The sequence below is a fragment of the Colias croceus genome, chromosome 16, assembly GCF_905220415.1.
Source record: "Colias croceus chromosome 16, ilColCroc2.1".
In the NCBI taxonomy this organism is placed as follows: domain Eukaryota; kingdom Metazoa; phylum Arthropoda; class Insecta; order Lepidoptera; family Pieridae; genus Colias; species Colias croceus.
In genome coordinates, this window is record NC_059552.1 from 5,458,240 (window position 1) to 5,602,418 (window position 144,179).

Sequence of the window (144,179 nt, forward strand, 5' to 3'; positions counted from 1 at the left end):
TTTATCGTTAGGTCCATCATTGAATTTGTTAAATTATTTATTTTATTAAAATTATATATAATTAAAACCTGCGCATGCGCCTTAGAGCATTAAGGCATGCGCACATCTTACATAAACAGCGCGAAATTTAAATTGGTATCGTTCATTTATTAAATAAATCAATTGTTCTGAGAGTGCTTATTTATTAAAAACCTACTTTTCAACCTTAGATCATTAAGTAATGGATGGAGTACGCTGGCAAATGTTCTAACTAAACTTTCTGCCGATTTTGGTGCGGAGAGGGTAACTCACACTATGAAACACAATCACACATTCACAGAAATAATTTGTGTCTTTACAAACTCAAGCTATTACAAAATTGACACACTAGCATATATTTGCACACATTGCAACACACAGAAAAATCTCTGTACATATACGTAATAATACAATCGCTCGAAAAGGATGTAACCATATCGATATTACAAAAATAATAATTTTGTTGAAATTAGAAATAACATTAATATTATATTCATAAAAACTACTACACAGGTCATTTGTAACGTTTTCAATTTTCATCATTATTATATGCATACGAAAAAACAATAAAAAGCCATTTTATTTGTATTTGAATATGTATTCATTCATCACAGCACATTTAAATAAAATAAATAAATAAATATTATAGGACATTATTACACAAATCGACCTAGTCCCACAGTAAGCTCAATTAAGGCTTGTGTTGTGGGTACTAGGCGACGATAAATATAATATTTAAAAAATACATATATAGATAATAACACCCAGACCCAAGAACAAATAATTGAGTTCATCACACAAATATTTGCCCTGACCGGGGATCGAACCCGGGACCGTCGGCTCAGTTGGCAGTTACTTTACCACTGCGCCAACCGCGTCGTCGAAAAAATAAATATGTCTCTAAGAACTTTATCAAAAGTAGTACTAAAAGTTTATGACAGTCTGAACGAAATGACATAAATATATAATCTGAAACATACGTAATATTAATACATACATATAAACAAATTACATAAATAGAAAGGTTACAAGATTAAACATTACAAAAAAAACGGCTAAATGCGAGTCGGACTCACGCACGAAGGGTTCCGTACCATTAAAATGTTCTGCCAGTTAAAAGTAACGGAGCGAAAATTTTAATAAATATATACTTACAAAATAAACATTATACTCCTTTTTGTGCAGTTGTGTAAAATTTTAATATAATAAAAATTATTTCTCATCTCATTTCAAATTACAGCTAGAAGTAGTCCGTCACTAAGAAAGTCGTAAAAATTTACGACCTTTTAAGCGACGAGTTTTTAAATTCAACTCTATCATTAAGTTTATAAAGATTAAATTTGTATTTCTTTCCAAAATAGTCTCGTGGGGAGTGCGGTTCAATATGGCGTTCTAAATTCAACTTTATCGCTTAGTTCAAAAAGATTTGAGTTAGTATATTTTTTTCCAGTCTCTTGAGGCCACATAAATGATCGAGTATACATGACTCGATTATTTGTCTTGATCATATCGCTAAACGATACATCGACGATTATCGATATGCGCAGGTTTTAATTATTTTATAATTTTAATAAAACAAATAATTTAACAATTTCAATGATGGACCTATACGGACCTAACGGTAAAGAATACGATTTTGTTAAAATTTGCCAATTTTGCTATGGATGAGGTGCTAAAGTGTAATTTTTTTTTATACCCAGAATTAAAAAAAAAATATTTATAAAAAAACTAAAGGGGACCTAACGAAAAAATTGTGGGACCTTAAAGGACCTAACGGAGACCTATCGATTAAGGTCATTTTTGACCCAAAATTCTATGGATGGGGTGCTAAAGTGTAATTTTTTATACCTACCCAAAATTTAAAAAATTATTTAAAAAAAAACTAAAGGGGACCTAACGAAAAAATTGTGGGACCTTAAAGGACCTAACGGAGACCTATCGATCAAGGTAATTTTCGACCCAAAATTCCATTGATGGGATGCTAAGTTTGCGTTGGTGAGTTGGGCTTGAGTCGGGAGATCTCGGGAGATGAATTGATGTATTATAGATACAAAAGTAAAACGTCAATATTTATGGTCAACCGTTTGTCAAATGTCAACTGTCAATTTATTGTTGTAAATAATCTCAGAGCAATTAAATAATTGTAATTGTTTACCATTATAATTTCCGGCATCGCATCGATTTTATAAAAAATACATTCCACTGTCCACTTATGAGTACCGTTATTAATGTTATATTATACGTCTTATTGAATTAATATGATTGTTTAAACTAGGCTACACGAAGTTAATATTTAAATAAGAAATAATGTCTGATCTGAAAAAGAGGATTAAATCCGTGCCAAGTGTAGAAAAAGATAAAAATGCTAAGGAAAAAGAGAAGCCGTAAGAATAATTAAGTGAAAATTAATTTGAAGAAGAGGCAAATGATAAAGATTTGTTTTGTAATGAAACGATAAATAAATAGTTATATATATATATATATGAATTTTTTTTTCAGATCTATTAATAAAGGTCTTCCACTGAGGGTGATATCAAGAGTTGTGGTTATAACTTCTTTACTTATAGTAGTGTATTTCACTTCAAAGGACGAGGGAATTAAAATCTTTGCCAAACAGACTGATGTAATCTCAGGAAAAGCACAAATTCTGAAATGTTCTGTGGAATACATGAAGGAAGTAGACAGATTCGATGGTTGCTTTCCACGGCAATGTAAACGATTTGTCGCCGATACAGTTGTGTCATCTGTTGAAGTAGAAGGTCTCTTAGCGATTGCCAAAAAAGGTTTAAAATATGGCCGTTCCTTTGGTGGAGCCTCAGTGATTGATTTACATACTGGAGCACTTTCTAAAGGAGAGGTCTTTATAAATATTTATCAATCTTTAAGCATGAATAATTTATTTACTAAAGAGGATTTTAACTTATACAAGGTGTGTTAAATTTTAAATATGTAATGTAATTACAGTTAAAAAACAGATATATTTTTTAATTCTTTAATTATTTCAGGTTGTAAAAGAAAAAGTTAGACACACAATAGCTCATCATTTTGGTGTGATACCAAATAAGATACATTTAACATCACCTACATTTATATCAGAAATTACTTCCAAACATGCAGTCACAAAACATGATGAATATTGGCATGCCCATGTAGATAAAGTATGTACTTACAAGTGAAGGATTTTTTTCTAATTTTTTAATTACTCTTTTATTTCAATTCAAATGTGAATAAAATTTCATGAAATTAACAGCAAAATGATTAATGATAGTATTAATTTTTCAGGAAACTTATGATTCATTTCACTACACAAGTTTACTTTATCTAAGTGATTATGGTATTGATTTTGAAGGAGGGAGATTTGTATTCATTGATGAAAAGCATAACACAACAATTGAACCAAGAAAAGGCAGGCTGAGTATATTCACAAGTGGCCATGAAAATTTACATTATGTTGAGAAAGTTAAGTCAGGCAAAAGATATGCTATGACCATTGCTTTCACATGTGATGAAAACTATGCCATTAATGATCCAAGCACTGACAAATATAACATTCCACAACCCACTCCAGTATACTATAGTGCGTAATATTACTTAATTAGGAGTTTTGTACAAAGTAAAAATATGTTAATTTTTTCTGGACTCTTTTTTTCCCTTGCTCATCTATGATATGTTTTTTTGTAATATACCTACCAAATACCTATACTTGTATACGTAGTATATTATTATTAGTCTGTGCCTATACCTACCAAAGTCTTCAAAAATCAATTTAGCTGTTAAAATATTATAATATTGTAACATAACATACTTTATATTTACACTATAATACATTTGCATTCATAATATTAGAAAGTGTATCATACAAAACACACCACAAAATAATTATTAATACATTTTTAAAAGAGTTTTAATTTTAAAGTTAAATAAATAATATGTTAAAATATAGTTCTTCTTGTAAACTATCGAGTAAAGCGTTGGTCAAGTCACATCACTACGATCACGTGGCGGCAGTGAGGCGCGCGAAGGGTGCGCGAGGGAGCCTGCGGTGAGCCTGCGCGTGTTCGCTTCCCACTTCCCCTTCACCTCCGCGATGCTAGATTTATTTTTATAAAAATAAATACAACAATCGATTTACCGATGAAAATAATGTGATACTGTATTTCAATTTTGTGTTTTTTCTAGTATCGTTCTTGCAAGATCGAACTGCACATTTCACCATGTTTATTCGTAAATATGAAAATCCCAAGAGAAACGCACTTCGATAGCACTCAACCACGACTACGAGCACTCGCGGCGGAAACGTCGTGTTGTTCCCACCTGTGCCTACTGTTCCCACTTTGTTGTTCGCACTCTATAGTATAATATATACTCTAAGCTCTAGACAGAGAAAAATTAGAGCTTGTTTAGCAATAATTGTGGTTCGTACTTTAAATTTTAGATAAGCTTTTGAAAGCTCGCATGCCTGAAAGGATATTTTTTTGTTTTTTTTATACTGACAACACTGAACAATATATGTCAAAACTCAAAATGTGATTGTGAATTTGTGAAAACAAAACACAACGCAAAATCCATTGCAGTATTTGTGACGCGCAAAACAATTTTATTTTTATAAAAACATAATGTATTTTGATTTTTTTTAATATTGTAATGTAACCACTGCTGTTATTATACATTCTGCTATCACCTAAATTGTTTGTGAAGCGAACGGTACTTAGTATTATGTGTTATTTATGGATTTGCGTCATACCTACTTCAATTAACTTAATTATTTTATTTCCACTTGTATACAGGAAAAATGGATGGACCTTCTTTAGAACACAGTGATTCCGATTCTGGTGAAAGTTGGACTTTACTTGAATCCAATCCCGCCTTGGCAGAAGAAGCGCCGGATTTCGCAGAAACGTTAGTAGAAAGGTAAATATAACATTTTATTTAATTAGTAAAATTATAAAGTATTGGCATACTTTAAATATACAATTTATTTTGCATTCTGTAACAGTAAGATGAAATGAATACAAAACATCATACAAAGATAAAATAAGTATGAATTTAGTATTTGGAAGCATGCCAGATACATGAATATGTGTTATTGTTTACAGTTTACTCCTTACATAAAGGAAGGTATACTACACTCTTCATCTTTGTGTAGATTTGTTTTATTTTAGTATTAAATTAAAATTTTATTTATTTAATACAGGCATGGACTAACATGTGTCAATAGAAATGTCTTTATTATTTACTGAGTTAATATTCTGTATAAATATAAATTGTTAACATGTATGTTCATTATATTCTAATAACTTTTTCAACTGGTTAAGGTAAATTTCATAGAAATCTAAATAACAAGACACTAGAAGTCGTAAGCACGCGTGACCTTGTCGCCACTCAGGTGACTCTCAATCCACCAGTGCTTTTGTCGCTGTTCAGTTGCTCTTGAGACATGCGTGTGTAAATATGGTGTGTTTCAGCATTTCCCATTGCGGAAATTCTTCCACAAGTTGTAATTATACTAATATAGGAATGACATTTCATCGGTTAATTTTTTTTTAGAAAAGAATAAAAAATGCCGTTTTTCCTTCCCTAAAATTAAACAATATTTTCAAGTCATACGAATGTCACCATACAAATCAAAATAACAATGAATGACACTGTTGATTGTTCATATTTTCACATTTAACGCAAATTTCAACCTTATTTGTATGTGGTTAGGTTAGTATCTATTGAAAATTAATGCCCTTTTATTATTATTATAGAAAATCCGAATATTTTTCGTATTTGTATTTTTCTGAGCAAAAAGAAACAAAACATCTCATGTACCTAGTGAGGTAAAATAAACCGTAAAATCGTGCGTTAGGGTACATATTAAAATGCTGAATTTATTTTTAAGTTAGTTTTCACTAAAATGACGCTGTCCAATAAAAGGCATAGTTTACTTGTGTGTACTGTTTAACTATCGGTATAAATGTGTTGGTTTTGGCGACAGTGGTTTTCATACTAATTATGACTTTTTAGCAGCTCTAGTGTCTTTTTATTTAGATTTCTATGGTAAATTTCCTAAAATGTAGTATTTATCACTTAATTGATGATAATAATTTCTCTCCAGTCCTGTACCAGACAATCAAGAAAAAGATGATGATACAGATGGCATATCAATCATCACCGACAGTGATCACGAAACACCATCCCCATATCAAATGAACTATGATAATTTTCTGTCTGAAGAAGTCCATCCTAATGATCCAGAGATTTCACAGTATGTTTCCGTCAATACACCTCTAACTCATTTAAATAACACAAATGAGACCTTAAGGGATGAAGACGATTTCTTGGGAGATAATGGTGGAAAACACAGAATATATGTGCACAGAAGAAATAAAAGGCTCAGCACTGTCCTCAATATAATTGTCCTGGGAAGTGTCATTACTGCAGCTGGTGTTGCCATTGGTCACATGTGGGGAGCTAAAAATGACTGTGCAATTCATACAACGCCTGCTGTCAATAAAATATTGTCAAATTTATATAAACTACAAGAAGAAAATGCTTATTTGCGCAGTAAATTAAAGGATTTGAGCAGTCTGTATCAATCACAACAAAAGTTACCACACACAACCAAACAAAATAGATGCAAAAAAATGTTTGAAGAACCGTTGACTAATAAAAATGTGAATATTCCAACAAAATGTGTTGATGAGAAAAGTGATAATTTAGAAAGTCATTTGGTGGAACCTTCATATGAAAAGGAATTTATTGTAGACATTAGTAAACTAGAAAATGTATATAAAGAAAATAAAGGTTGGTTAGATGAAGAAATAACAAAAAGATTAAAGTTAGAGGAAGAAATGTGGAGCAACAATATTAATAAATACATAAAAAACGAAAAACTTGGAAAATCAAATGTTGATATTGCAAACAATGACACAGTTGCAACTGCACCAGAGGACAAAAATCAAAATACAACAAAAGAAATAAACTTGCTTTCAGATGAATTGCCACAAAAAGAAATAAAGTATTCAGAAAAAGTTAGTTATGCTGATTCTTTAAAAACTGATCAACAGGATAAAAAGATCTATAAAAGAGAAATTTCAAAGAATTTTGAAAATCATACTGATAAATACATTAATAAAAATAAATTCAAAAGTATTAATGATAAAAGTACAGACTATCCATTAAGTGAAGAGGAAATAAAAAAAGATGATAGATATACTGGAAATAAAAAAGAGAAGAAAAAGTACAATCGTAACAAGACATTCAAAAAACAAAAGAGGCAGAATAAGTATGAGCAGTGGGAAATGAATGGTGGCTTTATTAAAGACTATGATGACTTATCCCTTTCATCACAAGATGCTGATCTTACATCTAATAATTCTGATCAAGTAACACTTAGTGATGTTCCAAAGTTAAATAAAAATGTTGATAAAAATACTGAAACAAACAAGATAGAACCAAAAATCAGATCTCAAAGAAATAAAGAAAAGTTACATAAAAAAGAAAATGAGAAGCAAGATGACTGGTATGAAAAAAGGGTGGCTTTCCGCAATCAAGCAAGGAAGAAAGTGGAACAAGCGTTATTTGGAGAAATGGCGCCGAATACAGCGCGCTGGTATTTCAAGCGAATGCAGAAACGAGAGCAGTGCCGTGTCAAGGATAATAGCACTAATAGAAAATCTTTTCAAAAACGTGATATGAACTATAAAATGAAACATTAAATTTACTGCAAATAAATACCTAAGAGTATTGTATCTATTTAGAAATTAGAAATTTCAATATTGACAACCAATATTTTAATATGTGACCACAGATAAAAATCTATTTTTTCAGATATAAACCTAAAGAGACAAGTAATCATATAGAGAAACTATTTTTCAAACCTTGATTAAAAGTTATTCATCAAATAATGTATTAAACAACCATTTCATAAATGCATTTTTATATTGTGTAATACTCTATTGAATGGATAAGTTTTAACAAAGGATTGAAAATCTCCAAGTAATAATATAATATTATAATCATTAAATGCAATGTATTATTTAGTTTAGTTTCCTCACTTTTCATATATTTTGTTTATCCACAAATTTCATTAAAATAAACTTATAAGAATTAAAAGATAATATGATATTATTCAACTACACAGTATTTACATAGTTTTATCTTATGTACTTAAAGGGTATATAATATTTTCACTTGACCTTTATGTTGCAACTATTTAATACTACTAGTCTATATCAATGTGTATTTTTCTATTTGTATATAAATTTAAATATAATCATTGACCCTACAGAAGGCAACCAATATGACTGGTAACTATTCTTAAATAAAACAATGTCCGTCTGTATTATTTCATTTATTTCTTGCCTTTAAGGATTTATATCCAGTGATATTAAAATGTAATATAGTTATTTTAAATTTTAAGTGTTATTGAATCAATAAAATACAAATTAAACAATTTGATGCTTTTATTTCATAATCCATTTCTACAAAAACATTAGAAGTAATCAAGGAAAACTAATGACTTCATAAGAATTAATTTCTAATGAGAGTTTAAGTTTAGTTAATTTATTTGATCATTAGCTAAATGATCTTAAATATATGATAAAATAATATTAAACATTTGATTGTCAATAAAACGAATTAGTCGTCTCCAATAGCCCCGCTGAATACGAGATTAATTGCTGCATTTACGTCACCTGAAAAAAATGAAAAATGAAAAAAAAAATGAAAAATGAAAAATTTCTTTATTAATTACAAGAAATGTTACATAAATCGATTGATAATTTTAGTTTTACTCCCACAATGGGAGTAAAATAATTATAAATGAATTATTTTGTTTAAACATATGGAAGATGGCATAGAAATTATTCTTATCTTTATTAAAATCTAAAAGAAATATTCTCACCAGAACAGATAAGCAAGGCTCGCACATTCAATGCATCGTCAAGTAAGCCCATTTCATGCATGTGGTTCAGTTGAGTTGTGAAATCTTCATCCCTTGATACAGGGCTTTGTGATGACGAAGCTGCAATTATTTCATAAATTAAAATATAACATACTAGCTTTCCACCCGCGGCATCGCCCGCGCAGTCAAAGAAAAATCCGCATAGTTCCCGTTCCCGTGGGATTTCCGGGATAAAACCTATCCTATGTCCTTTCTCGGGTATCAAAATATCTCTATACCAAATTTCATGCAAATTGGTTCAGTAGTTAGGGCGTGATTGAGTAACAGACAGACAGACAGACAGAGTTACTTTCGCATTTATAATATTAGTATGGATTATATTATGTTTATGTGTATGTTACGAGTTCATCAAAATAATAGATTATTTAGTTATAATTTACTAGTAAGGCAATTCTACGAAAAAAAAACAATAATAGTCTTCTCAGAGACATTACTTTATTGGTCTGAACAAGTTCATCACGCGTAATTCGGGGTTATGTTCTATAAATTATATATTTAAGATGTCTCATGATTGCACTCACTTTAAGTACTGAATTATGTGCCTATCAATAATAGAACATAATATTATACAGTATAACCACAACATTAACACAGATTAATGGCCTGTGCAAACGAGGGATTTTAGTCCGCGGACTTTTTTATCCGCTAAAATAGAATACAACTGTATCGAGTAACGCAAACGAGGGATTAAAAGTACCGAGTACTAAAAGTTCCCCGAATAACCGAGGACATGCAGGGAGCGGTCTGGATAAAAGTACGCAGGAGTCCCCGAAAGAAATAGAACTTTAGTCCGCGTTGTAACCTATTCATATTCGCTTCCATAGCGTACTTTTCTTCGCAATCCCGGTAAATCCGCGGTGGAGTTTTTATTCGTGGAGCGTACTTTTTTCTCCGGCAGGGACTAAAGTCCCTCGTCTGCGCAGGACATAAGTGTTGATAAACGGCATTTGCGTCATTGTAATAAAAATAAAACACTAAATTCGATATAGATAAAGAGGCACTTGTTTTGTTTGTGATTAATGTACTTATCGTCGTTTGCATCTTCAATTGCCATAACTTATGGTAGGTACAAATAATTATTGGTTTGTTATCAAACATTAATAGAATATTTAGCGCTGAACGATTTTTTTAGCTTTTGTCCCTTGAATTAATTTATGTCCTTGGAGTGTATACCATTTTGGTCCTTCGAGTCATATAGTCATACTAGCGGTCCGCCCCGGCTTCGCCCGTGATACATATTTCGCAATAAAAGGTAGCCTATGTTCTATCTCAGGGTCTAAAGATTATCTGTGCCAAATTTCATCAAAATCGGTCCAGTAGTTTATGCGTGAAAGCCATACATACATACAAACCTTTCCTCTTTTTAATATTAGTACATAATATATATTTCTTACCAGCAGTACTCTGCTCCATAGGAGTGCCAGCTGTGTTCGTATTGGCTGCGCTCGTTCTACTCATTGCTTCCGAGATAGCTTCACTAAACATTTCTGGAGTTATCACCGATCTACTTGCGCCGGCGCTGCTTGATCCTGTGAAAAAGAGTATTGTCATATCCTAATAATATGTAGTATAAATGCGAAAGTTTGAGAGGATTGATGCATATATGTTTGTTACTCTTTCACAGGAAAACCATTAAACGGACTTTGATAAAACCTGCCAGTGATGTATCAGAATAACAAACAAGCTATAGAAATATTATCTGCTTTTGCTCATGGGTTCAGCATGTGAAATCGAGAAATGTTGAAGATCTTAGTTTTCACGAGCTTGCACAAATGTATTGATAGAGTAATGTATAATACAATAATAATTAATAATATTATCTTCATTCTAACTTTAAAATAAAAATTAAGCTACCTGAAGAAGCAGCAGGCGGATCTGCGGCGGCTTGCAGTAGACGTAATAAACCTTCCTGTCCACCAGAACCTCGAGAACTTGATGACATCACTTCTTCTGTTGCTGCCTGTTATTTTAACAAATTTTTATGTTATGCGTAAGGTCTATGTTTAAGCTATAACATCCTATGAATGGAGTAATAAGTTCTGAAAGGTCAATATTTTGTAGTAAATGTAATTTGTTAAGCAATATGATAATTGGAAGAACTTCATTAATCAGCTAAACAATCATGTATTGTTTTACACCACAATTAATTAATCAAATAGCACAAAGATAATACACGCAATAGTTACCCGCAAAGCAGCAGCCAATTGTTCTTGTGTTATCGCAGCTCTACCTTCAGTTTCTTCAGTGTCTTCTTCCTCAACATCTTCGTCTTCTGACAGAGCTTCCAGTGAATAGGCGAAACCGGATGTTGGAGCTGGTACAAAACGAATATTAATAATACGATAAAATTACAAGTTTGAGTTAACATATTTACTTATAAAAATAATAAGGCTGCAGTTAGACGACGAGCGCGGCCGCCGCGCGGCGATTGCGCGGTGGCTGTTCAGTTATAGCAAATTTATGTTTTATTAACAAGGACGTAAAGTTGAAATTAATTTTGAGTAACTAACTGCGCGGTGGCCGCGCGGCGGCCGCGCGGTGGCTGCGCGCTCGACCGCGTGGCGGCCGCGCGGCCACCGCGCACTTAGTTACTCAAATTAATTTCAACTTTACGTTCAACTGGAAATGGTCCAGGTTCGCAGTGGCGTGGCTGAGCGCGCGGCCGCCGCGCGGTCACCGTACTTTCGCCGCGCGGTAACATTCCATGTCATATAAACGCGCCCTAATAGTCTCTCTTTTTAGTAAAGATTTTATGTTCTCAAAAGATCCTTCGATCGTTCGATCGAACGTCGCGATAGTAAGTGAATATGGATTGTAATTGTATTGTATAAAATAAAAAGTCACTAACTCCCTTCAGCGGTAGGTGCGTGGCATCTAGAGCATACAAGTCGTAACAATTGTCGTAGAGCATTCGGCAGGTCAGGGTGAGCGTCGGCCCCACGTCTCATCGTTTGCACATTGGTACCAAGTGCTGCCAACAGTTCTACTTCATGAAGTATGGACAGTATCTCACATTCCTCAGCTAGTGAGGGTGCATGTTCAATTATTTCGGACATAACAGAGTCATCATTTAACAGCTAGAAATAAGTACAATAATCAAAATATGTTTATGTTTTTATAAAGTTATCACAATTAAATTAAAAAAAATATATATCAATGCTATGCACTTATTAAATATTTTTAAATAAAAAATTTCAAGTTGAGTCAATTCAATCCATAAGTTTAATTCAACACATAAGCTGCTGAAATATTTTTTATGAATTTATTTATTAAGCATGATAAACTTTTGTTTGTGTAAAATTTATAAAACCTACTTGATGACAAAATAATAAAAGGTTTTTAAAATTAATTATATCAAATAAGTTTAATTACTTGCATAGCCCTAGTCCATCCAGGTGCATTAGGAGTGCAGCCTAAAGTCCTCAATGAGGAATTCAAATATTGAAGTTCTGCATCAGTAAAAGTATGTGGAGGGGTTGCTGGCTTTTGCTCTCTTTTCTTGACTACATGAATCATTTCACCATTTTTCACTCCAATATCTTGAAGTGTAGCAGTATCTTGAAGTACCTTGCCGTGATATATCAATTCTAAAATTTTTAAACATAAAACATAATGTTATTAATATTTTCCAAATATTAATACATATACAATAAAAAAATTTATTTGAGTAATTTTTATTTCGTTAAAAGCTTTCAATTATGTACACACAAAGTTCTCTTCTTCTCTTCACCTTCTTGGTACAGTTATTAATTGAGAGTAGGACAAAGATTTCTCAAATTATAACAAATCATTAGACAGGATTTGCTGCTTTTATGTTTAAAATTTTAATCATTACTAACCTAATGAGCCAGACGGAATACTGATTTTTTTCTCTGCTTCCAATTTCAAAGTATCCACTGTATTATCAAGTGCAAAATTTTCAAGTTTTAGCCGTTCAATAGGTCCAGGTTTTACTTTTACTCCTAAGAAGAGATATACTTGAGCTTCAACAGTCTCCATTCTGTAAAGAAGTTTGAATATAACTTTGTTAGAAATTAAAATAAACAATAAAATTAACAATCAAAATACTATTGTTCTAATGGCTGGAACCATTTACCTTATTGTAAGGAAATCCGTGAGTTACCTTACTACAGTAAAATTACTTTAATACAGTAATATTGATTTCACATAGATCAATAATACTATTGTAATTGAGATAATTTTTAGCAAGGTATTTCAGCAATAGTCTTGTAGAAAACACTGGAAAACACGTAGAAAATTGAAAATATTACGATTCACTGTTCTACAATGATTATTGAATATTGTTTTGTAAATGTAAAATGTCAATATTGTCATTGTCAATTTTATTGTCAATGCCAGTATGACAGAGCAAGTATGTCAGTTGATGTCAGTACTCAGTTTACTCTTGGCACAGAATACATAATAGTAGCTAAACGCTACTCTTGGTTTACTCATTTAAATATAATCTATGGTCAGTACTCTACTCGTCAGCATAAAGTCTACGGACACCTTACGGACACAATCAAAATTGTGAAAATTTACTTTCTGAAAGATTTTAGTTCGTAAATTAAATTCTGATATTAATCGTTTGTTACTTGTTCCAGTTGGAGACGTTAAATATTAAATACGAAATAATTGGGATTGCGAATTTCAGGTATCTCAAATTATAATTATTGCTGGATTGTGAATAGTATACTTTATAAAAAGCACAGAAAGCTTCTTGGTACATCCTGTTCACGTCATGTAACCACAGATTATTAAATAGTTACCAGTCATAGTGGCAACTGGGCAATTTCGCGAAAATATGTCCCGGTTACAAAATGGATTCCAATAAAAAAATTGTTTTAAAAAAATATTAAAAATATGCAGATTGATTCCTAAAACATTATAATGTGTTATATTAACAACAATAGTTGCAACCATTTACTAATTCCAGAGAAAATGAGATCTATTTGGTGCAAGGCAGGGATTCCGGGATCCATTTTGTAACTTTTTTGAAACTAAGTTTCAAAATAATGCATAATCCTTGTTTACTAATTTTTATTTATTATGAAAGTAACAACATTAAATTTCCCACAACCATTTTTTTTTTCAGTAAACACATTATTATTTATACTTTTAAGCTTGAAATATATCCACTTTGTAACTTTTAGGTACCTACATCAGCCTTTTTCCTTTTCGCTTATATTGGTAATAAACATTTTTTTTAAGATAAAAATAATAATGAAGTAGATATTTATATATTTATTGTACTTAAACTGCAAAAATCAAGGCTAGTACCTCGTAAAATAAATAAATTATTTATTATTATTCATAACTTAAACATGAGACAGTTACAAAATAGAAATAATTAGTTACAAAATGGAAGTTATAAAGCTTAGTTCACAAGTAACAATCTAACAATCAAGTTTCTACAAGAATTGTTCGATCATATCAGTGGCGCAGCGGTTAACAGCAGCTCTGCCCTGAAAACGGAAGGTCGTGGGTTTGATTCCCGCCAGGATCAAATAAGAAAAATATTATTTTTCCTAAATTGGCCTCGGTCTAGAAAGTGGTGGTAGGCTCTGTAAGGGGCCTCAACTTCCCCTGTAATAACAGCTAGATTAATGCCAAGGGTGAGCTCGTAATACGTAAGTAAAAATAAAACTAATTTATTTAGTATTGTATATTTCAAAAGTAAAATTATTAAACTGACATGCTCTATTCAAAACATATAACACAAATATGATTTTGCTTTTGTTTTCGCCACTGCTTCCTTTTTTCTGCAGCCTTTTCTTCTTCTGTAAAATTTGAATCTTTTTGGTCTTCCGTTTGATTCTCTCTAGATTTTTTTTCTTATTTCTTCTTTTTTTTCAGGGTTGTCTTTTAATCTTTCCCTATAGCGTCGTTGCTTCTCAGCATTGGTCAGAGGCATTTTCCCCTAAAAAATAATATGAATACAATAATCTTTTCAAATAATGCAAAATCATTTTTTTTTTAGAATTTCGCCATCCCCATACAAAATAAAATGGTGATTTGAGAAATTTGTATGGGGATGACAAAATATTTTTTTTTATTTATTTGTTTTTTTATAAAAATTTTAAGCAGGTAAAAATCGATGTAGTGATTTTGAATATTGAAAGATATCTTCAATGCTATTTTTCAGCCATTAGTGAGTGTTAAAATATAATTTTTAATTTAAGTCATATTTACGAGCAATACTACGTATGAGACCATTGAGAACTCGTCCTTATATTTCCACTTTGTAACTGCGACGTTCCACATATACGTAACCAAACAAAATGGAAGTAACGGTTTAAAGATTTCCTAGATACAATTGTTTGTTTTTCACACAATTCCCATCAATCACTAAAATATATGCACTTAATTCAATTTATAAGGATATAAGTAACGAAAATTGTAACTTTTAGGAATAAAAACACATACTTACCACGAAAAATCCCAGTTACAAGTAGGAGCGAAATTTTTGCACGGTAACGCTTTAGAAGTTTCGACACGACTGACGGTTCGAGTTTTCTATGACAACCTCTTCAAAATGGTGGATTCAATAGAAATGTTGCCATTTATGTGAAAAAAATACATATTTAGTAGTTTTTATCTTTATTTTAGAGTATATTACGGTTACAAAACGGAATTCCGCACATGGTCGAAATCGTAGGACACGATTTAATTGATAAAAATACTAATAATTACTATAAAAGGACGTAAATTTAACGTTTTATTATCATATCTCTCACCCTTTGTGATTTATTTATACCTTTACTTGAATAATACTGCTTCACATTGGTAAATAAAATGAACATTTAAACAGACTGGTTGCTGTGGGACACGTCAAAATTGGGTGCCTCAAAATTAAATTTTCTTCATATCTTTAATAATAAATGGATTGGCAAGCTGTTTGTTTGTGTCTTATAAAGAAATTATAATAGCAATGTAATAAAATCCACTTCCTGATATAAAATGTTGTTAGTTTTGATGAAATATAAATGACAACCCATAGGACACTCGAAAATCAGTGTGGACATATTTTAACGAAATTGCCCAACTAGTAACTAATACGTGGTGGCAACTGGCACATAATTTCTACTCTATAATAATTTTAATTTTTATCCATAATATCATCAACCAAATCAAAATCAGCAGATTTTGTGTACAATTTTTTTTCAATAAATTGAAATAAAAATAGCAGCTACGAGCATTCTTTCGATAATTTATACATACAGCAATATAACTTGCTCTGTGACATAAAGTAAAGTTGATATAATAATCAAGTTGGAATTTTATTGTATTTGTCTGATCACAAATAGGTAAGTTTCAGTTACAATATTTGTTTGTTTTTAATGGTTTTTAATAGATGGATTTTTGAAAATAAACAGTTTTTGTTGTTTGTTTAAATTAATATCTTAATTTTGTGTGTGTTTTTTTAATCTTAAAATAGTATTTTCTTGTCTATTTTATAAATACAGGGCTCTAAAACGTAAAATGGCTGCTGTGGTTGTTCAATCTCGTTTCGCCGGCTTGAAAATCGAAGACGATGAAATGATTCCCAATGATAGTCAAAAGGCTAAAAAGAGCAAACCAATTTCGGTGAAAAAAATAGAACCTACTAAAAAACCCAAAAACAATATAACTGCCGCAAAATCTCAGGTATTTAAATTATAATCCCTTTTTTTAATAATAAATATTTTCTGAAAGTATTGAGACTGCTCAATGAAGAATGTTGTATTTCTATAATACAAATATTTTATAAAATTTATAAAGACATGTTCATAATTATGTGCTATATAATTTATTTGAATATTTTAGAATGCAACTAAAAAGCGAAAGTCGAAGCCAAATCCTGCAACTGCTGAACAGTGGGAGACATGGAAGCAAAAAGATGAAGAACTTGTAGATGGTAATTTTGAATCAGAACTTGAGCAGGTCAGTGTGAACAATTTTCTTTACAAAAAGTTGTTGAAAAGTTGTTTGCTTTATGAATATATAATTTAAGATGAGTAAAGTAATTCTTAGAGAACTTTTATGTTTAACATAATATTTGATGTTTATTGTACTGTTGGCAATATAATTATAGATTATTATTCATGATTTTCATTTTTCAAGGCAATACTTTTATCAAAACTTGATTATGAAGAGAAAAAGGATGTTTACAAGCACTTAAAAAAAGAAGCTGATTCAGAGAAAAAAGAACAATCTCGTAGCAATAATAAAAAAAATAAAAAGAAAAATGTTATGAGTTTAGATCAGTTCAATGATATGGTGAATGTGGATGATTCAAAATGTGAGTTTTGTTTAATTATGTACAGTTTTTCTTATCTTAATGTATAATACTTAATATATGTTATGATGAGTTCATAAGAATTCAATCATCAACAACTATGCTTTCTTAGTCATAAGGCAGAACTCCTGGTTTCTATAAAATGTAATTAATACAAACAATTTCTTTGAAAAATAAAAAATTCATATAACCAATAAAGGACATGTAATTTTTTAAAAGCAAATCTGAGAAGTAAACAATAAACATATTGAATTGACTACATATACTTTTAAAATTACTTTGTAATAGTGAGATTATATTTTAACAGTAACCGTTGAAGATGACAAAAATTCTCAAGAAGAAATAAAGTCACCAGATAGGGATACAAAATTTTTCGAAAGAGTTCAAGATGAGACAAAACACGAACTTTTAAAGGATAAAATTATTGACAGAGTCAAAAACCAAATAGCACAGGATGAAATTATAACAAGGGTTCAGTTTATGGATGCTTTAGAAAAGAAAGATATAGAAATTGCTGCCTTAAAACAGGAGGTTGTAAGATTGAAAGAGGCGCTACTAACTGTCAAGTCAAGGAATAAAAAATTGTGTAACATCCTTGGCCAGGGTGAAAGTAAGTTTATAAAATAATTTTCTAACAATTTTAAATTTATTGCTCCAAGTTTCTTGATTTGATTTGAGTATTTATGATACAATTTTAAGCTATGTTTACAAATATTGCTGTTTATTTATTAATTTATTTACTCTTTATTGTACAACATATTTAAATAAAAGTACATAAAACAGAACTATTTAAGATGTACAAATGGCGGCCTTATGGCTCAAAGCCATCTCTGCCAGGCAACCTTCAATTGTTATTTAAAAAGTGATTGCTATTTTCAGTGAGGGATAAAGCAGAAGTTTTGGTGGAGGTGGAAAAGTTGCGCGCCATGCAAGCAGAGCTCAACGCAGAATTAACCAGTTTACATTCTGATCTGGAAAAGGAAAGATCTAAAAATGCAGACCCTAGAGCTAAAGACAAGGTACATTATTTAGAAATCTTTAAAAAACAATATTGATGTTTATATATAATATAAAAGTTGTTAATAAATTGAGTATCTTTCAGAAAAATTCTTATAAAAAGAAAAGTATCCGTTTTGATGTTTCATCAGAAGCCATAATCACAAAAGAATCAAGCACTACAGTTTGAACAATAAAAATGAAATTTGCTTTTGGATTACATTTGTTACATTACATAACAGTTATTTCATAAATTTCCAGTTAAAAAAGTTTTTCTATTTTAATATCAATAAAGTTCATTTATAACGGCAAGCTTTTTTTTATCCTTAACATTTTGTTTCCAGAAAAAACGAGGGGTTAATGGCGATAAAGAAAAATAACAGTAAACTTTATTAGAACTTTCAATTTATTCGTATATAATATATATAGTTATAATAGGACCACATTTTGAGTTTACATTACGAAAATTTAAGTAAAATTACAAAAATGTGTAATACACTGGAAAATTAAAATTTGATAATTTTAGCTATCCAGAAAATTTACATACAACTGTTATTTTGATTAGATGTTAATCCATTCAATATAATTTATGAAGTATTCATTGTAATTGATATTTCTTATCTAATAATGCACATTTATTTCTACTCTCTCAAACTCACGAGTAAATATTATTGCCATTTAATATCTATTCATAATAATTAGGTATCTTATTCAGCATTCCAATATATGAATTGATTTCAAAAACAAGGGCATTCAATGTAAATGGCATTGCAGCGCATTTTTCCGCATCATAGCTTTAATAAATACTTTTATACAAACTCATTATTGCAAATAGTATATACCTAATCTAAGTACCTAATATTATAACCAAGAACATTTTTATAAAATACATTTTTTTTTAACTCTATTCACAGAGTTATTAAAATTGATGGATCTTATTGGTTAAAACTAAAAACGCAAACGCTATGAGGAGATGAACGAGTGTTATATATATTATTAGTATACATCTTATAGATGTATCTAAAATATATTTGTGTGCATATTTTTATCAATAATGAAGCTTCATTTGTGGTCAAACTATTTCTATATACCTATTGTATCGAATATGATATTATAATTATAGTTATAGTCTCAAATATTGTACAATTTGTTCAAATTGTCAATTTGTTTTATATAAAACTTATTTTATTAAGATAGTTTAATATCTATATTTACCTACTGTGTTAAAAGTTAAGTGTAACTATAGGTAATTGGTGATTAAAAGGATCTCTTATTTTGTTTTTATATAACAACTAGCTTACCGCCCGCGGCTTCGCCCGCTCTCTCTAAAACGATTTGAGATTTAAACTATCCTATCTCTCAAGTTGGATCGAACTGCACATGGTGTGCGAATTTTATTGAGTCCATTGAGGACAAACATTGTGACACGAGATTTATATATATTAAGATTATTACAAAAGTGAAAAAGTGTTGTTTGCGTATTTCTAATTTTTCAAGTTTTAACTGCAATCCGAAGATATGATTGATATTTAATTTGCTATTGAATGTTACAGGAAAATAGTTGTTACCCTTCTGATACTTTTTTTATTTTATGAATTACTTTATTTACACATGGCAAGTAAAAGTAAAGCTTTGTAATCTGTGTTTGTAATAATAAAGAGTTTCATTACGATAGGTATGTACATTATTGAAGAAATTAATTAAAAAAAAACTTTATTCGCAAGAATTTTTTCCTATTGAGCGATCTGTTTACTGTCTCGGCTTTAACTTTCTCCGATTCGAAAAAAAAATATTAAGTAATATTTACGAGCATTTAACTCGAGAAACGAGCTTCGATTCCAAACAAAATAAGAGCTCATCTCGTAGTGCCCTCTTATTTGTCGAGACGATTTTTTTTGCACTGACGCGACAAAAACTTCATCTTTATCAGTGGGATTTAAGTTAGACTGATTTATTGTTTCGATTATTTGTATTTGTTAACAATTCTAACTGAAAAAAAAACCGTCTCTTAATTATTTATGTGTATTTTTAGTTTTTAAGCCTTGTGTTTTTTTAGTTTAAGACTTGCGTATTAATTGTAATCTCTCAAAATAAATATAATTTTTTATTGTTTCTACCACTCAATCTGATTTCTTAATGATTTTTTTGTACCGTTGTGCTTATAATTTAGAATAAGAAAGTTATATAGACTTTTGAGTGTGCTTATTGGTTGGTGAATGGTGATCCATTAGGTGCTGGTCCGATTCCCACTATGAAATACTTACCTATTTAGTTTTGGTCCATGGTTCTTAGTATTCGAGTTCTCATTATATGCTACTTCGATTTTGTAAAAGCAGGCCGTCGTTTGGCAACTTATAATGTTGAAGGGGTTAATGAGGATGTAGCAGTTTGAAATAAAAAAGAAAAGTTTGTAAAACAATGCATTTATTGCGATATCTAATTAAATACACAATTGTAATTAAATAATGCAGCGTGTAACATTCATGTATAAAACATTAAGGTAATGGCGTATTTAACTAAGGTTAGTTTAGAGGTTGAAAATTAAAATTGTGTATTAATCGATTGACGTTTGCTCCCAAATGATTCTTAGAACTGAAACATTGGGAAGCTCATTTACAATATCATACCTACGTACAAATAAGGTACATACATTTAAATAGAAATACTTCTAATGTTATAATTATGCATAGTTACTTAAAACTACAGGACACAACAAAGCTGTTACAAAAATAAATATTGTTGCTACATTGTTCCGAAAATAAGGCACAGACAGTTGACAATGAATCCTTATTTTTATACACATGAAAACAAAATTGTTTAAAATTAATGTATTTACGTATAAATCTATTAGTTAGTTTTGTTACAGTCAAAGAGTCAGCGTCTTGAAGTATGACTAGCAATAAAATACTATAAATACAAATTGCTATAATAAACTCATCTGTATAAAAATATGAATCCCTCGGTGATCTAGTACAGCTAGGGTTAATTAACTTACAATTTACTTATCGATACGAGTGTCATAGTGGCAGTAACCGTGATTATGGCAACGTGAATTTCAATTCTAAGATATTTTTGGTCCAAAATTTTCATAGTCTCTACAAACGATTTCACGTCACGTCGGTTGGATTAAAGAAATACGTACATCATTTTAATACTGTTATATATAATATATTAGTCGTTACAACTAGAAAGGCTATGTTAAAACTAGACATTACTTAAATAATATGGCAGTAAGTGGTAATTGTAGAGCATTGTTTAATGTACTTTTACTGCGAGATTCGCACGCCCCCACAGAGTGGTCCTACTCGAATACTTACGCGTAAATGAATATGCCTATTCGATGGGTTACATAGGTATGCAATAACACGAAACAACAATTACCAAGACAGTCATTCTTCATTCACATTCTGTTCTTTCACAATGTTTTTGCACAAAGTTCAGTTTCACTTTCACTTTTTGACGAAAATTCTTTTGTTCGTTATTGTTTTTCGTCTGTTCAAAGAAATTATAGGTATTTCGTCTTCACTGTCGATATTCATAGAATTCCTCCTTAGTTTATCTCGTTATCGTTTACGTATTTCAAAATACTTTTCTCTCTCTTAAGTGTGTAGAATCTGAGGGTAAGAGATGGTATTATCACATCTCTCCTCTGCTTAGTTTAACATGCCGGTACATCGGCACATCTGATAGAGCTGATCGGTTTTGTCGTCATATCGCATTCGGAATCGTGTACAACGGAATTTGATACTTTATTGACGCAATGTACATTTCTTTGCTTTGTAGCTTCTTGTCCCTGTAATGACATTAAAATAATGTAAATATCTAATAAGCAATATAAAACAGAATGCTTATTGATAACATTTACAAACATTTTACTCTATGTTATTGAAAGTGGCAGATATTGAGCTATGTAGTTTGAAATTAATTTTAAGCCTTGAAAGATAAGTAGCGGATGGTTAGGTACGTACGGGCATGTGGCAGGGCTGGCAGGGCTTCCAGGGGCCGACCCACCAGTGCGTGCAGGCGGGCTGCCAGCACTGCTGCACCGTCGTCACGTGCCGCGGCGTCTCCATGTTGTAGCACTGCGAAAGATCCACTTGCCCTGCAACGTTAAATGTGATTAGTTATGCGAGTATTTTTGACCATATGAGTTCATTATAAAATATCACTATAATAATGAGGGACGATTTGCAGTAGAAACGTAGAATTAAGTTATTTTATTGAAATTGAAATGCAATTAATAGATCGATAACTGCGGCGCGTATTTGATGATGTTACTCAGATAATCTATTTACGGCTGTAAAAGTGGAAGAATTTGCAAACGCAGAAATCAAATAACATTTTTTAGATACTAGGGCATGCAGCTTTCTATGGTAAAAGAAGTCTATTACACTTTTAAATATTTCAAAAACAGTAATCTTACGGCTTACTTTATTTTGTAATCTAAGTCTTACGGTTATGTTCATCAATGCACTGGTAGTGGCGGTACATGAAGCCGGCGCCACAGGACGCGGAGCAAGCGGACCACTCGGACAAACGGTACTGGAAGCGCTTCTTGGGCTGGTCTACTGTGTACTGATAAGTCACGCCCGGGTTACGCCGCTCGCCGCTTATTATGCGTTGCTAGAATTAAAAAAAAATGGTATGGTATAGTTCTAGCCTTTAGTTTAGACTTTAGTAGATCCAGTATAGTTGCGTGTATCACTAAGAAAGTAGGGGTAGGTAGGGTTATACCCCGTTTATTTTAAATTGCGTCTCATATCTTGTACAGATTAGGACTAATAACAAAATGAGATAAGGCAGCCTCATTCATTACTATGTGCATTAGACTTACATAAACTTTAATATCTTCAGCAAGCGGTCCACTAATTCGAACTTTTTCCCAGTCACGATTCTTTTCGTAAATTGCCGGGGTTCCCGCAACAAAGTATTCTGTTAATGAGGTAGTATTGCTGAAAATAAACGTAAAATATTATGATTTGTATTTTTCCAAACATTGCTTATTCGTCTAGTTAACTCTATACTTGTATACTATGCTTTAATACTTACATAGCGCCGTTTAAGTATATTTTCCTTGATTTTGCACTCCCGATTGTAATATAGTTGCCAGGATTAACTTTTTCTTGAATTTTCACATTTCTCGAACCGGCCGGAATAACGGCAACCTGATAACGGAATACATTAAAATTTAATGTTTTCTATTTGAAGTAGGACATTCTACTTTCGTTGATTATAAATCTGATCGTCCATCGACCTGGAAGTTTGCCAAAATATATTACACTATGATGGAAATCAGTAACGCTTGCTATTTGATTTATGTACAGTTTGATTCTCGCGGAATTCTTTGCAAAAAATTAAGAGTCGTTTATCTTGAGTCCATAAAAATATACTTAAAATTGATGTAGATTTTAAATCTTACTTCTGTCTATAGTGGGCAAGTACAGAAATATGCAATTGCGTTCAACTTTCGACCTAGTTATCGAGTTTATCGCTTAGTTTATTTTTATTCATATAGATGTATAAATTATGAATACCTACTGGTGTTAATAGTTACCTCGCTGAATCCCTCGCGGCGCGTGGTGTCCTTACTGTAGATGCCCTGCACGGTCTTGCATGCGGATCCGTCGCCGCCGCACACGCCGCACGCGTCCTCCTCCACGTTCGATTCTACTATCCAGTCGCAACCCACTTTGTAGCAAACACCTTTAAGGAATTATATTAAGTATATTGTAAAGTAGTACTCTCATAGGATGCCCCAGTCCCAGCAGTGGAAACTTATACGGACTGATAATAATGATGATGATCATGGCCATCATAGGGTGTCCCTTCGTCCAGCATACTCACCATGGAATCCTGATATTTCATGAATGTCAAAAAACTGTTCTGAAATAGTGCTAAATAGTGCCCAAAGGAAAAAAATAGTGCTCTTGTACTTGCGAAGTTATAGCCATAGTTCGATGAGTATGCTGGACGAAGGTTTCGCCCAGCATACTCACCTCCGTCCGGAGAATCTGTATACGCTTCAAACATAATTCATACTTCAAAAAATAGTTCCCAAATAGTGCCAAACGGTGCCCAAAAAGAAAAAACAGTGCTCGAATAACTTCGGAGTTATAGGCTTCGTTCAGTGAGTATGCTGGGCGTAGGTTCTACGCCCAGCATACTCACCTCAGTGCGCGAATATCGAACGAGCTATAGGTACAATTTACGTCTCAAAAAATTGTGCTTGAAATAGTGCCCAATATCAGTCCAATTTTTGCTTGACTTTTGACCTAGAAAACCATTAAATTTGATTGTAAACTTCTACATACATTACATTGAGTACAGTCGAATACAATATTATTAACTTTCTTTCTAACAATTTTTGTCTTGTGTAAATTATTAATTGTCTATGTAAGGGAGTATTTACTTTAGAATCGCAATATTATTAATTACACATTATTTTAATAATACTTTATAATAATATGATTAAGCCTTCGCGCGTCGCATGGGACCCCGGTAGCTAGGAACAATGATTTTATATATTTTGTCTAGATCACGACGCTTGAAGGATTAAGATATCAAATGAAGTAAATCATGCATGAAAAATAAAGTTGCTGTTATTAATGCTTACATTACAACTGACAAAATTATTCAAAATAATCATTTTCCGGATCAAGGACGGTTCCACAACGTTTACGGAATTGACCTGTATTCCTCATGTGATAAAGTTCAATATAGTGTGGCAGTAATGGATGCACGTACGGTCAATAGGTATGGGGCTTACGACGCGCGGCGCCCGCGACGCAAATGAATATGTTTATGTTTAAATACTAGATGGCGCTGCCCTAACATCTTACGATTATTAGACAAGACTGATCTGTATTTTGAAGGTGATAAGGGTGATAAGGGTGATAAGGGTTTATATGTATATTATATACAATATTAAAACTACAATTTTTTCTATTTACATTGATTATATTATGAATGTTAACAAAAGCTGTGAACTAGTTAACTAGAATTCTGATTACTTTGGCCCTTTAAATAGTAATAAATAACGTAAGTAATTAAAAATGTTTTTTATTGCTAAACCTTTCATTGATGAAACTATTGGAAAGAGTTTTAAAAATTTGTATAACTATGTCACAGTACTAGTTTTGACTGGTTATAAGTTTTGCCTGCAACATATATACAAAAAGAAACTGTATAATTTCCTTTTTACAATTTTTCAAGATATTAATTTTATTGGCTGCAAATGACTGTTTTTATTCAGACAAACACACAATGCAATGAAGTAATAGACTTCATTTACGCTTAAAGTTTCATTCATTTATTATTATTTATAAAATATATAATAATGCATTTAATCGAAAGTTTTTGACATGTGAGAAAATACCATAATTATTTCCAATAACATGAAGTCTACAATTAGAAAGTTTAATATTTTTGTCCAAAAACATGTGTCGACGACTGTACCCCATTTTACGTTAGTATGTAGAAGTTTACATTAAAATTTAATGGTTTTCTAAGTCAAAAGTCAAGCAAAAATTGGACTGATATTGGGCACTATTTCAAGCACAATTTTTTGAGACGTAAATTATACCTATAGCTCGTTCGATATTCGCGCACTGAGGTGAGTATGCTGGGCGTAGAACCTACGCCCAGCATACTCACTGAACGAAGCCTATAACTCCGAAGTTATTCGAGCACTGTTTTTTCTTTTTGGGCACCGTTTGGCACTATTTGGGAACTATTTTTTGAAGTATGAATTATGTTTGAAGCGTATACAGATTCTCCGGACGGAGGTGAGTATGCTGGGCGAAACCTTCGTCCAGCATACTCATCGAACTATGGCTATAACTTCGCAAGTACAAGAGCACTATTTTTTTCCTTTGGGCACTATTTAGCACTATTTCAGAACAGTTTTTTGACATTCATGAAATATCAGGATTCCATGGTGAGTATGCTGGACGAAGGGACACATCATAGGAGGATCCTGTGCCAGAAGTGTGAACGTATAATTGGGCTGACGATGATGATGATGGTGATACTAGTTTGGTCGAAGTAGTAGAAGCTTAGAATAATTTGGCCTAAGAACTTAAGAAGTAGGCCACCAGTTACTTTAATGAGAAAGTTTATAATATATCATCACGTAGATATAAATTGCCAATACGAGCAAAGCATTAATGATAAATGTTGCAAAAATATTTAAAAACAACTGAACAAATGTAGGCTTGGGTCAGGTTGTTTAATATATATCTACCTAACTTTTATTTGTTACACGGTACCACTTTTCGCGTGAACATTTCATGAAATATTATAATTATGTATTGAGCCAAAACACATAAAAATAATGTTTTTATGTAATGAAGTGTATTTCAATTATAAAGTACATTCTTACCAGATATACACATATCTCTGGAGCCAATCTCTTGCCTACAAGGAGTGCCATCAATAACGAAGCCGCCCGCCATTTCCACATCCGCCCCGTTGCCGGGAACGCATCGAAGGTCACATGGTTTATCTGAACAATAATAACAATATTTTTATCTTGAATCATAATGTTATTGTAATTATAGGTGAATAATAATAGTATATCGTAAATAGCAAGCAAGATATTCAATGTTAAAGTCGAGAAAAAATACTCGTGAAAATAGGCTTTAAAAGTAACGACTAGTTGTAGGAATAATTGAAAAAGATCAGATTTATATATTTGTTACAATGTATTGTATACCTTGGTCAATATAAGGTATCCAATCCGAGATTGTTTCATTGTTGAATGTGACTTTGCTATACCTCTGGCACTGCACTTCCCTAAACGTCGGTTCGTTGATAGGGCACGGATCCGTGTTGCACACCTTATGCCTGAATGTATTAAAAATATCATTTATTATATAACCGGAAAATAAACAGGTCTAGAACGTTGAAAGTTTAGTGGCTGAATACATAATTTAATTGGCGCTAGATAACTCTGAATTACTTTATTAATCAAGTCGGTATAGTTGAAAAGATTAAGAATCTATTTAATTAAGTTAAGGCAAAAGATTAATAAATTAAGCAATAAATTACACAACAGCTTGAAAAAAAATATTAGAAAACCAGTAGGTACTGTGTTAACTTACTTTTATAAATATAATATGAAATAAAAACAGCTATAGTTCTACTTACCGGCTTCTATCCCCAATGCAGTATTTCCCATTGTTCCCGGGTTTGGGATTGTTGCACTCCCGGTACTGAGTGGAGACGCCGGCGCCGCAGGTCCGCGAGCACTCGCTCCATTCGCTCCAAGGCCCCCAGCCTCCGTCCAGTGGCGCGGGTGATGGCTCTTTTGGCACGCACTTCTGATTTTGACACCACTACGACAGAATAACATAATATAACAATCACTTATCAATTAAAAAATCTGATGATTTTTTTTATAAAAGAAAACTTTAACACACTAGTGACTAGGAGTAAGCTTTATCACATATCATATAACGCTTAGTGATTTGGAATCAATATTTATTACCGGGAGCGATATTTTTATCGATCGGCAATGGTGCCTTAGGGTGCCTTTATTATATTAGTTTATTACATAAAATAATATGAGATCAAAGAGGTAATATCAAGTCAGTAGATATGATAAGACACTCAAAGGTAATCTAATTCCATAAACAACTGCTGGTAATGAGATTTGTAAGTAGGCGAAACAAATTAATAAAACCTTCAACTCCTTGCATTGATTGATATACGAGTATCGCGTTGGCGTAAAATTCAGGTTTGACTACTGGAGATCCAAAAAAACTTAGTTAACCATTTGGCTTAAAAATAAACTAGAATTGTTTTCTTGCTCTATTTAAATTTAAATTTTAAAGATATACTCGGAGAATGATCTTTTAATTTTCAACAAATCTATAATATAAAAATGAATCCCAAAATGTGTTGGTAAGCGCATAACTTGAGAACGGCTGAACCGATTTCGTTAATTCTTTTTTTATTATACTTATTCCTTGAAGTACGAGGATGGTTATTATGTAGAGAAAACGTAAATATGTACCACGGGCGAAGTCGGGGCGGACTGCTAGTAAATAAATAATTTAAATTTCATACAAGAACTACCGCAATGAAAATTATAATTACCATGTTCTCTCCGCAAGCGGTACCAGGCGCCGCCGGTCTCAGTATGGACGTGCATGTGTTGTTAACAAAGCACCACAGATGTTGGCAAAGTTCGTCTTTATTAGTGCACGAAATGGCTTCCGCGCCAAATTGCAGGTGGCACTGAGAGTCCTCGTCGAACATGACTCCCGCCGGCACCTCTGGGTACACGTATGGCTCCTGTTGTGATGGCCTGTCACTTAAACATTCTCCTAATCCGGCACTGCAATTAATAACATAATTTTAAAGGATGGTAAACTACCTACCTATATTATATCCCTGATTCAGTTAGATGTAGTTAATAGTTTCTATGGAATAATTTGAGAACTCACACGCTATTACATAATTTAATTGAATATCATGAATGAGGAACGACTTGATAAAAATTTAAGTATCTCAAATTCAGATATCAAAATATAGGTAAGTATAAGCTTAGTATAAGTTTACAAATAATCTTGTTTATGTTAACATTCATAATATTATGTATCATAATTTCAAAGGTTTAAACGGCATTCAATTTATATTGCTTAAAAGCCTCATTATGCAACCATAAAAGCTATAAAGATTTTGCAATGCTTTTAGAAAACCTACACATCAATGTAAAACATGACACAAGTAATTAAATTAATGAACATATTTCCATTTCATTTACATGATGCAGATATTTACAAATGAGCGATATAAATAATGATTTAAGAAAATTTATGTAAGTAAAAGAACGTTCAAAAACGGTGTCGTGAAATAAAGATTTTATCCATTTTTATATCGCAATTTAATTTGAAAACGTGCCATATCTCCGACATTGTTTTGTCAGATTCGAATTCCATAATGGCAATGTAATTTAAAAAATGAACACGATGGTTGCTTTGGCTGAATATAATTGGGCCAATTGCTTTGAATGGACGCCGCAATACCTTAACGTACGCTTTAAGCATTTATTCTCTGTATTCATTTCCAACCACACCCAAAAATTGGCTTATTTTTATTGAATTTAATTTTTAATTTCACAAAAAATTGTCATCCGTTTCTTGTTGAATTAATTGGGGTCGACCACAAATGGTATTAATTGTGTAGTACAGTTTTACTGAAATTGACTCTGTTAGTGGTCGAGATGCTGTCAGCATAAAATTACCAACTTATTACATTTTAAAATATCAGTCATTTGGCTTAGGGAGCTGCATACATACCTACATACACGGCTCTCTAAAACAAAATACACGTGTATTGTGTATGTGCTGCTCTGTTTTTATAGGGCTTAGGGCTCGTAAGCTCTTTATGTAACTAGACCTACACATATGAATTAAACACTTACTCTAAAAAGTTGGTGACATCTCGTTTGCTGCATCTTGACCAAGCGACTTGAACTGAATCGGCTTCAAACATAGGCGTCATGATGTGCAGCGTGGAACCTTCGCGCCGGTGGCATCCTATCTTTGCTGTGTCATGATAAAGTCCGAAACTGTAACAACGAATACGAAAATATCTTAAATATAGTTGTCCGATCGACTCCTTGTGAGTGTAACACCCCACAAGAGCACACGAACGGCTTCAAGTTGTAGTGATAAAAAGTGTATTACGAAACTGCTTTAACGAAACAAATCTAAAGGAAGATGGTGTTACTTTATTTTCAGGAATTTTAGAAATATTTACTCAGAAGTTAAATGTATAGTAGAGGTGTAGATAATAGGTATAGTATATTAGCAGTAGAGCTGTGGTAGAGGTTGGGTAGAGGTGTAGAGAAGTTAAGGTCAAAGTTCTTTTGGAAGAAAGACAGGCAATTTATTGTAATCAACATTAAAAAATCACATCATACTATTTCACACAGTCACAATTGACTGGAGTATCTGCTTATTCCATGGATGTCTACGGTCTCCCTATTACAAATTGATTACAAAGAATATACACTTGTCAAATATTTTATTGTAACAATCATATTTTATACTTTTGGGTTCAGTAGTTGCTACTTGCTCTCCTTGAATGAATCTAATAATAAGTCATTAATGGTAATTATAAACGACTTTATTACTGTTGACATTAACCATGACACCTATAAATTAAACACCGATAAGGAAAATGGTTTAGTCCCACTGCATATAGTAAATAATATTGCAAATATTCGTTTTATAAATAAATGTGTAACCATTCTGGTTCCCATACATACAACGGACACATCACTCATATCTTGTTACTTATTTTCCTAGCTATAAAATGCATCCCTATTACACATTGTTTCCATAAGTAGAACTACAATTTACTTCATATGGTATCCATTCATTATTCTTCATTCATGATAAAGATATGAAAAAATAATAAAGAACATGTGTGGGCTGATAGTGCGGCGTCAATGCACCGAGTGCAACGTACTCGGCGAATGATGCATTCATAATATGTCTACAGTAGAAGAAGGACATTGGCTGGGGCCTGGGCCTCTTGTTTACGTAACTTACATAACTCGCGTTTGTTTCAGATCGTTGCTATTGTCTAGCTGCTAGCACACTAACTGGAATTGGACACTGTTGTTGATGTATGCAAAACAGTTTTACCGATTGTAAAGAAGTGAGCCGAAGGAATTTCATATTATTATGAAATATATCATATTTTTCTTCGCAATCTTAAAAGCATCGTCCTTGAGGAATCCTAGCTTAGCAACGTGAGTCATGCTCCAAACTAAAACGCTAGGCAACAGTTCCCGAATAAGATGCGATACGCTAACATTTCGTTTGTATGCAAATTGTTAGCGGCGTTATATTTAAGAATTCATACCAATACATATTATGAAATATGTGAAAAGTATTCTGGAATGATCATTCATTTTCTTGGTTTCTTTCATAGGTATGTTATATAAAGGTTATACCTATTACTTACATATAATTTCCTCGATGTCTCTGGAATTGTGTTCAACTTGAAACAATATAAATTTTTATACCCAGAAAATAGTAAATTTTATGATAAAAAGTTGTTGTACCTATCGAATTAGATTCTTCCGATGACAAATACCTATACGTATAGTTGTAAACGACTACAACTACCTACATAACAAGAGATACCGTAATCTATGTAAATGATATTTTAATGCTTTATGAATTGAAAGATGAAAGCTGCAAATGAATACATTATAATAAGACAAAGTGATAGATACTCATTATACAAGTGAAATCAATTCATACTGAACATGTTTCGAAACAATGAAAGCTAAATACTTAGGTAACAATTGAGATCTTACAGCTTTAGAAATGTGCTGTAGTGTTATAGTAACCCATTTAGCATGGTATTTTTGTGTTTGTTGTTAATTTAATAACAGCGTTTATGAATCTAAGCCATTAGGTAAGTAGTGTTTCGTTATAACTATGAAATCCGAAGCAATATAAATCTTACAGGATTTACTCGGGCACATAAATGTACGATTTATTGCTAGCTGTAACGTTTACTCGAATAACGTACATTCCTACGGATATCATAACATTTGTGTGCGAATTTCGAACGCTTTGATGTGAACATTATTTTGATCTATTAAATTAAAGAATCAAGTAATTTTTAATACTTAGATATTTAAATTAAATTGATCAGGGAATGTGGCAGCAACATACCTATACTAGATTTTACTGTTTATAAAATTTATATGAAACACATTTCCAATATGTAAGTTAGGATTATAGATTCAGTAAGTAGTACCCGTTTATTCTGTCAACTGAGGTTAAAGCAGTTGATTTGGAATGATGACATTTAAAGGATAAAATGCTTTTCTCATGTCTGATATTTAACAGAAACAGAAGTCAAAGGTGTCTCAAACAACTCTATTGTTAAATCTTATCTTGTTCCTTGGTTTCACAACTCACAACAAGGATACATTCTTTGTTTATTTTACATGTAACTAGTGGATTGTATTTAAATAGAAACTTATTGAATACTAGCTTTCCACCCGCGGCATCGCCCGCGCAGTCAAAGAAAAACCCGCATAGTTCCCGTTCCCGTGGGATTTCCGGGATAAAACCTATCCTATGTCCTTACTCGGGTATCAAAATATATCTATACCAAATTTCATGCAAATTGGTTCAGTTGTGAAGGCGTGATTGAGTAACAGACAGACAGACAGAGTTACTTTCGCATTTATAATATAAGTATGGATTATTAGATATTTACAAAATGTCTGTTCTCTGTCAGAATTTTGTTTGTAAATCGAATCAGTAAAAATAGAAAGGTGTATTTGTTCTTTATTTTGTCGTTGATTGAATATAATTTTGTAAAGTAGATATGATTTTTCGGTGAAGCTTAACTTTATGTTTTTTAGGACTTATCCACTAAAAAGGATATTTTTATTTATTATTCTTTCAAGATTATAAATAAAAATAATGTTTAGTGAATATTTAAATATGCACAATGCATGTTTAAAAATCCATACTGATATTATGAATGCTGTCTGTCAAAAAGAAAACAACTGGTGATGAAAGTTTGCCCCTGTGTGAAAGCGCGAGATACAGCTAATATGCTAATAAAAAAATGTACCTAAATAACCAAAACTTAGATCCGTTGTATGATTGAAATAAGTGGGAGTTAAAATTATAAAAATTAATGAACACTGCATTCCAATTTTGGAGGTTGATATTTAAAATTTTTGGTCTTCGACGAATTTCCTAGAATCGAATTTGATACTTATCCTCATTATAAAATGATCACATCTACCGCAGTATCCTACTTTATAGCTTCTGCACAATATTGGTATTTCCGTTCTATTTCATTAATTTTATCACTGCCTAGTCTCAAGAACGTTTCTTTATAAATAACTAGGTGCTTCATAACTTTTAATTTAATTTTGCGGAGGTTTAAAATCAATCGAATTATAAATGATAATAATTAAGTAATTGTTGTACACTTACTTATGTCCCAACTCATGTGTGATGGTGTGCGCCAGCGCAATGCCGTTGTCTTCGTTGACAGAACAACTGCGGTCCGGCTTGCACATGCCGGCCACGTGCGCCATACCTAGAGTGCTGCAATTTCATATATTATATTAAAAATAATAAAATAATGAGAAAACACAAAAAATGCAACCGACGATAACACTAGATAATGAACGAAGAAAAATATATGTAAAGTAAGTAGATAAAACTAAAGTTCGAATAAAGCAGTATCGTCGCATAGTAACAATAGTTTATACGTGAATATTTTTTCTCCGAAATCGTAACAGGATATAGTATTAAAATTAAATAAATATACTAATTTATGGAGCAAATATATAAAAAAAAACATCGACTTTAATCAGAATACGAGACAAATATATTTTATATAGTTTTGTTGTTTGTTGTTGGAATCGGAAAAATATGTATATCTGCTGCTATTTAGCGCTAGAGCATAAAAAACAAAGCTCATTTGAATATAGCGTAGAATAATTCAAGATATAGCCACTTAATTAAATGTTATCCACGGAATAAATACGCATTAAACAATTATAATACATATTATAATTATTTCCCAAGCAATCATTGAAATTTTGCATTGAATTCGCAGGGAATGAAATTTTGAGATGGAAAATTCTTACGATTTTTATTAATAACTAGCTAACATGACAGACGTTATCCTGTCATTTTTTCATAAGACACCTCACCCTTCTCCTGACAATAACGAACACAAAAATAAAAATTATCGAAATCGGTCCAGCCGTTCACGCGTGATGCCGTGACCAAGAAAATAGGGACTCATTCTTGTATATAGAGGTATGGACTCATATCTCTGAGGCGCCGGAACCAAACAAGACAATCTATGACTATCACGACAGTATTAATATATTATTATATTACATCATACAATAGTGTTGACACATCGAAAGATAGATAATATGATCGACAATATAAAAATCGTGACGAGTAATTGGGCGCAGCGTGATGTTAATATTAGTTATGTTGAGAATTTAATCTATACTGTAATATTATAAAGCTGAAGAGTTTGTTTGTTTGTTTGAACGCGCTTATCTCGGGAACTACTGGTCCGATTTGAAAATATAAAGACTTAATTGACAGTGGTAAAATATAGTTGCGGTAGCCTTTTCGTATTACAAATTGTATCATGAAAACATTTGTAAAATCAACTATACTTCTTCGTCTTTTCCCTTTTAGAATCATGGAATTTTGTGACTTTATATTAATCACCACAGATCGTTTGATAATGTTGATCTAAGAAAGAGGGAAGGGCGGACGTACTCAATGTACAAATGGATGCGGCTAGGAATAGCCGGCTAATAATAAGCGCGCTCTGACTCACGCGGAAACCGATGAAAAGCTATAAATTCTTTCAAATAAATTCTATACACTCATAGGTATGCCATCCACACGACACGCGACTATTTTATAGATATTACGTATCTTATCAACTACTAAATATTTTAATTGCCATAACGAAACTAAATTTACTCAAATATTATATTCATGTTATGATATACATGAACGTGATTTTTTTGGCTTCGCTGTAACGTGATTGAGTGTAACTTTTATAAAGCAATTACATATATTGGTGTGCGCGTTGATGTCTTTTACGAGAAGGATTAGTGCTTGCGTAAACACTTAGAGTAGCTTAATTAATTTTTCATGTACGACTTAATAATTGTATAACGTTTTATTATCTATAGGCCTGGTGATATTTATTAATATAGTAAGTACAACTTGACAAAATCGATTAATACACTACTTTAATTAATACCCAAGAAACTTTCAAATATATTAGCAGTAATTTTCCGGTTACATTATGTAAGGCGCAATTTGCGTCGCAATCTCAAGGCAATTACCATATAATGACATTACATTTTGATTTAACATCTCCTTTGTGTACATTCATAAATCATATGTTGAGCTCGATCCAAACGTTAACATAAATTGGACACAGTTAAGCACAGACTTGACAACACAATATAAAGAGAATAATGTAATGTGGAGGGCATCCGGTTTATTTATTATTATTTATTAAGTAGAAATACGAATTGTCTTGTTTTTTGTTCCAACATTGTTGAAAATAAATCAAGAATGTAAGTGAAATCGTAGTACTGTTCATTTACTTTCCATTTAAAATTTCTGTTAATAAACAAGGATATGTAATTACTCAATCTATAATTGACATAACGTTAATAACTCAATTATATTATATAATTAATAAATTGAGAATGTGATTTTATTTATTACTAGCGGTCCGCCCCGGCTTCGCCCGTGGTACATATAAACGTTTTCTCTACATAAGAACCATCCTCGTACTTCAAGGAATATAATAAAAAAAGAATTATCGAAATCGGTTCAGCCGTTCTCGAGTTATGGAATTACAACGAAAAGTGGCATTGATTTTTATATATTAGACTAGCGGTCCGCCCCGGCTTCGCCCGTGGTACATATTAACGTTTTCTCTACATAAGAACCATCCTCGTACTTCAAGGAATATAATAAAAAAAGAATTATCGAAATCGGTTCAGCCGTTCTCGAGTTATGGAATTACAACGAAAAGTGGCATTGATTTTTATATATTAGATGTAGAGTTTGGTACGCAGTGAACTTAAAATTAACAAGAATTTTATAATTCTTTGAGCATTTTTAAATTAGGTTATTGCAAAAAAAATTAAATTAAGTGGGTTATAATATGTAGTTTTATAGTGTAGGATGGAAGACTAACAATTTATAGATTACAAAATTTAAGTATAATTTTAATATATGCAGTAATTACAAGTTTTACACAAAAACAACATCAACCTAAACTCCTTATAAGTTTTTATTTAAAATCGTGACGTCTTTTATAACTTTTGAATCCTATTCATAAACAATAAAAATTGTTTCAAGAAAAACCTTGCGCAATTTAATGTAATTGCAGTAAGTTGATAAACCTTATACATATTATAAAGAACTCGTTTTACTATGAACGAAGTTTTTTTTAGTATCATAGGTAACCTTGAAGAAATACTGTACGTAATGTACCTACGCATGTCATTACATAATAATCATTGCAGAGCTTTTTGACATAGGTATATATAAAAATCGTGAATGAAACAAATAAACATAAATACCCATACGCTAAAGAAATCTCATTGATACGTATTTCTTTATGCTTTAATAAAAACACATTACAAAAAGGTGAGATAAGTGTCGAAACGGCAGCCAGACGGCGTGGCGTCAACCACTCTCGCCGTGCCACAATTCACAATGCCAAATTCGAAATCGATAACAATTTATCATATCGCTATCAAATAAACTTTATTCGTTTAAACACTCTTATCACGATTATGTCTTCTATATGACCTAACAAAATTTTGTGTTTAAAGAAAAACATAAATATATTCCATTTCCGTTCTCTACGCCCCACGAGAATTATACAGTGTTGACATACATTCAATAGGCGGGTAGGTATGCTATGGGATATTTACGAATGCGTTCATATTGATGGCTGCATTTTTTATGCAGTTCAATGCATAATTCATGAATGTCTTGTAGGTCCGACAGCCGCCTGGGGGCCTGACACCGTTACCGACACACTCATTGTCTTCTGATTGCCGGCTTCCGAGAACATTCGACTTCTCGGTTGTACCGTTTACCGAACGCATCAGAATTCCTTATTACATTCATTATACACTGGTTTTGGTAAAAATACGTGAGTCGTATACGCAACAGCTCCTCCGTGAGCCGAAACGGCTGCAAGCTAGTGGGATAAAAATAAAAGAATACATAACGTTGTCCAATAAACACTTCATCGATAGATAAACAAATATGGGATACTTGTTAATTTGATATTACATAAGTAGGACATCTGTTTTTCTTCAACTGTTTCTATTCTAGCTCACGCATAGTTGAATGTTTACGTGAAAACATCGTTCAGCGTTAGATGCATTTTGAATACTCTTAAATAGATTCCACGAAGAAAACAGTTTAATACAAAGCAAACAAATAGCACTACTTGATCAATTATGTGTGGTTAACCGCGTTGAAACTTCACTCGTTACTATCGACAGACGCATGAGAGGTGCGGCGAGTATTTGGAAATAATCACTTCACCTCGAATAATATTTTGCTTATAATTACGTATAGCGGAATGGTTATAGGCTTTTGTTAAAATTTTTGAATGCTCAATTTGTTGTTAAAACATCCTTGGCCTTAATGTCGGCGGTTTTGATGTCGGCACATTTGGCAGTGCGGTCAGAGCCGTTACCGATACAAAAAATGTTGTACAAGTGGATTCCTGCAGTTTTTTTTAAGAATTCCACTTATAGTATTTTTTGTGATAATATGTTTAATGCTTAATAAAAATAACATGACATAAACCGGAGTGGGACATTATTTTTCAACTTAAGTTGGTAATTTTTTATCGGTCGTCCAGTTTAAGTTTCTTAAGTTGTAATTACTAATAACGTTATGGATATGGAGTCTACGGCCATGACCCTATTCAATATTAGCACATACGTTACATGTTATTTTATTGTCACGCATTGGCAATAAGTCTGTCAGTAGAGATAAAACATGAGTACGAGTACAAGATTATCGTTTATATTGTTGACTTTATCAATTTGTTGTTTTTATTCTGTACAAAACTAGGCGACACTTTATTTGAATAACTTTACGTATGTAAAAGATTGATGAAAGAATTTCATAATTGATATGTGGGATATGAGATTTATTATTGTACGTCAAATGGGCGATATTTATTTCCGATAACGGCGGTGGGCCACCTGCAGCCACATGGCGACGATCACGCCAGAATCTCGAAAGTGTTCTATTTCGGCGCGTGTTACTCACTGCCACTCTATTTACACAGCAAACAGACGCCTGCTCCTGCCATTGACCTTGTCTCGACTTGAGATTGCAAAAAATTATTGCGATTATCAATAATATATTTGCGTTAGTCGATTTTATTTCGTAAACTGTATTCAAACGTGCACAAGTGGATATACAGTTTTAAAGTATAACGATTGAAATATTGCTTCAAGTTATATCGTCTGGATGGAATTATTTTTCCACTAGCCATAAAAGTAATTTATCATGAAAAGTAAAGCGATAATTTCGTACCTACAAGGAGAGTCGTGCTGGCTGCATATGTCTTGCCTGGTGACTAGAATAGCCACGTCGTGATGGTGGGGATTATTGTCATCGTTGGTATTCTGCTGCTTTTGCCAGCGACAGAACGAACTTAAGGTGGAATCTGCGTTCGTTGTCACTTCCAAATCGGGAGCCGCTTGTAATTCTTCAATGACAATTATTTTAACCACTACTACTTTAATGTAGTTGCCGATTGTTGGGTCCATATAAAGAGATGATACCTGTGCAAAATATTTAATTTTTAAATTTATTTAAGTACTTTATTCATGGTGATATGTATTGAGAAAGGCGGCATTCAACATTAAAATAAACGATAAAGCTATTATTATCATGGTCAAAAACATATTTTAGATTGCGTTTGATAAAACTTTGAATAATTATTATGAGGATATTATTATAAAGTATATAAACATAACAAAATTGTTAATTGTATTTTATTTTCCTGCATCGCAAAGTGTATTCTTAATTTGAACGGATTTTGAATGTACCTTTATAATATGTTACATAATATTATGCATTTTTGAGATATCATTATAACTTATACCTGACATTATATGTATTAGATAAATAATAAGATAAGATACGAACCATATTCATGATAGTAAGAAGATAAATCTCCAAATTGCCTTGACTGTGAAAATCTGTCATAGACTTGTCGGCGACTAGAAGAACCTCAACGTGGCGCGGCTTGCTCACGGAGCGGGTGGACCGCCTCGTGGCCTCTATATCCCAACGGCCGTTTGAGTGATGGGATCGGTGATACTTCTACAAACATACAAATTCACTTAAAATTAACCAGATTTTTAAAGCTTTGATTAAAAATTATATTCAATTCTATTCTATCTATTCCCATTAATATAGGATGTAACTATAGACGAATTATTTGGTTTCCTAGTCAAGAAACAAACATACCTTGTTATATCGAGATTTTTGGTATTCTTCGATCTGTTTATTTTTTAAGTTCTTAATTTTCCATTGATAAGGAGGTTGTTTCGTGGCGCAATTTTTCGACCTTCTTCGTCTTCGTCGGCGCGTCTGTATTCTTCGAGGTCTATGTTCAAATTTATTTTTGTTGAAAGTTCTGTTTCTAGAAAATTCAATAGAGTTACTGTTTTCAAGTGATATGCTTCTTGAAGCTGATTGAACTCGTCTCTGTTCAGCTCTTACTGCTTGTTGTCTTCTGAAAGCTACAGGATCTCGTCGCAGTGCTTCTAATCGCCTCCTTTTCTCTTCTAAATATGCCCGTCGTCGAGGATCCATAGCATCTTTATGGCTTCGCCTCGAGTCAGTATATTTCATATTTTTTTGGTTTTCGTTTCGATGTGGTCTAATATTAAGATTATCATTATGATTTGGATGAGATTTTTTAATTTCTCTTTTCTTTCTATGAAATGCTTCAAGTTTATCTACCGCTGACCTCCTGAATATAATATGTGGCCGTCCTTTAGAACTATCGGTGGGTATTTGATTAGACGGCTCGATCCAATATTCTCCATATTCAGTCCGTAAGTGACCTGCCTGAGAAAGAAAATTTGTTTTGTTAATTAAGGTTTATGTGATTGTGAGTTTTTTGTGAGTATTTTATTTTCCAAATTCTAATAAGACAATTAACATTTCCATTAAATGAATAAATACAATTGGTGTTTTTATTTTCATTTTGGTCAATAAAATCGCGTAATTTAATATACCTAATATCTATGCGCTAACAAATTTAGCACTTCATGTAACACATTTGCGTCATTGAAAATTGCAGAAGTCACTTCAACATGAATCGGCCGTTAGTAGGTCAACAATCTTACACCTATTATTTACAAGCAAACGCTTGTAACAGATAAATTGATTGATAACAATACGGCATAGTGACAAACTTATTAGTTACTATTTTATCAATATGAAAATTTATGAACTCTGCTAGATTGTTGTACTATATTTATGTGTGACAAGTTGTGAAGTGACAGTATTCATTTATTATTGAATAACGAGATTTTTTACATTATTTGTAGAAATTCTTCAGTACCATAATTGCCATATTGGTTGGCATTTTACTTGTCCACGAGTAGGTACTGTACTTCGTCTTATAATTCAGAAGTTTTATTCAGCGCTTTAAAAATATAACATCTCAAAGCGCCGTTTCGATGGTTTAGTTTCCCTATTTGCGAGCGTAATTATATATTCAAATAATCTACGTGTAGGATCGTAGTTATGTTATTACTGAGTTGAGCGACCGGCCAGCCTGTATGTCGCCGGCCTTGTGAATTGGAAGGCCGTCTGCGAAAGTCTCATTCAATAGGACTTTTAAAGCTACCGTACATTCAAATTAAAATAGCACTTAATACACATTCAATTAATAGATAGTAAGTGGTGAAGTTTGTTCATAATAATATTTATGTAACACAAACGGCAATAGGCACTCAAGTATTGTTACGAGAATTGTTTTATAATTTATATTGCTCTGCTTGTTATTTTTCAAGTATGAGAGATGACATGATGACTGTGATGATGACGGATAAATTTTTCGCAGTAGTGAATTTTATATTAAGTGCCCCATATTTTATATCTATCTTTAGATTTTGTTCAAATAAGTTCTGCTTCGTGAGGTATTTGTCAAAATACTTGTACCTTATGTAAGCTTAAATCACTTCGACTTCGACTATATAGAAAACCGACCGGTGAGGAATTGCGGCTTTTTTGTAAAAACTCTATTTGGTAAAAAACATCCATCTTGGCCCATATATGGCGTATGGTTGAATATGTTACCTAACATTAAAAGTTATTAATAAAAATATGTAACCAGTTGAAGAAGAACGAAAGTTGATTAATGAGGACTGACATGCCTCTGAGCAGCGACCTCGAGTCAACCAAGTGTAAATTATATTTAATTACATCGTGTCTAAACTTTTGGTTTAAACCAACTCACTTTAAACCGGTTGGTTCTATTTTGTAGAATAATTTAACTACAGACACTATAATTTCGCACAGCGCAAAATGCAAATTGACGATGCTGTTGCCTTGATATTGCTTCTCGAGTCACATGTTTATTTTGAGATATTAAAAAATTAATTTATTTGAATTTCTAAAGGTTTATAAAGAAATTCTCGATTATGAATCGATCGTTAGTGTTTTCATTTTGACATTATGTCGTAACTAAGTAGTGGTTATCGCGACGGCGGATCATTTGAACAGGTTTACCGACACTGAATAAAATTAAAGAGAACGTTACACTCATGCATGTAAGCAATTTGTTTATTTTGTACAGCTAAATACGATTGAATTATTTAATACTGAAAAACATACTTCATTTTCACATTTCTGAATAGTCGATTGGGAAATAGAGTAATATAAGTATTTAGTTCTATTTTACTCTACTGAAGCAATTTAATTGTTGTAATATCTGCCATGGGACCTTACAGACTACTGGACAAATAACATATTAATCAATTATGTATAAATAACACATTGTAAAAAAATAAATCGCACTGCGATAACGAGCCTGACGGAATTACAAATGCTACTTGTTCACTTCAGGAACTTAATAAAGAATACACGCATGAAATAAGACGTCATAATATGTCATCGAAATTGCATTCCTTATTTTTAACTTTATAAAAGTGGTTTTACTGCGTCAAAAAGATTAAATTGTTATTTTACGTCTATATTCTTTTATATTTTTTAACACCCTTGTTTGTAGTAAATTAAACGAACGAGCGTTTTAATTTTAATGAATGTTCATACTGGATATAAAAAATGTTATAGCGTTCTTTTAATTGTTAAAAAAAAGAAACAGTGGCAGTAAACGTCCTCCCGTTCGATTATAATGACGGGGAATCCGGAATGTTGTTGAGCATCGATTCGGGGATAAAGTCAAACAGTTCTTGTAGTTTATCATCATTATATAATGTGTAAGGAGGTGGGCATTAAAGATAAGACTTACAAGTCCATCGCAGGCGGAGATAGCGATCTTGGAGGAAGGTTGTCCCCTGACAGTGCCGGTGTAATGGCATGAGGTAGCGGCTTCCTGCGGTCGGGACCGCGTGCGTTGGTCCGCTCTTTGTCTCTCCACGATCATCGCTGGTGTGATAAATGATACTGAAGGCCTGGAGACAAATATATGATTATTATCATTATTGTTAAAAAATAGTTTTAATATGATATAATTACATACTAAGAACATTTTTGACAGCTGCTATGTGTTAAGTGTATTATTAACCCATTGAGCCCCAAGCGGCCCGATCGATCCACGACACAATAGATTTTCTATTGTGTCTGTGACTCCGGGGGCTGAGTTATTTAAAGGAAAAATTAATTAATCAATTCATGCTTTTTTATTTAAATATTACTTAAATAATACTCATTCTTTTTTGTAATCTTGTATTTTTGTGTGCAATAAAGAATTTTTCATTCATTCATTCATTCATGTTTCCCAATCCTTAAATTTAATATCAAAATAATCCTATTTTAGAACCTTATATGTACCTGTGTAATATAAATATACCTGTAGCAACGTAAGTCGAGCAATGTTACTTATGACTCAGTGATTTAAGACCTGCTCTTACCTGTGAATGGGTGGCAGTGCGATTTTCACTTTTTATTTTTATTTGAAGCAAACCTTTAGTGAAATAACTATAAAGGGTTTCAAGAATTTAAGTCGGTGAGCAATGGCTTAAGTTATACGAGGGAATTGAATAAATCAGGTTTAGAATAGCTTTCGAGAGAATCTATACCTAATTTTTACGTTGTTTGTTCATCAATAGAGTTAATTAAAAACAGATAAATATCCTGCTATTTACAAGAAAATTTAAATAATTTTGACATACACAAAACTAGTTTTCAATCTACGAAGAGATGTAAAAATATTTTTAGATCGGAACTATCATAAAACATAGTTACGAGAGTTTGGCATTATAATCAACGTGGTTTTTTATGAAGCAATAAAATTTTAATAACATGGAATCGGTTCGACGTATACTATAATATAGGTCAATATAGAAAACTACTAGATACATCTCTACTCATGTCTTAAGCTGAAAAGGCTAATCAATTAGAAAGTTCATATAAATCAATATATTTTAAGCAGAACAAGTTAGTTTTATTATTATTTAATATACCAAACATTTTTATTATTTGATTATACGGCTATTTGATTAATTACAGTTTCGAATAGATTAAGTCGCTCAATTTATTACTGATTTTCCTTTTGTTAATTTAATTCGTTGAACCGGTCTTTAATATCGCATTGTTTGAATAGTTGTAATTCGTACTGTCATATCTGATATAATTAGAACAAAATTAGTTACAGAATACCTAGTTCATCGTTTTCACTAGATATATTGTAATAAATAGATTCGTTAAGTAGACATATAAATACTCAAGGTTAAATCGCGTTGTAAAATAACGATATATTGTTCCTTTTGTATTCCAACTTCATAAATAAAGATTGGGTTTTAATTTCAGTACAGAACAGGAAACCTCGTCGAACTTTGAAAAATGATGTCTGCAAGCAATAAATTGCGGTTTAAGTTTAACGCATATCGTCCACAGAATCTGCTCACTACAGACGGCCACAAAAAGTAGATTTAGAGTTAGCACACGGTCAAGATTTATGGAGTTAGCAATGCCATGACCAAACACTCGGAGTTTAATTCATTAATTCCGAAAAAGGTGAACAGATCGCTGTGAATAAATATTAAGAACGTTTATTTCATTCTTCACCACGTTGATTAAAAAATGTATGCGGAAATGGCATGCAAATTTTTATTAATTATGTAGATAAATTGATGTGCGAAGAGTCGTTCTCGTGCCATTTTATATTTGTAAAATGGATTTTCTTTTTCAAGAACAGTGTTTAAAAAGTTCACAACTATCGAATGAGTTTTTACAATTGCAATTATTTGTGTAACGTTGAATAATAACGTTTCTTAAGGAATAACCTTGAGCAAGGTAAGCTGTGGATCGATGGGCAAACAGATCGAATGTCGACTAAATACACAGATTAAGCTTGTAACAGCAATTAGCAGAAGCAAATATGGTTACCCCAGATCCATAATATATACGTGGCAATTAAACTGCTACCAGATCAGCGTCAATAAGTCTAGTAGTATACCTTTCTGGTTAAAAAGCAGTTATAGTGATGCAATTTTTGCTTATGGCAAACGTCCAGCATTTTTAGCACTGCATCCTATTTCGAGACTTCTTAAGTGGCTTTGTTGTGGGGTTCCAAAAAAGATTATTATTTTTATGAGTACTAACTCTTTTTATTTCTGCCCAGACTGTTTAATGTACATTCTACATGCCTGTCTTAGTATAAGTATAAGATATTGAGGCTTACATATAGGTACCTATTTAAAGATATATTATTGATTTAATATCTTTATTTAGCTTGCCAGCAAAATAAATTTGCCTAGAAAATGATAAATTTACTGATACCAAACGAATGTAGGACTATATTGCTATGTAGATCTCTGTGATACTTACAGTTATTTTTAATCGTTTCAAAAACTTATGAATGTACCTACCTGTACAGATGTACATCTATTTAGATGCTTTAGATGAAGTTTGTCTTTTTATCTATGCGGGCCAATACCAGTTTGTCCTGTAAACCGATTTCACAGTATTAAAATGTAGGTACCTAGAGCATGCGGTTTGAGCACCTAGGCCGCGAATCCTTTATTTTATTGATCTTTTATGGGGTCTTTGCTCCTAACTCCTTAGCGGTTATATTCATTGTTACTCCTTTCCCGTAGCTATATTTCCAATACAAGCACGAAGTTTAAACATTTAAAAAATGTATCGCACAAATGACTTTTATTACACTAATATAATTTTTTACGATATTTCTTGTGGGAAATTCCAAGCAAAGTAATACTTATTATAAAAGAGTCATCAAATGAGTGAAATTCTCCGAACAATTATTATAAAGTGTGAATTTACTATATTTTTTTTGGTAAATATTATAATATTAATTTTAAATCCCTATTTAATGAGTCCTATGTGTAACAATGTAGGTAATGAAATTAACTAATTATATATCTGATGATTTGTATAATAAATGGAAAAAATTGCCCCTTTATTAAACGAGTATCCAAGTATGCTTATTTTTAGTATTTAGTATACTATTATACTTTTTTGTTAATTATTATTTAATGTTTAACGTAAATAATTTTATATTATTCTTGTATTGTTTACCATGTAATATAACTCTATGGCATGTAGATAATATTAAAAATTCACCCGTGTGTATATTTCTTGTACTTTATGACGCATAATCAAATGGATTCTTTACTTTTAATGAGAAATATTCAATTATGTCCAAAAATACAGGGTGCTAATATTAGCATAATGTTATGGATATGAATTGTTATGTAAATTATTTTGAGCCTAACGACTTGGCACAAATAACCCGTCTGGAAGCGTCGGGCCAGTGTTACCAATGTGAAAATTTATTATCAATGGCGCCAATTTAACAACCATTAGCTCTACCCTACCATTATATCCATGCACTCATATCTCCGACTCTTTGGTCTGTTATCTTAACTGAAAATCGTAATTATATATCTCAGTGTAATCGATGCCATCTTCATAATTCAAATTTAGTACCAAACCTTCTTTCATTGAAAAAAGTTCTACAAGAACGCTCATTCCTTTGATTTATATGCAGATATTTTGTTTTATTCAACACACGATCTTTCACGTTGGCCTTATTACATAATTTCGGTGCATTCATCAGTCATTGTAATGCAATAATTACCGTTTAAATATGCATGAAATGTATTCGAAATCATGCGACGACTTTCAAATTGTCAAGTTTTTGTCCCATGTCATAAAAATGCATGAGCATTACATCTGTGTTGTCTCTTCTCGATCAGATACGTGGTTAGTGAGGCCAAAGGTGCAACGTGTTTTCATTTTAAATCAAAACGTTCAATACAACGTCCTGGTAAATTTAGTAGAGAATATAATTAATTATCCTAAATAAAAATCAGTATTCCAGAGACATTAAGGTAAAAAAAAAATCGAACTAGGTATATGTATAAAGATTCCCCACTTTACAGATTTAATTTGTTTGTTTTATTTGTAATGCATAGTGATAACATTTTGAAATGCGTATAAAATGCAATGTGTAGGTTCTTGGTAGCGGTGCGTGTTGGTCACTTGAGTTGTGAACGAGTGATAGCGCGATTTCCAAGAACCGATTGCAGGCGAAAATGCGTCGCTTCCGCGGTACATCTTTGATCTCTCTTGCAGTCGCAATATAAGTCAATGAATCGGATACAATCTAATTCGTCCTTATCTCTGAGCCTTGACACCTCGTACCATGTAATTGAGGTCAACAATTATATAAATTATTGATCATACTTAAGACATTGTGGAATTCCTTTGATATAGATGACCATATTATTACACGTAAGTGACCCCTAATTCCTTATTTGAACCTAACAAGGTTTCAAGAAAATAGAAAAATTTATGCGAAGTTTGCTGCTTTAAACCTGAGTCACTTCTTGTTGTCACAATTATTGCTAGATTTTCTTTATTATTGCTAATTATTGCTAGGTACCCTAAGTATCGTGGTTAAATTAATGACATTTTTAATGTATCTTGGAAGGGTTATTTTTTAAATTCATCATTTTGTTGAACAATATATAATTAGTGGATGCATTTTATCTCTTTTGTAAAATGTAAATAAAGAAAACATGACACATTTAGCCCATAAATCATCATCTAACCCGTGAAACTTCCAGATTATTAAATTGTTAAAATGTTATAGCAGTTATATTGATGGATGTCTTTTCTTGGTATTTTAATTAAGACAAATTATACCATTTCAAAGATTCTTCGGGACATTTAAACGCGAAATAAAATAAAATAAAGTAGAGTTCGTGGCATTCACTGAAATTCGGGGAATCTACAAACGCTATGCTAATTTTAGGTCACTGGTTGTCCGGTTCTTAGGCTAGATAATGTCGATTTTATCTTCGTTTATTGCATTATTTGCAGCAGGAATGTTGTTCGGGCCCAGATTAGGAATTCATTATATCTAAGGTTAGATAACACGTTTAATGTCGTATTGCGGAAATTGTGTAACTCCTATAGTGTTACAAGGAAATAGGTTCTAGTAGATTTGCAGTTTGATGGAACGTACCATAGTGACATTGAACTATTCTTCAATCGAAACCTTAAGATTTTTTCTTTATTTTTTACGATACTTGACATTGAGTAGATTTTATTTTCAAGCAAAATTATCGACGACCTCATACTACAACTAAAAATCGTGACTTATGTGATAAATAATATGAAGTAAGTATTAGTTTTTTTTGATACAATTATCAGAACAGTAAATTTAAATTAATGAATATCTTTTAACTGGAGTTAATTTATATTACACTAAAGTCTATAGCAAATATATATTTCGAATTTATTGCATCCACCGGATGGAGATAGGCGAGGCGAGTAAATTTTCACTAATAGAAATGTTACACGAAAATAGCGCCGATTTATAGTTATGCTTTAGTTGGAATTGCATGCATAACTAGCTCAGTTTATTAGGCGTGGGGCCAACAACTTGTAAGAAATTAATAACCCAAACATGAAAACAATGTATAAAATTTACAGTTGTAATCAAAGAACATTAATCTATCTTAGATATATTAATAGAACACTATCTGAAATTAAAATTTCATTATAAAAAAATGTAAAAGCATGAGATAGAATATGTATAGGTAGGTGTACAGCGCTTGGAAGTTAGAAATTGCGACATATCTATACTAATATTATAAAGCTGAAGAGTTTGTTTGTTTGTATGTTTGTTTGTTTGAAGGCGCTATTCTCAGGAACAGCGATAAATTGCTCCTTCTAGGCCCCAAAGTCGTAGATTGATTAAAAAAGATTTATTGGTATGCCTGAAACCTCTGTTTAGTGTTAAATGATGCATTCGTCTCAAGGTTACCATCTGTAGTCTTTTTACTGGTGTTGACAGACACTGGATTAATGTTTCCTCGGTTTGGTAAATAATCGTTACATATATGTAGGTATATACGAACAGACTTTTTACAATTCCGAATTTACAGACTTAGACATTATGATACCTACTAACTTTATAAATAATATCATATTTTTTTATAGTAAGCTCGTTGAATAAATTAAATGGAAAGACTTATTAATAATACCTTTCATTATTGCACAATTTTATTGTTCGCCTATCGAACTAAATACCAGTTTACGTTTATATTGGGCAATTTAAATCTGGTGTTTGTTTGTTAGTAATAGTAATATCGTTAAAGCATTAATAATACTTGTCCCAACTTCGCAAATAGATAAGAGAATATTTTACTATAGAATGATAGTAGGAATGATTAATTTGGCCTCTTTTGTTTATATCATAAACAAGTAATTGAATACGTTAAAGTATTAATCAGTCGAAACGAAAACAATAATGTCGTAGATCGTTTGATAAAGCCGAGCGTGATTTATTATTCCTATTAAAGTTTTTTAGAAGATACTATTCGTTAACCTTAGTGGGCGTGCGATCAATCGAAAATGATAAACATAAAATAACGATCCTTATGAGCCACAAAAAAAAAATACAAAATGAAAAAAGAAACTTAAATTGCAATTATTCTATTTTTATAAACCGGATGAACACAGTCATTATGATTATTATATGGTGATGCTAGGTATATCTTAAACAAATATAAAGTAGAAATTATCTTGCGTAAATGAGATAGTGACAAGTTCAAATAATCTAGAAGGTCGATCGTTGAGAGGTTGACTGTGTCAGATTGAGGCACAATCTGTCAATGGCATGACTCACAGACGGCATACATATATATAATACAATAATTTAAGTGCATCAGAGTGCTTTATACTATAATATATTATAATCCATAAAATTTTATCAAATTTATTCTTTGTCGTTCTAATAATAATCTGTGAATTACCTTATATCCTTAACATCCGCAGATTAAACCTACAGAAAAAATGCATCTGGTATTGCATTAAAATAACACTAAATTAACCTACGATTATACACATCAAGTAATTCGAACCTCGAGTCCTACAAGTTTCGTTTTTTCAATATTGTTTTTTACAAGAGACCATATTTACCTAAAGCAAACTCCTTATCAAACATTTGTGTTTCTATTTTAAAATTACAACCATATTACAATGAATGATAAAAACTTTAATTCGTTTAGATAATGTTCGTCATCTCGCCGTTTGCAATTTCACATGGCCCCGGTTATCAGCTGTTAGGTAATACTGCGATATTTGCATTTTCTATGTTATCATGTCGCTATACAGATAATCACGGTCACTGATCTCTCTGATTTTAGCCGAATTATCGAACCAGATACTTATCGCTGCAATAGTATCTCGAAACATAATATCGATTGTATCAATGCACTTTATCTTACAATAAGCATTAATCGAATGTACCAGTAAATTTCAATACAGTGCTCAATAATATAGTTTAAATATCGAATAAATAGCATGTTTTGGTTCCGTTTATCAGTTCATTAAAGAATACATTTTTATTTTCCTTATATTATTTTCCCCTCGTCATATGTACATTTTATAATTAATCAAATACAAGGAAAACAATACAACTGAATGTAATAAGCTTCCCCTAACTACTATTTCGTACTGGAAACTAACTACATATTAGAAATAAACGATTATGTATCCTTTATGGAGATATTTATTCTGTGCTCTGCAATCTAATCGTGGCTCGTCTCCGTTGTTTCATTATTTAGATTTTAGACAAAATAAGATATTTAGGTACTGCATTCAGTTCATAAACTTACCTAAGGTCCAGCCTTAGTTCTCGACCGCCGACAGTCAGGTTGTAATGTACAGTGTGGGGTAGGCGATGTTCAGTGGAGTAAAGGTCTCGTCTGGCGCGTGCATGGCCGTGCTCGTGTACGTGATCCAGCACATAGGAAACGTGCTGCCCGGTCCTGGTCACTTTCACAGGAGTCACTACTTCTGCTTTAGATGCATCCAGGTGTTTGTGTGAGTAGATACCTGAGAGAAAATGATATCCTTTTAGATAAATTGGATGTATTTTTAGGAAGTGGAAGGAAATTAATAATTACCTAACTGATAAAGAGGATTCTTGTCACGGTTTAATTTTTAAATCATAATATTAATTTTGGTCTATGAAAATTTTTACAGACATCACTCATTAAAATCGGTGTCACCTCATATATTATGTAGATGACGGGGCTTTCCAAGAAAAACGGAAATTATCGAATAAATATAAGACAGCAGTAACAAGTGCTAGTGCTGATGACAGTAAATAATATTCTTTCGTTTATGTTTGGCGCGAGTGATTATGCAATCACACCATGCGAGTAATATGATGCTTTTAGGCAATATCAGACAATGAACAATTGATCGTCCGATTAATTATTTATTTATAGACTGAACGCTATTTTTATACATTGCAAAATTTATGATGATGTTGTTTTTTTAAGCTTAAAATTTGCATTAGCGAATAATTTTAGGTCATTGTGATATACATTTGTATATGTATATTTTCTATTTATGGTGAGTATTTGACTGTCCTGACTCCTGGCTAAAATATTGTTTCTCCATGGAAGTCTGTTTCTTATAATTGCGTAATGTATTCAAAAATATCGCAATATCTAAAGATTATAATTTAGAAGAGAGACTAAACAAACTCATTCGTTTGATCTTACATAAGAGTCGTAAAAGTATATTAGCTTACTGATATGAAATTATATCAGAGGAATACTGCATGGTTCTATGGGTGTAATCATGATGCAAATTAGATAATATAGTAGTTAGTACAGTATGCTGAATATAAGTGTAAGAATACTTCGCTATTGCTAATATGAAATGTTACTTCACAACCTTAATTAATTATGAAAATAAAGTTATAAGTTTCATAGTCATAGGCGTAATTTAATTATGTTAAAAATAAAAAAATAAAATTAGAAGTTACTATATAAATGCTGAAGCTGAAGCTAAAATGGCTGCTCAAAATATCATTCAGCAAGTCTAGCATCTACAGTTTGCGTGCACGACGTATACCTATATGTCTCAATTCAATACGAATTGCATTCTCGTACGTGAATTGAAATCACGCAGTTACACTGGCATACGTAGTATTTTATTAGTTCTTAGGGGTTAATAAAACAATGAATGTGGTCACCATTATGAATACGAAGAGCGTGCTGAGGGTCAATGTCGCGTCTCATGTTATAGATGATTGTCGTGACTGCATGAAGAGTAAGACAATTGATTAACATATTAAGGAAGCAAATTTATGCGCATATTGTGGATGTAAAGACACGTGTGTAAATATTTTTATAAAAAAATGTTGTTTTTAATATGAACCTGTCACAGCTTTTCATAATCTAAGTTTAGTATTTCACGAAATTGTTCCTGCATTTACTTTTGTTTGACTCCCACGGTTTCCATAAGTCGTAATGGAATAAGTATACAAAGAATTTAGGCGCCTGCAATTGTAACTGATACATTGGTATTTATTCTGCTTCTTTTATCAAAGATTCTTACAATTTCAAATTGCATGAGCAATTTCCTAAGAAATAGGTACGTTTGTCTAGTCAGCACACGCGCGATGCTAGACACTCGACACTCGGTTACTAGCGAGGCCACACAAGTTTCACTTGCAACTTATATTTTCCCACTCCTTATTTGTCTCGAAGCAGTCTGTGTAATTAATTCCAGAAAAAAATAAAGGCAATCCAATAATTCTATCCACCTCGGTACTCAATCCAAGGCGTATTGAAGAAGTTTTTATTCGATTAAATTACTCGGTCGGTGCACTTTTAAACACTTCGATTACTGGGTGACACAAATGTCTGAGCTTTTCTCAATGTTGTTCTACTTTGCCAAGAATGTAAAAATATGTCCGTCGATTTAAGTACCATCATGAGGATACGTAAGATAAAGATACAAATTGTGATTTAGGGCTCTTGGAAAACATTTAAGGGTTACCAATAAGGTTCTATTGAAGATATCCTATAGAATATAAAAAATACAAAATAAGTTTATTTCATTGTGAATTTTTCTTTTGTTAATTTGGGTATGCGTGGGCTGAACGACTGCATGTACATCTAGCAGAGGCTTGGCGTCAATTATAGTCTATTATCACGGAGCCCGCCCCCTGCCGAACGACAAGATTCTGTTCAGTGTTCGGAGCGCCGACCGCATCTAAGCGTGGGTGGACACACTGCTACAAAAACATAGACAACAATGTATATAGTTACAATTTACTGTGATAGATCGTGCTATATATCTTTGGGGTAGAATTGATGCTACTCTATCTAAAATTATAACTAACAAAAAAACCCATGAATTACCCATTGCAGAAACTGTTATGTAAACGCGTTTGTCTAATTTCTTATTACACTCTGATAAGTGAATTACATCATATGTACTGTATATACTTTTATATAATAATCAGAGTAAGTAAATAAAGGAATTAAGCGTGGAGTGACTTAAACAAACGATTTCCTGCATAACGCGTATCATGCGTAACTATTTGTTCTGTGACTAAATAAACCTACAACCAGTTATAACAAAACAAACTAATTAATAAAGACCAATGATTTCCACGTAATATTTCATATAAAACACCATGGATGAATGTTAGAATAAAATTTACATAATCTTGTAATTTTGTGCGATAATAATCATATTATATGCCATAAAAGATATTAAATTTCGTGTAGGTAATAATACGTCTCGCGATTTATGCAAATTGCCAAAGTTCTTCATTATTATATTATTAAAGATTTAATGAAAATCCGACTCAGATGTTTGTTCGTATTATCACAGACTAGTATTATAATGCATTAGACAACGCAAGAGCTTTGTTAAATTGATATGTGTATTACGATATAACGATATTATCTGTTATATCCTCGCGTGACAGGTGACAGCTTTACGTCACGCAACACGTCACTGACCAAGATTCGCGCCTTTTCTCCACAATAAAGATAAGATTTGCTCTTCAAATATTGAATTTGCGAGATAAGAAACCCAGATCGTTATACTTTACACTTTCAAGATAAGTCTCGTTTATTATTATGTTCCATTGTAGTATACAATTAAACATTTATTTTGTTTACTTTAACAATTTAATTTATTTTACAAGGATGTTCCAAATTTTTGCTGAAAATAAGTATCTTATGTACCTACTTGCAATGTTCGTGACAATTACAATGTTCACAAGCGAATTGCAAGAGTTCAGTAAAGAGCATAGAATTAAACGCGTAAAAGTTTGCTATAAAAAATAATAACAAATGTTATTGAAAACAATTGGACTATGATTGGTCACATATAAGTAACGTATTATTGTTTGGTTAATTTGTGTTTGTAGCCCGCTCGCTATCCCTGGTCTATTTTAGACTAATTATTGCATCCAAGAATACATTACAGTGTTGTGCAGCACGTAAATTATTACAGTAACGCTAGCGCAATAAACGCGAATAAATCAGATAATCAGCATATTTTTTTATTTAAATTGAAGTAATAACGTTTTCATTGAAACAGTCAAATGTATATTTTTTAGCAATATTCTATGCTCTGTACCAAGAAGCTTATATCCTTGCTCTGTACAAATAAAATTGAAACATGTTTTATGTCAAAATAACAGATTCTTACAAATTGCATGAACATAGCAACGGAAAAATATTTTTTTTTTCTGCCTGTCAGATTCCTGCCGTTCTATTCAAAACTACCGGTTCTTCCGTATACTATTCAAAACTACTCTAACTATTTATTGCTTTTATCCTCGGTAGGCTTATTAATTATTATCACAGAACCCACGAAATTAGACGGTCTTTAATTTATTTCATAAAATAATTAAGGTACTGCGTAAAAGTAGTAATGGAATCTATGGCTACGTATGCTTTAATGATTGATATAAACATACAAAGGTACTTTGCTAAAAAACTGAACTGACTGGCATGAGATAAGGCACTTTGTAAATTACAATAGATTAAGTGATATCAGATACGATTCTTTTGTAGGTAATATAATATTATCATCCTTGAAGACTCAGTACGTTACTTAAAGGATGTGGCCTTCACGCTCTTACTCTTGAGTTTCCTATAATCTCATGAAATATAATACAGGAGCGATCTTTCACAACAATCCAATTTTATTTTAAATGGTAAGGACCACCTTTTTTACCGCTAAAGGTCAAATTTGCTAAGTAAAATGTCAATTGTTATCCTATTCGATTTTGCCTATATTGTTTTAGTAAATTTATTGTTCTATTTCAATGTAGTAGAAATAATCAACAACTGCCTATTTATCTAATATGTCCGTGTCAAGGGCCACCATGATATATAATTCTTAGATCTTATTCTTGTACGTGTAATGTGCGAAAACGTTATCGTTAGTTAAGTAATTATTAGTAGGTATTCATATTAAAGTAAATAAAGAAAAAATGTAACAAGCCCGCCTCGCCGCGCTGGCCCAAATCCAAAGACACGACTAAGATAATCCTTCAAAGGCAATCTTGGGCCGTCACACAAGACTTGAATCCAATTATCAGCTTTTCAATCCCCGTGACAACCACAAAACAACTCGTAAGATTAGATTTTACGAGTTCGTAAATTTAACATTAAAGTTATCTTTTGATGCGTCAGTCTTAATTGCTTACGGTTTCCAATTTTTAATCTCGACATGAGGTTGATTTGAATTTGATTCCTAAGATTTCGTGGAACTCGCAAAACAAATAAATAAACAGTGATTGCGCTGCGTTGCAGCAGCAATAATAATAATTAATGGGGACTATATAGCTACGTATCAGTTTAATGCACAGTTTACAATTTACAAAGTCTAAAAAACGTTATTTTTCTATTATTTTTTTTGGTATCAAGGGACTTAAATAATAATTAGGTTAATCAAAAAGCACTTGTGTTAATAAACTAAAAAAAAACTCACCAGTGTGTATAAGGTTTCTTATGCTGTCCTGGATAATATCTTCTACGTCGCTTACTATTTCAACTCTTGGTATATCAGGTATATTTTTTGCTGTACAGCGAACCACCATAATAATTTGAAACAGGAGTAATTTGAAAAGTGATCGTCGTACATCCATTTTTCCAAGCCCTCGGCAGCCAATAGCACGCATCTTCATGTACTAATGCTGCCTGCAGAATTTTTCAAAATGCTACGAATTGGGCATAATATCGATTCGATATTTCTCGCCTGTCTACGTTAATCTTTAACTAAACGAGAAGCGGTGTGGTTTATATTCCTCTCTTATATCGCAATAATTGTTTTCTTGTTTGAAAACTCGTATGTATGTTCATTATTTGAAAATACCTGTAATAAAAGAAAAATATATTAATTTATTGTACATTTATCTTACTATTAATAAGTTAGTTCTTAGTATCGTTAGAGAGAACACGTTCGACACATAACAAACATTTCATATTTAATTGAATTAAATATTCGGCTACCTTTTACAGTTATTGAATATATGTTCAAGATTATTCAGTAAAAGTGTTGTCAAAACGCACTCAATTTATTATTAAAGCACTTCCACTTCATTTTAATAAATTTGTAATAATTTATAACTAAAGTTACGTGAGTTAATTATACAGTTTTTATAAAAGTAACAAGATACGGACGCAACGATTTAGTCACCCATCGAGAGAGCTCGCTATCTCTCAAGTGGTACATGTGTTATATAATTTTTCAGCATTAGGTAGATAATTTTATCTCTCATTATAGTCACTCGATTCACTCGTACAACTCCGTGTATAAAAATAACAGGAAGTAGAAAATTAGAATATCTTGATAAAATATTACTCTGTAAATAATTTATTTTCAATAATTAGTAGTTGTATAATACATTTCGATAAAAAATAATATAATAAATCATACGTGAAGCAAAATGTGACATTTATTTTAAGAGTGTCGAAAATCCCTTTGGTGGGCCGTCGGATGTCTCTACATGGTAATGATTTCTATAGTGGTCTCGTGCCAAATCGGGCCTGATTGACAGCCATGCATGTTTTACCATAAACAAACGTCTATATAAGCAGTGCGTAATTTATAACTAAAGGTCGACGATTTTTTTCAGAAACATGTTTTAACTTAACACAGTTAACAAAATAAAAGACACATATTTGGTAAGTGCCAATAATGCAAGCTTATTACAAAAGAAGAATCTCTTACGTAACAATGATTTGTTTCTGTTTAAGGCAAAGGTTATAGGAAAAAAAGTGATGGAAGGGAGAAAGGTAGAGGCCACGTGCCGCACGATAAGCAGGCGCCAGGCAACGTGGCTCCGTGGCGTTAGTTTGTTTTTGTTTGTTTGATTTTGGAGCCGGCTGCCGCGATGCCGGTAGGGCATGGCTGATGGCGCCATGACAGATTGTTAAACTTAGTGCTCTTTGAGTGACTTTATGGGTTTCTTTGTAATTAACTTTACGATTGTATGTACACAATTATACCAGTTCATCTTTTGGACTCCATATGCGATTGTTCTACCAACATTCCTTGGTTTTAAAAATCCTTAATTGTCTGAGTTTCCGATTAATTAAAAAAATAATTTCTACTTTTACTTTGATATATAAGTACAATAAATTAAAGTAAGTTATTGTTACTATCCAATTGGGAGCAGCTTAAACTACCATATTGCTCTTTACATAACGATGGATGTTGTTTCAAATACACTTGTTTAAATTTCATGGCTAATTATATTATACAAATTTTGTTTATTTTATTTGCCTTACTATATAATAGGTAGGTACCTGCTATAAATTTTCTCGTATCACCATTACATTAAAATAGGCGGATTATTTTATCTATGAATTATGTTATTTTTCGTTTATCCGCACCATACATAATTTTATATAGCATCAACTTATATTACAACTATTAATCTTTACAACTCAGATTTCCCAGAATCACGTAGTAACTTGTTATCAGAAACTTAAATATCACTGTGTGTTTAGCGCCTAATCTTAGCGCTGACCCGATTCGAGTCTAGACTAATAATGACGTATGACCTAAACTGAAAAGTCTACCCACCGGTCTTAGTTAAACAATAGATAAAGGAGATTTAGTGCTCGCGAACGCTCATTAAGGTCATCGCTATGATACCTACCTACGACATTCAAAATTTGAGCACCCGCGTACATGAAATTCAGGTTAGTACCTACCTATTTTAAAATTGTATTTTCCCACTGAAAGCCAAAGAAACACAAAGAGAATTTAAAATTTTAGATCCAAAGATATACACTACATTTAACAAATTAAAAAAAGAAAATGCAACAACTACTAAGTATTTAAACGATACAAAATATGGTGCGTGGCAAGCGTAAATGTTTGGCGCCACTGCACTACATAAGGCGATAGTTCCCGCCCCGCAAGGTCTCGCACGATCCACAACGCATTTGGAACTGGCCCGTACTCATATGGCATACACAGCTTTTTACTCAAGTCTGTTCTCATACAATTACATATATCCCACAGAAACAATGAAAGCAACAAAAACATCATTTAATCGCCCATAATAAGATACAGTAAACTATGTCCCTTTATGGCTTTTGCTTCTTGATGTTAATAAAATTGGTGTTGTAAAAAATATCTTATTTAAAGCTTAACGGCGTTTTGTTTTAAGGCTTAACAGCATGTTAACTGTATATGCGTGGTTTATATCCCTTAACGTGTTACGTGCGTAAACAATGTGCTTTACCTGCTTTAGTAGTAACTTTCAATTTGTTGTACAAATGAGCTTCGGAATATTAAAACATATTAAATTTATATTAATTTTATTTGGATCGCTTGGAGGATATCAGGTATCATTGTATTCAAAGCTCAAATATTAATTTTTAACATAATTTCAGTTTCGTTTTCCTAAGTGAACATTATATGATATTTAAAGTATTTCGCAGTTATTACACGCTAACTTATTACTTAGACACGAAGCACTAACAATTTTCTTGAACCTTCACTTAGCGTTTCTACTTTAATAGCTTTCCTAGAATGGATGATGCTAGTAGGGGTGATTTGTTAAAGATAATTTTTACAAACTACACGCACTTAACAAACTGCTACATACATTTATTGTTCGCATGTAAACGCTTTGCTAGTTTAGCTTTATTGTTGTTGAAAAGAAAAAGCTTTTTTGTTGTTTAAACGAAACATAAGAAAAAGTTATTTCTTATGTTCATTTAAAACTATATACCTTAACTTGGAAATACTTACATTACGATGATTCAGAACGATTTATTAATCCACTTAATGAAGCTCATTTGTGATGTTTTACAGCTATTTTGGTACTGATATTCTCCTAGTTGCAAGCCATGTTAAAAATAACTATATCAAGATTTCGAAAGAGCCCACGCAAACCAACGCTTGAATTAATTTTCTAAGATTTGCAGTTTAAAAATTGGTTACGGTGGTTTCATTTTATAAAGTGAATATATAGATGGAAATGAAATCGTTATTAAATTTTAAATAACTATACTTTATCATAAATTTTACCAGACTTGTAAATTACGTATAACAGGTTCTAGTAGATACAACACAAATCTATGTTTACTTAGTTTTTTTATCCTGGTTATGACAATAATTGCTTGAATACAAAATAAACAGATTATGTACATTGTACCAGTCGTTGAATAATCGTTACGCTATACATAGAATAAGGACTTACAAAAGGGTACGTGGAGCCAGAGGCATATCTGTTATCGTCTCGCTCTCGTGGCTTTGTCCAGAGCCGGTAGCGTGGGCTCTACCTACCCAACTTATTGCCCTTTGTGTATACGAATACCACTCATTCGCTCAAAATATTTACTCACAAAGAGTTCATTCCTTCACGTTGCATCATACACGGAAAAATAGAGCAAGTAAAACTCTTCGCGTAGTTGCTCTTTATTATAATTTTGTTGTGCAAATCTTAAAAAAAGAGAATCGGAAAGACTCATCAATTACAAATGCAATAAAAAAAATCTTTTCAAGTAAAAAATTTATAACACTATAATTAACATACATATCTAAAGATATGACATTGTGCAAGTGTCGGAAGTTCAGGAATCCCTAAGAACATCATAGGGGACCGGTTTGACTTCTTTTTTGTTGGACAATGTATTGCGCGGCAGCAGCGGTGTTTTGACAGCACCCATTAACAATAATGACGGCAAACAAATGACGACTGTCTCAGGCGCTATAGAAATTTCTTCTGGAGCATTTAGCAGCTTCTTTATTATTGACCAAGATAACCCATGCTCCAACCAGAACTATTCTTTTCACTGACGATTTGAAAGCTATCTGTTTAAGATATACTGCATGAACACACGCTCTACCAGGAACCAGGAAGATAAAGTAATAACAATAAATGTCTGCGATCGAAATCTGCTGTCCTTTTTGTTCACTCTTCTATACAATAACTAGTTTAACAAGGAAATTTAAAATAAAAGATCCATTCACCTATCACACATATAATCGTGCCGGGTTACTCAAGGTCAAGAAATCAATCGAACACTTCTTGTTCAAGTAGTTCGTGAACTAGTTTAAGCGGAGGATCTCTTTCGGCCGTATTGTCATAAGAATGTAAATAATCCAATGTGTGCTGCTCACCGTTGCTTGTTAAAGTCACATTGCTATTGACATGCCGACAATGTATGGCATTGTGTCAAAATAAGAATACAGCTATTCAATGATTAAGTGCAATGGTGTCATCAGGTGATAGGTTTTTACTGAATGTCAATAACGGATCCGAATTTATCAATACGTCAATACATATAGATAGGTCGTTTTGTCAAAGCTATTACTAACTATTTACTAACAATAATTTTTCTTTAACATGAGTAAAAAAGAAAATAGTTTGGAAAATCCAAAAGTGCACGCCTCATAATCTCATCCTTTACAATAAAATTGATTATTAATAAAGAGTACACTATAAATATAAAAAAGAAATAAAATAAAACAGTTGGAAAAGTAAAGAAAGCGGTACCGTAATAATTGAGCTATTTTTCTTGTGGAACCTAAATGTGAAACTGCGCAGGTTTAAGGGACTGACTACCAACTTATTCCAACTTAAACCTTGGCTTATAGTATAAAGAATCGAGTTTATAATGGTGAATTTTGAGTACACTATAAATATAAAAAAAAATAAAGAATATATATAGATATACTAAAATTATGGAGAACAGTCGATATTTTTTTTTTGTTTATTTAATAACAATTAAACCACATCGAATCAGACCCTGAAAAATGAAAGGGTTCTATTCCTGAGCATACTCAAGCGTAAGAGAAAAAAAAAGACTCGATTAGTAAAGTATTTCGGTCGCTATCGTGTTAACAAGAAAATCCTACGCACATACAGACACACGGACGTCCAAGACAGAACTTTTTTAAACTGTTTTTTAACTAGTTTAAATAACAAAAATGACATCAAAAATATCATGAATGTTAAAAATAGTGTTTTTTCTTAATATGTATGTGTATGTATTATCTTACAAGTGCAATGTATGATACATAAAGACATTTTAAGTTTGAAAAATCAGATGTTTTGCGCGAAGTGATAGTAGTACCCACCTCAACGCTTCGCATATGAGGCGTGCAATAACTTAGCTATAAAAAGTCATTTAAAACTTAGTTAATTTGAACAAATATTTGTTCATCCATGTACAAGAAAATTATTATTTTACATTGAGATATACATATGGAGACGACACCGCCTACATCACTTATGTTCCGCTCAACATACGCCATATGGCGTAACTGCACGCTCATTTTTTATTTGTTTTAAAGTGAAACGCATCAAATATGCCTTTGTGTGTGTTACGATATTGCACAAATAATACGGAAAAGTGCAAAGGAATAACTTTCATCGGTAAGTAGGTACCTAACTAGATAATAATTTTTAAAACTTAGAGCAAAAAAATGGCGCACAGATTTTGTTCTTAGTGTCTCCTCCATACGTAGTAATATTATCTCAATGTTATATTTTATAATTTTTCTGAATACGCTAGTAGTTTTAATAAGTAATAATCTATAAAATTATTCAGAATATTCTGTACTTATAGGCATTTTTAACCGACTTCAAAAAAAAGGAGGAGGTTATCAATTCGACTGTATTTTTTTTTTGTATATTTGTTACGCGATTACTCCGGCAATTATAAACCGATTTGAATAATTCTTTTTTTATTTGGTAGGTCATACGTCAGAGGTGGTCCCATTGTCACCAGGTCAGGATCTGATGATGGGATCCTGGGGAAATCGAGGGAATCCCTCAAATTTTGTAGGCATATACACTGTTTATCAGAAATTATCTTAATATATGTAGATTTTTGCATCTAATGGTCACCATCTGATGTTGCTGAGCTGATGATGAATGGTAGGGGTATGGGATCTCTGTAACAAAATTGTGTAATACCATCGAATTTGAATGTGATTCTACTTTGTAGTTTAAATTTGTACATAATATAGGTATAGTCTTGAAGTCGGTTTTTGTTTTTTTTTCAAAAAGTTTACTTCATATTATCATCAAGAGTACTTATTTAAAAGTAACAATTGTAAAATGAAATACGTTAATATTTATCTCTTGATTGAAGCTCGGTGTGCATTATGATGATTCTGTCCCTGTGTACATTTACACCACTGCCAGTTGATTCGCAGAATAGTGTGTTCGGATCGAATTCAAAACATACCTACCAACTTGCTAAACGCAATTCAAACATGTTGGAAAAGATTCATAAGAATAGATAGGTACATAATAAATTCATTCACTTTTTTTCAATCTCTTAGCTACTTAAGTTGTAACTGTGGACCTCTAATTGTTAACATTTTAGCAAATCACGTCAAGTCTTTTTATAAAGAAATTCCTATCTTTCTAATTACATCCTAAGAATAATAATGCCAATTTTTGCGAATGCAAATTTTTTTCTAACAATTTGCCAGTCAGTAACATCACGAATGTTTTACACGTATGTGACATACCGGTTTTCACTGTAAGAATGTTTACCTACCAAAAATGTGGGTCTCACCGTTTACTACAAGAAGCGCTTGGATATTTGCAATTTATACAATAATTTACATAATATATTACGACAAATTTATGACACTCGCATGAATGGTTTTCTTATTATAATTATTAGGAATGATCAACCATTATGTAACTTGTTATTATTAAATTTATTCTAACTTCATATAATACTAAATAATATAGGACTTTATCAAATCCTTTAATCGCTTTATCGCCATCATCTCAGAGTAGGTTCATAAAGATTAGGCTCTCATCAAGGATATGGATATCTTATGTATCTACACTGCAATTGTAAGTGCAACTTTAAATTATATTTGGCAGAAAATGCTGTTTAAAAATTTTGTTACTATAAATGATTGAGGTAATAAAAGTGTTAATTAGTTACTATGTCGACGCGCAAGATTTGCATGCAGGGAACACTGACACGATTGTCGCACGAGTGATGTGACTCGTTCCCTCGAGACCGTCTTAAGGTCAACGACTAGTGTAGTCTTAATCGGGAATATTCAACGATAAACATTTATCGCTTCCTATTTGCATTGCTACTACAATCTTCAATGTGTATCCTTGATCACTTTCTTTTTTAATTTAAGAATACATACTACAATTCAAATTATGCGGAAATTGATAAATGACGTATGTTCGTATGTTTCGATACCTAAAGGGGAGGTGATATGCTAAAATTGTGGAAATATATCGAATGTTCAGCAAAGCAACAGCGATAAACCGTTTTAGTAAGACAGAATTGATAACAAGGCTGCTTTACATTTCAAAACGTATTATAATATTATTTTATACTCTATTCAAATTAAACTGTAGAAATTATTCAGCATGTTTTAGATTTTCTAAATAATTGTACCTTGCTAATAACATCACTATATAATATAGATTTAGTATAGGTACATAAAATAACAAGCAGTTAAAATGCATTACTAAGTGAATATTAAAACTAAAGAATATGTGTGTAATTGAAGATATTATTAGCGTAATTTTTTTGCTTGACAAATGATTGGAATTAGGAGTGTATCGTGATAAATATCGATAAACAAAATATGCCTTCCCTTTGCTTCATTCACTGTAACTTAGAAGTTACGACAGGTGGACGCTAATGACATGCAATGTGTCTGCCCACGTATATTAAATTTACATTCACAACTCTTTGTGAAAATATTTACAAATGTAAATGCGTTTACGAGTTAATTTGTCAATTTTAAACTAATTTTAGGTTAAAGGAGCAATAGTTAATCTTTTAATGCAGCGAATTTTAAATTATTCGATCCTTCAGATTTTTCCACGTCCCGGTTTTCATGCTCAATTCCGTTAATTTAAGTATACTTGCTTATAGTTAAACATGTAGTCAAAATATTATAAAGCGTGTCCGGAGTACCGACTAAGCATTTACTTAACTGACATTTTATATATTATTCAAGATAAAAGAGAAATTCGAATATTGTTCTGCATTTTCAGTCTAGTGTGACATTAATAGGACCATGAATTTAATAGATAAAATATTAGGTACCGATTATCACAACACTAGCGATGCGTAATGTCCGAGGTGTCACATTATCGTGCCATTAACCTCACGTACAGCAATAAACACAGATTTGCCTACTCTGAAAAGTATTAATTTCGTGAACAACGATTCAACGTAGCCATGAATTAAAATGATAAGATGAAATGTTGGTAGACGACCACATACACGTTGCCACTCTTACCTCTAGAAATTTACTATTTGTGATATTCCAATGTAGTTATTTATTATTTACCAATATCACATTTGGAATACGTTTCTAATTTATACTATTTTATATCAGCATGTAGTAGTGATACAGACTGATTCATTGTTCGCGACTCGCGGTGTTTGTTTTCTCATAGTTTTTTAAGAAAAATAATAATAAAGGTAAGAATTAAAAGGCAATTGATCTAGTACTTACAGCTGTTTGTTTGTCCTTTATTTATTCTTCTGTAAAATAGCTCTAAAAAGTGCAGAATTCGACAATCATTAAAATTATTAAATATAGTTTAACTAACATTTATTAATATAATATAGTGCGCCGCATCTTCAACAGGTTGACATCGGATCCTTCATGTAGTTCTTCTGTTTGAATAATAATTTTCATTAAAGCGGATTTTTTAAAAAGTTTTTGAACTTGAACTTAAGATCATTCCTTTCGATAATATAAATATATAATTCCTTTGAGAAAAAAAGACTCTATATTCTGAGTGTGATGACAGAGAATTAAAAAAAAATCTGAGTCGGTAAATGACCTAGAGCCTGCATATTATATAGCATGTTGTTAGAAATATTAAATTAATAGTTGAACCACGAAAGAATATTTACTATGATATTTTATAATTATAATATTTTCAATGTTACTAACATTGAGAAATAATGATTATAACGCTGACTTGTGCATTTTGTTCAAATATTCCAACGTCAATAATAATTAATCTAAGTTCAATTAGTAGTTATTATTTTTTCTAACAAAGTGATATTCCTGAAATACAAAGGAAATACAAATAATAAAAACAGGTAGGTAGTATTGGAGAAACAAGTATTTTAATTTAAAAAATATTAATAACTAAATTTTATATAAATTTAACTATTGCTTGAAGGTCAGTGATAAAATAAAATAATACATATTATATCAAGATTACGTAATTTAAACAGGTGACGTTGAGCACCTTATTTGATTTAGAATGACGGTACAGATAAGATAAAAATATGTATATTTCAGAGACTTGGTGTATGCGCTTCACTTATCCTGCAGCACCCTTTTTGGTGCATAAACATTAAACACTGTTTGGTATTGACATTATACGGTAGGCAATATGTCTTACCTTGTCCTGACCTCCTATCAAACATTATACATTATTATGTTTAGTTTTTCACGGGCTTTCTAAAAGCCTAGACATGAATAATTAAACAAATATATTTATAACGACTTGCATAGTTAGATACCGTTGGTGATCATCCGAGAGTGGGTGTAATAAAATTTTAAATTAAGATAAGTTGTATAGTGCAATTGAGAGCGCGTAGGACGCGTAGAGGACGCATAAATCTGTCCTTGATTGTCGGAAGAAAATGCTGAAACGAAACATCGAGTCTATAGTACAGTTTGAAAGGTTGTGGGTGGGAAGGATTATTTACTAATACAACTGCACGGAATAATTATTGTAGGCTCTTTGTCAAACGGTGCTAATGAGATAGTAGCTTAAAACTGATACTTTGTTTTTATAGTACGATATAATCTTCGGTATGTTAAATACTTGTATCTAGGAATAGTCACACATATTCATCAAGAATAACTCACTTGATTTTAATTACCAAGCGTCGTAATGATTACATCAACTACCTACTTGTGGATACGTATTCGTGGCACGATACTATCATTAAACACCTACTATAATTTTGAATGTTTATATTAACGTCTAATTTTGACTTTAAAGTAGTGAAGACAATCTAAAATATTTTATTAAATAGGGAGTAAGTAGAATAAGTAGATAATAATTATTTTAACCACCTTGCCTGGACAAATCCGCGGGCAAAATGAAGTAATTCTATAGCTCATGTGTCTGATGTATTAGTGAAACAAAAATACCATCCCATATCCATCCTTAAAGATTTGCATTTATAAAATAGAAGGAGTGTAAAGGACAAAAACCTTAGAGTATGTAAGACAAAAACGATTACCTATACTCGTACTTACAAGACGCGTTTTTATTCAATAACGAGTTAACTTCTGATCGGATATCGATATATAAGTAGGTAGATAAATACATATACTTAAACCGCCATTAAATATTTTTATTGACAATACACCGTTGTTGTTTCTAGATAATGGTGAAAATGATAGAGTTTCATGTTAGAGCAAGGCTCTATTATCAACTTTAACAAAAGACGAAATGTGCATAAAAGGAAACCAGAGTTATAAAATAATAGATTTCCCAACCTAAATCATCATCGTATATTTTCCAAAGCATTGCCAGGCATGCTATTTTATAACTGAGGAAAATTATTTCGATCCATAAAACTCTCTCGTCATCATAAATTTACTTTATAAGGAAAGTACACGTCATATTGAAAACCCAGGAATTTTACTATACTCAGTGTACTTACGGGAATTTCTTAATGCCTTTATTGTTATCATTGTCCTTTTATTCAGCTTGACGCTTTTTCCTGGCCATATGCCTCTTAAGGATTGATATTACCTAAATCAACCTAAATCACTAGTTTTTAAATGAAGTATAGGTACTAAACATACATTTTTTATGATTTCAAAGAAAACCAACAGGAATGTAGTGTAGATATAAAATAATCCAATAAGTTTGAAGCAGCGGTAAAGCAAATGAGTTTGTGAATTATTGACGGCTCTTGCACATCTGCGTAAATACGAACGCGTGAATTGCCCAATAAACTTGACAGAATTGATAAAGTTTACGACACTATAATGTAATGCTAAGTGAATTTATGTAATGTTCTTTAGGCTCTAGGAAATCAAACCTCAACTATGACCTTTAAGTCCAAATCCATATAATTACTTTGCGGTCGGGTGGATTCCCAGCCAATACTAAAATAAATTTATAATATAGTATTTATCATATCTAACGTTTTTTACGATGATATTATACAAGTCATTACCTTTTGTTATGATTAAATTAAATATAAATTGTTATGATAATATTTAGTAATATTTAAAAAATGGTATATGTATATAATTGGCGTACCTATATCATATTATGTCTAATTAACAAATACATAATCTTAAACTATTTACATATTTGGCAGTGAATTTTAAACATAATTTATGCACAGATTTGTCACACAACGTGTGGAGTTAAAAATGTAAGAAGTCATATCTAATATCTAATATATATTATAAAGGCGAAAGTTTGTATGGATGTTTGTTACTCTTTCATGTAAAAACTACTGAACCGATTACAATGAAATTTAGCACACATATAGAGGATAACTTGGATTAACACATAGGATAGTTTTTATCCCAGAAATCCCACGGGAACGGGAACTATGAGGGTTTTCCTTTGCAAACGCGGGCGAAGCCGCGGGCGGAAATCTAGTTGATGAATAAAGCAGGAAGGCAAGACAAAAATACACTAAATTATTTTATTGTTATATTGCTGAGAGTTAATATAGAAAATAAGGTTAGTCTAGTTCGCGTATGTTCGCTTTCGTATAACCTATAAAGATACCCGGTCTGTTTTACGGTGAAATTATTTTTAAACATCACATCTGTTTGACGGCGGTATCTTATTACCTTGGCGTCAGACGCAAGTTCAGGGAAACTAGACAAGGAAGTTTTATTGAACTGTAATATTTGGGGCAGCGGGTCAGACGCCTTACGCCCCCAGACACTATTTTTGGAATCAATACTTCATTTTGTTTTGATGTTTGTTTTTATATCTCATTTTTATGTTCTGATTGCACGAAATGTAGTTATTAATCCTATATAAATTATAAAATACATATTAAGGGACTGATTTTGATTAATTATTTGATGATATAATGTGGATATATTTTTTTTTAATTTATAAAGATTTGAATGCTATAAAAAACTATAATATCAAATTCGATATAACGTATGTTTAGATGAATAGTTTGTAGAATACTAAAGCAAATTTTGCAAAACTGACCACATAAAATAAATAACGAACGTACTCAAGAAAAGAAACAACCAACTTTTCTTTGCTGTTATCATACAGACATAATAAAAATAAAAGGGTACAGAGTATAAATTTATTCATTTGAATTTAAATAGATGTTAAACGAAAGGCTTAATTAGCATTATTCCATATCATCAATGAACAAGCTTGTGGTATCGGCGCCGCATCGTTTTAATTTAAATATAAAATATTTGTTCGGCACCGTCATTGTTCTTATCGTTTGTGATTAGACGTACTTACTAGGTTGGGTCAAGTATTGTTTGATTACCTTAATATCTAAATATAACTGTTAATTGAGATTAATCATTTCTTATGTAATATTTTAATAGAAACGTAATGTTATTGTTGTATTAAATACCATCGATATTGCGTAAACTATTCTTGAATTGGCACGATATTTCCTAGTTTCTATGCCAAAGGCGTCATGTATTTAAGTACATTAATTTTCTATTCAAATATAAATAATTATACAGAAGAAAAAAATTAAAAGGACTCAAATGACTTCCAATCGTATTTTCTTTGCAAGTAAAAGGGTTTTATTAGTGGGTTTAAAGTTTACACACTGGTCCGTCATAACAATGTCGTATATTACTTTAGGGAAATTTACTTTGAGGTCCATACACACTTTTTACTAAGCCTAACTTCTGCCAACGCAAGAGACAACCACGCCTATTAACATTGTACATAATATAATATACTTGACATACAAATTACATTGCAGTATTGTACGCATTGACGCAAAATAGCACTTTACTCTATTAGAACGGTAATATAGTTATGTTAACAATAAGATGTAAGCGCGAAGGCCAAGTTCACGAGCCCGATCAACGACCGCGCTTATCGTTGCTATTCAATGCGGTACAAAGGGATCATTACTGGCGCCATAACTATTATATCCAATTTCTTGAAACAAGTTCCTTTGTCAATAATAATTATCATTGTCATTTTTCTTTTCGATATAGCAAAAAGTTAATTAATACGTTTTTTAAATTTTCACTTGTTTATTTAGCAAAGGTAATGTATGCTCATTAATTTGTAAAACGTGTCACGTCAAAGTAACCTTTCCATTTAGGTTAATATTATGTGGTTGTTAAAGAATTACAAAAGGAAGTAATGATTACAGTTGTGTTTTTATAAATATTCAACACTTTCTTTTCAATTCCTACCGATATTTTAGCCCAGATAGCCAATAGTCATACCGTAGTATATTATTATTAGTCTGTGGTCATACTGTCTGTGTTACTAACGTCAATATCTATTTCTAGACATTTAGCACCAATACAATTAGATGGTCTGATTTTAAAGCGAAAAAGCTCTAATTAGAAACCGATATAGAGAACTGCTGTGGCAATTAAAACTGTTGTATTACTAAATTAGTGTATGTAGAACTGCGTCTAAATGCTAGCAAATTATGTGTACTTTCTCGTTACGACTTGAAAGTTTCTAAGTTGATATATGCGAAGTCCGAGTTGTTCTCTAGGTAATATTCTCATTGATCATAAAAATATATTTTTACATGTAAATTATATTTTACGATTACGATAATAGTTTGATCTTTGGTTTGTATTTTGAATATATTATAAAATTTAAATGTTTGGTCTACTCAAGCGATTTGTGACATCATGCGTGATATTATGTTCACGAAAAAAATTAATGCTTGAACATATAATTAATAAACAACGATATTTTTACAGGAATTCCATTCGGACTGTTTCGTGACCGTGACAGTTTATATAAATTATGGAAGAATATTAACCATATTATAACGTATCAAACGTAATGAAGCGTAGCGCTTAACAACGGATATGAAACGAAAGTGAGATTATACCGTGTTTACAGATTGTTCCGTTCGTATTGTACGGCCTTCGGTGGGGCCGCGGATCCACGCTTCAGTTCACGGCGAGGGCTACTTTTATTACTCAAGTCCATTTAACCCATTTCGTTGACGTAATCCAGATTTCATCGCTCGCTTTAAGTTTAGAAGAAGATAATGCAGGGGTAAAAAAGGGTAATAAATTTTATTGCTAGAGTTGAAATAACCAAAAACAGAATTCATAACGTTATTCTTTGTGCTTTTCTGTGAATTAAATATACTTATGCAATAACTGCAGAATACATAATGCAGCCTATAGTATGTAGACATTTTAATATAGAGTCTAATAGATTGCGTCTTCAACTATGTTAAGATAATTTAAGTAACGATTACAACAACCGAGTAAGCTTATAACATGCAAATGTTACAATGTAAATGTAATAATTAATTAGTCATTTGAAGTCAGTTCTCATTTTGATTCGATTACAATATTACTGAGCTTTAATAAAATGATCAATAAATTAAATTATATTAATATTTATAACCTTAATTTATTATCTAGGGCGATAGCCGATCAACACAATTCAAACTTTTGAAAACCTTTAATCTATCAACAATTCAGATTAATTTAATAAAAATAATGGGACTACTACACTAAGATTGAGGGGTTATGGTGACTAAGAAATTGATACTCCTCGAAAGTACTGCGAAAATTAACAACGACGTTTTAATTGATACGAATAGCTAGGATAATATACGAGGTCGGAGCTGTGCTAACATCTCATGGCCTATATTGATGGCATTGCCTGGCGTGAAATTGATGGAATGGCTTATTTATTGCATGACTAACAAAAAACATTAACATTTGTTAAGTGTTTAATTTTTAGAACTCAAGATTGCACGTTTATATCCTATTCTGATGTACTATTGCCCAAGAAGGCTCCACAAGGTCTGCGGACTATTAGTGGAAATTATACGTTGCTAAATAACGACATAAGTACAAATAGCAAAAATTAGCGCATCACAAACACAAGTCGTTCACCCGCAACAAACGTTTCAAACGATGTTTAATTTTACTCACTATTTTTTATTACTAAAACTTAGTTTTAAAATTCACAGTGCTCTAACATTGTCAAGAACATATGTTATAAGAAATAACCCCAAAGATAGCCTAGCACAATAAATCAGTATTGTTTACAAAGTCTTTTGCATGTAAAATTGCAATACGATTAATTTAATGAGCATTTTATTTACAGAAACTTCACTTAAATTAATTTAACCAGTAAAATGTTTACCTACTGAAGTATGCATTATAATTTTTATTACTTCTTAATTATAAATAAAATGTAATGTTACACGATGTTATTATCTGTATTGTGCTACTTATCATTATTTTATGCAAACATAACATATTTTGGTAGATTAAGTAGGTAGAATCTACATAAAGAGCCAGTTAATTTTTGGTAGAGTTTTTTTCATGATACGTATGTCAGATATACCAAAATTTAAATATTAAATACTATTGATATCATTTGCTGGTAAAATTAATCTGTAAGTAGTAAGTCTCTACCACATATAGATTAGTTTAATGATTTTCCTGTACACTTCGATCTGTGAATTACTTACTCTATAAATGAACTGAAATATTATAAAAAAAGTCACGATCGATAAAAGATTTTTTTAATATTATTTTTTTATTATAACTAGCTCTATGTTGAGATAGTAATATATCTTTATATATAAATAAATATATACATTTTAAAATAAAAAGAAAGAATGTTAACAAGGTTAAGGTAATTCAAATGTTTTTAATAATATTATTTCACCTTCGTAAAATTTACTCTTGTACGTACATACAAAATTACAAAGCTACATAGAGTTTCAATAAATTTAATGAATAATAAATTATTTTACAGATATTAACTTTTTGCTACATTCAATAATAAATGCAAAACAATTCAAGTCAACATTTTTTTTGTATACTTACTTGATTTATACATCCAGTTTTTTGCCATACATGATCCAGCAGACATGATGAGACGATGTTTGATGTTGACGCTAAAAAGTGAAATTCACGCGACGATCCGGCTGCTAATTTATCCACTCGCAGTGAAAAACGTGGATCAGACGATACCGCGTTCTGTTCGCGCAAACTATATATAAACACGTGTTTGATAATATGAAATTCGATTCCTTAGTGACTGAGGAAATTTTAAAATTAAATAAGTAAGTTCGTTTCGATTTTCGAATAAATCAAATTCTGGGGTGTTGCGGTGTGCAGCTTTAAATAAATCGTAAGTGCGTTCGGAGCGAGATCGAGTGCGACGGGGTAGAGTAGCGACTCGCAGAGCAGAGTGCGCGGCGCGGCGACTTACGGACCACTGAGTCTCGCCGGCCACCGCTCGCGCTTCGCGCCCTGGCCCACCGGCCGCGGCGACTCAGACACACGTCTCTCGCTCTACAATTTTACTATTTTTTATATTTTATACAAAGTATGCAAGTACAATTTTCCGAGGCGCGCCTCTTCTTTATAGTAGCGCGAATTTTATTCATTTAACAGGTTTTCTACAAGTTTAATTTTCATTCATAGAATACGCTAGAGGCACAAAAAATGTAGAGGCGAGACGAAGTTTTAATTAAATTATTGTAGATTAGATGGTTTTATTTTTTTAGTTTTGGTGCGATAGCCTTTTATTTCATCACCCACTGCCCACATTTATTAATTAGTCTGATATACCTAGGTACTTGAACTTTTTTGTTGAATAATAAAATAATTTATTTAAATGAAATATGCTTTATTAAATCTACATAGATATTATGGGATAACGGTATACACTATACATATAGCATAAATGTATGGCATTTTTTTTCCTGGATTAGTAAAGGTTTAATAATATACATGTAGCCATGAAAAGTTATGTGCCATTGTTGTGCCATGTCACGTTTTTCTGCCTAAATTAATAAGTATAATTTGTAGAGTTTCAATTTCACACAATCACAATATTCCCTAGCTAATTTTGCAGAAAGATCGAGTCAAAAGTATTTTAAGTAGCTTTAGCCTTAGAATATTTTCAATTGCAAATGCATTAGTAAACTGAAACCTTTAATATACTAAACAATTAACGGCAAGTATCAATAAAGTAAAACAAAATTTTCAGCAACTCCATAACCAATTACCAAAATAGATTTGTTGAAACACTTCGCCCTCGTTAAATGTAGTACTATGAAAATGTATGATGCTATTAACTAGAAGGTCGGGCAGCAGACGATGATGTCACCAATCAGATCGCAAGTAATTTATCGACACCATTTGTTAGGATTAGGGCCCGAAAACTTAACATTAGTTAACCCTGCCTTTCAATATCATAATACATTATTTAGATACTCTTTGTAAAACAGATCAATTGACGCATGTTACGATAATTCAAAATGAAATCGATATGTACTACTTCAGTGTGGTTACCCATAAAATATGAAGCGATTTTAGAAATGGTTTTAAATTGATGATGTTTGGATTTTGGATTTTATTCAGGGGTCTTCCCATAGAATCACAACGTATAAACCTTATTTAAGCCATTAGCAATATTATTGAGAAATGCCTGTGAAAACTATAAAAGAATCATCAAAGGAACCTAGTCAGGCAACATTTCTTAAAACTACGAAACTGACGTAACAATCACATTATTGTCACAGAGATATACTCAGATGATACCTTATGATACAGTCTCTACAAATATTATCGTCTTTACTATCGTACCTTATATAAATTAGTCATGTATAATGTTTAATATAGTATTCGTTAGTCATTAGTATGTTATAAACACCATGTTTCTACGTATTCGCTTTCTACCTACATACGTGATATATAATTATCTAGGCAGACCTTGTGCGCTTGCACTATTTAGAATACGAGATAACATCTAATTAAAATTAGGTAATGAATTTAACATACTGAACAAAATAGTTACCTACATCTACTATATGAGCCTTAAGAAGGCTTTAAAAGTCTTATCATCATCCAGTCATTGCTGACGAAAAAATATTAATTTCATGGGTTATTTAAAATATTGCGGTATAATCCTGAAACTGTTTCTTATTCGCTTTCCTATAAGTATTCTAGTTTAAGCAGGCTAATAACAATATTCTACAGTTAACCCAGTTTTACCAAATTGACATGACTAGTGAATATTTATGAAACCGAAATAGGGGAGAAACTTTTAAGAATTTCCATAGAAATATCCTTTACGGGTTATTAAATTTAAATCTGTGTGTGGTCCATTAAATCTGTCAGCAAGTCGTCAGATACAATCAGATCTCAAAACCGATCGGATCACATCCGCTTGTCATTGTGCATTTCAACATTTCGTGTATAAACAGACTTATCCTTCCAAACATTGCCTCGAGAAAATTTTATTATGTTAATACCATCGAATATGAGGAAGTAAAATATAGCGGATTCTTATATAGTATCTCTATTCTCTACATTTTCTCTACATATTATTTAGTGCACATATTATTATACCTATGTAGTATCTATTATTATGACGATTGTAAGGGTATGTATGTCATATATTAGAGTTTTAGGTTAACTATTAGACTTGTATACTATTCTTAATGTTCTGTAATTAAATTAAAGATAACAAATAAACAGCACATCATGAAAACCTTATAATTCGGATGTTCCATCATAACATCCCATCGACCGTAATAGCCGACCCTGATATAACATCAAACAAACCACAAGATAGCCAGTGGTACGCCATCACGTCCAGAAATATCTTTCCATCTGACCATACATGCTTACATTTTTAATGTGTCTACTTCTATCGAATTGATAAAACTTTTGATTGAATCCAATTTATACTGCACTAATCGGACTTACGTCGTCAATAATACCAAAACATGACGATAATTTTTTTTCACATTTGAAATCATGAAAAGTACGGGCAATAAAAACTGGTAACTTTAAATTAAATTAATTTTAAACTATTAATTTTGATATCGGACAAGTTTTTGCAAATTTAGTAGATACGCATTCATTACTATAAAATCAAACCACGAAGCAGAACGAAAACAAATCAGAACTACTTAGTTTCATTTCGTTAATTTTAATAAGAAGTTCCATAAATTATCCAAGTACACATGAATACGGTAGTGTATTGGAGGGAAGAGAACTCAATAAGTATATTTACTGGTATATTCATCGTTCGATCCTAATAAAACTAATAATGCATATGACGAATTCTTTCCTTATTGCCCTGATAAATTAGCTCTACATAAATTTAGACCACAAAACTTGAAAGCATCTGTATTAATCGTAGACAATTTATTTATATTTGCGAAAATAAAAATAAACGCACTTTCTATTAGGCTGTTAAATTAAATTCGTAGATAATTCATAAAAATTAGAACAATGTACGACAGTCTATGAAACTTTAATAAAAATTGTTGAGTTGGACATATTAAGTGATCTATTGGTGTTGGAAGTTAATAATAGGTCGGCGCTACTGTGAGAATCTAAAACAAACACATTTCTTCGTCAGGCCATTAGTTGTTGAGTGTTTTATTTGTGAAATCGTTGTAATTTTAATATAACTGTGAAATAACTTATTTTCTCATAATATAAATTTCATTTGATGAGTGTCTTTTTTACAATTACATGATAGCCTTTTATTTTGTAATCTAAGCATACCTAATAGTAATGCTTTTTACGAAACTCCAATCATACTAATATTATAAATGCGAAAGTTTGTGACACTGGATGTGTATGTGTTTTTGTTACTCTTTCACGCAAATACTAACCAATCGGTAGTACAATGAAATTTAGCACACAATATATAGAGGGTAACTTGGATTAACACATAGGATAGTTTTTATCCCGGAAATCCCACGGGAACGAGAACTATGGTTTTTCTTAGAAAACGTGGGCGAAGCCGCGGGCGGAAAGCTAGTTTAATATAATGACACAGTATTACATCCATACTAATATTATAAATGCGAAAGTAACTCTGTCTGTCTGTCTGTTACTCAACCACGCCTTAACTACTAAACCAATTTGTATGAAATTTGGTATAGAGATATCTTGATATCCGAGAAAGGACATAGGATAGATTTTATCCCGGAAATCCCACTGGAACGGGAACTATGCGGGTTTTTCTTTGACTGCGCGGGCGATGCCGCGGGTGGAAAGCTAGTAGGAAATAATGTAATACTGTGATAATCCTACTTATATTTAAAAAGTGTTGAATTCAATTTATAACTATATTATCGATAAAAAGAAACATGGACTTCCTATAAGGCTTTTATTTTGAAACATCTGAAAAAAAAACGATGTGAGCTTTAACTACTAGCTCTCCTATTAACATCGACCATAAACAATTTTAAAAGAAGACGAAAAAAGGATTGAAGATTACTATGCCTCTTCAGTTTATGTAGTTGTTATGGGTTATGGTGTACGGCAAATATTCAGTGGCCGGCTCGGAGCCAAAAGTATGATTTACAGCTGAACTGCGGCGGGCGCCACTTTTATAAACCGACAACGACGTCGCTTTACAAACCCGATAATATAATTAGCTAACAATACTAGGTCATTTACAAATACGTTCCGAATAATTTTGTGTAAAATTAAAGAGAATAATGTTTGGTGCAATCTATTTTGATAAACATGAAAATCGATTTTACTTATATTCGGAATTTTGAAGTGATATAAGCTTATTTTTAGAAGAAAACTAATCATATTTAACATTAAAATCATAAGATACAATCAATACTTTAACAGGTCAAAAAAAATTATATCGTTGATTTGGAGAGTAGCTTTTTCAAAGAAGCTTTTTTAAATGGACTAAACACAGTAGCTCTCTTACGAAATTGTGTATAAAAGATTCCATAATTTTTTTATTAGCAAGTATAATAAGCCTAATTCTCGATACTTTTGCAATAAAATTCGTCTTTGAATTTTAATTGTACGATTACAAAATTTACGCTTAGCTTTTGCTATTTTCCATACATTGTAATTCTAATAAAATCCAAACATAAAATATTATGAAACAAAACTTTACTAAAGTAAACTGATGAAATATATATTTTTTTCGATTGTATTTTTATGTCTACAAATAATTTATTATAAACAATTCACAAGATCGAATAGAAAATGGGACTGACGGGCGCCTACCAATGTTGCTAATAAATGTCTCGCATCGAGTCTGACTTGCCCTAGCTTGCATCTAATAATTGGCAATGAATGGTTTGTGGATTCATAAAAAATGTCTGGAGTATCAGTGAAAATCTCATACTAAAATGTTGTTTACTTTTCTATTTCATCAGGTACTTTCTTACAAACTAGTAGGTATAAAGTAATATTATAGTATTTAAAATATGCTCTACTATTACTTAATATCTTTAATATCTATATACAAAATATCCAAATGGAATCCCATTCACAATCGCGATATTAATATCGCATAATATATACTGACTTTTTAAATAAAATATTTTTATTGCCTTCGTTTCGTTTACCTATTGGCCCCGAAATCACAGTTGGCCGAATATCAATAAAAATATTCTCGGGAGTTGTGCATAAGAGACGGAAATGGTAATAAAATATGATTGTAAAAATATATAATGTATTATTCTTAATTTAAAATTAAGGATAGTTATAATTCTTAGAAAACAGAAACAGTAGGTGAAGAAATGAGTTATTGGCGTCTCAAATTTAGAAATTTTAATCTAGTCTCTACATAAATGGAAGATTTTCCGCTCTTTTTATATTATATTTTATGCACTTGGCAAATGATCAATCATCAGATTAATTTTATAAAACCTGTTTAAGTTAAATACAGAAAAATATGTCTAATCTTCATAAATTTATTACAATAACTGTCTTTGTACAATGTACATACGTTTCTATTACATACTTATACCTAGTTACTTCTTATGATCATTATCGCAAACTAGTTCGCGCTGCGTCTTACAAATTATAATTACGCCATAAATCAACGTGATTTCGATTGCCTTGAAGAGTCAACAACGTCACAACAATTCTCACGAGCAAACATTTGTATTCCAAAATGAATCAAATCAATGTCAGCGTAGTCCCATCGACCTATTTCGCCACGGCCATTCACCCAGTGATTTCATCGACCTATAATAAAAATTCGCCTGGATACACCAATCATGCCATTATTTGGGAACAGCTTCCTAGCCGGCACATTTACAACTTGTATTCAATATTTATTTTTGTTTTAATATCTTTTAATTTATCATGTATGGTTATTATAATCATAATGAATACATTTTTTTTTCCCAGGATGAGCCTGAGTGAGACGGTAGCCGATGGACTTTGATTAATAATTTTTACTATTACCTAATGGGAAAGACAAAGGCAAATAGTGTCAATATATCTACATATAAATAACGAATAATATTAAAGTTATTTTTGAGCGTTCATCTCAATTAAAACGAATTAACAGCACATCCTTTCACGGCGTGCAATATTATAAAGTGCCAATTAGGTTAATCTTGATAATTGCTACAATTGCTTCGCGAGCTGTGATATCATGCGTTTACATCGTTTATGGCCTTAAAATAATAATATAAATTAGCATTAATATAATTCCATAATGGTGATAATAATATTTTAATAGCGCTTTCAGAATTGTTAATGTCTTGTCTATATAGGGTCCGAGTATATGTAAGAATCCGTAAATTAAAATGTAAAACGAATAAGACAAACTATTAACTGTTCAGAGCTTCAAACGACTTTAAAGTTTTCCTTGTGATGAAAACCAGTATGATAACTATTTGCATCAACTTTAGAAATATTTAGATGCGCTTAAAAAAACTCGAGAGAAAATTCACGGATATTCAGTGAATGATGTATTGATCAGATAACACGATTGTTTTCTAATAAAGATTCAGTCCAATCAGTTAAATATAGATATATTTAATTTAGACTGAATCTGAAGTTGATATACTTACTATGTACAAAAGGCATCATAATTATCGCTATTATAAACAAGTGAACGATATCTATTCGAGGCACTTAATATCCCTTTCAAATTCAAATGATTAATCAACTAGGACACGATGTATTAACAAATTAAAATGGGCATGTCGACAATAAGCCTAGACACTTGCGTATCATGAGAAGGCATATTCATCAAAATGATTAGCGCAATCGAACATTTGTGTCAATTATTAAAAACATATCACAACAATAACAAGACTAATATTTATATTTTCATAAAGTCTCTCTCTTTAGCAATGTTAAATTTGAATCATACGTAGTACGTACGTGTACGTAGAGAACATCCTAGATATAAGCTAGATGTGAAAGATTTATTAGTAGTTAAACTTTTTTTAATTAGTCACTGCATGATGATCACGGTCGACATTCCGATAATAGTATATGGAACAACCCAATATTAATTTACGAGTTGTAAAATGCGTTTTGGTAAACTTTATTAAAAGTTTCATGTTTACGAAAGAAGCACGCAGCTCACGCACGTGCTGTGGTTATTCATTTACGTACCTAGTTAAAACTACAAACCTCATATTTTGACCTATATATTCTTACTTTAATTTATAGATACATATTTCAAAGCTTTGAGAATTAAAATAAAAAATAGTGTGATTTAATTAGTGGAAAATGACATGATATTGTTATTTGTTTGTATGTGTTACTACTTAGGACGTAGGGGCTATTTATACAGGTTAAGCTGTTAATAAAAAATAATTGGGCAGAGATTTCTTCAGCACATCTTTAATTAGTTTATAAATGCGTGATTGCACATTGAAATGGATAATATTTACATTTAACACATGTTGGACGTGCACATGAAAATTCTGAGAAACGTTAAACAGTGTGTCTTGTTTTGGTTTCAGTGCCGTAAACTACAACGTATTTCATACAGAGTTCCTCGAACTTGACCTTTAGTGCATATTTGCGGGTAAGATGAGTTTTCTGTTACGATTTTTCTAGAAAAGTGAAAAATAACCGGTCAGATAATTCATTAAGTTTATGTGTTTTCCGTAGCCCTTTTCTTCTTCTGCCAAACTACATTTTATCTTTCTAGCTTTGCTTACATAATAAACATGTATTGATTTTCATATGTTTTTCTTTTCTAAACTCTTTACAGTGCATTTACATTAAACGAACCTAGACCTAGATAGACCTAGAGCTAGAGCATGAGCATTCTTCGTGACGTAAGAACAACGAAAGAATGCTCTACGCCTGTGTACACTAAAATAATTGAGTATTTGAATAAAAAAAAATTATTGATTTTTTTTTATGTATTTACCTTACTATTAATAATATTGATATTTAATGAAAAAAAAAACTCAAAAAAAAATTTTTTTTTCAATTAATTATAAGCAATTAAAAATTGATGAAATTTTAATTAAAATCACGTGACTATAAACGCGCCATGACTGGTCACCATAGATGTGACGTCAAAATGTTTTAGCTGTATACGTTTTTCTATCAACTGCAATATGTGAAAACTGACATTATGACGTCACACGCGTCCGGGTGATGCTTCGGGAGTTGTCGGTGTGTTTTCGGTACTGGATTCAAAGACTAATTTTTATTTTGAAATAACTTTTGAAATATTGCAAAAAAAAAAATTAAAAAAAAATAGTTTTTTAAAACTAATATAAGTATAATCTTTCCATTTAGCACAAAAAATTTTTTTTATTCAAATACTCAATTTGACATAGTGGGGTTAGAATAAGCATTCGCTCTTTGATGTAAGTAAATGCAGGCCGTTAGCAATTAGCCATGTTGAACATTTTTGGAGAAATCTTATTAAGTACCATTTCTTTTGGAAATTATAAGTTTTGACCTCTACTATTTTTTATTTACAAAATCCGCATCCCTTTAAAATGACTAATGAGAGATGCTATTTATAAAAATGTGTATAAGTAGTCATAACTTTATGTTCCTATACTGTATACACAGATGGAGTCAAACACGTTTCTATTGCCTTAAATATGCCGATACATCCTGTCAGTAGATGTAGGTGAAACCTTTAATTAAAAGTCGTAACTAGCTTTAGTTACCCATTTGCAACATACTACGTTTAATTACTGGAATCGCTCTGTAATATTTAGCTATTTTATAAGCTTGTTAAAGGCACGAAGTGTTGTGCAACTTGTATAATAGGTATTGGTAAGTACTAGTTTTGTGTAGAACTCACTATTACTGCAGTCATTAAGTTTCCTTGTGATATTTGTTAATCTAATTTTGTTACAAGATTTCACTTTCAACACCATTTGTTTAATATTAATAATTGTAGACTATAAAAAAATAAACAGTAGATTTAGCGCAATCTGCAATATATTTCAACAATCAACCTCGTATAGGTATTCCAATAACAGTACACCTTATTGTAATAGAATACATAACAATTTCTTCTTGTAACAGTCTTCCCCTGGAAGTCCTTCCGCAAAATGATTTATATACAAGGCCTCTCGGGAATATTAAGAAGGCGAGTAGATTGAAATTTATCGCTTGGGAACTATTTAATGTGTGACTCAGATCCTCTGTGCTCGTTGCCAACGTGACTGCTGTATGCTTACCAACACCCACTGGAAAAGTGGACACAGCATCTAATTAAGGCAAGATATACGATAACAATACGTCAATCACAAGATCTATTGTTATTCCCAATTAAATTAGAGATTGATATACGGAACAATTGAATCTATTTATGTGCAACCTATCGCCTACATCCAGTAATTGTAATGCCGCTTGCAATACCGATGTATTTAAAAGAAAAAACACCTACGTATAACTCTCAGCTTGTTATTGTGGGAAGGTTATTTTAAAGTAAAATTTCTGGCGCACCGTGTGTCATTTAGCATTATACCTACTAAAATATTTGTTTCTTAATGCACCGACGAAGATTGCACAAACGCTTTCATATTAAAACATGTGCATTAATTTCAAATTATTAGTGCAAGAGTTAAGACGACATCGCATTGTATCGATGCTAATTTACTGCAATTCGTCGCAGTCTGCTACATGTTTATGTAATCATTTCATAATATCTTATGGAGAAGGAGTGCTTACTTTCATCTTACATTTTGTCTTTTATTTAGGTTCTTATGATTTTCGATATATGAACAAAAGCGGTTGTTCATTTTTCGTGTGGTCTTGACTCTTGGAACCTACACATATTTAAATAAAGTTAATATTCTATACACGATAATATTTTTGGCATACGAAGCGTCGATTTGGTTACAAACGTCGCAATTTACAGGAAATAAGGAAGTAATGCTTCGAAGGGTGTTATTATTATTTTTGCATTGGAATAGTTTATATAATAATAGCCAGACTAAATTTCGACCACGTTCACGTCGTGTCATTCATCACGCCGTTCCTCTTCGTAGCGCAGGGTTTCAATACCTAGAACTACTTTGGATATGGTACGTTGAATTTCCATTCGATAATTAAAATTCTGATAGTATCCCATGGTCTCAAATATCTGGTACATCTAGTCAAATCTGTGACCTGTAGATTTGTAACTCTACGTTGTTAATACACGCGCATGTGTAACTTCTAAAACTATTTGAATTAAAAAAAGTGTTATCACATTTACCTACTCCCGTGATATTACTAGTTAGTAGTTGCAAACCTACATATTCGTGGAATGACGGCATTACAGTGATAAATGTTTACAGTAATGTGTTTCTTACGACGAGAGAGGAAGTGGGAAACCAAAGCCAGACCCAATACTTCCCGAACTTCTTAGTTAGTTTATTTGTTAGAATCGACTGGCATGTTCTTATGTGGATGTGTAAGACTTAAAAAAAATAGACGAAAATGTGCTTTGACCACCATCATGACCTATAGAAATCCTGTGTGATGTAGGTATTTTTTAATATATAAGGTAGGTAGGTACCTTATTAGATTTCCGTCTACGAATAAAAATAGAAATCTTAAACTACAAAATGGAATTTTCTCATAAAGGGAAGTGATGCGTATTGCAATTGCATGGGCGTAAACTTTATTCTTCTTCTTGCCGTATGGCCCATTAAACAATCTCACTAACAAACGATCCTTTGTTTTATCTTATCAAATGCATTATGTGTTATAATGGACATTTCACATTGTAAATTCTGAATTGTGACAGAACTCTACTAGTACGTAGGGACATTATGTAGGTAACAGTACTTATCTTTAGAGATACATAATTCTATTAATATTAACATTATTCATAAAATAGCACGCTATTATTGGTAAACAGGATCATTAATTTTGATTTTTTTAACATTCTCTTATTCTAATTAGAGAAATTGTTTGCAATTATTTACATCCTACTACAAAAAACAACATTGATTAATCACACAAAAACATCGACATTGTCTCCTTAAATCAAATGTTATGTGCATTTAAGCGTTAAATTAGAAAATGCGTTCATAAAAATGCGTTTCGAAAGTGAACGCCTTGTCTCATTGACAAGATATAATTAGCCGGGAAGATGCGTGAACGACCGCATGAAGGCCGAGGGAATGCATAGGTGTTGATTTTATTCACGCGCCCGGAAGCGCAAAACTGAAAACATGTTTAGTTTTGAAACTATCTATTACAGTTAGACCCTCTCAAAAGTAACGTAAGTAAGATAAATAATCACCTAATTTAAATTTAGATTATTTTATACTTATTTTATATTCCTAATTTTATAATTTAATCAAATAGTGATTCATATTTCATAGTAATGTTACATGGAGGATGGAATGGATTATAAAATCATAAGAGCTTTCTAGAATTTTTAGGATTTATTGTAGGTACAATTTTACAGGAAACTTTCTATAAGGGAATTTATTATAGGTAAAACAAATTGAAATCCCCAGAGTAGCTTGGGAAAGTCATTGATACTGATAATTCAATATTATTCTGAATACACGTATAGGATGTTGAGTAATTCTTTACCATATATTTTTAATATAATCAAATCATGTTACTCCTATTTAACCGTACATCTTGTACGCATGTAGCTTGTTGGTTCGCTTATCACGATTTCGTCTTTTGGCATTTGTTCTTTTGTTTCGGGTTATCGATTATGAAGCTACCGATTCAACTTGGAATGTTACGGAAAAATATTCTTTTATCATCATAAATTGGTAATTAATTATTAAATGTTACAAATATGTTTAACAAGCTTAAAAAAGATGTACCTACGTACTTAATATCAACTTAACAGATTATATAAATGCAAAGCATTACATAAGACGAAAAGATAAGAGATCCTGATAAGGCTCAAGAAAATTGTAATGCTCATCCAAAAGCGGAGTCTAATAGTTTTATATAGCAACAGACTATGCCTGAATGCACTAGCATCTAGTACCAACATCCGAAATTGATTACAACCTCGTAAATCTACCCATTTGGACCACGTTAGGTCTATATAAAAAGTTATCAAAAAACTCACTTACGTCATAGGGATAAATTTGGATCATTCCCACGTCATACTTTAATAATAATTGTTAGGTTTAATTACTTTATCCTCTAAGGAAAGTCGAGGCCGGACTCCCTTATAAGGAATAGTGATTGACTATGTACAGTACATACCTACATAGCTTGCTAGTGGCGCTTATAACACAAGTGATAAGACATAAAAAATACACGTCATATTTGCATAAATCGAAGCGAATTCCATACAACTTTAAAATAAAATTAAGTTATTAAAATGTTCCGTTTTTTATGGTAAGTTAATAATTCGTATAATAAATACGTTTACATAAATTAAGGTCGGTATATATATATATGTATAAAAAAAGACATGGAAATCATCTATAGTCAATTATCTCACAATCTATTTATTGTTTTATTAATCATATTCTAACCTTGCCATTTGAAAATCATACAAAAAGTGATGTGAATTGTACTCCGTGTATCTCATTAAAACAATCGCATTTTTGATCTAGATATATCTTACTAGGATATTTCTTCTATTCATAGATATATTAAAGTTATAATGAATCGTAATCTCATTAAACTTTGATCTGCTAGGTACTCCAGTATTTAAATGATTTTAATAGGCTTAAATTATGAGTAGTTTATCCACTTTACACTTATGCTGAAGAGAAAAGGTATGTCTACAATGTAGTTTGTAAGTGCATATATACTTACATCTTTTTTTATCTGTGCAATCATTGCTATTGAAATTCATAGAGCCATGAACTAAATTGTTTGCAAACATAAAACACATGCCTTACAATTGCCCTTAATTAACTCAAACAATTTTATTACATATTTTGAAAGATAGCTTTTAAATAACGTTAGACATGATATAATAAATAATCGCTGCTTGAAGTATTAATTTAACTTAGTAACTGTATTATCGTAGTTAAAAGAATGAAAGAAAATGCTATTTAGTTAAAGTAGGTACCTAGGTAGAAAACGCGGCTGGATGGAACACAGTGGGGTGAAGTAGAACAGAATTTTCCTACAGAATTTTCCTTTTTTGCAATGTTATTATCAGGGGCGTATTATTAAGCTGATATATACATCATGTTTTTCATTTGTAGCTTAATGGACTGAGAATGCTGAATAGGTAGCAACTTATAGATTAGAATATTATTTTTGAAAGAAAGACATCCAAATAGCACATCTGAGTAAAATCAACTCAAGCGATAAATTAAACAGCTTTATAAATCTCTCTTCAGTATCGTCAGTAATTTGTTACATTGTATGAGTTATGAATAAAAACCACTATTGAGTTCCGCTTATCACACGTCAACTAAGTCTACATTGATAGTTGACTGCAATAGTCTCTTTAATTGAAACAAAGTAACTAATTGTAATTAGTTTAAAATTAAAATATGCATAGAATATTCAGTAAACATTTTTTTATACCTGCATACATTATTGTATATTTCTGTAAATAACATTCGAGATTCATCAGTTTTTCCTTTAGTTAGAAATGTGTACCTACCTTGGTCCAGATAACAAATTAAAAAAAATGTACCTATTTGCTGTTTGCCTAACATTTATACCCGTAGTATTAATGTAGATGTATATTTATGTATATGACTAATGTGTGAATATCAATTCTTGTCCCATTACAAGTATACCTTCTATACAATTCTATACTACTAATATTATCATACTACGAGCTATGAATCCCGATGAGATCTGGCGCCAATAGTTACATGCGCGTTAACTAATCGTTTTCACAGCGAGCTATCGCAAACAAATGATATCTTAGACTTCCCAATAAATATTTCAAATGTTCTTACATATCCATTTGTCATATATTTATTAATTAACAAAAATAACTTGACTCGGTATTCAGGCCTCGGTTCGTTTCCAAGAAGGTATATTTGATCAGCCGTCCGATACGTTATAATATACACCAAATGCACATGGGCAACGAAGCAATACAAAAGAATAAAACGACGTCACATTCTGATGTCCTTTTTGCCTTTTATTCTGTACGAGTTGGAAGAACACACGATGTTTCGGGAATCGTGGTCGTTGTGTTTGCAGACCTCTACATAGCATTAAGTATAGGACCTGTATACAACATTAGAATGTTACCTGGAACATCACGACCTGCACACCATTGCCTCCGGTATTTCGTCGTACCTATTTTGGTATTTACCGTTTGTGCCGTGTACCTGCAAAATTGTCCGCACGGATTCTATCCACTTATTGGCAATTACCATGTACCTTTGTAAGTAAACTGTATATATCTAATATTCTGGAAAAACTGAAATTTTTAGGAATCATATAAACATTTTCATTTAATTCTTTATTTTTATTTGGATGTGTTTATGAGTTTTCTTTTTATCATCTTAGGTAATCAAATCTGTGGCATACCTTTAAGCAAGTTGAGCAAGTTGAAATTGGAATAGGATGATAAAGTATCTAAAAAATATGATGATTTATAATTCAGTCATAAATTCACATCTCATAGATTTTAAGAATTTTGATACTATTTGAAGCTATGCAGTATGATGATGAGGACAAAATGAGGGTCTTCCGGCGTAGAGTGAAGGTTCCTTCCTTTAAGAGCAGCTCTTAGGCTATATTTTGCCATCAGGCGTAATTGTGTTCAAGGAGCACAAAAGAGCAACTATGGAGTTGTTTCTTGCCGGTTCTTCTCCATAGATACTGCTTTCCGAATCGGTGGTAAATGTAAAAAAAAATATGTAATGACGATTCAAACTGCTTCTAGAAGAAGTCTAATTATTGAATAAATAAATGTTTAGGTTTAAGTTATCTATTTTACTAATTACAATATATACCTACTGTTAAAATACTGTCATACATCTTAATACGCTTAATTATCACAAGATCTCATCTTCTATAGGGGAAATTAAAGGCATGGCTTGTTCATTCGAGCGCTTTAAAGTTTAAATCAGAACAGCGGCCGTCAGTCGGTGACATCACGACTGGCGCCGATCCGCACCAATTGTCAACAATTGTCTCGTGCCTAGACGAAATACGTTCCTATAACTTACTATCTACATAATTGAATTACATAATGGGTAGTCTACGTACTGTCTAAATTATATGGTCCGGTGAATAAGTGATAACTGATAACCAATTAAAAATGTAACGGATTGACAATTTACATAAAACAAGATCTCCTTTATCACATTATTATGGGTGAATGCAAAGTATCCTTGTTATATCTGTGTCAAAAAATCAGTGAAAAAAAATAGAATACCTAAGTACATAGTTGCAACTTCTCTAGGAAAGGCTCAGCGCAAAGTTCGCCGTATTGCACTTGCGATCTTTAATCTTTATAGTTTTGAGTATCATTATTTATATGAATATCGAACGCAGCAGGTTGTCATAATCCAACAGTGAAGTGTTTTTTGTGTTATTGCTTAATAGCTGCAGAGCAGACTGCAGATACTTCTATTTTCTAATCCCTTCTTTATTGTTTGAGTAGCTACCTATACTAGACACACTAGTAAAATATAGTCGCCTGTCAGAATCTCCTATAGTTCTTTAGCTTTTATTTTTAATCAGGTATTCTACATTCTTCATTAGGTAGGCTTCTTCAGTAGGTAGGTATATGGATACTATATTTTTACAACAAAAATTGCAAATACCTAATGCAACTTTTTTAATCGATTTAACCGTTTCCGATTGGCAAATATCCTATAACAAATATATTTATAATTTCGCCTTCCAAAAAAAAAAAAATAGGCTGCCAATTGAATCAAGTAAAACATCTGGCAAAAGGGCATCGTTCCCAATCAGACAACGTATTTGCATCAATTAGTTGACTCTTTCAGTCAAATGCAACGAAATCTGATATACACTACAATTTGTGGTCAGTGCCTTGTTGTCCTTTAATTGGGTACGGACTGATGACAGCTGAAAGCTCATTTATCAACTGATTTCAGAAGCAATAGGTACTCATTTTGAATAAACTAACTTTCCGCCCGTGGCTTCGCCCGAGTATGACTGCAGGAAAAAGAGATGTTTCAACGGTGTGTAGCGTAGTGTAGCTTTTTTTATACCTCTCTCAATTACCTACTACCTTAGAATATATTGTATTCTAAGCCTACTAGCTACTTACTACCTTACTAGCTGACCCAACAGATATTTTTGTTCAGAAAATAAAAGGTGTTCTGTCCTCGCGCAAACTTTCAAATACGTGAAGTTAAAGTTTAAAGGAAACCGTTTTTTTTTTAATTTGTGACGCAAATTTCGTTTCATTTCCACTTTCATAATATCTTTTTAATGACATTAAAAAAGATAACAAAGTAAAATAAGCACAGCACAAATAGAATCCTAAATATTATCTAATAGCACATTTAACAAACAATGAAGAGTATAAGATCAGTTTTGTCAGAGCAGTGTTTAAATTAGGTGGGTACCTACCTACCGCGTAAGTTTCGGAGATATGTACTTACTATAAAAAGTATTTCTCAAAATTTTAAAGTAAAATAAGTACGATACAATTTAGTTGTATCTTTATGTATAATTGAACGTTAAAACACAACACAAGATAAACAGCGAAGGCACATATCCAAAGATGCACACAAAAATAAATTAAGGAAAATCCTAATTAAAATTCACCGAGCAAAAAACCAAACGCCGAAGTTGTTGTAAATGAGAATAGTGTTTTTGCACAGAAATTTACCTTCCTGGACGGAAATATATTTTTGTAACACTTCCCAGAACAGATTTGAATATGATCATCCGATTAATAAAAAATATAAAACTATAATAACTAGTAAAGTATTTGAAATAATTATAAATGTGTGTTGTTGTGTTTGTCTTTTTTATGTCCAATATCACTTTTTTAATATGATTAATGTGTCTATAGATACTTAGAAGGCATCATTATGAGGAAAGACAACAACTGCTTATGCGTTTATAGACACCTCTAGATACCTACCCATTTTTCATATCAATTTATTTAAAAGTTCGATATACGTAACGTATATTCCTGCTACTATTTCCAACCCATCCGGGGTTGACTTACTCGCATAGGTAAGGATCAAGATACGGGCCTCCCGCTCCCCCACTCACGGAACGAAACACAGTAGCTTTGCATGCTACTTTTTGGTGTGGTATACCTTTCCCGGTGCAAGCTAGCCCAATTCATGATGCAGCAACGAAGCGTGCTCGACTCCCACATTCTAAATATTATGTATTCGTTATTATGTGTTTTTTCTTTATTCTGATTTTCATTGTGATCACTAAGTAATAGATTACGGATATTCCGCTATTTTGTTAAACGCTCAGACTAGGTGTATTTATCATACTATTCATAACTGGCTCTGTGCCAAAAACTTGTTGCTAATCCAGAAGTATATTGGTGTGATACAGCGTAAATAATTTGATGCATTTATCTTTTATTACTTTCAGTTTTTATAATATTAATAATTAATAATCTCTTCAGCGTAAATCAAACTTATTTTGATAGAGTCTAGAGAACATTGTAGGTACTTATACTAAAATGATTTTTAAAAAATGTAGGTAAGAATAATTTAAGTATAGCAGAATTTTCATTTCGGTAAAAAAGTAGAGGTAATGAAAAACGCCTAGTTATCACTACATATTATTATACTAGCTTCCGCCCGCGACTCCGTCCGCGCGGATGTTGGTCTTCGCGTGGATGGTTTAATTATCAATTTTGAGTACCTAACTCTGACAATGACATCTTATAAATATCATAAACCCAAATACGGCTAGGCCTATAATAATATATGCAACGTGTGTTCGCGGTTCTACAGAACAACGTCTATGGATAAAACTCAAAAATTAAGATAATTTTTTTTCTGCGTATTTTTCCAGGATAAAAAGTATCCTGTTTTACGCCCAGGATAATAAGGTATAATTATACCAAGTTTCATCGAAATCGAACCGTTAGTTTTCGCGTGATGTCGTCACATACAGACAGACAGACAAACAGACAGACAGACAGACAGACAAAAATGTTTTTAATCACATATTTGGGTTTAGTATCGATCCAGTAACACCCCCTGCTATTTATTTTTTCAATATTTTCAATGTACAGAATTGACCCTTCTACAGATTTATTATATGTATAGATTATATGTATAGTATCTATAATATAAAACAAAGTCGCTTTCTCTATCCCTATGTCTCTTTGTATGCTTAAATCTTTAAAACTATAACGCAACGGATTTTGATGCGGTTTTTTTAATAGATAGAGTGATTCAAGAGGAAGGTTTTAGCCTACTTTTAGTTTAGTACAGTACTTACTAGTTTATTAGGTTTTAGACAATGCGGGCGAAGCCGCGGGCGGTAAGCTAGTAAACTACAAGAATTCATGTGATGCAACAAATAAATAGATATTATACGTATTTGCTCATATTAATTAAATATTATATACCTACCTACTTGCCTATTATATTTTCATATTATAATTTACTTCTGCAATAGATATAATTTATAAATAATACTTATAAACTGTTAAAGTAGGTATAGGTAACTGCCTACTGATATAAATATAGTTTATTATTACCGATATTAATTTTAAACAAATGACCGCAATGGTCTATTTATTTAAAATATTAACCAGATGTGTCAAAATTGGGTAATCCTGCGGAAGTTTGCTAGCCATATAGTACACCGTTAAAGCGGTCAATGTACGCGTTTAGTATCGGAAACCGTAGGCACCTACTGAAAAATAGGATATAACTACAATTTCGATAATGGAACATTTTGAATTAAATATGTATGTTTTTTTACATAAATAAAAATTAAAAAATATACTTGAAATGAGAAGCACACATTTTTAAACAAATCTCAATTTATATCCCTTTCGACCTTTCGTAGTAACTTCTTAGGACGTTATTGATGACTACATTTGTCTTAGAGCAGGGGTTCCCATACCTTTTTCAGCTCGCGGTGTTATTTCATGTTAAGTTTTTTATCGCGGTGCCCTACCCACCCAACCTAGCTATTTGAAAAGGAAACAGTCGATATAGGTAAATACAAGTACAATACAAGAATTTAAAAATATTATCTCAATTTCTTTAATGTAAAATAATTTAAAGGGGAATCAAAAAGTAAGGTTTAAGAAAAACAAAAATAAAACACGATAAAGGCCATGCGCACGACGTAAGTAGGCATCCTTTAGGCATCTATCGTTCCAAAGAGAATACAAATACTACGGGTTGTAGCCAAGATGTAGCCAAGGTGTAACTTTAAAATCTTGTATGTCATTTTACGACGCTATTTTTCTACCGATTCGAGCGCTCAAAAGAAGTAGGTACTCGCGAATATAAGCACATCGACCCACGGCGCCCCTCTAACTTTCTACGGCGCACCAAGGGCCCGCGCCGTGGTGCACAGTTTGAGAACACCTGTAGACTTTTGTTAACCCTTATTAAAACGCTGGGAGCTATACTTCCCACGTCTCAGATTGAAGTAAATCGTGTTTTATTTTTATATGCTTAAACCTAATGCAGTGTAATATTTATCTACGGAATCTTAGGGCCACTTGCAGCAATACTTTAAATCGAGATTTACTGAAACAAAAACTCGATTTAGGTCTACATCTGATTTAACGTCTTGCTCATTATGATTTAGCTTAAAATCTCGATTTAAATTGGCGTCAAAGTTAAACCGGCGTGTAGGTCGGTTTATAGTTGTTAAATCTCGATTTTATTGACAGATAACGTTATTGTAGATTTGTTCTTTCTTTTATTACGTGAAAATGGATTTATTAGCTTTAACAGTGGCGTACAATGATAATGATTTGTTATCAGACGATGACGAGCTAATCGTGCAATATTTAGAAACCCCGTTTTTCTCTCGAAGAGTCTATAATGGAAGTGATTTATATAGCACGTTACGAGATGACGAATTCTTGAAAAGATTCCGGTTAAGTAAACGCAGTGCAACATTCCTGCTTGATAAAATTATTCATAATTTTCCAAATACTTTCAACAGGTAAGCTGTGAATAAACATGTACCTACTAGACTAGAATCCATCCGCCTTCAACTAACCTAAATAAAATGTATGGGTAAAAATACTATTAATACCTAAAAATACCAAACGACACTCGAACCCAAACTTCATTTTATTTTTTCAGAAATGCTGTATCCCCAATGAACCAGCTTCTATGCACCCTGAGATATTATGCTACTGGTAGTCAATTAACAGCTTGTGGAGATGTTATTGGAGCTCATGAGTCCACTGCCTGTAGAATATTGCATCGAGTAACACATGCAATTGCTTCTTTATATTCAGAGTTTATTAAAATGCCTGTTACTGTTGATGAACAAAACAATGTTGTGGCAAAGTTTTATGATATAGCAAAATTTCCCCGTTGTATTGGTGCTATAGATTGTACACATATAAAAATTTTATCTCCGGGTATGTTGAAATATCTTTGTTCTGTTTTTGTTTGCATGTCTATAAATATTAAATATCCAGATTATATAATATGTAACATGTTCTCTTATCAACAGGTGGTGATTATGCTGAAATTTATAGGAATCGAAAGGGCTATTTTTCCATTAATACCCAGTGCATATGCTCGGCTAATTTACTTTTCCTAGATGTAGTGGCTCGTTGGCATGGTTCAGTACACGATGCTAACATTTGGGACAACTGTGCACAAAAGAGAAACTTTGTTCAAGTAGGTATTTTCATCCAATATTAAAAAATTAAGTGAAATATATCTGCACTATCTGGCACCACTCTCTTATTATAACATTACTTACCTAATGTATGTCAGAAATTAACATTAATAAATATTAAATACTATTGAAGTAAATTTTTATTATTCATCTAAGGAAAGTACTACAAACTGAATTTCACACGCAATTTTAAATGCTGTTACTTACTACTTTTCAGGGAGTTTACAATGAAAAATTATTGGTTGGGGATAGTGGTTATTCTCAGACCAGATACATGATGACACCACTGCCTGAAAATACACCTAGTACAAGAGGTGAAAAATTATACCAGGAGTCTCAAATAAGAACTCGAAATGTAATAGAGAGAACGTTTGGTATTTGGAAGAGAAGATTCCCTATTCTTTCAAAAGGAATAAATGTTAAATTACGAAGAGTGCCAGGTAAAACTATTTCCATACCTTAGCGGGTTGCAGACCAAGAGCTAAAATCAAATCAGCTTGGTTTGCTTAGCCGAGTTCTATACATTTGTAATTGCAGTCTGCTGCATCTATGTTACCTTGCTATACATTTTTTGACCTTTATTTATAAAATATCTCACTTATCATTTTACAGGTATCATTGTTGCTACTGCAGTTCTACATAATATTGCAATTTTACAAAAGGATTCAGAACCACCTACAGATGAAGATATACCACATATACCTGATATACCAATAGCAATACCAACAAACTCCAGAACTTTGTCCAGAAGTATAGCCGGCAACATTGAACGAACATTATTAATTAATGAATATTTTGCAAGATTATAATTAGATGGATAAATACAAAACAAAATAAAAAATAAATAAATTCATTGTTTTTTATTTAATTCTAATGCATATTTTTCTTTGAGATATTCCAGCTCCATTTTATTTTTTTTGTTCATTAACATATCAGAGAACTTTTTTTCATGGAAACACTTTCCAGAGAATTATTACATGTCATGGTAAACACACATATTATTTAAATTGCACTAAATGATCGCACAAGTATTTCAAATTTTATCTATAACTGATTTATTATTGAAATACACAGATGTAGACCATTATGTAACCAATCGTTTTTATTTAACGTAAAAAAAATATTTTCGCCTAACAAAAACACTTTCAGACTTCACACTTTATAGAAAGACGCAAATAAATTATAAGTCCAACTGTGAATGGCTTTCCTAAGTGTAACGAATTCGATATGATCTATGAATATGACACATAAGTCAGTTTTCCATTGGTTTTCCACTATCTTTCGTATTTAATCTATGGTGCTTGTTTTTGTCGCGTGCTATTGGTTAATAAAAATCTATGTAATTGTGATTGGCTATAATAAAGTGCAGGTAATATTTTAGCCAATCTGAAGTTTCAACCTTTATGAATATTGAATAGAAAGCAAACCATTTAGTGTGCTGTGCTAACATGGCGAATTTTCTTGGTCATCAACATCATTAATAGTAGCAAGTTGAGAATTGGGAATTTGTTATGGGATTTTTCTCAGCAATTGCAATATTTTACTTTTTTGACAAATTTTATTTCCTGCACTTAACTTAGTTGTTGTTTATAAAAATGAGCGTCGACGCATACGGACCGAGCTCTCAAACGCTCACGTTTCTGGATACTGAGGAGACAGATCTTATTGGTGCTGATACTCAGGGTTCTGAATTTGAATTTACTGACTTTACTTTACCTTCACAAAGTCAAACGCAAGCCTCTCAACATGACCACGGTTTAGCTTCGTCAAACCAGGTAAATGTATTGTATTTACATAACCTAATTATGGCTTAAGTTGATCGCTTACGTGACTTACAAGTTGTTGTAAATTTTAGGTCAACGGCTTAGGAAGATCCGATCTAACTTCGAAATTATCAAGTGTAACTAATGCAATAGCAGAATTGCAATTCGAGGAAGATGATGAAGCTCTGTATAGCAGCAAAGAGTTGCCTGATCATGCATGCAAATATTGTGGCATACACGACCCAGCCACTGTTGTTATGTGCAACATCTGTAGTAAATGGTAAATTACATTCACTATACACATGTTATTTTGTTTTCCCCATGTACCATAAAAAAATATGGAAACAATTGAAGTGCACAATAAATATTCTGACTACCTAGATTAAAATCTAAGGTACCTATATTTTTTTTATTGAAAAAAGAACTAATGTACGATAAACATGACAGTAAATAACAACACAATGTTATGAAACAAGAAGTAGGGAAGACTTTGGAATTTGTTATGAAACGAGAAAAAGAAGAAGTTTTGGAATATAATGTAAAATATAAATTTCTATTGCAACATGATTTTCCATTCCTTTTAAAAATTTAATCAAGGTCAAAGCAATCTTATCCAACCATGTTAATTCTACAAAAGTATTGCACGATGAATTCATAAGTAATTCAAGTGAGTAATAGAAGTAAACTGTAAAACTTAGATTTGATTATAATTTGTATATAGGTTCTGTAATGGACGTGGCAATACATCAGGGTCCCACATAATTAACCATTTAGTGAGAGCAAAACACAAGGAAGCTGCATTACACCGTGACGGCCCTTTGGGAGAGACCTTACTTGAGTGTTATTCTTGTGGAGCTCGGAATGTTTTTGTTCTGGGATTTATACCAGCGAAAGCGGATTCCGTTGTTGTGCTTCTGTGCCGGTGAGTTGACAATTTATGTACTTTTGATAATGAAGTAATTGGTTATTGAGTAGTAAATATTTGTAAATTTACTAGGTATGATGTACAAAATAATGTAAGCTATATTATAAAACATAATATAATATAATTATCTCTTATTACTTAATTCAATTTGTAACATTTTTTTGGCTTATCATGCTCCTTGTTAATTGAGTATGGCGTGATAAGTACCTACCTAAAGCATGCACGCTCTGGCGCAAAAGGTTCAAGGCGCTCTGCAGGTTCAAGTCCCACCTCGTGATTGAATTTTTTATATTCTTTATAAATTTATATGCATGCTCTATCAATTAGAATTATAGAACAATTTATTATAAATAATAAAATATTTTAGACAACCTTGTGCTGCACAAAGTTCGCTGAAAGATATGAATTGGGATCAAGAGCAATGGAAACCGTTGATATGTAAGTGTTGTGTATAACATGTATATATATATTTTTTGTTTTATGAAAATGTTAGTATATTACTAATGAAAATGTAAGTGTAATGTAATTGATAAGAAAAAATTATTTACAGCGGATCGGGCTTTCCTATCCTGGCTCGTTAAAGTACCATCTGAAGCTGAACAAATGAGAGCTCGCCAGGTATGTATAAATATAAAAATGAGCTCCTTAGGGCAATAATTATTTTAATTTAATTAAACGCATAAATTGAAAAAGCCCTTATCTCTACATAGCTTTATGAAGTAATTATATATGAAAAATACAGTTATCTGATACAAATTTTGATATTTTGTGTGAAATTACGAATGAATACGATTTATTGTAAATTTGATAATTTCAGGTAACACCACAACAAATTGGACGACTCGAAGAGCTTTGGAGAGATAATGTGGACGCCACATTCCAAGATTTGGAGAAACCAGGAGTTGATGAAGAGCCACATCAAGTGTTGTTGAGGTATATATTTAGTACATATTTACAATAGACAATTGATATATCTAAATTACTAAAATACATACCAAATTTCTAAAAATATTTCTGTTATTAATTGACTAAATATTTGTGTTTTCTAAATCTGTCTTCATCCATTTGGTTCTTTTGTTAATAAAAAAAGAGAGACATCTCTCTCATTGCATCAGCTTGTTAGAATAAGAACTTGGTGATATGAGTATCTGCATAAAGTTAGTAGCAAGACCTAAGTGATGTTTACCCTTGAATTTATATTTTTTGGTTTTTATGGCATTCAAATGCTTTATAAATATAAATTTTTGATGCTTACCCTTTACATATATATATTTAAACAGTCATTAAAATAATTTTATTGCCTTAAAATCCTCCATCTTTTACTTACTAACAATGAAATTACATTTACAGATATGAAGACGGGTATCAATATCAAAATATATTTGGTCCTTTGGTTAAATTAGAAGCTGATTACGACAAAAGATTAAAGGAGTCACAAACGCAAGAAGGAATTGAAGTCCGTTGGGATGTGGGACTCAATAAGAAAACAATTGCTTACTTCACTTTGGCTAAAACTGACAGTGATATGAAACTCATGCATGGTGATGAATTGAGATTGAGGTAAGGCATAAAACAAGAATAACAGTCATATCAATTAAAATAGTCCTATAAATGTTTATTACATATCACATATTTTCATCATTAACATATAAATCTATCATACATATTGTATACTTTGTTGATACAAAAATAAAAATTTAATTGATGAAAAGTAAATGTTATACAAATTACGGAAATTATTACTTTATTCTTAAATTAGTCTTGTAAATATATTTAATATTTTGTCATTGACATTGCAGGTATATTGGAGAACTTCACAAAGCGTGGTCAGGCGTGGGTCACGTGATAAAGGTGCCAGACAACTACGGCGACGATGTAGGGCTTGAGTTGAAAAGCGGCGCCGGCGCACCACTCGACTGCACTTCCAATTTTGTGGTCGATTTTATATGGAAGAGCACGTCTTTTGATCGGTAAATTAAAATTCTAGTTAAATTCGATTCAAACTTATTGCTTATTCCATAATAATTTTAACAACATTATTAAAAAAACAGGAACAATTATATATCTATATCTATCTACAAATATCTAAATCTGTTCACATACAGTTAAAATAGAATATATTTGAAATGTGTAATTTTTATATTAAATTGAGTAAAATACATTCCAGAATGCAACTAGCTTTACGCAAATTCGCGGTGGATGACTCGTCTGTATCGGGGTACATCTACCGCCGTCTACTCGGCCATGAAGTGGAGGAAGTTCTGTTCCGTGTTCATTTACCGAAACATTTCAGCGCACCTAATCTACCCGATCTTAATAGATCACAGGTAATAATTGTTTTATTTACAATTTTTTTAGACATTTCATAAATTTTAGAAAAAAACTTTATTGCTGTTTAACGGGTTAAGATCTCGTAAATGTTTTATACCTCCATATGTAGAGATTATGTTACTCATTTTGTGTTAAAAATTAAAATGCAGACATTTTTCAAGTTTCTTTGCATCAGTAGCAGTAGAAGAGTTGTGAATGTTGAAATTAAGAAGCTGAATTTAACTACTGCACAATATTAATATAGAGAATGTTTCTTTTACAGGTATATGCTGTGAAACACGCACTTCAACGCCCCTTATCGTTGATCCAAGGTCCTCCCGGCACAGGTAAAACTGTTACATCGGCGACTATTGTATATCAGCTTGTAAGACAAAATGGTGGACCTGTTCTCGTATGTGCGCCATCAAACACAGCGGTTGACCAGCTTACTGAGAAGATCCATCGAACTGGACTGAAAGTAGTTAGATTATGTGCCAAGTCGCGTGAAGCAATGGAGTCCTCGGTATCATTTTTAGCACTACACGAACAAGCACGTGCTTTGGGTTCAGCAGATAGTGAATTGCGCAAGTTAACTAGATTAAAGGAAGAAGCCGGGGAACTGTCGGCGGCTGATGAAAGAAGATATAGAGCATTGCGTAGAGCGGCAGAACGTAGACTTCTCGATGCTGCCGATGTTGTTTGTACAACTTGCGTCGGAGCGGGCGATCCTAGAGTTGCTCGCATGCGATTTCAATCTATTCTCATCGACGAGGGCATGCAATCTACGGAACCTGAATGCATGGTACCCGTTGTTCTTGGTGCTAGACAACTTATACTGGTAGGAGATCACTGTCAGTTGGGCCCGGTCGTAATGTGTAAAAAGGCGGCGAAAGCTGGTCTCAGTCAAAGTCTTTTCGAAAGATTAGTTGTTCTTGGAATTCGTCCATTCCGCCTTGAAGTTCAATATCGCATGCATCCAGAACTTTCGCGATTCCCCTCAGATTTCTTTTATGAAGGATCGCTTCAGAATGGCGTCAGCGCTGAAGAGAGACGCCTTCACAAAATTGATTTTCCTTGGCCGAGACCCGATAGACCTATGTTTTTCTATGTAACACAAGGACAAGAAGAAATCGCGGGATCAGGGACATCTTATCTGAATCGTACTGAAGCCGCCAATGTGGAAAAATTAACAACTCGCTTCTTAAAAGCCGGTGTCAGACCTGAGCAAATAGGCATCATTACACCTTATGAAGGACAACGATCTTATTTAGTGCAACATATGCAGTACCAAGGAAGTTTGCACGCCAAATTATACCAAGAGATCGAGGTCGCCAGCGTCGACGCTTTCCAAGGTCGTGAAAAAGACATCATAATCATGTCGTGCGTCCGTTCTAACGAGCATCAAGGAATTGGATTTTTAAGCGACCCGCGCCGTTTGAACGTAGCTCTAACCCGCGCAAAATATGGTCTCATCGTGGTCGGCAACCCAAAAGTTTTAAGTAAACAGCCACTGTGGAACCATCTGCTGGCGTTTTACAAGGAGCGTCGCGTGTTAACCGAAGGGCCCCTGTCCAACCTGAAAGAATCCGCAATACAGTTTGCGAAGCCGAAGAAACTGGTGAACGCCCAGAACCCCGGGTCGCACTTCATGTCGACGTCCATGTTCGACGCGCGCGAGGCGATGGTGCCGGGCTCGGTGTACGACCGCGCGCGGCCGCTGCGCGACCCGCTCGCGTACGTGGGCCCGGAGCGCGCCGCCATGCTGCACGCGCCCGTGCCGCCCGCCGCCTTCTCGGCGCACCGCGGCCTGCAGCGCCCGCCCGCCGCCGGCCTGCAGCGCGGCGGCAGGAAGCGGCCGCCGCGCCTGTCGCAGGAGCCGCTGTCGCAGCAGCCGCCGCTGTCGCTGTCGCAGGGCGCGTCGCAGCCGGACTTCAGCCAGGAGTCGGCCGCGCCGGACTGCCCGTCGCAGCCGGACGGGCTGCTGTCTCAAGACTCCACGTACCAGGGCGGGTTCCGCGCGCGATGCAGCCAGTACTGAGAGCAGCGGGCGGACCGCCGCGGGCCGCGCCGCTTCAGCCGACCTCGCTCCCTCGGGGAGACACGGGACCGACGAGAGACGCCGACGCACCGTGAACCGGACCGACGCCCGCCCGGCGCCGGGTGACAGACGCTCCCCGGGCCCGAGGGCGCGCGGCGAGGGGCCTGCCTCGCCCCGGTCGCGCCGGCGGCGGGATCGCGAGCAGCTCCCCGCCCGAACATCTCGAGAGTGTAGTGCACCTTACGACACGGGCTAGGTTTACATTTCATCGTTACGGGGATAGTATATTGAATGTTCGACCTCCATTCATTTGTTATATTGAGCGTTTCGATATCAGTGGTCGTAAATAGTCATGCGAATTAAGTCGATGTGACGACCATCAAGCACAAACTAAAAATTTATGTTCCCACATTATTCTAATAATCTCTTTGTACCCTTCGAATCGTACGGGGTACGAGAATCATTAAATCGCCCATTAAAAAGTATGTAGGTTTATTATTTCTATATTATTTTAAAAAAACAAAAAAAAATATCAATTAGCCAGTTAGCATTATTCATAAGGGCATTGTAAGTGGTTTATGTTCATTTCGCTATCACTCATATTATTGACATTAACAAATTGTTAAGTCAGAATCTTCTAGACAATATATCAGCAATAAATACTTCATTGTTTTTCCTTCTACAATTTAACCTATATAAACGTTTCTTTAACACATGCTTACTCCTAAAATTTATTCTACCGAATGTTAAGTGAGAGCTTTCATGTGATATGTATTTAATTTTTCGAGACTATTTTAACTTACCTACGCAATGTATCAAATTATCTATTAACAATTTCCTGCCCTTAATAGACATTTAGAGAAATAGATATTATACGAAATAGTAATTTTATATAATTCTATAGACGTGTTGATCAAATTCGTTATTGAAAAATTTAAAGTTAATATTTTTTTTTTGTAGAAAATGAAATTATGAAAACCGTTTGTTCAATGATTTGTGATTTTAATAAAATCGAATGCCTAAAAATAACTTTTTAAGTGTAAAACTGTTTAGTATAAAATATATTGACGTTTTTCCTGTTACTTTTATGAAATTTCCTTGTTTTTATAAGAACTTATTTTATATTGTGAGGGAAAATCAATAAAGGTTCTATCATCAATATCTTGTTTTATTTATTTTTCAAATCGAACCCGTGGTTCCGATCGGCGCGTTCAACCAACCATACAAACAAATTCATCAGCTTTATAATATAAGTAGTAATAGAGAGAATGTCTATGATGGTTATGAATGATAGAATTAGTTTGGAATCAATAACCATTTATTACAACGATGAATGATCACCGATACATTAGTAATTAAATACTAGTTTTCCGCCTCCGTTTTCAAAGAAAAACGCCGCCTAGTTCCCGTTCCTGTGGGAAATCCGGGATAAAAATATTCTGGGTCTTTAACTACCTACATACCAAATTTCATTGTTACACAGGTAATCGGTTGAGTAGTAACAAACCTGCATCCATCCATCCTCACAACCTTTCGCATTTTTATTATAAGTAGGGTTTCAGCGAAATAAAACTCAAATTATAATATGGATACATTTAATAAAACAATGTTAAAATATGTATAAGTTATATAAAGTAAAAGGACAATATAAATAATTATTCTTACAAGTACATGAGTCAAAAGCTTCTTCTTAACAAGCCATTAATGTGTAAGTAGGTATATGGTCAGAACATTTAAAAAATCTTAACGTTCACTTCAAAAATATGCTTATTTTGACTTTATAGCAGTATTGCCTCAGGAAAATACAATTCAAACATTATTACTCCCAGTTTATAGTTTCTATAGTCTATATTATAACTCTGTTCAAATATAACAAGTAAATGGCATATAAATGCTTGGGTGAATACTAGGTCCGTACTTAGTCTGAGCTCCGAACATCACGACTATAATTAAAAAAGAGTGCACGTTAATCCTTTCAAACTTATAATTTTTATTGATTTTATTCAGATTTTATAAAATATTTTTTTGGTACAAAATGACGTATGGTTTCCAAATATTTTATAATTCACTAATATCAGCTTGATCGAATTTCCAATAGAAAACTCTCGTTTAAATAAAATCTATCAATTAATATCATATCAACTATCAAATAAACATCATCATCATTAGTAAATTTTATAGTATACAACAGAATAAAGTGATCAAAGCTATAACTGGTTTTATATGATCATCTATCAAATTATCAACAAAGGAGTGTATGGGATATCATATCATCTCATCAGCCCATAATACGTTCTATAATACTTTTAATATTAATAAGCAATCTTTTAAAAAACCAGAGCATTCCAATTAGGACATTTCAAAATAATTTTTTTAAAACTTAAATATCATTAAATAATTGTGCGTTCTTGGTAGACAAAATATAATTATGTATGATGCACAATTATTACTATAAGATAATTTTATGCTAGCTAAAGCTGCCTGATAATACTAAGCTAGCGTTTACTTTTTGCACAATAAGTTATGCTTTTTATTTTAACCAAGATTTGACAATATCAAAATTAAATTCTGCCCCAATAATGATAAAATACCGCTTGAGCAATGAGTAGTCTTCATTGGAAGTTACGGAGATTCATACAATATATTTTAAAAAAGAATGTGATAAAGAAATACGCAAACTCTCAATCTTTTTTCTGTAAATTTACAATAAATAATAATATTAGGACGGGCATGTCTTTTAACAATCCTTAAAGATACAATTACTGAATTGTAATTGAGTACAATCCAGAATTTCTAAGATCTCATGAAATCACAAATAAAATTAGTCATAAATTTATCGTAAATAGACAGTATTCGTACAATTTCATTTCACTACAGCATCATAGTATTAATTTATACAGCGGGTTTTTCTGATTACATTTATCACTACATAGTATAAAACAAAGTCGCTTACCCTGTCCCTTTGTATGCATAAACCTTTGAAAATACGCAACCGATTTTGATGCGGTTTTTTTTATTAGATAGAGTGATTCAAGAGGGAGGTATTAGTACCTCTATAATTTATTAGGTTTTAGACAAAGCGGGCGCAGCCGCGGGCGGAATATATAAATGAGACATTTGGGAGATTGTATAGTATAACTTCGGAACTAAAAAGACGCAAGAAATACGAAGCAAAAATAATCTATCAAAATATTCGAGGCTAATTAATTAGCACGTTTCCGTTTACACTTATTACATAACGATACACAAAGTAAAACCTTATGGTAAAAAAGAAATATTCAGTAACTGTTATAATGCAATAAAATGTAAATATGTTACAATATTCGTCATTAAAGCAGTTTCGAAATTCGATACAAATGGATACTGTCTAACTACTATATAATAGCACACATCACAAAAGCTTGTTAAATTATTTTATTGTGGTAAAGGCGGGGGTTGGACAGCCGCGTAAGTAGGATAGTAAGGAGCGAATTTTGCAGGACCATTAATGGCCATGTGCTGACTTTCATCGCGATCCTTAATAGTGCGGCCGTATGGAGATTCCTGGTACACTGGTTCAGCTGAAATATTAACATTTATATGAGTAAGATTTATCAAGAAAATGTTTCCATTCATGAGTGCACAAGGGGTCTTATCCTATGTTGTGTATATTGAGAATTATTGATATGTTTATTGAGAATTATATGAGGAAGAAAACGTTTTTAAAATATTGTACCAGTTTTATAGAGAACTAGAGGTCCGCCCCGACTTCGCCCGTGGTACATATTTCGCAATAAAAGGTAGCCTATGTCCTTTCTCGGGCATCAAAATATCTACATACCAAATTTCATGCAAATTGGTTCAGTAGTTTAGGCGTGATTGAGTAACAGACCGACAGACAGAGTTACTTTCGCATTTATAATATTAGTATGGATATAACAAATGCTGTTTTTCTGACTCGTACTTATCAAAGAAACTATTATCAGTCAATTTAAGTGTTAATGTACTTATATTTTGTCAGTTTGCTTTTTACTAAGTATAAACATTATCAAATATAATTAAGATATAAATTGTTATTAAAACAATATAACTTTAATTTGTTTCAAACTGCTATCTGTTTACGAGCGCAGAAAGATAAAATTTAACAGAGATATATGTAACTGAATCATTGAGTTAAATTTGCACTAACTGCTGATTGCTGAACGCGTGATTCACCGTGATAACTCAACCGACCTTCAACTTGTTTGTAAATATGTATAAGAAATATTTATAGCGATCTTACTTCGAATCTTATTCATAAGAATAAGGTATGTCAAAGATCACAAAAATATAAACTTTTTATTTTGTTGCAATATTTTTTTTTTAAGTGTAGGTAACATCATTCAGTAATCAATAGTAAAACAAACGAATATGGTAATTTTTTTTTGTTTCACAGAACAGACTGTAATTTTATATAAAAAAATATTCGTCTAACTAATATTATAAGGAGGAAAAATTTGTTAGTTTGTTTGATTTTGATGATATTTGGCACAGACAATCTTTAGACCCTGAGAAAGAACATAGGTTACTTTTTATTGCAAAATATGTACCACAGGCGAAGCCGGGGCGGACCGCTAGTTTAATTATAAATGTAACCGGGCGGACCCGGGCCCAGCTGGTAGTATTAAATTAAATAAAGCTTAAAATTGATATACTTACTGAGAGTAGGGTACAGCGACTGGAAAGGTGGCTGAGTTGGTGACGACCCTGGAACCACCCATCCTCCTGGAGCTTCGCCACCAGCTGGTGCCTGAATAAATGGACAAAAAAAAATACTTCAAAAGCTCCATATCTTTTATGTATTCATCAAAATATCAAATTCCTTGTATAAATAACACTTATTAAATATTATTGCAATAATAACATGTTTCGTTTTCAAGAAAATTCTCTTTCAAAATTATATGACTTTTTTTGTGCATTCGCTACTTTTCTTTAAATTAAAAAAGTCATCTCATTTTAGTTTCATCTAGGAAAAGCTGACTTATTAAGTAGGTGGAATTAGCTTTCCACAACAAACTACATTAAATAAATCACAAGTTTAGAAGTAAATAAAAAACAAATAAAATTAAACTCACAGATGGCTGAGCAGGCTCGCCCGGAGACACAGGTAGAACGGCTGGCTGGTTTGCTGCATCAACACTAGGCTGAGAGGGAGCTGATGGAGCCGCTCCCGGCCCGCCCATCAGCGGCACCGTGCCAATCGTTATGTACTTCTTGTCTTTGAAGTTGAGATGCATTCCCGATACTACACATTCCACCTGCGATTCAAAACGAGAGATAGAAATAGGTTTTAACAATCAAGTAAGAAGGTACCTACAACAATGTATTGATAATATGCTTGTATAAACATACAGATATAGATAAGGAGGAGAAAATTAAAAAAAAATAATGAAATATTTCATTTGATTCATGAGTTTTTCAAACAATATTTTTTAAACTATTTAAATATGTATTCTTATAAGTCTGCTATTTGATTATTATAGCTGAAAGTCCAAAACATTCAAAGTATGTAATAATAAGCAAATATAGTGATTAGAATTTTCTTCAACAAATGCCTTCTTTATGCAAAGCTCACTGTTACCTTTAAATCGTAATCCAGATCAATAATACTGCAATTGACAAGGTTTGAGGGTGGTATTGGGGGTATTTCCATGTTCAAGTTCCAATGCTTAGTGGTTCCAGCTGGAGCAGGTCCTTCTTGTATCGTAAGAACAATGTCCTTTGACTTCTTCACAGCAGTTGTTGGTGAAGTTGCTCTGTATGTCACCACCTAAGATACATGATGGTCTTTAACATAATTTGTTGGAGTTATGTATTATGACAAAACAGCGCTTTAAATTTTTAACCTATGCTAAAAAGTTTTTTTCTATTAACCAATAATTACTTGATGAATGGATTTATGTGTGCAACTTTAAAAATTGACTAATTTATTCCTTTACAAAAATATTTATAATCTTACTGTTGCAGATATTAAGATATATCTAACAACATGGATAACCAATATATAAATTGGAAACACACGCACCTTTCTCAAAAATATCTTGACAAGATGCAATTGAACATTACTCTTGTTTTCTATGTCAATAGTTAAAGGAATGACTTGGCCAGGGCAATATCCAGTCACTGGGGCTCGAACATCTACCGATAATGGAGGTGACGCACAGCAGAAACAACAAAATGTTTTTTCCATTTGGAAATGTATTGGTTCCTGAAACAAATATTTCACTACATCAAATATTTATAATATGTTATGCACATTTCTAAGAAACTACTTAAGACAATTAAGATAATAAATTGCTAAATAAATAAGACATTCACAAGATAATAGCATTGTTTACTTACTTTATATGAAGGATTGAGGTTTAAATCCAAAGCATTAATGACTGTAAATGCCATTTTAGTCTCTTGATCAAATTTCCACGGCCTGTCAAGGGTGACTTTAACAGTGTAGCGCACAAAGCCATGCTCACCCTCAAAAGAAGATGGTAATACTGGAGGCAGCGCACAGGTAAAATTATACACTTGCTTACCAGCAGGAATTTCAATTTCGTTTCCTAAAAGATAATGTTACAATATATTTTATTACAATACATTCATGATATGATTAAAGGCTATATTCTATCAATACATATTGTAAAATCTCTAATGTCTTTTACTATAAACTCAAAAACCATTGCACACATTAGTTTGAACACAGAAACATATCAATTGTATACTCATTCAAAATCTATCTGTGCTCATTGAAAACCCCTATATATAATTTATACTAAAAATAAAATGATATCTCCTTTACAAATAATTTGTAATTGTATGCAAGTGTTAAACATAATAGTAGGCATATTAGCATAAATATGTAACGGTATACCAATATGGGTATGGAAATATTAGAAAGTAATTGAAAGAGCCAGTACTCATACATGTACTAAAAGTAATAATATAATATGTATGTACCTGTACTGCTGCCAAGAAGATAATAGGATATTTGGAAATATTCTTCATTTCCAGTATGAAGAGTGTCTGTGGATTGAGTTTTTCCTTCTGAGTCTTCTTCTTGTTTACTTTCACTCCATTCTGTGTGTGCCTCTCCTTTGAACTTGACATGAATACCTTTACATTGAAAAAAATAAGCTTACATATTGATATATAATATATAATACAAAGTAAACATTATTTAGGTAAAGATGAACATACTAATTTTTCAATACCTATGGGTAAAGAAAAAGCAAAGTTTATATACATTACTACAAAACATCAAAATAATGTAGCTGATGCAAATAGATTTGCACTGCCTCTTTATAACTATGAGCTATGACTCATTTAAGCAAATACATATTTTTTAAATAGACTCACCTCTAACTTTTTTAGGGCTATCAAAAACGTATTCAATTCTCCCATTTACTGTTTGACCGGCATAATAAGCATTCCATTGATTATCTAAATAAATTACAGCTTCTTTAATTCCCATGTTGTTAAAATTTATATATTTTTTTACGAATACAAAAAATAATAAAAACAGAAATGTCGGAAGTTCTCAAACTCAACTAGGTTGAGAACACAGTTGAGAACTAGGTACACCACAGAGCAAGTAATATAGGTACACTGCTGACTAGTGTCACAGAGTGTCACAGAGCAAGCACAGAGCAAGTAGAGCAAGTAATACTAGTCACAGATTAAGTATTAGTTACTACGTAAGCCGCACTTTTGCGTTTTTAGGGAGAAAAAAAATAAAAACGAAAATCTGAAAAAAATATATTTCTCGTTATTCGGAGATAGTTTTCCAAAAATAAAAACTGGATAATATGCACCCAAAGATGCTTTATAAGTTTATATTTATTTAAAATAAATATCTTAGACAGTTACGATTCCAGAATACATTTCAATATTTTTCATGAAAAATTCACCTAAAGTTTGCCATTTTTTCAAAAAAAAAGTATAAGAAATTGACACGTGGGTATTCTACTCTTACATTTTAAATACATCCCTTGATCGATAAATACAATAAACAGCACAGGGAAATTTTTTTGATCTAATGAAACACAGTGGCGTGGTAGGGATAAAAAAAAGATGGCGCGTAACGGAAAAATGTCACGTTTAACGAAAAAATGTTACACTAAAAAAATCTTACCCCGCGATTATCTGCCTGGCTTTCAAAACACTGTGGATTTAACCATTGCCATGACGTCTTATTATTATCACCACATTATCACAGATATGTGTGTGATGTGTTGGGTACGAAATCACTCCACTAAATTTTCACTTGTTATTGGCAAATTTTCTCATATATAAAAAAGTACTCTGTGTGGCAAATAGAAGAGCCATCTTGCCTCAAAAGAGAGAAAAAAAAATATAAAGGTGACATAGACTGTCCGACTGACATCTATCAAATATCAATGTCAATTGTCACCTATCAGATCTTGAATGCGATGTGCAGATTTATTTCTATAATTTATTTATTCATTTCAAATTATCAAGTCAAACATAATTTTTAATTTTTCATACACATTAAATATACAAGCATCTTAGATTTATTAAATAAATAGTTTCCATCAATATCACTGATAATTAAAAATATAACTAAGTTTTAACGATGGATGAATCAAAGAAAGAAAATCCGCAATTATCCGTAGAAGAACTTAAAATCAAAGGAAACGAGTGTGTCAAAGATGGAAAATATATCGAAGCTGTGCTGCATTATACTCATGCCATAAAAATGGAACCAAATAATTATATCTTATATAGCAATAGATCGTTTGCATTTCTAAAATTAGATCAACACTATTTATCACTACAGGATGCAAACGAAACTGTTAAATTGCAACCAAATTGGGCAAAGGTACTTGAATATTTACTAGGATTTTGGAATATATTATGATGCTATTTGAAGACATACCAAAAATGTTTTATCGGGTTTATTGGAGGAATATATTAAATAAATTTTATTTCATTTAGGGTTATTTTCGGCGAGCAGAAGTAGAAGCTGCCAGTGGTTTATATGATGAAGCTATAATATCTTATACACGGGCTTTACAACTGGAACCTCATAATCCCAAACTAATGGAGTCTATTAGAGGCATTACTGAATTACAGAAAAAGAAATTAAAAGGTGATTAATATTCTAAATCGAAAATATGAGGTTTTATTATAAATAAATAAATCAATAACAATTTAATAATTTTAGGTAGCCAAAACACAATTTGGATATGTACATGTATAGGCTTAATAATAGGAATTCTTGTTGTGATTCTGGATTACACACTAACTGCAAATCCTACATTAACTGTAAGTACTTAATATAAATAAATAAGTGAATAATATGATTTAATTAGTACTTGAATGAGCATGACACTTTTTAGAATCCAATAAGTATGGTAGCATTTTCAATTGCCCTGTCGGGTATCGGATTTGCGGTTGGAAAGACTGCAACACTTATGACTGCGTGGAGTGCAGGAAAGTCGTTACAACCACCTCCTGATTTAAGTAAGTTATTATTTAATTATTCAAAGAAAAATTATACTAAGATAAATTGTATCAGTTACTATGAGTACCTATCTTATATATTTTTACTATAATTTTATGAAACAGTTTCAGATGAAAAGCAAGAAAATGAACAAACAATACCTGAAAAAAAGACAAAGTACAGTAAAGCTCAAGCTAGGCAAAGGTATAAGCAAGGCAAACAGCTATAGTAAAGCTTTATTATAAAAGTAGATAATTAGTTACTACCTTCATACTAGGTATAAAACAAGTGTTATGGTGATGGATCATATTTAAATTTTTATCATCTTCATTAAAACATCATCACTCTTGTAAATTATTAATGGAATATTTTTCAATAATTACCCTGCATAATGTTTTTTTGTTCATATACATACATTTGTAAAAATATGGATATGATTTAAATGTTAACTCTTTGTATTAGTTTAAAAAAAATCTGAATATCATAATCTGCAAATACATATTTATATCAAATACACATTGAAAGTTTAAATTGCTGAATGTAGAGTGCAAGAAATTGTTAACATACATTCCTATGTTTAATACTATAACCTTATTACATATGTAATTATTGATTATAAAGTGAAATCATGTGATTCTGTAAGATTATGTTAAGTAGGGATGCGTCGATACGCCTTTTCGCCGATACGATACCGATACGCTTACTGTGAATTTAAAAATGAAGGTATCCATACTAATATTATAAATGCGAAAGTAACTCTGTCTGTCTGTTACTCAATCACGCCTTAACTACTGAACCAATTTGCATGAAATTTGGTATAGAGATATTTTGATACCCGAGAAAGGACATAGGCTACTTTTTACCCCGGGAAATCGGATAGGTTTTATCGCGGAAATCCCACGGGAACAGGAACTATGCGGGTTTTTCTTTGACTGCGCGGGCGAAGCTGCGGGCGGAAAGCTAGTAATCAATAAATCACAAGTCAGATTTTTCTTTTATAAATATAAAAAGTAGAGACATCGGTTAATAATTAGGCAATTTAAAATTTTTTATAATTTAAATTAATATTGATAAGATTTTTGTTTAAAAAACAACATTGTCATTGCGCCAGAAAACGAATAGGTCTGAATCTCTCGATATATTGGGACAACTTAACATACTCGCAAGCACGGGGTTTCCCCGAGCATAGTTCATGCCTCGTTTGCAACGGAATAGACGAGAAAACACGCTCGTTTACACTACATTTTTAAATTAAAAAGTATCGTTATCGGCTAACCCGAAGTATCGCCGATATATCGGTATCGGTATCGGATGCACCCCTTGTAGTACAAGTACACCCTGTATCTTACACTTCATACAAATTTTTATTTGACTTTACATTTAAATGTTACTCTAGATTAATATATTGTGATATAGCAATATGCATTTCTGATCTTATTTTCAGTTGAGATGAGATCAGATGACTTTGCTCTTTGCTCATGTTTTTGAAAAAAAATTTACAACTTGCAACTGATGACTTTTGAAATTGCGTATTAGGTTTTAATTATATGTAAATAGTCCAGTTGAGAAAACTCAGCTATTACTGTGTACATGTCTAATTAATATTTTGAACATATTCCTGTATTTCTACAAATTTCTATATTATACAATATGTATCTGGTTAAATTATAAGATAGATTTTATAAACAATTTGGGACATTCTTCAAAGGCGTCTTACTGTTATTTGTTATTTTATTGTTACTCTAATTTTAATTGTACTTACTGGATAAGAATAAAAGACATTTACTAATATTTTGTTTCAATAAGGAAATATTAAATATAAATAAAACGTTGGATATATGGGGAAATACTTTATTGAACCTAGTGTAAAATGTATTTCGAAAATTGCTTTAATACAATATAATATTATTTACTTAAAATTCTTGGTCTTGTACCTTATACTTAACATAAGTCCAACACTATATATACGAAAAATAAAAATAATCTGTATAACAATATATATTACAACTTCTACAGATGCGATGGTGACAAATTTACAAAAACTTAAGTAAAAGTGTTATCAATTTTTAGCAATATTTCCATGCTCCTTACAATTATTTACTATGTGTATTTTGAAAACATTATCCTACTTAATACCTCCTTCTAGAAGGTGTCAGTAACATTTTGTGTGACTTTTGTTTCATTAAAAAAATATTAACATGTACTTATCCTTACCGTAATAATAACGTAAGTTGTGGCAACATTTATAATATAATATAATATCAAATAATAACATGAATATTACATAGTAATATTATGTGAATTATTATTACTATAATATTGATTAAAATGTTAATGAACTATTATTCTTAAAATTGCACCATGTGGACAATATAAGGTAACAAACAAACATAGTACACTATTTATTGTAGAGTCGCACTTTGGTGTTTATATTACTACACATGTTAATATATATATATATATATATATATTATTAAGTCAATCGCTATCTGAAATAGCTTTCTTTCGCCGTTTTGCCTGCTTCGGTTTGACGATTTCTTCCTCCTGAAATATGATTTTCAAAATTTTATACATTTACCATTTTATTTCCTTACTTAGCAACATAGTGTATAAAAAATATGTCAGAGGTGAAACTTCTTTGGCAAGATTCAAACATACCAAAATCGTCGTCTTACTCCGTCTGACGACAAAAAAATTATCTTCTTACTCCATGATATAGCTATGACGCGATCTTGATATTTTACTCGTAACGCGCCTAAAGAAGTTCACTTCAAAAATAGTAATAGCGAAATAAGTGAACATTATTTCATTGTTGGAATTATGAAATTTAATATTAACACAAGTCTCTGCAAGTTATTTTGTTGAAACAATCTTTTGTAAACAATGATGCCATGGGATACCGGGAATATTGTCCTAATTGGATTATAATTGGTTCAGTTGTTCTAGAGATAAATCGAAACAAAGTATATAAACAGAAAGAATGATAGGCAAATAATAAAAAAAACAGAGCTTATGTGGAGTACAAGTGTCAGAAGTAAAATTTCTTTGGCAAGATTCAAATATGCCAAAATCGTCGTGACGTGACGGCATTGCCATGACGCGAACTGAAATTTTACTCTCAACGCGTCTAAAGGAGCTTCACTTAAAAATAAATATTTCAGGACATATTTCACACACGGCAAGATCTGATCCCATAATAAGCTTGTAAAAAGCTAAATAAGTTATATTACCTCACTATCCTCATTTGATGAATGTAAATTTTGATTTAATGGCATTGAATTTGAAGCTAATTTTCTTGCTCTCCTCAACATTGGTAATTCATCTTGCCAAGCCAAAAAGAACAGGTCACTGTATTGTCTCTGGAATAACGACACATTACATTATTATTATGCAGTTGATTCTACTATTTTAGAGTTCCATATAAGGCAGTTTTACACCTACTTTTGTTTTTATATCACAGGGAAGATTTGTCTAATGGATTTTTTCTTTGCTATTATTACAGATTCAAGCTTGCTACAGTGAGATTTGTATTTCTAAGTTACATAACACAGACATGATTTAAAGTTATTAATATTGCTTATTAAAATATATTTACCTTCAAACTATCACTACTATTTGATTGCGAGTGCTGCAATGCTTTCTGCATACATTCCATGTTAAAAATTGACATATCATTCTGCTCCACACAACATACTCTTATTTGTTCTAGGTGACCTAATACCTGTAAAGAAATTTTTATTTTATTGAATTTTGTATGTACATATTAAATTTTCCAAAAATTATTCATGATTATGAGAATTTCTTAAATACTTACTAATTCAGCGGAAGGCGGCGCGTTTGGTGGAATGTTATGTTTTCCTGGACGTTTTCTTTTGTTTGGACTTGTACCTGGATATCGTGTACTTAATAAAACGGCCAAAAGATCAGCTACTTTATCTTCATAATCTTGACACCAATACATGACAGTAGACACAACAAATGAGTCATCTTCGTCCAAAGATCTGCAGAACATTTGTCTCACAACATCTGCAGTTGGTCTTTCTTGTTTTAACATGAGCAATACCGATGTTGATGCTTCTGCATGATCCTTGTAGGATAATTTGGGTATAATTGGTAAAACATCTTCAACTGATATTTCATGTGCTGTCAAAAGTTGCCATAAGCAATATTGTTCGAAGGTCTCCCAGCCCAGACTTGTAGATAACATTGTTGTTATATCGTCAGATTTAAACATCATTAAGTTTCCCTGTAATGTTAGACACACTAGACGCTGTAGTTGTCCAGCATCTAATGTGGATACTATAATATGCAATAATCTGATATGATTTTGAACTTGATCTTTAAATTCTCTGTATACATCTGGTATCAACCATACAAGAACATTTGCGTCACATTCTTGGCACTTTTCAAAATCATCAGCTAAACTCTCGGCAAGTTTTAATTCTAAATTACTACAATAATCTTTATAAATATCTGTTTTAAATTTAACATTTCTCTTTTTTGCGGGATCTCGTTCAGCACGGCGTTCTTTCTCATAACAAATTTTTAAATAAACTAATAAACAATAACCTAAACTCGGAACAGAACTTTGTGCATACATCTCTTTGAATGCTTCCATTATTAACTTACGCTTTGAATCAGAACTATCGCCACTAAGATAGTTAAACATTGAGAATATTGGATTATTAAGAATAGTTTCCAATTCTGATGTAGTAGGGTTTATACTTATTTTTGGGGGTGGAATATCTTGTACGGCAGCAGCAAATAAATCAGCAAGTGCAACTGCAGTAGGCATTGGTGGAGAGCATGCGCTAAGCAAAGCTGTTCCTGCACTTGCTGTTCTTTCATCAAGGAGGGTTTCAGCAAATGGCCGTAAAACTAGAGGTAAAGCTGCTGCTAGTTCTGGACGTTCTCTTGCCCGAACCTCTGATAGAGGTAAATCATCATCATCAGTATCTTCTCCAATATTTGGACTGGCTTCATCCTCATCATCAGAAAATACTGGTTCATCAGGTCCACCCCTAGGCAGATCTTCAATACCTTCTTCCCTTAATCCAGAAACTCCTTCACCATTACTACAAAACTCCTTAAAAGTCTCTCTTACAGTTGTGCGTAGTTCTCTATCTAATTTTGGAGAATCAAATAGGGGTTGTAAATTGGGAAGAACCCTCTTTTCAATAATTTGTTGAAGAGAATTGAAAATTCCTTGTCTTACTTTGTCTGCAAATGATGGATAAAAATTAGGAATAATGCGACAGAGAAAATCAAGAAGGGTTGCAGTAACTGCTGGATGAGATCTCATAGAATGATGCATTACGAGTATAGCAGGTTCAATATTCATGATATTATCTTTTTCAGGGTCATAAAATAACCAGTCATAAAATAAGGCTAATTTTGCATTTGAAGCTGCAACATTTGAGGTGCAAGTTGTAAGTAGCCATCCAATGACTGCCCATCGCGGAATAATGTCTGAACACAGTAACTCATTTGTAGGATGTATAACCCCTACTATGAAACGAATCATATCACTACGTAAGGATTGAGATTCAGGTGTTGCTAGGTATTGTCGTTGAAACCATTCTTGATATTTTTTATGATGCCCAAATCGTACTTGAGATGTCAAGAATACTAGTTTTCTTTCCATATCTGGAGTGAGTCTGGACTGTAAATACCTTCTAGAAGTTCGTGTTTGTAATAACTGTAGTACATTGGTAAAAGTTGGTGATAGTGTTTTAGGATTTAAAAGAATATCTTGCCACAATTGATTAAATTCAGGAATTCTTGCAACATTTTGGAGTAAACGCACTAAATCTCTTCCCAAGCTTAAGACTTCATTGAAATGCTCCCTTATGAGTGCTATCACAAAATTGACTTCTTTCTGTCGCAGAGCCATAAGTTGTGGTATATTATGATCTTCGATTAATCTCAAATATGTATATACCACCATACATATTAGTACTGGGAATTTGTCAAGCCACATTTTGTTGTCAATATAAATATCCAAAAGAGATTCTACTAAGAAAATATTTTTAGGTGTGATGTCACCACCAGATGCATAACGCATTAAATTCCAACAAACACTATCCACTCCTGTTACAACATTTCTTATCATTTCTTTTACAAGCCATAATAATTGATTCCGTGTTGTATCTTGGAATTTTAAATACCTTTCTAAGATCAAATTGGACAAGTTATTAAGAACACAAGTTAGACCATCTCTTGTTATTAGAGTAAGATCTCTATAGCATTTTGTGGCATTATGTGGCTCAGTGAGAATTGACATAAGCATTCCCAGCGACACATCTTCATGATTTTTGCAAACAGCATTGTTAAGTGCATCATGAGCTTCCTTTTCACTACAATCAGCTACAAGAGATTGAAAAAAGATGTAGGCTCTTTCGTATCTCTGAAATAAAAGAATTAATTATTTTATAAATAAAACATTAATGTAATGTATTCATCAAAAGTAATGCACATTTGAGATATTAAATTTCGCGCCACAAAACCGCAGCGCCGCCACGGATTCAATAGGAAAATAAAAAATTTTACATGGCTGACTAAGTAAATCTTTGTTAGTAACTGCAAATTAGAAAAAGTACCTCTTCAATTTCATCCTTGTTTTCTATAGCGGTGCACACAAAAAGTTTAGGTGAATTAGCTTTTGTTTGTTCCATAGCTCAGAATATTTAAATCCTCAATTTAAATAATAATTTAGCAGAGCTCGCCTGCATGGCCATCGTAGGTGAAAAAAATATATATAAGCAATACAATCACCACAGATAATAAATTATACATAGGATCTATATAGTGAGCAGAGCTGCCAACGTTAAGAAAATGATCTGTTTGCGACCGCGAGTGGACCGCGTCATAAGGCCGCGTTTCCACTTGCAAGAAAACTTCCGCGAGAAATGTCCGACAGTCTGTCTGACAGCAACTTGCAAGTCTAGTTGCAGGTGGAAACGCGGAATTAGACTTGCAAGTTGCTGTCGGACATTTCTCGCGGAAGTTTTCTTGCAGGTGGACAGGCGGCCTAATGCAATTATTATAATCAAGAAACTTCTAATCTCCAGTGTATTAGATAATAAGCTTCTTGATTATAATATAATAATCACAGATAAAAATCGTTTGCGAACACTACAATTCCACAAAAATAAATAAAACAAAAAACAAACATCTTGAAACAAGTCGACCCGTTTTTTTAAATACATAATCAAAATATTTATTTATGTAATAATTAATATAATTTCTATTAACTATACAACAGTAACTAAAAAAAACTAACAAGTCAATTGAAGGCTAAAATTAGGTTACATATTTAAAATATATTGAATAATTTGTATTTCAATAAAATAGACAATAGACAATAGACATCCATGAGACATCCTGATCCGTAATATTGTCTGTTTATGTACTAGGTTTATTGCTGGAGGTTACCGCAATGAAATTAGAGCGTTTTCACATTGTCCGGTCCGATATCGGATATCGGGCGCCGATAGCCGATATCCGATATCGGAGGCTAAGTAAAATGTATGATTTAGGTACCTGTCTTTCACATTGTCCGGTCCGATATCGGATATCGGAGCCAACACCGATATTCCCGTGAACTATCGGACGATAATGTTCAGTGTTACCAACTCAATTTTCGAAAAGGTAGTATACCAACAGCAAAAAAAGCACTAGTTTGTGTATTTTCAGTCATTTCTAGGCGCTAAATGTAAAAAAAAAATCCTTTCATTTACTTTAAACCTTTTTATTAAGATTAAGAAAACATTCATTTAAGTATTTAAAGGCATTAAAAATACTATTTTTACGGGAGCTATTTTAATACCGTCCTATAATATACGGCAATTGGCTGAACTGAAGTAAACAAAAATATCTATATCTTTTTTTACGTCTCAAATATAATAAATACAACAAATAAAGTTTTTTATTATAGTTTGCCATGATGACCAGTGTTGCTAGACCTTATGATTTTTCGGGTGATCTACTGATTTTTCAAATAGGTACTAGCTTGGAAAGAAAGGGGTAGTTATAATATTTGTTAAATACTACCCAGAATATTTTAAGAAAGGAAAAGTAAATTTGCATATTATGTTAACGAGGTATCAAAATATACTGCACTTTCCAACATGTACAATAAATCAACAAAAATAGTATGACATATTTTAGAAGAAACTGACGAAATAGTTAATGGAGAAACAATTTTATGACATTCAAGAATTTATTACATTGCGGAATCTGTGACAACGAAGAATTAGTTTAGTTTAATTTATTTCGTTTAATATTTGCACACTCAGATAATAGGTAGAATGATGTACATTCTACCTATTATTTATAGGTATAATATATATATTATTATTAGCACTATAAAATTGTAATAACAGCACCTACATTTGTAAATGTAATTTGAATTTATATTTGCCAGTTTCGTCACTTTAATACTGAGTTGAATTTTATTTTATTTTATTTGTTTATGAACATAACAGTCGTACATGATTTAATATAAAAAAGTTCTAAAATTCACTACGACCACACAACATGTTCTATTATTAAAAAAAGAAAAACAGCATATAAAAAAAACAAGCCTCACAATGAAATTGAATATTGAAACTAGATTCTGACTCTGCAGAGGGTACAAATCCAAACTCCGCAGTCAGCAGATTAAACCGGTTTGAAAAACATAGTTTATTTATTACTATTTATTTTATTTAAAATAAAGTTTATTTTTTGTAACATAAATGCATCCACTGTTTTTTTTTTTAATTCTCCATATATCTACTTTTCCAGTTTCTGGCAACACTCATGATATCGGGACGATATTATCGGATAATGTGAAAGGGCAAATTGTGTCCGATATCGGATATCGGCTATCGGCTTCCGATATCCGATATCGGACCGGACAATGTGAAAACGCTCTAAGGAATTAGTCATTGGGTTACCGCTGTCGCCATTTTGTTATATGTTATAACAACTATTACTTGCTCTGTGAAAACAACTTCCAACGAGTATCAATAATCAACATAAAAATTTTGCGCTAATCACACATTGTTTAATACCAAGTGAAAAAGTAAGTTTACGTTTTTCAATTTGTGTAGGAGTTATGGTTTTTTAGGTAATTTCAAGAAGCTTATATCTAATACACTGGAGATTTCGGTATGAACATTGACGTGTAACAAGAAAATATTGCCCAGTTCATGTTTTTTATCACTTTCACACCTAACTTGGTATTGCCACTGTTAATACGAAGTTTTCCCAAGGCTACTATGTATGCTGTAATATTCTGTGCAAAAGGTTAGTTTTTGTACATGAGTTTGTTGATAAATTGCCAACAACGTCATTCAGAAGCATTGTTGGATGAGACAATTATTATTTATGCTAAATAAACTAAGTATCTGAACCAATTATTAAAAAGCGATACTCCCTGATTATGGGTAGTCACCATAATGAAATTGTAGCAACTCTCACTTTGTCAATATGGCATGTGTGTCAAAAAAATTGCGTCGCTTCGAATATTTAAGTTTATATTGTTGCTTATTTAATGAATATTTTCCGAATATAAAGAATGCATTGTATTGTGCAAAATTGCAGAAGTGTTTGGACACCAAATTCTGGCATAGAATTTCACAGGCAAGTGTATATTTACGTTATTTACAATATTCCTCAATACTCCTGCATTTACCTGTTTAGAATCATTTCAATGGCAAAAATTGTCTAATTTAGCATCATTTTAGTAAGCAGTCATGTTAAATTTGTTATTTCCCTAATACTTTATCATTTTTCAACAAGTTTTCAATAAACAGATTTAACAAGTAAGGTAACCATGATGACGAGTTTTTATGGATAGCGAAGAGAATATATTGTAATAACAATATTATGATGAAAATTTAGAACACCATTTTAAAGATTGTTACTAGTAATGAAACAACACATGACATCGGTATTGCACTCACATCTATACTAATATTATAAAGCTGAAGAGTTTGTTTGTTTGTATGTTTGTTTGTTTGTTTGTTTGAACGAGCTAATCTCGGGAGCTACTGGTCCGATTTAAAAAATTCTTTCGGTGTTAGATAGCCCATTTATAGAGGAAGGTTATAGGCTATATATCATCACGCTACGGCCAACAGGAGTGGAGCTACGGGGGTGAAACCTCGCGGAGCAGCTAGTGTAGTTATAAGATTGTTCGTTTTTACATTGAAATTTATACTTTTTTAACTTACCTCATATTTTTTTGTTTTACGTATTTCAGATTTCCAAAAAGTAAAATAAAAAGAAATATATGTGCCCATCAAGGTTACTGAGGATTACGACCCAGAAAAAAATACCTTTTGAAAAATAAACTTTGTAAAGTTAGCTGAAATTTGTGCAAGGCTGCTATAAACAGTTTTTCTTTGATGATTCTGGCTTGAAATTGACCCGTCGAAGCAACGCGTTTAAAAAGAAGATCTGAGTAGCTAACAATTTGGTAAACAGCATCTGATGCAAAACACAACTTTCCTCTATTTACAAAGGATGTTAATGCTATATATCGGTTCATATCCAAGCTTTGTAGCCAAAAGTTATTTATAACTATCATTCTATACCAATTAAAATTGTATGTACCTACCTATAAAGTATGACCATAATATTATAATATAAATACTGTTAAAAATATATGTCGTTATTATTTATAGACCATGATTTTTAGTTTTTTCTATTTTGAAAAATCCTGAATTTACAAACCAGCGTGGTCACTCGACAGAAAGAGACAAATAACATGACTGACGTCATTGAATGTCATAGTTTCTTGTTTCAAGTTAATGGTCATAGTGCAATCTCCAGTGTATTAGAGGATATAAGCTTCTTGGGTAATTTAAAAAATGATGACCCTGAATTTGGCAGACAGCAGACAAAATGTAATTTCAGATTGGGATATCTCTAAGCGAAATTAAGTTTTACGTGTTTACCTAATTGGAAATTGTTTGTCGTTGATTTACCTACAGGTGATAATTAAGAAAATTTTATTTTATTTTCTTTATTTTTTTTTAAATAAAAAATAAAATTTTGGGAAGCTCTCACCGTGTTCCCAGTTGTTTGATAAATCTGAAACTTTCAAATTTAGTTTATTATTGCATTCTGAAAAGGTGATATCAATTAGTTTTTTCACATTGGCTCGGAATATTCTGGGACGTATATCTACCAGTAAAATTAATTATCAATGGAAAAAATAATAGACATAATTTCGTCTTTAAAAAGTCTAAAGGTGATATTTTTTTAATTTAAAATTTGTCAGTCGGATCATAAGATATCCTAATTTTTAAATTTTGATGCCAGATATCTAAGTGAAAATTAATCAAAATAAAAATCAAAAACATGTCATGTCTTCATTTTTAATAAATCTACAAATGATATATCTCAGATTTTATAATTTCTTATTTATTTATTGAATATGCTTATCTTTTGATTTTTTATCCGAAATGGAGAATATCAGGCATGCATTATTCTTTTTTTTATTAAATAAAGAAAAACATAATATTATCAAGGCAATTCAACTGTTAATATTCAGCCCATAATAAGAGTAAATTATGGAATAAAATATTTTCAGTCTTTATATCGTAGCCCAGTCAAATTAGACCTTTGCAATGACAATAATTCCTACAGAGCCAAATTATTGGTGGAAAGCTGGTGAGTTTATAGGTACACCCTCTAAACTCTCGTAACTGTTGGGAAAGAAAACATGGAGATCATTTTTGTACAGAATAATTATTAGATCTAGTGCTTATTTGAGGTATTTTTTTTATAAAATTTACCGTCCTGTCCGTTTTTCTTTGACTCCGAATAACTTTTGTTGCACACATGGGATCTTAAAACTTGTACTTTTAAAACTTTATTTGTTATGGTACACCCTACCACAATTTAGCTCTGTAGGAATTATTGTTATTGCAAAGGTCTAATTCGACCGGGCTATGATATAAAGACTGAAAATATTTTATTCCATAATTTATTCTTATTATGGGCTGAATATTAACAGTTGAATTGCCTTGATAATATGTTTTTCTTTATTTAATAAAAAAAAAGAATAATGCATGCCTGATATTCTCCATTTCGGATAAAAAATCAAAAGATGAGCATATTCAATAAATAAATGAGAAATTATAAAATCTGAGATATATCATTTGTAGATTTATTAAAAACTAGCGGTCCGCCCCGGCTTCGCCCGTGGTACATATTAACGTTTTCTCTACATAAGAACCATCCTCGTACTTCAAGGAATATAATAAAAAAAGAATTATCGAAATCGGTTCAGCCGTTCTCGAGTTATGGAATTACAACGAAAAGTGGCATTGATTTTTATATATTAGATGAAGACATGACATGTTTTTGATTTTTATTTTGATTAATTTTCACTTAGATATCTGGCATCAAAATTTAAAAATTAGGATATCTTATGATCCGACTGACAAATTTTAAATTAAAAAAATATCACCTTTAGACTTTTTAAAGACGAAATTATGTCTATTATTTTTTCCATTGATAATTAATTTTACTGGTAGATATACGTCCCAGAATATTCCGAGCCAAAATGAAAAAACTAACTGATATCACCTTTTCAGAATGCAATAATAAACTAAATTTGAAAGTTTCAGATTTATCAAACAACTGGGAACACGGTGAGAGCTTCCCAAAATTTTATTTTTTATTTAAAAAAAAATAAAGAAAATAAAATAAAATTTTCTTAATTATCACCTGTAGGTAAATCAACGACAAACAATTGCCAATTAGGTAAACACGTAAAACTTAATTTCGCTTAGAGATATCCCAATCTGAAATTACATTTTGTCTCCTGTCTGCCAAATTCAGGGTCATAAAAAATGCTATAAAAATACCTGGAACAAATATATTTTTTTTGGTTCTTCTATAACTATTGTCTAGGTTTAGAACCGGCGTCGTTAATCAAGTACAACTGGAAATTGTAATGTGTTTTTGAAGTTGTTTTAATACTTAATTAATTTTAGAGATACAGATGGATAACAATAGAGAGAAAGAACGTGATCGGTCCAGGCGTGGTGATAGACCTTCTCGTTTTTCTGATGCAACTCGAGACCGCTCCGGGGACAGAGAACGCTCCGATGGGAAACGATTATTTGTTTCTAACATACCTTATGAATTTCGCTGGACTGAACTGAAGGATCTATTTAAGGAAAAGGTAAACAAGCAAGCAGATAAGCGTTTTTTTTTAACCTACACCAGAGCAGACTTATCATTTTAAATATAATCATACCCAAGACATTGATGTAGAAACAATAGTTGTTAGGGTTTTTGATGTTATCTTTGTCCTTTAAATTGGTTTTATAATTTAAAATTTGAGTCACTCATCTTCCTCTACTCGAATCTAAAACAACAAAATGTTTTGTATTTGACATACAACATATTATGATATTGTATATTGACCCTAAATCTGTACAAATCTTAAAATCTTCATCTATTATCTATTAAAATTATTACATAATTCATGAGCATAAATTGAAAGATATGAATTATTTGATTATGGTATCAATTGATCAAATAATGTTTATAATATATAATTGTTTTAGGTTGGAGATGTTGCATATGTGGAGCTTTTTTGTGATGATAATGGAAAACCCAGAGGCTGCGGAGTAGTTGAATTTACAAATGCTGAAGCAATGAAGAAAGCACTATTTGTAATGCATCGTTATGATTTAAATGGACGCAAACTTGTTTTGAAAGAAGAAACAGGTAAGTTAAAACTGCCTTCAACAGTTATTAATTAGAAGATATATAAAAAAAACTTATTCTAAAATATGTAAAAAAGGAAATTCGTTTGCAAATTGGACAGGTAATGAAAGGAACAGAAATAATAATTCAAGATCAACGGGCGGCGGTGGAGGTAGAAACAATAGAGATGAGAAGGATGGGTGAGTTGTTATTATGTTTAAGTTTTATCTTTTTTATATCCAGCTTATTGATACTCTTTATTTAATGTCATTATATTAATGAATTTCTTATGAATACTTTGAATATTTAAATGTTATAAACAGTTGGGCAATGAATAAGCCACGGGAGCCAGAGAATTTCAATACATATGGGCTAAGTCTACAGTTTTTGGAGTCAATCAATGTTCAACCGCCACTAGTGAAGAAAGTGTTTGTTGCCAATGTATGTCTACTTTTGAGTGTTATTAAATTTAGTTACATATGATGTAGATGATGTAACTATCTACTGATAATTTATGTACTGTTTTTAGCTTGATTACAAAGCTGATAGAGCAAAGATAAAAGAGGTTTTTAAAATGGCGGGAAAAGTACGTAATATCGATTTAGCAATTGATAAAGATGGTAATAGCAGAGGCTTTGCTGTTATTGAGTATGATCATCCTGTAGAAGCTGTTCAGGTATTTTATTTTTTTCCTTGTAAACATGCACTTATACATTTTTTCAGATCTTTTTTTTGAAAAAAAAAAAAAAATGTTCTATTTCTATTTTTAGGCTATATCAATGTTTGACAAACAAATGTTGTATGAACGTAGAATGACAGTTCGCATGGATAGGGGTACGGACAAAACAGAGGTTAAGTTACCAGAAGGATTAAAAAGTATAGGTTTAGGGCTGGGACCCAATGGTGAACCCCTAAGAGATGTTGCCAGAAATCTTCCTCAGCCAAATCCAGCCAACAACATGAATCTAGCAAATGCAGGAACAGCGATAGGAGCCAGTGTGTTAGGTGCAGTGCCAGCCGCGAGTGTTGCTCTGAATGGTCTGGGAACTGGTCTCACTGCTGGTACTTTGGGAGGAAATGCAGGATTGGGTGGTGGTTTAAGTCTACAGGTGGGAACAGATTAATCTATATTTTCTCATTCTTATGTTTTGTAATATGTATGTAATTAATTTATTGAAAAAAATGGTAATTTTTTTCAAGAAGTTGGTAAACTTCAATGTTGATATTCAACTTTTATGTCCACTTTACACTATTTACACATTTGACTTTGTTTTATAGGCTCTAGGTTTAACCGGGCTTGGAGCTTTACAGAACCAGCTACTTCAACAGGGTATCACAGCAAATGACCTAGTTAGTTCAGTTTTAACGCAAGCACAGGCAAATGTGAACACTAATTCAATGGGCATGAACACTAATGATTTAGGTCCTAATGTATTGGGAAACGGGGGCATGTCTAATAGTGTATTAGGACAAAATCCAGGGCTTAGCAGTGGTCCACATTCAGGTAATTTTTACTTTCAATTGTATATTTTCATATCTGGGAGAGATACATAATAAGTTGCATTAATATAACAACTTGAAAATTATTGTAGGGTCTAGTCGTCCAATGGTTAATGTGTCAGTACCAGGTCAAGGCTATGGAAGGGACCCTCCCGTCCAACAGTCCAACCGTGAGAAACAATCAGATATGGTTATCATAACTAATGTAAGTATAATATTTTTTGTTGAGCCAAAAAAAACTTCATTTGAAGAGTAGAAGAAATTCGCGGCGTTGCCCCGGTAAAGCAAAAAGATGCGGATTCGAATGTCATCGCGAACTTTTAATTTTTCTTTTTAATTTAAAAAAAATATAATAATACTAGTGGCTTCGCCCGTGGTACATATTTCGCAATAAAAGTTAGCCTATGTCCTTTCTCGGCCGTATCAAAATATCTCCATACAAAATTTCATGCAAATTGGTTCAGTAGTTTAGGCGTGATTGAGTAACAGACAGACAGACAGAGTTACTTTCTCATTTATAATAGATATTAGTATGGATTTGAAGATATTAAAATGTTTTCTATTTTGCAACAGCAATAATGTGATAAATTTATTTCAGCTGCCCCAAACAGTGACATGGCAACTGATTCGTGAGAAGTTTAGTGAATGTGGTGATGTGAAATTCGCTGAAATGACAGCACCTGATACTGCTATTGTGCGTTTCCACAAAGAGTGGGATGCAGAGAGAGCAGTCAGTATCCTTTTAAAAAAGACGAAAAAATATATGAAAATTGTGTTGACGTACTGAGTTACGTACATAAAATATTAAAAATTTATTTAACTGCGACAATTCGAAGTATTAATATTTTTTGCATTATTACTTTGACTGAATGTCAATTTCCTTAACAGCTGTACAGAAATGTTTGACAGGACTCGAATAGATGGGAGGACAATTGACGTCAGATTTTTTTAATCCATTCCTGAATGAGGTAAGTAAACTGCGTTTCTATCACTTCTATTTCATTTCGTATAACATTTATCATTTTAAGTTATTTTTTTTTACATACAAGCAGTGTTTATGGTGATTAATTGGGATCTTGAAATCATTTTCTTGAACTAGGAATTAGGATATATGTGTTTCGGAATTAAAGAAATATGTATCTTTCTATTACCAGATGTTTCCTAGGTGTAAATCAAATTGGTTCAGTATTTCTACGTCTCAACAAGCGGTCATTGTGGTATAGTCTATTTATTTCGGCAATGTCTTGAATTATTAGCATATATAAGAATAATTTACCCTATCTCCAAGTTGCAAAGAATTAATTTATGTATTATGTATGATTTAGAATGATTACGTAATTTATCGTGAAATGTGGTGTCGTATTGAGTGGACGATGGTTGAACTGTAAATATTGTTTACACTAACTTTGATTATATGAAGGGATTTTCCAATAAATGAAATGTTTTTGTGTTTGCAGGAAAGTCGTATCGAAGTTGGTCTGTCGGTCAGAAAATATTCATCGTCGTCTTAATCACTACTGCAACAGAAGTTTGGACTTGATTTTTTTGTTCATTGACATTATTTCTTGACAAGAATTGTACGTAGGTTAGTCTAGTATAAGAATCCACACTCGTTTTATGCATTTCCATGTCTTACATTATATCGCAACTTTATTAAACTGTTGGAAACTTGGTCCTAAATAAATAATTGTATTGTGTCAAGGATAGTTTTCCGTCGATGTCAGCGTGTGAGGTATTGTCGGTATAATATTGTATGCGGGTTGATCTCCTAGCATGTTATTGCGCTATATTCTATTCAATTTCAAAATATTCTTACACGCTCCCATCATACTAATATTGTTTAAATAGATTTCATGTCAAATAAAATTTGCTCGATTTGTCAATAAATGGATACGTCGTAAAATTTGTTGAATTATTTTATGCTTCAAAGGTGATAAGTGTTTTCAGCGAAATTGGAACATTATTTTTAATAAAATTGTATATGAATTGTGGCACCGGTAAGATGATAAGATTTTCGATTTTAGGAAGGGTTTTAGGGAAATTGGCCTAATTGCTTATTATTGGATATTTTTAATACATATTCCTTATGGTTTCATTTCATTTGGATCTTAAACTTGACTTATTTTGATTAAAATTGCGTGCTGCATATACTTTTAGAAAAGTACTGACTCTCGTTTTTAAACGACGGATGATTCTTGCATACATAATAGTTATGACTTCCAATACATGTATGAATGTTGCTACATCAAAGAAGGACGTTGCGTTGAAGTTATTGACGTTGCCGCGTATACATTTCGATATACGCCAAGAAATATTTGTGGACGATTTCGGGAAAGTTAAGGTGGAATTAAATATCACCAAATTTGTATAAAGGTTGAAGTAGTGGTCTACCTTTTCTGCCTCTATAATGTTATCCTACTAAACTACTTTGTACAATACGCCACGCCTCGTTGTATATTGTCGCCTGGATCTAATGGGTTATACAAGATTTTTGTGCGAATATTTTAAATTTTATTCCTTTCGTTCATACATTATTAGTTTATCATAGAATATAGAAAATCGAAGTGAGTACGCAATAGATATCTGTGATAATTGCCGCCTTCTTTATTGCCTGATGTAAAAAATTGTCCACAAAGTGTTTAGCGGGTACGAGTTGAGAAACCATCGACTTCTAAATTAGCCAATATAAATCCAGTTTTGCTTCCGGATTTTGGTGTCTGAAGAAAGAAAATCATTATAGGACTTCCCGCCTTCAGAATGTGGTCATCTTGACATTATTTAGATCGGTAAGTGTCTTCAGTCAAAGCCTTCCATTTTATGTTTCATTGGATGGGTTTGCATGTTCGGACTTTACTTCTTATAGGTTATGAAAGCTGGCAACATCGATTGTAAGATTCTCTTCAATAACTGTTGAAACTTTTTGGAAAAAAGGTTTCTACGATGCGGTTTGTTGCTCATAATTGTTTAGGTTCAACAGATCTTTACGTGTAAAGTGGGGTCGGACATTAATTTCGAAGCTTTGAGCTGCACCTTTGATTTAAAATGTTCTTCATTTGATAGCAAACGCGATTCTTATGAAGTTTTCACAAATTTTTAAATTTAATCTGCTCTATTCCTCAGATGAACATGTAAATATATTGATCATGTATCTATTATTAATTTTCGTGTAGTTAATTCTTAAATCATTTTGACAACTTTATTTTCATTTAATGCCTTGTGTTATTTTAATTAGATGCAGGAAAGGATATGAAACTGTATTGGGATAGCGAAGCAAACAATTTAAAAACAATCATTACGTGCAGGCGCACGACGGGCCAAGCATGAAAAGGTATAATTTTGTATTAACTATTTTTGTGTAATAATATATCACTGATAAATTTACAGCTCACTCGGGTTTTTAGAAACTCTTTACCTTTGCTATTGAAAATTTTCACTTGTACCTATCGAAAGTCGATAACTTGTCCTTTTTTAATCAAATTGTATCACTAGGATAAAAATACTATTGTCCAAGTCAAGCTGTCTTGAGCGACAACATCCAATATTTATTACAGAATTGAATTATTTACTTTTGTTTTCCAGATGTTTGCACAAGCTCAAGTGATCGTGAAGAAGACTGATGAATATTATCTATTTATAAGCAATTTATTTAATATTGTTTTTAAATAATAAACGATATTTTCACAGTTCATTTATTTTATTTTCACGCTTCTTCATCACAAAAAAACCTATTTTAAAACATAAATACAAATCTTGAGAAATATAACAAGACATTCTATCAATGATATTATTGAACATCCGATACATAAGTTTATGACGCCACCTGTTTTCACTGAAAAAAAAAAGTTATCTGATATCGAAAAATAATAGTATTATTTCGCCATTTGAATAATAACGCCTAGAAACCGAGTACGCTCAAGAAAAGTGAGGCAATTCAAAGTAAGCCTTAATACGTATCCACTACCGTCAGTTGGTTTGTAAGTTTTGTAGGTACATAATATTATGTACGATCATAAGCACGATACATTATCATATTAGATAGGGAGGCGAAGAGGGGAATTTTCTGCAATACTCGAGCGTGGCAGTTTAAGATATGAGAGATACCTTAGACCTAATAGAACAAACTTTCACTATTTAGCTCTATATGTAGTGACGCGCGCCTAGGATAGACGATCAGATTAGTAAAAAAAAAATCGATAGTCTGAAATACTCGAGCGCGTCAGATTAAGATATTGGGGGTTGATTTTAGTGTTTTAAGACTAAATTTAATTAATCTGACCATAAGTCCTTGACGCCGCCGAGTTATAGGGTCGCGAACTTGTAAAAAAAAAAACGTTAACCCGGCATTCTCGAGCGCGATTTTTTTTATTTTTATTTTGTAGAATATAATCTAAAACTTACTAAAAACACAAAATCTGCCGGTTTCCGCATGACCGGAAGTCTGGAGGAGCCATTTCGTCTTCCGAAAAACGCGTTGCAGCATGTAAGTCGCGAACTTTACTTTTTCAAAAAAAAAGTTTAAATAAACAAAAAAGGTAATTTTATTTTAGAAAAAAAGGTCTCTTTTCATTTTTGTCCAAAGTTTAATTTTTTTTTACTTGAAGCATCATAAAAACTCAAACTCCCGGTTTTTTGAGTATATCTCGAAAACTGAGGGTGGTAAGAAAAATTGATATGAAATAACGATGATTAAAAAAAAGAAACCCACAAACCTTTTTCGGTCAGATTAAGAGAACCCACCAACATTTTAATCAGATTAAGAAAATATGCTTTCAGGATACCTAGATAAACCTCCCCTATGAAAATCTGACGCGCTCGAGTATTTCAAAAGGACTTTTTTTTCTGCATTTTCAAAAATTCATCGTAACTTATCGTCATGCCGTAATCGTCAGTTTTTTTAAGGGGAGCTTTCTTGGGGCCTAATTAACACCCCTTCCGAAAATCTGACGCGCTCGAGTAAATTTTTTTTTTGTGCATTTTTGACGAATTTATATGCCTAGCCCCACCACGCAAACCGGCAGATTAGTATACCGTTGTTATCAGAGGCACTTGGGGCATACGTAGTATGAATATCTGACGCGCTCGAGAATGCCCAAGTAACTGTTTTTTTTTACATTTTTGAAAATCCGTACACGCCAAACCCACCGCTAAAATGGTTTTTACCATAGAAGCTTTTCTTTTCGAAATTATTTTCTCTTTCGATTTTGATAAGTCTCGACGACGCCGTTGAATTACGCCATTTAGCTACCTCGCCTCCCTATCTATATCAAGTTTTTTGCTACCGATCTAGGCGTTATTATATTGCCACTTACAGTAGTTGGCCTGTTTTGAATTTTATTTAATATAAGTGATAAGTGATAACTCCATTAAAAACAACCGCATTCAAACTTGCACTTGCAACATTTACAAATACAGACAAAAATGCTCATAAAATAAAAACTACTGGGCCTATCCGAATAAAATTTTTATGGGACCAATTCGACACCATCCCGCATCGAACAAAAAAAGAATCACGTAAATCGGTTCAGAAACCTCGGAGTAATCGGTGTAGGTACATACATAAAAAAAAACCGGCCGAATTGATAACCTCCTCCTTTTTTGAAGTCGGTTAAAAATATATAATTAATTGGCCTAACTGTGTTATTAGAATGAGTATGTAATTTTCATACTTACAGAAAATATCGTAAAAATTAAAGATGATATCCCTGATGACTCGGACCTTTGGAAATGAAGTGATTCTTATTTCTAATACATAAGAGTCTTGAGACATATAATCTTCTCGGTCTTTGTGATACTGATCTAATTCACAAGTGCTAAGACAACCGCAGTCTCGTGAGCTAGTTGGCAAACCCTGAGTGTTACGTAGCTCTAACGGAGCTTCGGCAGGTGCTAATGTTACAATATCCTTAAGATAATGGAGCACGCATTTTAGTTCCCGTATATGACAAATTCTTTCATGAGCTAGAAAAATAAAAACAGGTTATAGAATAGCAGAAGAAGCAACTGGTGGTCAAAAGATGACAGGAAGATTTATACTCACGTAAAGTTTTGTAAAAATGTGGAACGCAACCGCACAATCTATTGACTAGCATAATTCTGCATTCTAAGAGACAATGACTATACGAATATATTGGGTATCTTTCGCTAATTGGTTCGTCGATAAATCTAAAACCAATATAATATGTAGGTATTACATTTCAATCACGAATGGCTAGAACTAGCCTCTGGTGACAATATAATACTAGATACATGTACAACAACACACATAATTACTCTACTTAATACTAGGTACTTACTACTATACAAGTTCTAAAGAAAATCGGCTAGACATTTTTTGTATATTATCTATGTTTCACCGGAAATGTGTTATTTCTAGACGAGATTTGTGACATGTATAAAAATATTGTTAACATATCCTAGGAAATGTATCAATTTTATTCTATTTTATTATATTTATATTTATTTCTTACTAGGTACAACATCAGAATTACAAACATTCTCCATAGACATTTTCTTGACAAACAATTTTTTTATGACCTCTATTGACCTCCGTGAAATAAGTCGCAAAATATTTGCGAAAAACTGATTTTCGCAACCTTTTGATCTTTATAACTCTTATCAGGCACGATATAAATTTAGATATCTCATATTAAGTACAACCCCATAATAAAGGAGAAGGTATAAAATATTTTAGAAACTAGGAATATAGGTCATCATCGAGGCGATTTTTAATAAGCATTATCATAACCTGCATTTTCTTATCCGTAATGGCATATCTCGTAGTTCATCCGATATTCTGGTAGTCCAGACAGTGAGACCGAAAGACATACAGCCTTCCACATCGAAAGTGAAAGATGATGTTGTGCCCGTGATAACTTCATCGGGGCCGTGAATATAAACCTAGAAAATTTGCAGGGGATCCCCCTTTTAAAATATAAATACATTGCATATTATAACGTATACTTAAATGGGTTTTAATAAACTTAGAAGGGACACTTTTTTAAGCGTAACGGTACAAAAATATCTACGATACGAACATAAATATTCTTGTAATGGCGCGGTGGTGTGATAATTTCTCTTAAAACAATACCTTACAAGTTACAATTCACAAACATAATTGTAAGTAGTTCTGTATGACACTTTTATACAAAGAGAAGCGAATCTTATTAGATTATATTATATAAGATTATTATCTTACTTACTTTATAAACTTTAGCATAATTAGTAATCTCTAGAAAAAAATCCCGGTCGTAAATGGAAAGTTCAATGTTGTTTTTGACGTATTTCGGAGAGCTGGATTTCCATACTCTGAAAATTTAAATATCAGAGAACCCGCATGAATTATAATTTTGAGTACAATTGATTTAATGTTATAATATATCCGTTATAATAACTATACATACATCTTGAGGGTGGAATAGTTTTACATTGCTTTTATTAAGTATAAGTTTGTTAATATAGGTAGGTATTCTATTACCAAAGATGACATTCCTAGACTTCATATTAATAAACTAGACATGAATTGAGAGCACATCAAAATATCAGTTTGGTCAATATCTCCTGTACTATAAAGGACCTTGAATGTGTTAAAACTTGCAACAAGCCCTTAATCGATAATTTAATCTGAATTACGGAAGACTGGAGCAGAACAGGTACATACGCTATCACATAAATGTATATCTAATACTAGTTTTTTAGTTACAAAGATTTAAGCATACATAGGGCAAGAAAAGCGACTTTGTTTTATACTATGTAGTGAAGAATTGGTTAGCATAAATACAAGATAAATACCTACAAGAAATGATATTGGTTTGTCTAGGTTTGTCTTACCTTGGTTGATCGTAAACGGCAATATTTGAATTAAGAACATGGCACATTCCCATTTCTGTCATGGCCGACGTTATCGTTACAGGGTGATTTATTTTTGTAACCATTGCCTCTATTGTATTAAATTCAAAACTCCTAAAGACAGCTGCTGATAACTCTGCGTATTCCTCAGGTTTATAAACCTTAAATAATAAATTTACAATTTATTTAGATATAGGTAAGTTATAAGTTCACTTTACACAAACACAGGTTATTGTTATGAATAGTCATATGAGTTACTGAAAGGTTCAAAACTACATAAATTCAGACTAAGCGATATGCCTGGCCGAAAACAGTTTTCTTCCCAGGGACAGGAATCAATCATTTACCGTTGAATGAAGTTGTAGTAATCAACAGTTTTGTTAACACGCAGAGCAGTTCAAATATCATTAAGTATTAAACGAATATTACGAAAATCGATGATATTTGTACAATAGTCGTATTATTTTAATACATAATATTGGATTAAAATAATATTTAATAAAATAATATTGTTATTTGTTATTTGCAAATATCTTAAACAATTTGCTCGCTTGCTTGAATCGATTTAGTACAATTTTGTCACAGGTTTTAATTTAATCTACATTAGGAAAAAAAATGTTTGCATTTAAATTTCAAAATAAATTAATCCGTTATATTGAAATGCATTTGAAACGTAGGTAATTGATACTAAGAGGTCATAGAAGTTGTTCTTAGTAGGATCACACATCAGTATGAAAAAAAATATCATATCGCACATTTATATCTAATATATAAAAATCAATGCCACTTTTCGTTGTAATTCCATAACTCGAGAACGGCTGAACCGATTTCGATAATTCTTTTTTTATTATATTCCTTGAAGTACGAGGATGGTTCTTATGTAGAGAAAACGTTAATATGTACCACGGGCGAAGCCGGGGCGGACCGCTAGTTGTTTATAGATTTTGGTTTCCAATTGATACCTATCAGAATTGTATTTAGTATTTACCGTAACAACTTCATCAGCCACGTCCATTTTGACATATTCCAAGCTTTGTATATTAGTGTGTATTATGGCCCATAAATATCCTTCCGAAGCCAGATCTGAAGGGCTATTGTTTTTTCTAGATTTTAAATTTGTAACTGTTAATTCCATTAGAAAAAATACATAGATTATACGGAAATATTTATATTTTATAGTCTTATGTTGTTTTGTTAAAAATAATTAAAGTTCATATAATTAATAAATTGTAGTATAAAATAAATTGCTTCATTATCTCACCTGATAACTTCTTTATATGTAGGAATATTCACTTTGTATAGTGGACATAAAGTAATGGCCGGGAAAGAAATATTCCAATCAAAGTAGTCCATGTCAACACTCACTACTGTAGGAGCTTCCTAAACAAACACAATCTATAAAATAATAGTAGTAAATAATATAGGAATAATTTAGGTCATCCTTCCTATAAACCTATAGTTAGAAATACTTACGATAAATCGTTGATACTGAGCTATAAGAAGTAAAAATATTAACGCTAACGCCACAATAAAACTAAACAGCCAAAAAATTCTGTAAAATAATGCTTAATTAATAACGTAATAACTAATAACAATACTCATATCGTAGGAAACAGATTATGAAGTATATTACAATATCCTTAATAATTTGTTTCAAGTCAAGTTTTTTTAATAAACCACAAATTAAACACAATTTTTTTTTTTATTAAACCACAATTTATTTTATACTTTAGAAATAAAATCAGTATCTTTAAAAAGCTATGCCGTTCAAAATTAACCTCTCAAACAGATAAATGCGATCATTAACTAAGTAAGATAGGCCGTGAGTCGTAGCGTTTCGTAATCCATTCTTTATGTAATTAAACACCTCCTTTCTTCTGTAATTGCCGCGCTTTCTCTTAAACAAAGATATCTTTCTCTTAAATTTGATCATTGTATCTGAAACAAATTTAGGGAAAACAATAATGTAGTTAAGCGTACTCGAGATTCAAATATTCTGAGGGAAATAAAAATAGGTAACATCCAAATAATTATATTATATTCTCAATAAGCACCAAAGTGCTATAGAGCTTTTGATTCATAATTTCCTGGATGAAATAACTTTTTGGAGATTTAGCGGGTGCAGTGTGTCTGTCTGTGTGTGATTTCTCAATGTGGTATGGATTTTTATTGTGGGTTATTTTTTATTTATATTACCGTAAATAGAGTAGGTGTTTTATATTCTTATAACTCGTTATATTAAGTACTTTTGACTTTCTGTGCAAGGCGTGGAGCAGGTTTATAGGTAACATACAATTAGAGTTTAGACTATAATATTATGCAGTGCAATATATTTACAATACGTACGTATCGTATCTTCTATTTTTATACTGATATCGTGATACGTATTGTTATTTGTAGTTACATATATCAAAAACAAGCCAATTTCTTTGATAGGTAGGACCTATTTAAGTTTAAACGCTAAAGTTTAGTAACTTATGTAAGTTTCTAAAGATTTATTACGCCTTTACAATAATCAAACAGTTTATGATTATTTATTTTACAGATCCACTCTATGGTTTTCCTTTTCTTTAGTAGGTAATCGACATCGTAATGTAATATCAATATTCAAGATTCAACGATAATATTTTTATTTGTATTGGAAACAATGATATTCAATATGCCTTGTGGATATTGTAACGGAATATTGTCATAGGCAATCACAATTACTGAATTAGAAATAAGCCAGTATTTTTTGCTTTGTACTCCTACAGCCTTACAATGGGGTAAAACTTGTAATAGGGCTGTCATTTTTTCAATAAAGATAATGAGACAGAATTACTAGTTAACTACCTAATTTGTGTAGGTTACCTTTTCATTTGGATTTCAATGAAGAAACGTTAACGTTAATATTTGTTATTCTTTAAGTTTGCCAATATAAGAGTGGCCACAATCACAGTCCAATTTGAATACACCTGTATTTTTAAAGTAAAATCAAAAGCAAAAATATTCTCCTGTACTGATTTTGGTAAGTGTAGATACGAAGTGTGTGTGAGTCGAGCATGCTGTGGCACGAATAGAGTCCGCTCGCACCGGAAAACATACCACACCATCTGCTTAAAATAGGTACTGGCATGTGAGTGCTACTGTGTTCCATTCGATAATTGGTGGAGTCGCAGGCCCGTTATTACTCGACACTACCTTTTTCCCTTCATTATTTTTTATCTCTTTTACTTCTAAAGCTGGTAACGCATTTGTAAATATATTACCTTTTCAGATTTAGAATGCATGATTGCAGATGATCCACTTATCGGTTACCAACTACAGTTACAAACGCAAAAAAGTGTTCTTGCAGTGACCTAAGATGTAAGTATTTTGTGTTCCAATAAAAAGCATTGAATATATTAGCAACATTAATAAACTGTTGAATTAATAGGAAGAATACAAATGGTTTGTAAGAAACACGAACGTCTGACTCTGAAAGCGATAGTGCTCTACTAGTTACGATAATAAATAGGGGCTTAACGCTACCAAATGGCCGATTAGGGCATTCTTGACTACAACACGGGCATTCTGATAAAGTTCGCGTTTGTTTGCAATGAGTCTCGTGGGTTTTATGGCGAGTGAATAGATAGCTCCCTCGCTAAATCACACTTGTATGTGCACATTCGGATACTCAGTTATTTTAAAATGAAACATGAAAATGTCTTTATTAAGTACAGGTATTTAGTATTCATATTAGTAACATTGTTTAGCCATAGTAAATGGTTCAATAATACTTACACGGATAGGTATGTGTTGTGAACTATATTCGGAATATTCTTCAAAATACTCAAGGCAGAAAAAAATGCAAACGAACAACCCTTCTCAAAGATAGTAAATGTTTAGATGATAAATATTGGGCTCATTTAGGTAATTTTATTTGCATGTTATAAGCCCTTCCACGTCAACGTCTTATCCAAGTTATTTGATAATTCATTACTTTGTATGTTTTTATTTACCAATTTTTCTATTGTTATTTTAAATACCTATTGTAATTCATTTAAAAGAGTTATTATATTCAAATAGAATAAAATATTTTAAGTAACACTAATTTAGTTATGGTTAAATCCAATCGATAGATCATAACAAAGTTCCAGTTAAACCATTAAAAGTACTACAACTATAAGTATATAAAAAAGTTACTTCCATGAAAAAATTACTTTTGCCGAACATTTAAATTTTATGATATCCCAATTTGATGAAAAGAAAATAATATACTCTTTTTTCCAACTATTATCTATACTTACAGTAAGATGAAGTTATTGAATGACCTTTAATCCCTACTTAAGGGCTAATGGCCGTAAGGTAAGCTCGTAAAACAAAAATGCGTAACAGCCTGTTGGAATTTTTAACGTGTTTTGAAGAACGTAACAAAGTGCTTTTAACATTTTGGTATCTCAACTTTAATATTTGCTTCATACTAAAACGCTTAGAATTCTTGACGATGAAATATTTTATAAAGTTAAGAATAACTTTTTAATGCCATGTTTTTGTTGTGAAAAACGAGGTAATGTGATATTAATTTTCCCACGAAAAATTCCTTTCCTGAACAACATTTCCAAACACCTACTTATATTATAAGTAGGTGTTTTTATAAAAAAATATATTTTAATTTACATTTATTTACAGATGTATAAAAATTTAACAATTTGATATTTAACTAAGTTCTCAGAGATTTCGATTAAATCATTTATTATATTTTCGTGATAAGTTGAAAATGAAAAAACCCTTTTACTACAAGCTCAGCAATTCATTCGGCTTTTACCATAAAATATTTAATAAATTTTCATTATTTTGCAGATTTGGCCAAAACGTAGTATTAAGTAGCATTTTCGATATTATAAAAACTTAACAACTTTCATTTTTATAAAATCGCTTATATTAAAAGGAAAATCTCACAAAAAATAGAGTTTTTGAAAAATGTAGAGTCAGAATATTAAAAAAATAACTACAACTACTTTTTTTGCGTTTTTATTGTTTTTAATTGTTACCTATCTTCCTCTAACTAATGATTGCAAAAGGATTGGGATTAGTATATGATATTTCTTATTTTTAAAATCGACTTTCTGATAACGTTCTAAACTAATACCGTCGCTAAGGTTTGCAATGGATGGTCATTACTCTCAGTCGAAGTTTCTAGGTCGTTCATCGAGATCTTAGCTCAATCTCCGGTTCATTCCAACACACCACTTGTCAACATGCCTAAACTAGATTTAAGTTAAATGAGAATGATTGCCTGGTCAGTGAGAAATCCTTATTGGCACCATCAGTTTCAACGATAGGTTCAAAATTAATGTTTGTTCTTAGTTAAGCTTCCTAATGCATGGAGTAGAAAATAGCTTTTCTATTTTTGGAACGTTATTTTGTTAGCTGAATTTTGTTTTTAATCTGTGAAGTAATGCGAATAAGAAGCCGTTATTAAATTGAAATATAAAAATAAGTATTCTAGATTAAAGAAAAAATAAAAATATACGTCTCCAAGGTTTTATCGAAATAGAGCAGTAAAGAAAGCTGCACTTAAACTGGCACAGGATGGCATATTTTTCGTAGTCATTGCGATATGAAAATATTTATAGGTTTTATTTCTTTTCATTGTGACTGGTTGCATTATTTAAATAAAAAAAACATGATCCTAGATATTCGTTTAAAAAGTCTGATTATAAAACATTTAATAAAGGCATTGCGTTTCACGTTTCAATTATAGCACGAGTTTCTGCAATCTTGAGAGATTAAATGCTGCTTAGTGAAAACTTGTGAAATAGGAAAACCAAAAGTGCCTGCGGTGTGCTCTTTTTAAAAACTTTACGTTCATGTTCACGTTAACCGCAACACTGCAAACCTTCTAAAGAATTATTTGTTCAGTGTTGACTCAGGTGGATTCATTTTATGTGAATCTATTTGTATTTTAGCTTTCTATTTATGACAAATATTTATTTACAGAACATACAGTATACAAAAGATGTATAAAAATAAACTCTGGTGGTTATGTTGCTGCTTGATGTGGTTTAAAGGGTTTCGCTTTTTTATTATAATTACATTTATTTACTTATTTGAAATACTTATTTCCTTTTATTAATGTTATCATAAAATGTCGCTAAGTAATTAGCTAGTCGCATAAAATGTCGTTTATAAATATATATCATTGAGGATTTTCGTATCTTAATGTAGTTATAATTTGACGCTGAGCTCTTATAATAGGTGTCGGCTGAGGGCTTCTTAGAGAGCAATAAGAGAGAAGGGACGTTAACGAGTAATTGTTAAGGGTGTGGAATAATCGGTAAATATAAGCCATCATTTCAATAATAATTTTGACAGAAATATCAATAAAATAAGATGTCTCCCTATATTGCGAAAAGATTGCGAATTGTAAACCATTGCTGCAAGCTATTTCCATCTGAAAACGGTAAATGTTAAAAGTTAAAACATAGATAATGTGGTGGTAAATGTAACAAAATGTTATTTACTTATTTATTTTATTTTATTTATTTTATTTTATGAGAAGTCTAATTGGATAAATAAATGTTTGAGTTTGAGTTTGAATCTTTATAATCTTACTCATCTTGTTATATATACATACTTATATATGTATTTATGAAAATGTTTACAGGTAGATAGCTAAGATAATTAGTTGTAGTTCCACCACTCAATTCCTTTATTTTGCACTATTCTCTCTGCAGCATAATTTTCTAATGCTCTTATACCTAAAATTACGTCTGAAATTTGGTTCGCTATAAAACGTTCTTAGGTAGGAGCAAGAAGAAGTTGTTACAAAAAATTTGCAAACATTGAATATTTCCTTTGGTCTTCGTTTAATATTTAACATATTGAATTACTTATTAATTAAGTCGACGATTTTTAGAAAGCAAATGTTTCATTTCAAACAACTGTTTGATTCAAGTAAATTAAATAAATCTGTAGTTATTTTGCAGTGGGAGTTCAAATGAGAAAAAATTAAGGCTCACATAGAGTATTAATATTTATACTTACCAAACATATTTATCTCCTTCATATAAAATCTTTGCATTAATTTACATTTTCTATAATACATTAACGAAATCAAAACCACAAATTAATAATAAAGCAAATAAATCAATTAACATATATGGTGTTTGTTGAAATGTAATGACGTTTATTTTGTGTGGAGTCCCATATTTATACAACAATAACACTGAATAACGCTATCGTTAAGTATTTGTTTACGTAATGGTTGAATTTGCATTTAGTAAATAAACTGAATTGCGGTAAATATTTTGTGCGCGAACTTAATTTCCTGTACGAAAATATTGGTATATTTCATGTTTATCCATAAACCATATGAAACATTCCGGCACAGGACCCTTTTGATGTAATTTTATTCTTATTCGTCTCGTTTCTGTCCGTCACTGCTAACCTATCCGTAATGTAATGAAGTACACTGCTTGTTATGGAGGGTTCTAGAAGTGAATAAGTTTAAACTTAATCCAAGTATAAGTCTCATTTTTTAACTGAGAAATGTGACGTCTCCTTCTTATATAGAAAGGCAGCGAGCATTCGAATCGCACAAACTTTAAACTAATTTAACTTTAAAATGGCTTTTCCCAGCTCTTCGAGGTGTTGACAAGCAAATGTCTTGAAGTTCCCTTTAAATTGAACTATACATTTTTTATTTCAAGTGTTAGTTTTGATTAATTGAATAAACACAACGTTGCTTAAAATATATTTAGTACCTACTTCAAAATCATAATTTTTCATTAAGTTGGAAAGTTTATGCGTGATATGGATATCATTTAAATTTTACTACTAGATAATAACTAGGAAATACCTTATCCTAATACATATTATTATAACTCCTTACACTAATATTATAAAGAGGAAAGATTCGAATTAAAAATGATATTTACCGATATTTTTCATTACGAGTTACAAATTGAATTAACATAAAGAAATGTCAAATAGACATTACACAACTAAAACTTTATGTATAATTTTACTCTTGTTTCATTACATTTATATACTACTAGCTTTCCGCCCGGGGCTTCGCCCGCGCAGTCAAAGAAAAACCCGCATAGTTCCCGTTCCCGTGGGAATTCCGGGATAAAACCTATCGTATGTCCCGGGGTAAAAAGTAGCCTATGTCCTTTCTCGGGTATCAAAATATCTCTATACCAAATTTCATGCAAGTAGTTAAGGCGTGATTGAGTAACAGACAGACAGACAGAGTTACTTTCGCATTTATAATATTAGTATGGATGTAATGTAAAGGGTAACTAATAACACTCGACACGTCGTCGGTAGTTTTAACAACTTATTAATAATTCACAAATATTATTTATTTCATTAATTTAACTATAGCGTTTATAATAATTATATGATAAAACACACTACGCCTAAAACATTCAACTAAATATAAACATAATTATTATTCAAGCAGTTCGCATAATATTATACATTTCAAAAGAATAATTTTAATCTTAATAATGTATTATGTTTATAAAACAGAAAATCCATATTCAGAAACAGCCTGTTTTTCTTTCAGGGCCCAAAACCTTTACTTTAAATCTTCAGTTACATAAATAGTTTCGATGGCTATAATTAAACATGAGGTTTTGTTTAATCATTATTTTGCAAGCGCTACGCCGGCGCCGTACACGCTACGAAGCATCTACGAAGATTTGTTGCTACGACAATTGTGGAAGAGCCCAAAAAAAAACATAAATTATTTTAAACTTATTAAAAAAGCGGTACTTAAAAAGATAACAAGAAACAATAAAATAGCATTCAATAATATCTAATTAATGCAGTTGAGTAATAAATTCTTATACTATGTTAAAATAAAAGTCTTATAAAAGCTATATAAAAAGTCAGGTGAACAGTGGGGTTTGTCGAAAAACAATTCGAATACGAGTATACGTGATCCAAAGCTATATCCGCAGGGACTCTCACAGTGATATATTGTCGTAGGTATCGGTAAAAGGTGTTTGAACGTCTACCCAACTAACCTTTTCTAGCGAAGTGAATAAATCTCCCAATTGTTGGGAATTATCTCTCATTAGAGGTGTTGGATGTTGCAAAATGTTGTTTTCTGTGAAAAGTTCCGTTGTGATAATGGTAACGAAAAGATCAATGCCAGATTTAGTATGGGAAGTGACATTTATATTTTTAGGGCGGCCATCGACCAAACCTTGCTTTAAACACGCTTTTATTATAAACAAAATAGTATAATATATAAATAATTTATGACCAATTTTGTCCAAATGTTGTTGTTATGCAATACTTTCTTCGGTTTTTCTTTGTTTTGCCAACCTGCGTGTAAGAACTGGGCGTGTAAATAATAAAAACATTATACTTTTACAATTTGTTACAATAAACATTACATGAGATATAAACATATTTGTAGGATACTAAATAAATAACAGCCATATATGACGTATAATAAGGCTTCAATTAGGTATTCTAAATTTACGAGGACAAAACGACGTTAAGTAAGGAATCATACAGAATTGACATATTATTCGGACTGATAAGGAATGCATCCCTGAGGAGTGGTTCCGAATTATAATGCTAAGTATGAACCATGTATAAACATATTCTATGAATGTCTTTAGTGAATTAATTTTAGATAGACACATATTAAGTTAGCGCTAAATTTATAGCTAAGACGGGTATTAAATTGAACTCGCTTGTGAATGTGTTACCGTGATTTATGTAAAGCATGAATAGGCTGTTTAATCAAGATAGGGCTGTATAAGGATGTAAAAAATAAAACGTCTTGTTTATTTTTATGAACAATAATTAATGGATAAAATAGCTTTTATGAATAACTATAATCAGTTGCAACATCGATTTTTATAACTTATTTTTAACATTTCTAATACATATATTATATTGTACAAACTGATTAAGATTAAGACGTATTGCATGTAGATTGTAAGTGTAAGTACGGACCTTTGTACGGACTAGTATTCTTTTCTATCCACAATTAATTAAACACAGTATAATCTCAACAAAGTTTTATATAAAATGGCAATATAATAGCATTGTTTCAGTTACGATTTAGTTTTAGAACAGAGCTAGCAAGGATAGCTTTAAAAAAGAAAATTAAAAAACAATCTTCGATAAAATCAAAGCAATTGGCAACCATACTTGTGAGCTCGCTAAGTATCTTAGAACTGTAATCCCTTGTCGATATTAAGCTCGATCGCTTGTGTTCTGAAAAAAGGAATAGACTCGAAATTAGTGTAATATCAATAAATTGCTGTATTAGTGTGTGTGTGTATTTAATGCGGGGTAAATGGGTGGGTAATTGTTTATATTCGTTTGAGTCTTTTTTTAATTGCAAAATCGATTAGAAATAACTCTATAAAGAAACAGTTGCTTTATATGCTCAATACGATGAAGATGACTTAAGATCAATAATAATAATTAATTAAATTTAGGTCTATTTATTCCAAACACCTTCTAGAGTATGAGTATACTAATTGTTAAAATCATTCTTTAATCTTTGATTGAATTGTTAAAAAACCCATGTCATGTTGTGTTTGTAAAAAAACGCCATTTTGTGTCATAATTAATTTCTAAATGCGTATTAGAATGGTATCACGCGTCCAAATTAAGTCTCTGTCCATCTTCTGCTTCATGTTATATTATCCCATGTCAAAATAAATTAAATGTAGGTTTGACATTTTAATCAAGTGCCGCATAAATATTAAATATCTGTATGTACCTAGTCAAAATGTCCTTGGTATTAATTAACTGCGTTGTTAATTAACCACAGACAACACATTCCTACACGTCTACTATAGTCACTTTTCCAATTACTACGTTATATGTTATTAAATATTAATGTCGAATCATTTACCACGTACAAACTTTCGATTTATGACAGCAATTAGTTTTTGTTTAATACTCAGTTATCAAAATGCCACTAGGTGTTATTAAAACTTTTACAGTAATTAAGCTATTACATGCCTTTTTCTGACATATTTTCATAGTATTTTTCGTTACCTCTATGAATTGGCCGTATTAAAAGGACTGTCGAATACAAAAACCAAGCCTGCGGCATTCATTCGATATAATCGCAAAAAAATATTGAAATGTTTATTAACACGAAAATGTTGCTGAGAATTTTTTGCAAATACGTTTATTACTCGGGCTCTGGAAATTTCGATTATGAAGATACATTTAAAGAGTCGATATTTTACAAACTATATACTGTGTTATCCTTTTCAGTATATATAACAATGATTTTATTTGAAAATTTCGCTGCAATGTTCGGAAAATTTCCTGAAGTGGAAAAGAATTCAGCCGTCATGTTCTCGGCTATTCATAACATCATACTCGCTAAAATGTTCTTCTTGTTATATCACAAGAATTCTATAAAGAAATTGAACTATGAAATGGCAACCGTCATGGAGAATATTGAAGTGGAGCACATTATGGAAGAGCAATACAGGAAAGTAAAATTTGGAATTACATTTTACGCTGTGAGCGTCTATTTGTCGTTAGGCGCCTACGGCATTGAGAGCTTGAGGAAGGTAATAAGTGAAGGCAAGTGAATTTACATTTTTATCGTTCTACATATTTTATTCATGCGATTTAAATGAAATATTTAC

At 32.0% G+C, this 144,179-nt stretch overlaps 13 protein-coding genes and 1 long non-coding RNA gene across 19 annotated transcripts in view; 8 read left to right on the top strand and 6 right to left on the bottom strand.

The window, feature by feature from the left end:
* Nucleotides 1–2,121: 2,121 nt before the first annotated feature.
* Nucleotides 2,122–3,651, top strand: LOC123698463 (2-oxoglutarate and iron-dependent oxygenase domain-containing protein 3-like). The gene is made up of 4 exons (XM_045645097.1): nt 2,122–2,402; nt 2,518–2,947; nt 3,024–3,176; nt 3,301–3,651. The coding sequence occupies exons 1-4, from the start codon at nt 2,326–2,328 to the stop codon at nt 3,601–3,603; spliced, it is 963 nt and encodes a 320-aa protein (XP_045501053.1). The 5' UTR covers nt 2,122–2,325; the 3' UTR covers nt 3,604–3,651.
* Nucleotides 3,652–4,525: 874 nt separating this feature from the next.
* Nucleotides 4,526–7,766, top strand: LOC123698461. The gene is made up of 3 exons (XM_045645094.1): nt 4,526–4,722; nt 4,806–4,929; nt 6,119–7,766. The coding sequence occupies exons 2-3, from the start codon at nt 4,811–4,813 to the stop codon at nt 7,719–7,721; spliced, it is 1,722 nt and encodes a 573-aa protein (XP_045501050.1). The 5' UTR covers nt 4,526–4,722; nt 4,806–4,810; the 3' UTR covers nt 7,722–7,766.
* A 684-nt stretch (nt 7,767–8,450) lies between these two features.
* Nucleotides 8,451–13,277, bottom strand: LOC123698462 (ubiquitin-like protein 7). Its single transcript, XM_045645095.1, has 9 exons — nt 13,065–13,277; nt 12,808–12,968; nt 12,341–12,555; nt 11,817–12,045; nt 11,155–11,282; nt 10,823–10,928; nt 10,363–10,497; nt 8,909–9,028; nt 8,451–8,699 (listed from the first exon to the last, which is right to left on the bottom strand). The coding sequence occupies exons 2-9, from the start codon at nt 12,965–12,967 to the stop codon at nt 8,644–8,646; spliced, it is 1,149 nt and encodes a 382-aa protein (XP_045501051.1). The 5' UTR covers nt 12,968; nt 13,065–13,277; the 3' UTR covers nt 8,451–8,643.
* Nucleotides 13,278–14,618: 1,341 nt separating this feature from the next.
* On the bottom strand, nt 14,619–15,440 carry LOC123698669. The gene is made up of 2 exons (XR_006752443.1): nt 15,399–15,440; nt 14,619–14,888 (listed from the first exon to the last, which is right to left on the bottom strand). It is a non-coding gene; the product is annotated as an uncharacterized LOC123698669 (long non-coding RNA).
* Nucleotides 15,441–16,086: 646 nt separating this feature from the next.
* LOC123698307 (G kinase-anchoring protein 1-like) lies at nt 16,087–19,531 on the top strand. Of its 2 annotated transcripts, none has more exons than XM_045644886.1 (7): nt 16,087–16,275; nt 16,435–16,615; nt 16,775–16,891; nt 17,072–17,249; nt 17,554–17,856; nt 18,126–18,265; nt 18,587–19,531. In XM_045644886.1, the coding sequence occupies exons 2-7, from the start codon at nt 16,451–16,453 to the stop codon at nt 18,620–18,622; spliced, it is 939 nt and encodes a 312-aa protein (XP_045500842.1). In that variant the 5' UTR covers nt 16,087–16,275; nt 16,435–16,450; the 3' UTR covers nt 18,623–19,531. The 2 variants fall into 2 exon arrangements, with proteins under 2 accessions (XP_045500842.1, XP_045500841.1); XM_045644885.1 differs by lacking the exon at nt 18,587–19,531 and adding an exon at nt 18,349–18,554.
* Nucleotides 19,532–20,649: 1,118 nt separating this feature from the next.
* On the bottom strand, nt 20,650–72,304 carry LOC123698305 (A disintegrin and metalloproteinase with thrombospondin motifs 7). Its single transcript, XM_045644884.1, has 19 exons — nt 71,894–72,304; nt 55,349–55,732; nt 50,206–50,425; nt 42,342–42,504; nt 39,323–39,928; nt 38,999–39,175; nt 38,381–38,631; nt 33,233–33,346; nt 29,671–29,817; nt 28,341–28,581; nt 27,390–27,577; nt 26,956–27,086; nt 26,623–26,745; nt 23,797–23,945; nt 23,292–23,407; nt 23,077–23,194; nt 22,697–22,865; nt 22,211–22,344; nt 20,650–22,035 (listed from the first exon to the last, which is right to left on the bottom strand). The coding sequence occupies exons 2-19, from the start codon at nt 55,542–55,544 to the stop codon at nt 21,901–21,903; spliced, it is 3,378 nt and encodes a 1,125-aa protein (XP_045500840.1). The 5' UTR covers nt 55,545–55,732; nt 71,894–72,304; the 3' UTR covers nt 20,650–21,900.
* A 19,539-nt stretch (nt 72,305–91,843) lies between these two features.
* Nucleotides 91,844–93,886, top strand: LOC123698329 (putative nuclease HARBI1). 2 transcript variants are annotated; one of them, XM_045644913.1, is made up of 6 exons: nt 91,844–91,900; nt 92,025–92,302; nt 92,446–92,729; nt 92,825–92,994; nt 93,213–93,435; nt 93,608–93,886. In XM_045644913.1, the coding sequence occupies exons 2-6, from the start codon at nt 92,067–92,069 to the stop codon at nt 93,802–93,804; spliced, it is 1,110 nt and encodes a 369-aa protein (XP_045500869.1). In that variant the 5' UTR covers nt 91,844–91,900; nt 92,025–92,066; the 3' UTR covers nt 93,805–93,886. The 2 variants fall into 2 exon arrangements, with proteins under 2 accessions (XP_045500869.1, XP_045500868.1); XM_045644912.1 differs by lacking the exon at nt 91,844–91,900 and having other exon boundaries at nt 91,924–92,302.
* Nucleotides 93,887–94,407: 521 nt separating this feature from the next.
* Nucleotides 94,408–101,190, top strand: LOC123698327 (regulator of nonsense transcripts 1). The gene is made up of 10 exons (XM_045644910.1): nt 94,408–94,770; nt 94,851–95,038; nt 95,480–95,680; nt 96,051–96,121; nt 96,234–96,301; nt 96,501–96,616; nt 97,034–97,243; nt 97,483–97,653; nt 97,851–98,010; nt 98,277–101,190. The coding sequence occupies exons 1-10, from the start codon at nt 94,591–94,593 to the stop codon at nt 100,029–100,031; spliced, it is 3,120 nt and encodes a 1,039-aa protein (XP_045500866.1). The 5' UTR covers nt 94,408–94,590; the 3' UTR covers nt 100,032–101,190.
* A 419-nt stretch (nt 101,191–101,609) lies between these two features.
* On the bottom strand, nt 101,610–107,596 carry LOC123698328 (arrestin domain-containing protein 17). Its single transcript, XM_045644911.1, has 8 exons — nt 107,400–107,596; nt 107,001–107,156; nt 106,392–106,603; nt 106,075–106,257; nt 105,631–105,819; nt 105,125–105,307; nt 104,709–104,799; nt 101,610–103,591 (listed from the first exon to the last, which is right to left on the bottom strand). Exons 1-8 carry the CDS (start codon nt 107,512–107,514, stop codon nt 103,446–103,448), a joined length of 1,275 nt encoding a protein of 424 aa, XP_045500867.1. The 5' UTR covers nt 107,515–107,596; the 3' UTR covers nt 101,610–103,445.
* An 860-nt stretch (nt 107,597–108,456) lies between these two features.
* Nucleotides 108,457–110,045, top strand: LOC123698470 (hsp70-Hsp90 organizing protein 3-like). The gene is made up of 5 exons (XM_045645105.1): nt 108,457–108,882; nt 108,999–109,152; nt 109,228–109,328; nt 109,403–109,526; nt 109,632–110,045. The coding sequence occupies exons 1-5, from the start codon at nt 108,637–108,639 to the stop codon at nt 109,733–109,735; spliced, it is 729 nt and encodes a 242-aa protein (XP_045501061.1). The 5' UTR covers nt 108,457–108,636; the 3' UTR covers nt 109,736–110,045.
* Nucleotides 110,046–111,343: 1,298 nt separating this feature from the next.
* Nucleotides 111,344–116,265, bottom strand: LOC123698468 (integrator complex subunit 3 homolog). Its single transcript, XM_045645102.1, has 5 exons — nt 116,106–116,265; nt 113,321–115,912; nt 113,102–113,227; nt 112,737–112,865; nt 111,344–112,050 (listed from the first exon to the last, which is right to left on the bottom strand). Exons 1-5 carry the CDS (start codon nt 116,178–116,180, stop codon nt 111,985–111,987), a joined length of 2,988 nt encoding a protein of 995 aa, XP_045501058.1. The 5' UTR covers nt 116,181–116,265; the 3' UTR covers nt 111,344–111,984.
* A 2,180-nt stretch (nt 116,266–118,445) lies between these two features.
* Nucleotides 118,446–128,405, top strand: LOC123698478 (heterogeneous nuclear ribonucleoprotein M). Of its 4 annotated transcripts, XR_006752410.1 has the most exons (14): nt 118,446–118,573; nt 122,502–122,692; nt 123,081–123,243; nt 123,320–123,422; nt 123,546–123,663; nt 123,752–123,898; nt 123,993–124,331; nt 124,501–124,726; nt 124,815–124,927; nt 125,321–125,456; nt 125,619–125,690; nt 126,180–127,508; nt 127,955–128,050; nt 128,302–128,405. XR_006752410.1 is itself a non-coding variant. In XM_045645122.1 (12 exons), the coding sequence occupies exons 2-11, from the start codon at nt 122,510–122,512 to the stop codon at nt 125,672–125,674; spliced, it is 1,560 nt and encodes a 519-aa protein (XP_045501078.1). In that variant the 5' UTR covers nt 118,446–118,573; nt 122,502–122,509; the 3' UTR covers nt 125,675–125,690; nt 126,180–126,625. The 4 variants fall into 4 exon arrangements, 2 of the variants coding, with proteins under 2 accessions (XP_045501078.1, XP_045501077.1); XR_006752411.1 differs by lacking the exon at nt 126,180–127,508; XM_045645122.1 differs by lacking the exons at nt 127,955–128,050; nt 128,302–128,405 and having other exon boundaries at nt 123,344–123,422; nt 126,180–126,625.
* Nucleotides 128,398–135,357, bottom strand: LOC123698707 (acid-sensing ion channel 1C-like). Its single transcript, XM_045645458.1, has 12 exons — nt 135,327–135,357; nt 134,346–134,505; nt 134,041–134,119; nt 133,829–133,947; nt 133,556–133,670; nt 132,550–132,728; nt 132,123–132,140; nt 131,922–132,027; nt 131,468–131,619; nt 130,760–130,884; nt 130,393–130,680; nt 128,398–128,551 (listed from the first exon to the last, which is right to left on the bottom strand). Exons 1-12 carry the CDS (start codon nt 135,355–135,357, stop codon nt 128,448–128,450), a joined length of 1,476 nt encoding a protein of 491 aa, XP_045501414.1. The 3' UTR covers nt 128,398–128,447.
* An 8,303-nt stretch (nt 135,358–143,660) lies between these two features.
* The window catches only part of LOC123698619, a 4,641-nt gene continuing 4,122 nt past the window's right edge, over nt 143,661–144,179 (top strand). Inside the window, exon 1 of the mRNA XM_045645341.1 lies at nt 143,661–144,114. Coding sequence (XP_045501297.1) covers nt 143,661–144,114 — 454 coding nt within the window. The remainder of the gene's footprint in view (nt 144,115–144,179) is intronic.

Coding starts and splice junctions, on each gene's coding strand:
- LOC123698463 (XM_045645097.1), top strand. CDS start 2,326: ATGTCTGATCTGAAAAAGAGGATTAAATCCGTGCCAAGTGTAGAAAAA. Junction 2,403..2,517: donor GCTAAGGAAAAAGAGAAGCC/GTAAGAATAATT, acceptor TTTTTTTTTCAG/ATCTATTAATAAAGGTCTTC. Junction 3,177..3,300: donor GGCATGCCCATGTAGATAAA/GTATGTACTTAC, acceptor TTAATTTTTCAG/GAAACTTATGATTCATTTCA.
- LOC123698461 (XM_045645094.1), top strand. CDS start 4,811: ATGGATGGACCTTCTTTAGAACACAGTGATTCCGATTCTGGTGAAAGT. Junction 4,930..6,118: donor GCAGAAACGTTAGTAGAAAG/GTAAATATAACA, acceptor ATTTCTCTCCAG/TCCTGTACCAGACAATCAAG.
- LOC123698462 (XM_045645095.1), bottom strand. CDS start 12,967: ATGGAGACTGTTGAAGCTCAAGTATATCTCTTCTTAGGAGTAAAAGTA. Junction 12,046..12,340: donor GATGGACTAGGGCTATGCAA/GTAATTAAACTT, acceptor ACTTATTTCTAG/CTGTTAAATGATGACTCTGT. Junction 8,700..8,908: donor AGCCTTGCTTATCTGTTCTG/GTGAGAATATTT, acceptor CATTTTTTTCAG/GTGACGTAAATGCAGCAATT.
- LOC123698307 (XM_045644885.1), top strand. CDS start 16,451: ATGGCTGCTGTGGTTGTTCAATCTCGTTTCGCCGGCTTGAAAATCGAA. Junction 17,250..17,553: donor GAATGTGGATGATTCAAAAT/GTGAGTTTTGTT, acceptor ATATTTTAACAG/TAACCGTTGAAGATGACAAA. Junction 18,266..18,348: donor ACCCTAGAGCTAAAGACAAG/GTACATTATTTA, acceptor AGTATCTTTCAG/AAAAATTCTTATAAAAAGAA.
- LOC123698305 (XM_045644884.1), bottom strand. CDS start 55,544: ATGAAGATGCGTGCTATTGGCTGCCGAGGGCTTGGAAAAATGGATGTA. Junction 28,582..29,670: donor GATGTCACCAACTTTTTAGA/GTAAGTGTTTAA, acceptor TATTAATTGCAG/TGCCGGATTAGGAGAATGTT. Junction 27,578..28,340: donor CCGCTTGCGGAGAGAACATG/GTAATTATAATT, acceptor ATTCTGTCGTAG/TGGTGTCAAAATCAGAAGTG.
- LOC123698329 (XM_045644913.1), top strand. CDS start 92,067: ATGGATTTATTAGCTTTAACAGTGGCGTACAATGATAATGATTTGTTA. Junction 92,730..92,824: donor TATAAAAATTTTATCTCCGG/GTATGTTGAAAT, acceptor TCTTATCAACAG/GTGGTGATTATGCTGAAATT. Junction 93,436..93,607: donor TAAATTACGAAGAGTGCCAG/GTAAAACTATTT, acceptor ATCATTTTACAG/GTATCATTGTTGCTACTGCA.
- LOC123698327 (XM_045644910.1), top strand. CDS start 94,591: ATGAGCGTCGACGCATACGGACCGAGCTCTCAAACGCTCACGTTTCTG. Junction 94,771..94,850: donor GTTTAGCTTCGTCAAACCAG/GTAAATGTATTG, acceptor TGTAAATTTTAG/GTCAACGGCTTAGGAAGATC. Junction 95,039..95,479: donor TGCAACATCTGTAGTAAATG/GTAAATTACATT, acceptor ATTTGTATATAG/GTTCTGTAATGGACGTGGCA.
- LOC123698328 (XM_045644911.1), bottom strand. CDS start 107,514: ATGGGAATTAAAGAAGCTGTAATTTATTTAGATAATCAATGGAATGCT. Junction 106,258..106,391: donor ACCTCAATCCTTCATATAAA/GTAAGTAAACAA, acceptor TATTTGTTTCAG/GAACCAATACATTTCCAAAT. Junction 103,592..104,708: donor GTCGCTGTACCCTACTCTCA/GTAAGTATATCA, acceptor TTAATATTTCAG/CTGAACCAGTGTACCAGGAA.
- LOC123698470 (XM_045645105.1), top strand. CDS start 108,637: ATGGATGAATCAAAGAAAGAAAATCCGCAATTATCCGTAGAAGAACTT. Junction 109,153..109,227: donor ACAGAAAAAGAAATTAAAAG/GTGATTAATATT, acceptor TAATAATTTTAG/GTAGCCAAAACACAATTTGG. Junction 109,329..109,402: donor CTGCAAATCCTACATTAACT/GTAAGTACTTAA, acceptor GACACTTTTTAG/AATCCAATAAGTATGGTAGC.
- LOC123698468 (XM_045645102.1), bottom strand. CDS start 116,180: ATGGAACAAACAAAAGCTAATTCACCTAAACTTTTTGTGTGCACCGCT. Junction 113,228..113,320: donor CGCCGCCTTCCGCTGAATTA/GTAAGTATTTAA, acceptor ATTTCTTTACAG/GTATTAGGTCACCTAGAACA. Junction 112,051..112,736: donor CATCAAATGAGGATAGTGAG/GTAATATAACTT, acceptor ATCATATTTCAG/GAGGAAGAAATCGTCAAACC.
- LOC123698478 (XM_045645121.1), top strand. CDS start 122,510: ATGGATAACAATAGAGAGAAAGAACGTGATCGGTCCAGGCGTGGTGAT. Junction 122,693..123,080: donor AGGATCTATTTAAGGAAAAG/GTAAACAAGCAA, acceptor TAATTGTTTTAG/GTTGGAGATGTTGCATATGT. Junction 125,457..125,618: donor GGATGCAGAGAGAGCAGTCA/GTATCCTTTTAA, acceptor ACAGCTGTACAG/AAATGTTTGACAGGACTCGA.
- LOC123698707 (XM_045645458.1), bottom strand. CDS start 135,357: ATGACAGCCCTATTACAAGTTTTACCCCATT. Junction 133,948..134,040: donor CTCAGTATCAACGATTTATC/GTAAGTATTTCT, acceptor GTGTTTGTTTAG/GAAGCTCCTACAGTAGTGAG. Junction 131,620..131,921: donor ATTATGCTAAAGTTTATAAA/GTAAGTAAGATA, acceptor CAAATTTTCTAG/GTTTATATTCACGGCCCCGA.